Source organism: Balaenoptera borealis (genome assembly GCF_965194805.1).
Source record: "Balaenoptera borealis genome assembly, chromosome: 17".
Lineage (NCBI taxonomy): Eukaryota > Metazoa > Chordata > Mammalia > Artiodactyla > Balaenopteridae > Balaenoptera > Balaenoptera borealis.
Genome location: NC_138876.1, coordinates 42954487 through 43098665, shown reverse-complemented (window position 1 = coordinate 43098665; position 144179 = coordinate 42954487). Strand labels below are relative to the sequence as shown.

Sequence of the window (144179 nt, the reverse complement as noted above, 5' to 3'; positions counted from 1 at the left end):
TGTCATTGGTATTTGATAGGGATTGCATTGAATCTGTAGCTTGCTTTGGGTAGTATAGTCATTTTGACAATATTCCAACCAAGAACATGGTATATCTCTCCATCTGTTTGTGTCATCTTTGATTTTTTTCATCAGTATCTTATAGTTTTCTGAGTACCAGTCTTTAAGCAACCAACAAGGGATTAATCTCCAAAATATACAAACAGCTCATGCAGCTCAATATCAAAAAAAACAAAAAACCCAATCAAAAAATGGGCAGAAGATCTAAATGGACATTTCTCCAAAGAATACATACAGATGGCTAAAAAGCACATGGAATGATGCCCAACATCACTAATTATTAGAGAAATGTAAATCAAAACTACAATGAGGTATAACCTCACACTGGTCAGAATGGCCATCATCAAAAAGTCTACAAACAATAAATGCTGGAGAGGGTGTGGAGAAAAAGGAACCCTCCTACAGTGTTGGTGGTACAGCACCAACTGTACCAGCACCAACTGGTACAGCCACTATGGAGAACAGTATGGAGGTTCCTTGAAAAGCTAAAAATAGAGCTACCATATGATCCAGCAATCCCACTCCTGGGCATATATCTGGAGAAAACCATAATTTGAACGTATACATGCACCCCAATGTTCATTGCAGCACTGTTTACAATAGCCAGGACATGGAAGCAACCTAAATGTCCATCAACAGAGGAATGGATAAAGAAGATATGGCACACATATACAATGGAATATTACTCAGCCATAAAAAAGAGTGAAAAAATGCTGTTTGCAGCAACACGTATGTGCCTAGCGATTGTCATACTGAGTGAAGTAAGTCAGATAGAGAAAGACAAATATCATATGATATCATTTATATGTGGAATCTGAAAAAAAAGGGTACAAATGAACTTATCTACAAAACAGAAATAGAGTTACAGATGTAGGAAACAAACTTATGGTTACTAGGAGGTAAGGGGGCAGGGAGGGATAAATTGGAAGATTGGGATTGACATATACACACTACTATGTATAAAATAGATAATTAATAAGGACCTACTGTATAGCACAGGGAACTCTACTCAATACTCTGTAATGGCCTATAAGGAAAAAGAATCTAAAAAAAAGTGGACATATGTATATGTATAACTGATTCACTTTGCTGTACACCTGAAAGTAACACAACATTGTAAATCAACTATACTCCAGTAAAAATTAAAAAACAACAAAAAACAACGACAAAAATCCTCATGGGGAGAGTTAAATATATGGCCAACAGAAGAGGCTTCTCTCTGAAGAATCACTTGGTCCTCTACCAAGAGCAGTAGTGATACTGCTGGGGAGCCTAGCCCAGAAAAGAGAACTGAGAAGCTTGGACTTCAAGGCCAAATGTGAAGTCCTGATCTCCATCTCTATCTTCCTCTCCCTTTGGACTTTCCCTTCACACCTATTTATTATTTGTTAAGTATTTATATGTAATCTTTGTATCTAGAACCAGTTGTATCTATATTGTCTTGAGGATCTAGTGTTTAGAACCCATGCCTCTTCTTTATAGCAGATCAACTGAGAGATTTAGAAAAAGAGAATGAATTGCAAGAAGAAAATGTTTTAGTTAACAGTCTCAGGAATCTCAAGCAAGGATGTGGCTGACATGAACAAAGAGAGATAGTCTTTTACAGTAATGCCTTTGACCAAAATACAGAATGAAGGAAGAGAAGTAGACACTTCCTGTTGCACAGCTCAAGATAATATAAGCTTTTTGAGGAGACCTACATCACATTCTTTTGGTACTATCTTCACTGCTTCATATCAAACAAGTTTTTAATAAAAGGTGTTAGTTTTCAATATTGGCTTATCTTTGAATTTCTATTGCTAGAAATAGAAGAATGAAGAGAGTTGTCTCTCTTTCTCATTATACAGCCCAGAGTTTACTTTGATATGAATTTGTGCAGGCAGTAAATACATCTAGGGAAATGATGGTAACCCAGTATCTATTGGTCCTCTGATCCATCCCTCTTGTCCTTTTCTGGAGTGAAGAACAGGGACAGCTGCTTTTAGCACAAACTTGGCAATTCCCCCAGAAGAGTTTCAATTAGCAAAGGTGATTTTCTCTGCTGGGCTGCTGCTCCCCAAAGAGCAATGGCAGCATTTCAGCTGATTTGGGTTATGATTGATGGGGACCGTCAGGTTCTAACTGTCAGTTCATTGTATCAATAAGACTGAGCTCTCCTTTGGAGTATCCAAGACAGTGGGTGTAGCATGGATCTTCCATCCTTTTCTATGAAGAAGAAACATCACATCCAAATTCCAGATTTCCTTGTTTCATTTTTTCATGGTCCTCAGAGATCTGGGAATCCAAATGTAAGTTTATTCTGCACACTGAAAGTAGAAAGCCAACACAATGAATATAAGCTGATTCCTTCCTTAAAAATTGGCATATCTTTTTAACTAGACAGTGAAAATAAAAATCTTACTAACAGAAAAATAAACCTATGTGTAGACTATAATCTAGGTAGAAATCAAAGTTTAAGTTTATATCATCTACATATTTTTAAATAGGAAAAGTGACTGATCAGGAGGCTGTAAACTTCTGAAACATCCTGAAGAAGCCAAACGATAACTCTTGCCAAAGACACACTAGTTAGTTTTGCTACTGGAGCTTCACCTGCTTTGCTTCTGTAATGTAGCCAACTCTGTCAGCTTCCCTGCAACCTGATGGCCGTTTACTGCAAACACCTGCATCTCCTTGCCCTAGGGCTTTCTTTGACCACAGGAGAATTCTCATATCATGGGCAGGGCAGGTTGGATGTGCTGGGTAATGATGATGGACAGCAGTTGGAGGATGAATAACCCCACTTTCTCAGCCCTTGGGTGGGATAGCCCTGAGGAGTGCTCGGTGTAGTTTTCTAACTGTCCCCAGGAGGACTGAGTCCCACTTGCCCACAATGGTAATCTGTTCATGAACACCCTGTGTGGGCATCAGTCTCTTTCCTGTCTCCTTTCTGCCTTCCCTACTAGTGCTTCCAGTAGTTACCTCCCAAATAAACTACTTGTGCTCAAATCCTTATTTAAAGTTTACTGAGAGCCAACCAGTGAAAAATAAGAATATTTTTATGTTGTTACTGTTTACTGATTGTAAAAATAACACCCACTGAAGGTAATTTGGAAAATAGGAGGTACAAAGAAAAAGACAAAAACTGTCAGAACATAACTATAGAAGATATTATTAAAATTATTAAAATTTTGATGTATTTCAGTCCATATAAATAAAGTATTTGCATTGTGTTAACCATCTAAGTTTGTATCCTGATACCACCACCAAGATGCATAACTTAGTAATAGACATTTCACTTTTAGTAGTCTCAATTTTCTTATTGGTGAAATGTGTACACACACACACACACACACACACACCAGGATTGTTAGTAAGATTATATGCAGTAAAACATGTCAAAGCGTCTGGTGCTAGGTCAGTGCCCAATATCGCCATTATTGTTGTTCTCCATTTCAGGGATTTTCAGTGAAATAGATGGTCTACCTCTGCTTCTCCCAGCCTACTTGGTAATCTCTCCTCAGATCCAAACTTTCTAATAGTTAGAAATATCTAAATCAATGTTTCCCAAAGTGTGGTTGAAAAAAATCCCTGAGCACCAGAATTACCTAGGGAGCTTGTTGGAAAGGGAAATTCCTAGAGTCTACCAAGTCAATCTTTGAAAAAAGGTCCAGGAATATGCATTTCAATAAAGCACCTCATGTGATTCTTGTTCCTGTTAAAGCACAAGAAGCAATTATTTAGGTGAAGCTAATGAAAATGACCTGGGAGGCCTGAGACAGTGCTATGGGTTTTCCCCTTTGTAGGAGTCAAACACACTGGTGAACAGACCTGGATTGAGACTTTGCCTACTCTGAAAGATCATAGCTGTTAAGAGTCTGGGCTTTGAAGCCAGAAAGACTTGAACTCAAATCCTGGCTTTGCCCCTTACTTACTGTTGCATCTTGAGCTGGTGACTTGGTCGCTGTGAACCTCAGTTTCTTCCTATGTAAAATATGGGTAATGATGGTAACCACCTCAGAGAGCTTGGGGATGATTAAAGGAAATAATAATGCAAGTAAAGTACAAAACATAGCACCTGGCACAGAGCAAGTGCTCAGTGAATTGTTGCCTTCTTGACAACTATTATCTGCTCCTGGGAAAGCATGGGAAGTATACGATTAATAAAACGTTTCCTGTAAACTTCCAACAGCTAAGCTGTGGAAGTATTGGTTCCTCAATGGGACAATATAACTAGAAGATAAATCTTTGACTTAAAATTGGGGTGCCATAAAATTTACTATCAAGCTGGGCCATTTATTTCCAGGACAAATGCTAAAACTAATCAAATGCCTAGACAGCAGCTGAAAACTGGGATCTGCTCAGGTAAATCAGGAAACTACATTGTCACCCTGCTTATAATCCAATATTCATACTACAAAGAGCCTGTCTTTGGTATGGAAAATCCCAATACTGCACAGGGTCTGTCATTTTCTGCTGGTATCTAAAAAAATTATGATCCCTATATCTCCCCAATTGTAGAATAAATCAGGGCTAACACTATGCTTTCCAATTTTGGATTAAATAAATTATTTCATTGTTTGGCAGACTGTATTTGCCAGGAGGAGTTACCTTTTAGGTTTGACTCCTATGCATATGTAACAAATAAAATTACAAAAATAATTTGTCAGCAGTTCATAAGTTAATTTCTGTGACTGTAGAGTGAAGTATGATGCAATGGAGAACCATTATAAAAATTTAGGATAGCTAGATTATTTGGGTTGTCATCCTGGTGCCATCACAGCTGGCTGTGTGGTCACAGGGAAGTTGCTAAACTCTGCTATGTCACACAATTCCATCTGCTGCAAAATGAGAAAAATGCCACCTGCCCTAAGTCCATCAGAGATTAGTAATAAGATCAAATGAGATGTCAGAATAAGTGCTTTGAAAACGTATGACAAAAGAACACTTATTTTAGTAAAGGATGGAGCCTCACTTCTTCAGCAGAAAACACCCATATCTCCTTTTAAGCCACCAAATTGAATCGAAAAAAGCAATGTATAATTATAATAGAGCTCAAAAGATCTGGTCTCATGGGCCTCATCTTCTTTTCCCTCCCATTGTTGTGGCAGATGATTAATCATCAGGTTCTTGACTTCCCTCTTTGCTGACTGGCCACCCTAGGGTCATAGCTACTTTTCAAATCCATCTTTGGGCTTTACAGCTATGCAGGGCAAAAAGCCTTCCCTAATGTTAGGGCATGCCAAAGCTGAACCCGGAACCCCCATTAGCCTAATTGACAGCATGACTTTCCCCTGGGGAGAAGAGTGATAATCTAGCTATTTATCTTGTCTGTAGGTTTATCACCACTGTGCTCAGGCAGAGATGTTTAAATATAAAAATGAGGTAAGGCACATTCTTGCCAGACTATGTGCCATTAAAGCCAGGTTGGGGGGTCAGAAGCATGAAAGGGGAGCATCTGGGATTTTGGTCCTCTCTGTTACTGCTTAATGTCTCAAGTGGCCTTGGAGTAAGGGACTGCACACGAGGGCACTAAAGGACATCTCTGTGTAATTGGGAGTAGGCTGGAGCTGTGTGGCCACTGCTACCCATGGAGCTGCTGCCTGCAAGCGGCTGGACTGCTGCTTTTCTGCGAGGCAGGTGAGGCCCATTAGAAACATGGAGGGGTGGTTTAATTCTGCCACGAGATGTGTACAAATGTATGTCTCCTATTGAAACCCATGCAACAGCTTCCAAAATTAATTAAAAGCTAATTTTCTAATGAGCTGGCAACACTGGCAACAACATGCTATCAGTATGAGAGCTGCAGCCAGCAGCCAGTGAGGGAACAGGCAACCTCCCTCTTACAGAATGGAACATCCTACCTGTACCCATTAATTAGCCTCCAGCAATATTGCTTTAATACTAGACACCAGTATAAACTGTCATAAAATCATAAATTGCTTTGGCATTGCCAAGATATTGTTGATATTTATTTTACAGTAGGACTCTTTCCAGCAGTAAGGTCACAAGCAATGAAATCCATTCCTGGAAATATTAAATCCAGGGGTCATTGCCACAGACACTCTATTATGTCACATGACATGGGCATTTTAATCCTTTGGGCAATTGTTAATTGTAAACCAGACTTGAAATTAGCTTTAATAAATAGAAAGTGTCTTAAATTAACTGCACTTATGTTGGTTTTGCCTCACATTTTGATTTCAGACACATAGCCAAGCAGGATGACTTGTGGTCATTATCCTAATGATATGGGTCTCTTGGCCATAGTCAGAATGTGCCAGACACCTGTGGCCATTCCTTGGCATTCTTCACAAGGAGTGTATAATGATGTCATGCAAATAGATGCTGAGAACACCCAAAGAAAATTCTATAGAAACTCCAGGATACTGGATATTTAAGATGTAGCTGTTGGTTAAATTCTATCAATAAATAATTTGAAGACATAGTTAGGGTCTCTAAGATAATCTAAGAAATTGAATAAAATTTATTATATAGTCGTTCAATGCTAAGCATCAGGTACAAAAATCTACTTCAGATATATTGCTTCTGCAGGAAGCTTCTTGCTGCCAACTCAATAGGAGAGTAATTTTTTATTATTTGTTCATCCTCTTGGAAAATAGTATAGAGACAAGTCTTTTCAGTTAACTAGTCTTTATGTGCACACTTCTTTTCCTTATTCCTGGACTCATTTTTTCTCCTCATAGTCTCTCTTTTAGCTTCAGTCTCTCTCATTCTCTCATTAATTTCTTATTTTCTTTGTCTCTTGTATTTTCATTGTTTCTCTTTCTCTTACATTCTTAGCAGATGGTATGTTCTTAGTAATGATTTTTTAATTTCAGAATGAAATCATCATCAGGCAAGTCAAATATTATATACTTTATTGATTCTTTCAATAAATATTCATTAAGCAACAACTATGTGCCAGGTGCTGTTCTGGACCAGTGCTGAGGAACCACAATTAACAAAACCAATGACATTTCTTCTGTTGGGGAGCTGACATCCCCATCTAATTCTTACCCATTAAAAAGCAAACAAACAATGAAATAAATCATAATCATATTTAGCACAGGGAAATACTGTAGCTTAGAGATATTAAATACCTTGATTAATGTTATATATCAAAGCCTTGTATTTTTCTATTATACACACTGCCTTAGTTGAATCAATAATACAAAATAGCTGTGGTAGAAAATGAAGGTGGTAAGCAAATCTTATGAAGACAGTCTTCAAAATATTCAGAGTAAAGACATGTATAAACCTGTGGTGGGAGACCCTAAAATAAATATTGTTATAATTCAATTATCTAAAAAGGACAAGTTACAACTGACACCACAGAAATAGAGGACCATACGAGACTAATATGAACAGTTATATACCAATAAAACAGACAACCTAGGAAAAAATGACTGATTCCTAGATATGTACAATCTCCTAATACTGAATCAGGAAGAAATAGAAAATATGAACAGACCAATTACCAGTAATGAAATTGAATAAATAATTTTAAAAACTCCCGAAAAACAAAAGTCCAGGACCAGACAGTTTCACAGGTGAATTCTTCCAAATATTTAGAGAAGAGTTAAAATCTATCCTTCTCAAACTGTACCAAAAAATTGCAGAGGAAGGAACACTTCCTAATTCATTCTACAAGACCAGCATCACCCTGATACCCAAACCAGACAAAGATATTACAAAAAAAGAAAATTATAGGCCAACATCACTGATGAACATAGATGCAAAAATCCTCAAGAAAACATTAGCAGACCGAATTCAACAATACATTAAAAGGATAATACACCATAAACAAGTGGTATTTATCCCAGGGATGCAAGGATAGTTCAATATATGCAAATCAATCAATGTGATACACCACATTAAAAAAGTGAAGAATAAAAATTATATGAGTATCTCAATAGATTTGGAAAAAGCTTTTGACAAAATTCAACATCTATTTGTGATTAAAAACTCTCAACTAAATGGGTATAGAGGGAACATACCTCAACATAATAAAGGCCATATATGGCAGACCCACAGCTAACATCATACTCAATGGCAAAAAGCTGAAAGAATTTCCTCTAAGATCAGGAACAAGACAGGGATGCCTACTCTTGCCACTTTTATTTAATATAGTATTGGAAGTCCTAGTGACGACAATCAGACAAAGAAAAGAAATAAAAGTGTCAACTACAAATTGCCACTTGCCATCTACCATCTAAGGATCAAATCACAAGCTGCTGTGACTGCTGGCCTTCAATACACCTTGAAAGTAGTCCAGGGTGTAGATCAGGAATGAGGCACTCTGTGCTCTGAAAAAAAACTAGCAGAACAGGCCTTCAGATAGTTAGATATTTTTAGGAGAAGATTTTATGAGCCCAATTCTTGCATATTCTCATATCTAGAAAAGAACTAAAAATCTTCATGGTGACATCTGCTCCTTGTGACTAGCAGTAACCTTCACAAGACTAGCAGAAACCTTCTGCAAAAAATATGTGTCTGATTGCATGTACTCCCCCTTCACCAAAATCACATATATACTGACCTTCCCACCTCCCTCTTTGGAGCAGTTTCTCAGAGCTATCTTGAATGCTGTCTCCTGGGCTATAGTCCTCATTTTGCCCCAAATAAATTTAACTCACAACTATTACCTTGTGCATTTTTTTTCAGTCAACAAAAGAAATCCAAATTGGAAAGGAAGAAGTAAAACTGTCATTGTTTGCAGGTGACATGATACTTTATATAGAAAATCCTAATGAAGCTGTCAAAAAACTGTTAGAACTCATCAATGAATTCAGAAAAAGTTGCAGGATACAAAATTTATATACATAAATCTGTTGCATTTCTATACACTGGCAACAAAAAGAAAGAGAAATTAAGAAAATAATTCTATTTACAACTGCATCAAAAAGAATAAAATACACAGGAATAAATCTAACTGAGGAGAAAGAGACCTGTATTTGGAAAACTATAAGACACTGATGAAAGATGTTGAAGATGACACAAACAAATAGAACGATATACCCTGCTCATGAATTGGAAGAATTAATATTGTTTAAATGACCATACTCCCAAAGGCAATCTACAGATTCAATGTAATCTCTATCAAAATACCAAGGGCATTTCCCACAGAACTGGAACAAATAATTCTAAAATTTGTATGGAAACACAAAAGACCCTCAACAGCCAAAACAATCTTGAGTAAGAAGGATAAAGCTGGATGTATCATGCTCCCTGATTTCAAACTATACTACAAAGCTACAGTAATCAAAACATTATGGCACTAGCACAAAAATAGACACATAGATTGATGGAACAGAATAGAGAGCCCAGAAGAAAATCTAAAATTTTATGGTCAATTAACCTACAACAAAGGAGGCAAAAATATACAGTGGGGAGAAGACAGTCCCTTCAATAAATGGTGTTGGGAAAACTGGACAGCTACATGCAAAAGAATCAAACTGGATTACTTTTTCACACCATACACAAAAATAAAATCAAATTGGATGAAAAACTCAAATGTAAGTCCTGAAACCTTAAAACTCCTAGAAGAAAACACAGGCAGTATGCTCTTTGACATTTCTTCAGCAATATTAATTTTGTATCTGTCTCCTCAGGCAAGAGAAATAAAAGCAAAAATAAACAAATGAGACTACATCAAACTAAAAATATTCTGAAGAGCAAAGGAAACTACAGACAAAACCAAAAGGCCATCTACTGAATGGGGAAAGATATACGTAAATGATTTATCTGATAAAGGGTTAATATCCAGTTATACAAAGAATGTGTACAATTCAATGTCAAACAAACAACCTGATTAAAAAATGGGCAGAGGGCCTGAATAGACATTTTCCCTGAAGACATACAGATGGCCAACAGGCACAGGAAAAGATGCTCAACATCACAAATAAAAACCACCATAAGATATCACCTCACACCTATCAGAAGGGCTATTATCAAAAAGAGAACAAATAGCAAGTGTTGGTGAGGATGTGAAGAGAAGGGGACACTGGTGCACTCTTGGTGGGTATTAAAAACTGGTGCAGCCACTATGGAAAACAGTATGGATGTTCCTCAGAAAATTAAAAATAGAACTACCATATGATTCAGCAATTCTACTCCTGGGCATTTATCTGAAGAAAACAAAAACACTATTTTGAAAAGATACATGCACCCCTATGTTTATAGCAGCACTATTTACAATAGCCAAGATATAGAAGCAACCAAAGTGCCAATCGATAGATAAATGGATAAAGAAGATGTGGCATATGGATAAAGAAGATGTGGCATATATATATATAGAAATATATATATATATTATGCACACATACATATACATACACATACACAGATATACAGACAGACACAATGGAATATTGCTCAGGCATAAAAAAATAATGAAATCTTGCTATTTGTGACAACATGCATGGACCTAGTGGATGTTATGCTAAGTAAAGTAAGTCAGACAGAGAAAGACAAATACTGAATAATTTCACTTATATGTGGGATCTAAAAAATAAAACAAATGAACAAACCCCTGGATACAGAGAACAGGTGGTTGCCGGGTGGGGAGGGGCTGAAGGAGATGAGAGAAATAGGTGAGGGAGATTAAGAGGTACAAACTTCCAGTTACAGAATAAATAAGTCAGGGGTAGGAAATATACAGTGTGGGAAATATAGCCAATAATAAAGTAATATCTTTGTATGGTAACAGATGGTAACTAGACTTAACATGGTTATCATTTGTAATGTATAGAAATATTGAATCACTATGTTATGTACCAGGAACTAACATAGTGTTGTAGGCCAATTATATTTCAAAATCAAACAAACTCTTATAAAAAAAGATCAGATTTGGGGTAACTGGAGGTGGGGTGGGGGAAGGGGAAATTGGTATAAGATGGTCAAAAGGTACAAACTTCTAGTTATAAGATAAATAAGTACTAGAGGTGTAATGTACAACATGATTAATATAATTAACACTGCTGTATGTTATATGTGAAAGTTGTTAAGAGAGAAAACCCTGGGTTCTCATCACTAGAAAAAATTTTTTTCTTTTTCTTTAATTTTGTATCTATCTGGGATGATAGGTGTTCACTAAACTTATTGTGATAATTATTTCATGATGTATGTAAGTTAAATCATTATGCTGTACACCTTAAACTTATACAGTGTTGTATGTCAATTAGAAGGAAAAAAGTGAAAAAAGAAAAAAATTAAATTATTTATATTAAAATTTTAATTGCCTCAATACAACTGTGATAATACTAATGAAGGTAAGAATGAGAAAGTCTTTAACAATGGTGGCTCTAATCAGAATTTTTTCTATAAGGGTCCATGGATGAAAGCCATTGGTTTATAAATTCCCTGAACTTATAAGAAATTTGAATCTGTAGGTGCATTATTCAGGGGAGGGGTGCCCCGAGCTTTCATCAGATTCCCAAAGCTTGTTCAGTTAAATGGTCTAGGACCATCAACTTTAGAAGTTACATATACCCCTAAAGGGAGCTTTCTAATGGATTTCAATGTAAAAAATGTGTATTAAAGAAGAACAAATACCAAAAATGTAGCAGAGATTTTAAAGAATTCCATCAGGAAGTCTTAGCCCCTAAATGAATTGAAGTGCGAGAAAACTGATAAGGACAAATACAAAAAAAGTTTCACTTACTTACATTCCAAATAAGAGCAGGGAAGGTCCAGGTTGCCTATTGCTCAGGTCTAATTGTACAGTACTGACAGATGACAAGTAGAGAACAGATCTGGTAAGGGCTGATGATTTTTCTGCCTTGGGTGTCAAAGGAGAGTGATCCTCAGATAGGAAAGCTAGGACAAATGCTGGTAAGAGGAAATCGAAGCCTGAAATCCATAAGAAGACTGGAAGAATTTCTGTCTCAACTACATTTGTCTCTTAGCTTTCAAACATCACTTATTTAGAACATTAAGGAAACAGTATCATTTCATCAATCTAACTGGATGTCCTAGGGAATCATGAAGATTTGAAATTTTGGGAGGCTGGAGTGGGCAAACTTAGCTCTGCTCTTCCAAAGCAGGTCAGAGAACTTGATTCTAGTCAAGAGTCTAGAATGGGTTGTTTAAAAATGCATTTTGTGAGCACTTAAAATGAAGCCAACATTGTACAATAAGAACCTATTTCAGGTTCATTTTCTTTTAAGTTAATGTTTCTCAAAAAATTATGGAAATGCAGTAACCATACGTCATACCATAATGTGTTTAATAAGTTCCCTATCTGGGGACATTTGGTTTTCCCTAGAGCAAAGTACAGCATGACCTTACAGATGTTGAATACGAAAACTGGCAAACTCAGTAGAAGTGGTATTGTTTATACAAATATATGTCTTACTGAGGGCAAAGAGATTTAGAAGCTAAATAAGCTTGGGTTAAAGACTGGCTCTTAAATCAGACATTTTTATTATGAACACTTAGATCCATTACTTCCAGATTATGACCTCGAAAATGTCACTTCACTTTCCTAAGCTTCAGTTTCAATGTAAAATGGGGATAACAATACGGTTTACCTCCTGAGGTTCCGTAAGGATCAAAGAAAATGATGCACATAAAGTGCTTACCAGTAGGCCTACACTGGCACAGTGCTCAGTAAATGGTAGCTTTTGTTTCTATTATTATTACTGGCTAATAAAATGTCATAGTTTTGGTAGTTGTAAGTCCAAGCAATGCTTAAGGAAAAGGGGCCAATATAATGACATGACAAATTTTAAAACTGTTAAAGAAATTAACATATGAGGAATATTAATAATAAGTGTAATAAGCCCTAATCTTCATACATGTTAATATAATGCCCCATTAAATTGTTATTAATAATCATTAATGTTAATTTTATTTCATAGTGAGCTCTGCCAAGGTACTCAGAGAACTGTGAAGTCATACATAATAAATGTCTAAAACATTATAAAAACGTGAAATAACAGTATTGATGTACATATAAATGATTCACTGAAAGTAACTGAAGAAAAGATAACCACTGTAATTTGCATATTTGTAAATGTGTTTCTATATTTTAATGTCCAGTTATTCAGAACTATGAAAAAGTTATCTACTTCTCAGTGAATCTGTGCCAAACCCACCGCTCATTGAGATGCTTTGTCAAGCACAGTATTTTCAACAGGATGGGAATTAGTTTGCTCACTTCTTAATTCAGAGTGTGCTAGGTAATTCAGGAAGTTGCTAACTAAATGGCCTTTTCCTAGATACCATTATCATGTCATTGTAATATCAGCCCATTTATTGAGTTTCAGCTGTCTAAGGCCAATGTAGGAAAGGATGAATTAGACATGTGGCCAACCTGCAGGGGGATGATAGGATACATGAATAATGCTAATGCTTGATGGGCTGTGGAAAGCGCCTTATTAAAGGTACAGCTGAGGTGCTCTGGGGAGGAAAGGACAAGGCTATTTCAGTTGAGTTGTGAAGGACCAGTACTACAGATCTGATAGTGGGTTGATGGTGCAAGTAGGAAGAAGAATCTAGAAAGTAGGGACAGTGTGACCAAAGAGCAGAGAAGAAAAACATAGGTGAGCATTGGGGAATGAATTAATTTAGTTCAATTTAATTAGATTGGAACAAGGGACTCACGTAGATTAAAGACAGAGGTGTGCTGAGAGGACCACAGATTGACCTCTGAGGAACACTGACATTTTAAGGCTAGCGAGAGAAAAGGGAGGCTGCAGAGGAGGCTGCAAATAATCAGGAGAAGTGAAAAAGTAGGATATAATGTGGTATGACAGAAGCCACGAGAAGAAAAGGAGTCAAGTGGAAGAAAGCTTCCAACAATGTCCAGTGCCACAAATAGGCAAAGCAAGAACTGAAAATGTCCACTTAAGTGGATAGTTAGGCGGTTATTAGTAACCCCAGCTGAAGCAGATGTGACAGAGATGTGAGAACAGTACAGTTAAAGTACAGTAGGTGAGGAATGAAAGGGGGTGACAAGGGGAGTTAGTGAATGCAGATGAACCTTAAGAGAGACAGCTTTGATGACACTTGGTTATGAAGAGAAGACAGAAACTGTAGTATTAAGGGCCTGAAAGAAGATGCCCTTAGTAAGGAAGGAGCAAACAGGATGCAGTGAGAGCAACAGAGGCAACATAGGCAGGATACAAAACCAACACAGCTGGTCCCTTGGCTGGAAGGGAGTGAAGAGGAATCATGTAGAACAGTGAAGCTTTTACAGAAAGATGTGCCACATATGGGAGAAGAAATCATTAGAGGAGGAAGGGAATTGAGAAAGCAGGTGATGAGTCTTATTTGAATAAGCTCAACCTTAGGTCCCTTGGAGTCTTATTTTGCAGATGAATGGATTTCTAAAGGGAAGCCTGTGCATCTTAAGAGATTCAGGATGCTTGCTGTTCATTTACTGGGCCACCCTGCAGTTTATGTGCACATATTGCCAGCAGCTAATTTTATAAAAACTAGAATATTTTTAATACTTTGTAATGAAATTGGAGTGACAAAAAATTGTTTATACTACTCAGAAATGCAGAGCTTATCTTGCAGTGTAGTAGTTAAAAGAGTGGTAAAAATTAAGATATGTTGCATATTTATCTTTTACAAAAAGACAAATATTCTAAATTTGTTGACCATTTCTTTATTGAAGCATTTTCTTCCCTCACATGACAGGAGGCCAAGCACAATTGGTTTTCCCCCTGCCTTACTACCCTCTTTTCTCAGCCTTCCTCCCTGGAGTGCCCCCATCTTGTTGATTCCTTAACATTTCTAAGGGCCTCTCCTCTATTGTTACTTATTCCCTAGGAGGTCTCATACAATTTTATGACTTAAAATGTCACCCTATATGACTCCCAAATTTGTATTTCTAGCCTGGATTTCTCTCCCCAGACTTGAGTCTTAGATATTCAACTGCTTATTCAACATCTCCACTTTAATCATCCAACAAATATTTTTTGAACATTTATTTTGTACTGGATGCTAGTTTCAGTACTTGGAATACATTAGTGATCAGGCAAAAATCTCTGCCCTTATGGACCTTCCATTTCAGTGGAGAGAGACTGAAAATAGACAGTATGCATAATAACTAAGTAAACTATGCAGAATGTTCAAAGTGATAAGCCTTAGGTAATGACAAAATACGAAGATGGCTTAGGAGTGCTGGTGAGGGCAGATGGCATCAGGTTGCAATTTTAAGTAGACTAGTTAGGGTTGGCCTCATTGAGAAGGTGTCATTTGAGCAAAGATTAGAAAGAGATGAAAGAGTGAGTCCAATAGAAGAAACAGTCAGTGCAAAGGCCCTCAGGTCAAAGCATGTCTTGTCAAATCAAGAACAGTCTGGGACTTCCCTGGTGATACAGTGGTTAAGAATCCGCCTGCCAATGCAAGGGACAGAGGTTCAAGCCCTGGTCCACGAAGATCCCACATGCCACGGAGCAATTAAGCCTGAGTGCCACAACTACTGAGCCCGTGTGCCACAATTACTGAAGCCCAGGCACCTAGAGCCCGTGCTCTGTAACAAGAGACCCACACACCGCAATGAAGAGTAGCCCCCACTCACCACAATTAGAGAAAGTCCACGTGCAGCAACGAAGACCCAACACAGCCATAAATTAATTAATTAATTAATTTTAAAAAATAGTCTGAATTGTCTGGTAGAGCAAGTGGGTGAAGAGACATTCATTTTCCACCTCCCTTACCTTCTTTTTCTCCATAGCACTTCTCATCACCTGGCATATTATGTTTATATATTTGTATGTATTTTTTCATTTGTTTATTTTATATCTCTGCTCACCTATTCTTCCAGAATACGAGATCTGTGTGGACAGATTTCATTATTTTTGGTTCACTGCTATATTTCTAGTTGCTAAAAAGTGTCTTGCTTCTAGCGGAAATGCAGTAAATATTTGTTGAGTGAATAAATAAACAAGAATATGACAAGATGGTAGGCCTATATATGTCTACATTTGTGCATTTTTTAATTAAAGACAGCAAAAATTTGGGAATTACCGTAGTCACAGGCTATTGAGGCCTGGGAACAAATAAATTGCATGTTTTTATAATAACATGAAAGTATAAAGTCTAGAAGGCTAAAAGCAAAATAATTAATGTATAAATATTATTAGGGGATATTTCTGGATAATGATTTTGGTTATTTTTAATTCATTTTTGTATTTTTTTCTATATATATATTTTTCTCTCTCTATATATATATCCTAAAGCTGTGGTATTTGCTGAATTAACTTGAACTTTTGAAATAGAGAGAGGAGGTCTGTGTATATTAAAGCTTTGCTTTGGGATCTTATTTTAATTTTTAGTTCAATGGACTATAATTGTAGTATACCTCCAAAAGCCACAATTTAATGAACCTGGAGCTTCATTTCTAGGACCAAAGAGAATTGGGAAACCTGGAGCTCGATAATGCTGTTTTGTTTCATTAAATGTTCTCACTGTCTGTGTGAAAATAAATGTGACTCGTCCCTGACAGATGATAAAAGGCAGGAGACATCATTAGTGTCCATCATATGACTCCTGACACCTTCTGGAGAGAGGGCTTCTGTTTGTTCATGATCAGAGGTAAAATCTTTCTACAGATTGATTTGAAATTACTTCTTAACTTTGGTGTTCAGATCTAGCCACGAAGCCAAGAGTAGCTTCCTATTCCAACCTTAGAAATCTTCTTCTGAGGTTTTAAATCATTTTAGCTCTGTATTTCAGGATGTTTCAAGGGGCAACCATGCTCACAAAGGATGAGGGCTCTGTGGAATGCTTTATTAGAATTTCAAAAAAGTGCCATCTCTTGAACTGCTCATTACTAGGAACAACCTGGTACCAAGCAATTTATGATTAAAACATACAATTTGCATTTAAATTAAATGAATTAATAAATAGCAGAGATTACAATAATGTGTTATATTTTCTTATTGTTTGCTGATTTAATTTTTACACATGTTAAAATGAACAAAGTTTATGGGTTTCCTTTTTTTTTTTTTTTTTTGCAGAGAAATTATTGAGAAAAATTTGAATTGGAGAAACTACTTAGTCTATTATTTCCAGTTTTATCATGAGAACATGTTCTCATATTGGTGCTTCTCTTAAAACATGGATTCTTTTTAAGAAACTGGAGTACATTTTAATGGTTTTAGGAGATATTTCTCAATATTTATCTATGTATGAAATCTTTTTAAAAAGATATATAAAGAACCCAAATATTTTGCTTACAATTTCTTATATAAAAAGTTTTAATAACTAAATAATTAATATGTATTGAGAAACTATTCTGTGTATGTTAGTATATCAGGTACTATGGTGAATATCAAAATTACAAGATCTCTCCCCTCAAAGTGTGGAGTCCATTTAGGGATATACAAGTTAAAGACACAAAAACATTTTAAAATTCAAAATATAATAAGGTCTATAGAAGACAAATCCAAAGCAGCTTTATACATTTAACCTAGAAAATAAGCAATTTCAAAATCTATTTAAAAATTGTGGGACTGGAGATAACGATATCCTCCTGAACTTGAATCTCTCAAGTCCTCCACCCAATGATAATATCAAAATAAGAATGCAAATATAATCACAAATGGCTCAAGTGTTTAGCCTTATTAGGAAGTAGAAAACACCAAAATCAAGTTACCTGTAAATAGAGGTATAAACACCACATTCCAACAAACATCTTAAGCCTGTAGGGGCCAAAATTAGGAAAGGGGAAACTTAAGACACACCATTGAAAAGTGGAACACATCAACAAGTCAAAGACCCCAGAAAAAGGAAGTACAATACTAAGTGGCAAAATTTGAGGTCTGGTATTTGGCACTTCACAGTACCAGCTATAGGAAAAATGTTCGAAAATGATTAATACTGAGGAAGTCAGCAGCCTCAAAGAGCATTGCTTATTAGCGAGAATCATAAAAGTAGAAAAGATTATGCTCTTGAGAATGTAGCAGAAATGAGAAAGAAGGTAAGGGAAAAACTGAGGATCTTTCAGAAATGAAAGAGACAAGGCATGCAATCCTTTGTGTCTCCCCTACCACTGAAAGCATTCATTAAAGAAACTGGCTTCACTAGGCTGTTATAAGGAAGTAATCCTGAACTAGAGACTCAACCCCCAAAATGACTAGGAATAGAAAAAAAAATCAAACCAACTACATACAAAGTTAATGGAAGAAGAAAACAGAAAATTCAAATCAAAATACTTCAGCCGATGAAATGGTCTGTACCAAAAAGCAACAACAAAAACAAACAAACAAACAAAAAAAACAAAAACCACAAACCAGAAGAATATGCTTACACAATTTTTAACTGAATTAAAAATCCTCAAATGAGCATTTGAAAATTAGATATAGATATGTAGAGACACAGATATAGATACAGATATAAACTAGAAACAGAAAATTTAAAACTAAGACCACAATGGGAAAAAAAAAGGGGAGTGATGGAGTAAGAGTTGATTGATCTCAGCAAAGAAACTGTAGAAAAAAACTAGCCTGTCTCAGAAATAAAGAATAAATTGAGAGGTACCCAAGGTATAATAGATTCTAGTGAAATTTACTAAGGAACTTTGAAGAAAAGCAGGATAAAAGGATAAAATGAGATAAAGTAGTAAGTAAAAGGGTCAAAGAGAAAATGGTTGACATTGAAGAGATGAAAAGAAAATTCAAAATACATATAATTGAAGTCTCTGAAGAAGGAAAACAAAATGTGCTATAACTGATATGTAAAAGTATAATCAAAGAAAACTTTTCAGAAGTAAGAAAAACCTTTTTTTACATATTCAAAGGGCCCACTGTGTGCCTAGAAACTCAAAAATAATCAACTTAGAGACATGTTCTAGAAAAACAATTAGAATTCAGGGTATACCGGCAATAACATCAAGTTGCTTATGCATAGAGGGGGTCTAGGAAAGACTGGCATCAAGCTTTTCAAAGGTAACACACAAACAAAAAAAGCAATGGTGGAGCAACATTTTGAAGAAATTTGAGGAAAAAAAATTGCAAGCCAAGTATTCTGTAATCACCCAACTGTCCCTCAAGTGTCAAGGCAATAGAAAAACTATTTTAAAGGTTCATGAATCAAGGGAATAGTTTACACATGAGCCCTTCCTTGGTTGCGTGACCTTCATTCAACTAAGAGATAACCTGGAAAATTTTGGCAAACTAAATGATGATAAGCATTTTATATATTTTTAATTTTTGAGTTCAATTTAAGTTTAATTTTTGAGTATTTTAAGAGTTAAATACCTAAAAGAAGGGTAGTGGCATGAGTAGAAGAATATACTCTAGAAAAGTAGAAAGAAAACAGCTAGAAATGGAAGAAGGGAAAGACAAAGGAGAAAGCAAACTAAGATTATTGACTGTTTTATAGGTAATAGATGAAAGTCAAGGATATCATGTAAGACTGACAGTCTACTGAATAAAAGGTTATTTAAGAAAAGGTATATTAAGTGCACAAAAAAGGTATAAATATAAGTGAAATCTCTAAATAAAAATACCAATGTTCAAAAATACCAAAATAATTTTTTAGAAGCAAAGCCACATCAAATACAGAAACATAGTATATATAACTAAATATATTTGGTGACTGTAAAATAAAATTATAAAATTATATGCAGAGTTGATACCATTATATCAGCCACATTGGAAAATGTGAATGAGCTTAACTCATCTATTACAAAAAAAATCCAAATTGGCTCATAAAGCAAATCTGAACTCTGTGATTCTATGTAAGGGACACACCTAACATACAGTGTTCCAAAATGTTGAAATCATAGGTATGGGAAAGGACATATCAAAAAAGTGAAACTATAAGACTGCAGGAATTGTGATATTGATATAAAAAAGGTAGAATTCAGGCCTAAAAGCATCAAGGACACTCTATAATGCTAAAATCCAAAACTTATAATCAAGATATAATAACTATGAATATCAATACACCAAATAACAAGATACCAGATAACAAAGCAGCCATGTTCAAAATGCAAAAACCACAGAAGATATGAGAAAAAAAAATACTAATAAAAGACTTTAACACACCAATCTCAGTAAAAGGCAAGTCAAATGAATGAAAAATTAGAAAGTAAGAGATGAGTAGATCTCTGCACCTGCTGTCAGAATCATCACATTTATATAGAGGCCTTAACAGTCACATACACAGTCCAAATGATTTCCACAACACATTGCCCTCCAAAGGCTGTGTCCTTGAAAATGGTTCCCACTGTGGAAACGGTGGGCAGAATACACATCCCAGGGAAGGGGCAAGGAACCTCCCATTGCCCTGGTCCAACTCGTGGGTCAACCAGTTGTCACATCCTCTTGATGACCTCCTCCAACAATAACTGGGGCAGGAGGAGGTTCTACAGGCATCTAGTTGCATACTAGCATCTAAGTATGCTGCTCAGCGTCCTCCAATGCACAGGACAGGGCCCCACAACAGAATTATCTGGCCCAAGATGTCAATAGTGCCAATGTTGAGAAACCCTGTTCTAGGGAATGAGGTGTAGTATTTATTCACTCAAAAATATTTACTGTGGCAAATGCCATAGGTCTAGAGGAGTGCTTGGCATTTGAGATACAGCAATGAAACCCAGAGTTCCTGAAGGACCTCAGAGTCCAGTTGAAGAATTATATAAATGAGTAATTGTCATGGAATAAAATTCTAGCCTTGGGTTGGAGGTGTTGGTGGCTGGAGCGGGGGAAGTCCAGGAAAATCTGGGAACAGATGGGTCTTAAAGAATAGATATGTAGGCATTTTCCAGATTAAATATAAGGAAATGGTTTTAGGCAAAGGAAAGAAACGTGACAATAAGTACAAAGGGACATTAACAAACAACCTTCTCACTCCACTCTACCACATACACTCTGTGTTCCAGCCACTCTTGGCTGCAACAGGTCAAGCACTCAAGCACTAATATGTATTTGTACTCTTTTATTGGTTTTCTCTCACTTCAGAATACCCTTTTCACGCTTTTTTTCTGTTTGATGAAACCATCACCATCTCCATCTCTCAAGATCATATGTCATGAGAGCAAGAGTATTGTTTTTGTTTTTTTGTTTTTTAATGTTTATGGATATGTTGCAAGCACAAAAACAGTTCTGGCATGTAGCAAATGTTCAATTAAGTTATTTTTGAATGAACAAATGAATAAACCCAAATACTGTTACTGAGTCTAAGCTCGTACCACTCGCCACATGACTGGCCGATAATCGAGAGACGAGTTGTTGGGACAAGGAATAATGACTTTATTTGGAAAGGCGGCAAACCAAGAAGATGGTGGGCATGCCCCAAAGAACCATATTGCTTGAGTTAGAATTCAGGCTTCTTTTATACTAAAAGGGGAGGGAGTAAAGTCAAGCATTTTCTTATTCCCATCAGCCTCCAAAAGGGATGTGTTAATTTCTTCCTCCCTGAAGTCATTCACAGGTGGGCTTGGTCAGGATGTTTCCTGTGAGCTAAACAAAGGTATTTTAGCTTAATGCTCATTACCTGGGAGGCAGGGTTCCCAGAGATGAGCCATTATGTATAATTTAATCTCATAGGCAACATGCCTTGAGTTATTAGCTTGTAATAGGATACAAAAGTTCTTCCCTATTACAATATCAGTTCTTTTCTGAAGCATTCTTCAATTTCTCACTGTAAAACAAAAAACCCAGAACTGCCTTTTCCCATACTTCTTACATTGCATATAGATGGGTAAATGTAAAAGATGACTTATTATAATACCTAATAAGTGCTTAATGTCTATTAAATGAATGAAAAATAGAAGAACATAATGGGGAAAAAAAAAAAAAAAAACCCAAAACAGGTAGATCTGCCAGGTGTCTGGACCCATGATGTAGCTCAGTAAAACATTTCCCTTCTAGTCTTTCCTGAAGAGCAGAGACTGAAGAATTCTATCAATATAGAGAAGTAAAAATCACTTATAACTTAATATCCAAAGATAAATACTCTTTAATTCTTGCTAAATATTCTTCCAAAAGACTCATATAAACACACAAACACACACACATATACAACACACAGACGTGTATATACATTCGAACAAAAGAGAACTGTATTACATGTAATCCTTTATGACTGCTTTTTCACCTCTCTCCATGTCAGTTAAGTATAAATGTTATTTTTATAAATACATCACATTTTATTTTATAGATGTAACATGACTCATTTAAAAAGACTCCTACACTGGGCATTTATATTGCTTTCATTTTATTTGCTTGCTTGTTTGTTTGTGTTGATGTTACGAAGAATGCTGTGGTTAACTTTGTGTATTTACACACTATAGGCATTATTATCTTGAGATAAATTTCTAAAGTATATATGAAATTTAAGATTTTTAAAGTACACTGCAAAAGTCCCTTCCACAAAGTGTGTAAGATTACCATTCCCCCAAGCAGTATATGAAAGAGACTGTTTTCTCACATCTTTAATTAACACTGGGTACCGGGTTATGTGTTAGATTTTAATTTAATGTGTTATAAACCAACAGTATTTCCTTTATGGTTTCTGACTCATGAATCAATGTCTAGAAATAATTTCCCTACTACAATTTTCTTAAAATGTCTACAATTTCTTCTAATACTTTTTATGGTTTCATTTATTTTCATACAGAAATAAAATTCCATCAGAAATTAATCTTGTTTTACATCATGGTAGGCATCTTTTAATTTCAAAATGGACACTCAGTTGTTTCAATACATTTAATAAATAACCTATCTTTCCATCTTCATGACTTACAGGATACATTAAATGAATATCTACATTTGAATATATTTCTGGACATTGCACTTTTTCTATTTGTTTGTCTACTTTTCCTTGACAATGATATTATTTTATGTATTATAACTTTATAATACACTTTAATATCTGATAAAGGTTCTCTTTTCTATTTCCAGATTAGAAGAAAATTTATATTTGTACAATACTGAATGATATCATTCAGGGAAATAGTTGGTTCCTTTTTATTAAAGTTTTATTATGTTCTCCTGTAAAGTTCTTTTTCCAATGAAGACTCTTCATACTTCTTGCTGATTTTTTTCTAGATAATTCTATAGTTTTGATTGCAATTGTAAAAATATTTTTATGTTATGATATTTAGCTAATTATTGTGTAGGTAGATAGATATTGATTTTCACAGATATTTTTCTAAAAGAGCATGTTATATAAAACTTACTCAGTATTTTCTTAGTTTTCTAGTCGATCATATAATATGAAAATACTATAATTTTTCCCATATTTACTACTTATTCCTGTTGTTTTTAAAATCTGATTGGACTGGCTGTCACTTTCAGAATAACTTAAAATAGTGTAAAAGCATAAAACTTTCATGATTTTAATAATGTAAAGCATGATAATGGAATTCTCCTTTCAGTACTGAAAAGAACAAATATTACAAAGGATTGAGCCACACTACATAGGTAATATCTATGCCTTTATAATGATAATAAAAGAAACAACAGGAACAACAATGACACATCTTCATTGGCCACAGTTAGAGAGTGCTAAGCCATTACTCTGAAATTTGGATTTCAAGTATTTATGATTCCTTCTTGTTATGAGCTGTGTAAGCTAACCAAATAGTTGATAAAATTGTTTTTAATAATTTCACTTAATATATGGTAAAGGAATGATGGAAAATCACCAATTTGAAATGCCTAATGAGATAATGAACCGAGGAAACAATTATGAATGGATGCTAAAAGCTTTAGGTAAAATGTTGATGTAAAACCTTATTTTGGAGGGAATCAGGTTACTAGCACATGCATCCACTGTTAAATTTCAGCATCACCATAAGTGAGACAACCAGATATCATGTGTCTCATGTGTCTCACTATGAAATACTCTTGCCTTAAAAACAAACAAATGACAACAACAAAACTGTCTGGATCTAATCTAACTTAAAAGTTAACTCCTAGTTTACAGAAAATAGGAAAAATAGAGGAATAAACTGAATAACAAAATGAAAAAGCCAAATCTAGAATGTTGAACATCCAAAAGGACAAATAACTTGGTTTCTCCAACAATCAATGGCATGAAAGAAAAAGGTTTGTTGCAGAATACAGTTGACTCCTGAACAACATGAGTTTGAACTGCATGGATCCCCTTACACACGGATATTTTTCGATAGTAAATACTACAGTACTACTACATGATCGTGGTTGGTTGCATCTACAGATGTGGAGCAACCAGGGATATGGAGGGCTGACTGAGTTATAAGGAGATTAATTCCCACATTGTTCAAGGGTCAACTTTAAAAGAAATTTAAGAGACATACAACCAAATGCAGTACAGATCTTGATTCAAAACCTATCTTAAATAGGTATCTTGGAGGCAATTAAGGACATCTGAATATTGACTTGGTATTAAGTGATAACAGGAAATAAGTAATTCTATTAGCTGTAATAGTAGCTTCTTAGTAACTCAAAAAATAATACCTAACAAATAACAAACAAACAAATATGAAACTTCCTTCAGGGATGCATACTGAGATATTTACAGGTAAAATGTCAGCATATTTGAGTTTTGCTTTAAAATACTTCAGGTTACAGAAGATGCATGGAGTATATAAAGCAGTGGCAAAATATTGGTAATTGTTGAAACTAGGTGATGGGTAGATTGAGGTTCACTGTACTATTCTCTCTAGTTTTGCGTCATACCTGTGGTTAGTGACAGATGAAAAAGAAAGCAGGTAAGAAGTAAGAGACAGTAGAAAAAATAGGTGAGGATCAATGATGATTCTAAGTAAAACAGTAGATAGAGGCAGTTAATATAGTAAGCACATAGTTAAGTATTACAAAGTACAAGTGAGGTTCACACAAACAGAGAAGGAATGTTCGAGATTGCTGAGAATTTAGAATTGAGGCACATATGTGAAGAGTAGGAGAAATGAGCAAGAGAACTCAAATAAGACGCCTAGAAGGGCACTCACTATCTGAATCACAAATGTTTAGGAACTAGTGTAATAAATGAGTTTTTAATGTCTGGATTATTTCTCTTTGGTCCACCAAATTCTCCCACACTCTTGTTTTATGTAAAGCATACTAATAAGGGCTAAGACTATGACCTCCATCTCATGGTTATTATAACAAGAGTTATATTTGGCCATGTTTATTTATAAAATCTTCTTTTAAAAAAACTGCAATTTAAGAGACTTTAAAAATTTTTTTTAACCTCACTTTATAAATATGAGAACAACAACAATAAAAAACCTCTGAATTTTGTATTATCCTAGGATGTACAGAGAAGGCAATCCAATAAGACCTGCCTTGTCGCATTCAATAGAGCAACTGCAGAAGCAATTTGTTACAAGCAGATGGATAGTTGAACACTGAAAAGGATGATAAACTAGAACAAAATTAGATATTGAAATCAATTTCTTTTAGGCTCACCATGAAACTTCAGATTTACACAAACAATTGTATTTGAAGAAATCAGAAAAAAATGCCATACTAAGATGGGTGCCCGTGAAAACAGAACTTTACACATGCTATAGCCTTTATAGCCATCATTTACTTGGTTGGTCCAAATATTTATAGTTCATTGTTATGACTGCCAAAACTGGCAACCACAAGGATTGTTGTCTCAATTAGGACAGTAAACAGATTGTCTCTTTTTTTAATGAAAAAATCTAAAATGTAATACTTCACAGTTTAACATGTTTATTCATCTAAACGAGCTAAAAAATAATGGTGCGACATCTGTTCGAGAGGCATTGGTACCTCAAATTTTGGCTGCCGCCCCACCATTTTGGTTGTTGTTTTAAAAAATGAAGAATAGGAGGGGGTACTGTCATCAAAAAATCTTCTGGCATGTAAAGTATCTTATTTTTCTTGAAATAAGGATCTCATGTCTGTTGCTAGGGATAAAAAAAAAAAAATGTTTAACAAAGAGGCACAATGCTGAATACGACAGCAGTTCAATTGTTTTAAATACATTTACTGACCCACTATAGATATTTCCACACTGGTATAGTTCTTGAAGTGACTCTCCCAGTTCCCTCTATACTTACCTGTATAGCTAAAACCTATACAAAATAGTAAAGTGTTTCTGTAGGCACTGAATTCATCTGCTACAATTTTTACTGTAGGTTGCACTGATTTTAGATATGGTGTCAGTGGAACAAAATCTAGCAAACATTCTATCCAGGCTGCATTGGAGCAATTCTAATAAAAGAAGGCAGTGCTGCTAAGGGAAAAGTGGTGAGAATCTCCCCAGAGAAGCTTCAGGTAAGTGTAAAGAAACCTAATTGTTGGTAAGAAAAAAATAAAAGTTTATCTTAGATAGTCTCTGGCTCAATAACCTTATGTTATGGATAAAATACATTAAAATTTAAGTTTAATTTCTAGAAGTTTATTTCTGAAGCTTATCTAAAGCATAACTTGATCTACTGAATTATCAATGACTATATAATTTTAGAATCTGGAAAATATAACACTTTAGTTTTCACATAAATATAAGCATTATAATGAAAATTTAGTTTTATTTTCAATGGGAGTGAAGATTTAGACTAAGTTAAATTTAAAACAATGAGTATGATTTTTAACAATACTAAGGTGAAAATAGCATATTTGATTTCCTAGAAAAGAGCAACGTTTCTGTTCTGTAGCAAATTTAATGCTAGTTGTCTTGATCTTAAAGAGAACCAGGATTAAATGTGTATGTGTCCCAATACAACCAACGACCATAAATGCTAAATGCTGAGTTGATCAATATTGTGATTTTTAAGTTTTATTTATTAAATGCAAATAATTTTTGATCATCTGTTACATGCAAGAACTGTGCCAGGCTCTGAGAGGACTGAAAGAGATTAACTTAAATTCTAACATGTATTTATTAAAAATGTGCAGACCAGTACACTACTGGAATTACAGAAATGAATAAGAACATATTCTCAGGATTTTGGAATACTTGGTTGGAGTGGGAGTATTTCACCTACATTTACAAAAAATTGGAAAAGATTGGAAAATCTTCAAGTATTTTGTCACCTTAAAACAACAGCAAACCTCATTCTGGTACTAAAATAGGCTTTTAGCACATTTGTTTTAAAAGAAATTCTAGATGAGGTTATATTTTTACAACATCGCCTCTCAAATGAATTTACATATTCTGTATTTTTCATGCAATATAAGAACCAGCAACCACTCAAGCTTCATTCACAGTATTCTACAGGCTGTACGTTAAGTCCAGCTGCATTAGTTGAAATTTCTTCTGCAGAAAGAGTATGTTAACAGATAGATTCTAACATTCTGAAAAGTCATTAAATTTTTTTTGTTTTTGTCTTCTGAATTACTCTGAGCAGTGAATTATTGGAGGGGAAAAACCCATGCCTAAAATCTGTATGGTGCCAGTCTCAGATTTATGCCAAATACCACTCACTATTTAAAAGTGTAGTCCCCTGAAACTGCAGGCCGGATATCACCTCTCTGTCTTCAAAGATTCAAACCAGACTTCAACTTGGGATTTCTCTACAGAGGATTGGCTGCTTCCCAGTTAATGTGAGCTTGAAAAATGTGCATTTCACGAAAACATTATTTTGTAAGCATACATTGTCTCACTTTACCTGCTATTTATTAAAATCAGAGTTTAGCCTTTGGGACTTGCCATAAGTTAATCAGTTAAGTTAGTTATGCTGTGTTTAGGCTAATATTCATTACTATCAGAAACAACATTTTTCCTCCAAAGAATACCTCAAGAGTAGAACAGGATAGTAAAGTTGTTTTTTTCTTTTTTTTCAGGGTAATGCATTTTCAAACAGTTCCAAGAGTATAATGATCTATTTTAAATACTGTAAATTCTGTTATATCTCACTTGGATAGGTATCTAATAGACAATTATTACTTATCCTTGCATTTAAATTACCACTGAAATTAGAAATAATCTTTATTTTATATGACTGTATTTAACACCAGATGGGAGGGGAAATAACTAAATGAAGATTGTTCACATAAATGTGATAGGAGTGGGGGAAAGCAGTATTTCTTGACATGTGGCATGTCACTCAGGAAAGTAAAAGACCCATCATATCCAAAATGCCAGCTTGGATATTCTCTTGCCACCCACTTCACAAACAGACATACCACATGGCATTAAATGCTGCAACCTTTCCTAAAAATGCCACTTGGATTTGTCCACTGTAGTGAGTGTATAGGAACTCTTGGTCTGTCTCTTAAGTTTGTGATTTCAAGGGGAAGAATCCAGGAAATAACACTGGTTAAATTTTGCCCTCAGATGTTTGGCATAAATGATCTGTGAGGATACTGGAACTTTTGGCTGTTTTCACACTGATGAAATAAGTTATGCTACTTGAAAAAATTCTACAGAACATAATGCTACACAACCACATTCAACTATCTGCAAAAGTCTCAAAGACTATCTAGGATATTTATCAATACTTTCTTCTCTTGGAGAGTATGGAAACAATCTTAACATTTTATTTACTCTTTATAAATACAATGTATTTACTATGAAACACCTTATACACATGTTGCAAGCTATTCATTTTCTATACATATTTATGTAAGGTAGTAACTAACAACTCTGCTGTGGACACATATTTTTCCATTTTCTAATCTTTATGTATTCATGTGTTATAAAATTATTTAAAAATTCCATTACCAGTAAAAAATACTGAATACATTAGTCGTTATACTCCAACAAATGTAAAATACCTTGAAAAATCATATAAACAAAAACTCCATATGTGAGTAATATAAGACATATATTTTCTTCTATTACTTTTCATGAAAGGGTTCTAATTGATTTAATTCCCAAGAGACAAAATACAATTTTGTAAAACAAGTATGTATTGTTCAGATATAAGAGACAACCCAAGAAAATGACTTAATTGATTTAATTCCCGAGAGACAAAATACAATTTTGTAAAACAAGTTTGTATTGTTCAGATATAAGAGACAACCCAAGAAAATGACTCTGAGTAGGTAGGACTTCTGCTATTACCCTTGTGTGAAAAAGACTGCACAATTAGACAACAGATTGCTACATATCTCCTTAACAAGAAGGGCAAACTGATACTGCAAGCAGCCAGGACAACATAATTAAAATAGAATTCCAAGTTTATATTAATAGAGTAATAAGTTAATTAAAATCAAGATCAACTGAACTTTCTATTTACACCAGTTCAGACAGCCCAAGAGGAAAGCAACTCTATTTTAGAGACATATGTGACTCTTTGAGCTTCTGTCATCCAGGTGCCATTTCTGATGGAGCACATGTGCACTGAACAGTTGGCAAAGAAGGAAAAAGATTACTGTAGATGTATGTGCAGATTGTCTCTCTAGTGATATAAACTACGTCTGGAAAGAAAGCAGGGCTTCTCTGTAAAATGAAAAATTTCCCATGACTTTTCATTCCTTCTTAGGCTCTGAATGTGACTAGAGAATGTTTCTGTAAATGAGGATATATACTTTTACTTAGAATGTATATGGAACAAAAATAGATTTAGTAATCTGTAAGTGATGGAGTTATACACATAAATTGCCTAAGACATCTGAAGAATTTAGGATCTGTTTTTCACTTTATCTAAATGCACCATGAATAGGTTGCCTGTCAAAGTAGAAAGATTTATAAAAGCATCTGGTAGCACACGTACTACATTACTAGGTAAGGTCCTTTTCTTGATATCCTATGCAACATTTTAAAAGATATTTCTGCAAACTGAAAATACCAGCAGAAAAAAATCAAGATCTTGCTGTCTCAGTACTTCAGAAAGTATTGGTCCCTAGAGGTGCTTTTATAAAATTATATCCTTTTCATGCATTGACTGCTGCTCAACTAATCTTCATCTGGTTCCAGATCAGGGTCAACATCCGTGGACAGTCTGAGATAAAAGAAAGCATAGAAAGCCAGTAGGAGGGCCAATATAGCTGCAAGTAGAAGGCCAACTTCCTGAGGAAGGAAAAAAAAGTAGATTTGAAATTCATGAAATGAGGTTGGTTAACGTTATCAGCTTAATGAGATAAAAAACCACAGTCTAGAATTAATAATCACATTCTTTTTGTTTAACACTTACTGTCATTAAGCAAAGAAACATTTGTGCTTGACAATACCTAATATAATGGCAGGTACATCAGTGGGTATAATAATAGATGTATATTATTATTTTTATTTAAATTTGTGTTTTTCTAATAGTAAAATTAACATTTATAATTTTAATATATTTTCATAGTTTGGGTATCAAACTGTTGGATGTAAGCAATGTAGTTTGTGCCTACACAGTTTATCTTTCTCTATTTGAGAAAGAAATAACATTTGAGAAAGAAATAACATTATTTCTTGCTTCAATACATTTATTATTAGCTATAGCATTTGGACACAGATTCCTTTTTAAATTATCATTCCTTTTCTAATAGGAAGAAACTATTATAACCAGTTTCTAGATTATGTCTCTGTAAACATCCTTATTAAATATTATTTTTTTAAACTCATTTTTAAATTCTAAATTCTATAGTTTACAATGTGGCAGAACAAAACTAAGTACTCTTGGCTCATGAAGCATGGTATGATATAATTCACACAACTATGAAGGATGGTCCTGGATACTTCATTTGGTGATTTGATATGGATTATATTAATCAATTATGTTGATATAATAGCCAAAAAATTACCACATATACAATGGCAAAAATCATATTATTTTTCAAAGTCTATATATATATATACACACACACACACACACACACATACCATGAAGGAATTTTCTCAATATTAACATATCATTTGGCCAAACAGAAAGAAGAATAAATAGTGCCAGTACAGTATCCTAAAGGGCTTAAATATTCCCTTGTAATTCCCACTTGCATATCACACCCCTTCCTGACATTATTTTATGGAGAAGCAATTTATTTGCACTTACACAAATGTAGTTTACATTTCAAAAGAATGCAAAATTAATAATTCAACATATGCTACCTAATAAACTTTAAAAACATTAGAATAAATTTGGTTTATAATCAACATGTAATTTTTACCTGGGTGTTGAAATTACAAATGGACATTTTACACAGATTTTTAGCTTTATAATTATATTTTTTTAGATTTGCAAACTATAAAAATAAATATTAATAAAAAACATGGGGTTGAAAGATTTAGTGTCAACTATTTTTGTAAGATTTGATTTCTCAATCTACTCTATCAATATAATGTCAAATTAAAGTGAATTTTTCTCTGTTGCAGTTGGAATACTTTGGCATCTCAAAAGGGCATGGCAGCATCAGACAGGTTTCATTTATTTTCTTGTATCCACAGCTGTGCTCCCAGACCCATCTGGTTACACAGCTACTAATTTTAAGAGGATGTAATAAACAAGTGACACACAACTGCAAACTCCATCTGTTCTGTACAGTGGACAAAAAACTGTTCAACAGCAGTCACCATTCCCATAAGCTTAACACAAAACTAAAGTTTTTACTCTTGATTAGAGTCTGTGATTCTCATCTCATTGATAATCACCTCTAATTGCTATTTTTCAACTCCTTCTTATCCTTTCAAACAGCTCTGTATCATCTTCATTGTACATTTTCAGAATATTCAGAGGCATGAAAAAGGGGTTTAAGGGTAGGAAGCAGAGAACATTCATAGAATACAACTTCAGAAGATCCGTTAATTCAATTAAGTCTATTCAACATACTCTGGTGTGGGGAGTGAGGCTTCCGAAGTATTGGACGAGGAGGTACAGCAAATCATTTGTTTCAGAATGTCCCTATTCTGTTAAGGAGATAAGTATTGTGGGGACTGCATGCTTGGAGGGTTAAAACTATGGTAAAATTTGAAAATACTGCTTTCAGAATTCTGGTCACACTAACCATAACTTAGAGACCTACAGGCATTTATGACTCTCCCCACCCTTGGCCATTTTTAGTTTGAGATCAGCAATAACAAAGAGAACAAAAATAATGCTTCCAGCTGGCTCATCCCAAGGGGTTGTTAGCAGGATCTGGTTGCCATTTGAATATTTTATTTATGTAACAGATAAATCAAATTTCTGATCCTTATTTTTTTATTATAATCACTTGTTTCAAATAAACTACTTAATAAACAAATATAGATTATCTTTTTCCTTCTAAATACTAGGAAACACAGGTATTTGCATTCTAAAAAATTTTTCCCTGATGTTGCAACTCTTGAAAAATAATCTTCAAATTGAACAGCAACCAAATAGTAAATATTAGTTGTGCAAATATTTTTTTTAGGTGGTACTCATTACTGGGTCATAAATTATGACATTTTGTTTATATTGGTAAAAGACACGAACTAAAAATAGCACCTCAATAGAAATAATTCCACATTCTGAAGAAGTGATATTCATATCTTATTCTGAATCATTACTGTTCCCTGAAATTTTCTATCACTAAACATACATTTATAAAAAAAAAGCACTAGAAGCCCCTGAGGGTAAGTACCCTACTGTGTAATTTTTATATCTCTAATCCATGATTTCTCAATCATGCGATTTCTTGTAGAAATTCCTCCAAGACAATTGTGTCTTATTCATCATTTTTTCCACAGGTTCTACAACATTGTAATGCTCATAGCAATTTCTAAATAAATGAAGGATTGAGTCAGATTTATATAATTTATGTACAAGGTATATTAAAATTATGTAATGTTTTGAAAACTTTACAGCAATAATATCCATAATACTATCTTCACAGCAAAACTAAAAACATTTTGTAATATGTAGTATAGTCACACAAAGCAGACTTAGTTGAAGTAGGGGATCTTTAGGCCAATGACAAACATCCAAGGACAGTCTTATTTATGCAAACCAGTAATAGCTAATTCAAAGAAATATTTATGTTAAGTGTATTATTTAAATCTTCTGACTATACTGTGAGGTAAATGGCATAAAATCCATTTTACAAATGTGCCAGTTTAGACTCAGCTAGATCATTGTAACAGTAAGAGGAGTCATGTGATTCTAGGCCTCTTTCGTGTTCAGTTTTATCATTGCTGTTATTTTTCTATTCCTTGCAGCTGTTCATATTTTCTGTAGATTTAAATTATTTTAAGAGCATAGCAATGATTCATTCTGAAAAATAAGTAGTAAAGTGATAAAATATTATAACATTATGGTCATCCTGTATTAACTAGATAAGAGTCAAACATGTTTGATGTTCATTAATCCTTAGTTGCTTCTCTGACATTATCAACATGGATAAAATCACTCACTGGGGAAATTAAATAGCATTAAATGGCAATTGCTGAAAGAAACTTCGTTATTTAAAATACTATGCTAAAATGACAAGGCAATCAAAGTTTGACAGGGCAAACTAATTAGTATGCCAGATTTGAAATGTAAAACACCTCCATGGTTCTGATTCTAAAAAGTTTCCTATTATTTTAATGGGCTCTTTACATAAATTTTCAAGCAAAGTAAACAGTGTTTAAAGATAAGGTTTTTGTTTTTCACAGGTTTGCAAATTAAAATGGTATGCTAGTTTATTAAAAAGGAGCTGTTTTTGATGTCAGAAACTTTTCTGTACATACTTTAAATCATAAATGAAATCTAAGAACAAATTTTTTCTCATAAAAGATAAACAAATTCTGTATTGTTTTTAAAAAGACATTAGATTGCACTATAAGGTAGACTTATACTAGGAATATGGTTATTTCCTCAAGCTAAAACCATAGCAAAAATGATAAGAGCAAATGAAATAGAGGATATATACAGGAAAGTGGTATATATCAATAAATGCATGGCTGCAATATTTTTCAAATTCTAATTTGCAGCTGCTCTTTATACTGTGCCACAAGTGGAGTGTGCTACCCCAATATTCTTCTAACAAGACAAAAACAAAGCCCTGTATTGTGAAAGATAAAAATAAGTGACATATTGCTTTCCTGGAAAATGACAGACAGTGCTCTCATTACAAGAGACAATCATCAGGTAACTAACTGCAAAATAAGAAACTAACCACTGGTTTTAGAAAGTTTGTGTCATGGAAATAATTTTAAAGATGAATGAAATTTCACATGAAATTAGAAGAAACTTCAAAAGATTAATCATCTCTCTTTCAAACAAAAAGGCAATTCACTTTATTTTTTTTTTTTTCCGTTAAAAACTGACACACAGCACTAACTGAGGAGATTGTGCTGTGAAAACATACCGCAGCACACAGCAATGCTTGATCAAAATCAGTAAGCAGGAGTAAAAAGAAGGCAGTGTTTCGTGATCATAATAGTAAATTCTGGAAGACAACCAAATATATCATCTGGCAGTTCAACAGCTGTTACAGCTTGGTAGTAATACCTTGGCATTTGCTACAAGCTATAACTTAGAAAAATTGATTTTTCATCTGCCAGATAAAACCCAAAATCTCCTTTTAACATTTTAATATTTAAATAAAATATATGTACTAGTCACTTTACTTTTGCACATTTGACAGTAGAGCCGTCAAATTAATTTTTCTATTTATAGTTTAATTTTACTCTAAACACTTGGCAGAGTTGACATGGGTAATAATGTAAATGTAATTTTGTTGAACTTCATTGTGCTAGCACATTGGATTAACATCTGCTAACATCATTCTCAGTTGCTTTTATCCCTCTTAAGCAGTTAAAACACTGGTTTTCTAAAAGAACAAGTTTGGGAACATCATTAGAATTTCATCATAGAGAGTACTGACAACAAAAATAATACATGTGTAAAATTACATATATTAACGATCTAAGTATATACAATTATATTAAAAGTTAAACAACCATAACATGAAACTTATTGCAAGTGAGAAAAGTTTTTGATCCAGGCCACATATATCGCTGAAGTGTTTGAACAATAAATACAGTAGCTAGAGAAAAAGTAAGTTGCAACTTCAAGTGTAACTGTTCCTCTTAAGTGACATTAGGTCTTATTCTAAGACCTAATAAAATCTTAGAATGGGAAGGATGTTTCTCATTAAGTAAATTCTCTTTAAAAGCCTTTAATCCTGGCATTTGACTTAGATTTTGAAATGTCATAAAACATTTAGAATTCAGCATTTATGCAATCCAGTTTTAGAAAATGAGATGGCATGCAATATAACAAATTTTAAAGTTATCAAATACAGGTACCTTTATGCCTATTGCTGTTTTCTTTGCTTCTGCTTTTAATTTGGTTGCTCGTAAAATAGGTTTGGTTTTTTTATAATCCTGTTTACCTAGAAAGAATAATTTCAGACAATGAGCTATAATTTAAGTTTAACAGCCATCTGAAATGTCAAAGAACCTTTAAATAGAGTAAAACTGGGAGACAAAGTTGCAAAGTAATTCCCAGTTATGGAAACCATGAACTGGTCACCCTAAGGTCAATTTTTCCTTCTCTCTTACTTTTTCAGGAAGAAGATTTGACAGACATCTTTGATTTGCTGTGCAGTGAATATCAACAAAGATAAAAAATTCTTCTAGAGCATAAGATGTTTAAAGCAAAGAGAGTAAACCTTTAGAAGCAGTTGGAGACAAATGCGGAAATAAATGAAATTACATAAGATCCCATTAAATAGGTAAGGTTAACTCTGTCTTCATAATTGAAGAATAACAGTTCATTAGAAATTTATTTTATTATGGATATATTAAGTATTCAATAATCAATCTGAGAAGTATCCTCAAAGTTTCTCTAAGTAAGAAACTAAAGACTGATCTGTAAATAATTAACTTTCAGTTGCTGAATTCTTTAGAAAAAAGTATTTAACTTTTGTTTGCTCTCTGTGGAGGAGAGAATAAATATGGCTAGATAAATGATGTAAGATAGCTATATTTAGACATTAGTTTCAATGTTCTTTACCACATTTAACAACCAAAAATGAACAAAACTGAGTTAGTGTCACCAAATGTGCTTTTTTTGTGTATACCACCTGGTGACCCCACTAATGAGTAACAAAAGACCTATTACACACCCTGTGAGGAAAACAGATTTAACAATAACAACAACAAAAGCATTGACTAGAATAATATACTTTTTTTGTTAACCAAACTGTTAGCTAAGAATTGGGTCAAATGAGTCTCAAATATAATCATATGTCATTCTGAGTAGGAGTTAACATTTGACCATATAATCTCTTCAACTATTTCATATTCTCCTATTTGGCCTTGTTGTTTCCATTTTATTCCCTTTCCTTTCAACGGTCAATTACTTTCCAAAAACTTACCCCTGTAGTCTATCAAAATAATACAACTGCTAACTTTAATTTCCACATCTTCGTCACACTGAAGTAAATCTGAAAGCAGTTTATCTAAAGTATACCATCAAAATTTAATGTGCAATATATTTTTTAATGTGTTTGCTAATGATTCAAAAGTACCTTTAAAATTCTATGTAGATTTTTAGAATTAGAAGTGCCAGGGAGAAGTGAGACAAATGGATGGGAGGATGAAGAAATGCTATATCTGTGTTCATTAGACACATAAAAGTATTTATTTGGCTGAAGAGCTATTTTTTGTTTTTAAGAAGTGTGTATGCTATTTCCTTAACTGCAATGGTATAGCAGTCATTCTGGATCTATGAGCATGCAGCAGCTTAATAAATATTATTTGATGATGGGGTTTAATGATCCAGAAATGAGCCAATTGTAAAAATGTATATCAAATGATCTAAATTTAAATTATGGAATGAACAAATACAGAAAAATATTACTCTGACCCATTTTAAATTAGCAACATTTAATTTTGCTGAAAAAATCTTGACAAGTGTTCACTCTGATTTCACATCTCAACAGTCAAACTATTCATGTCATTATTCCTGCTGAGATATAAACAGTTCAGAGCAATGAAACTGGTGACACATCAAATGTCTCCACTCAGGGTTACAAAGCAAATTTCTAATGAGAATCTAAAAAGAAATTTCAATATTATAGATTTGAAGCCAAGAAGTCATTTCTTATGTTATATATGCCCTATAATAAACTCTGGGTGCAACGGGGACAAAATAAACAACAAAAAAAGATTATCTTAACCAATCTGCTTTTTGTAGACATATGCAATATTCTGGATGATGTGTCTGTCATAAAGCAGATTCAAATATGCTTAAAAGAGTCAATGTTAAAGTGAGATTTTATCATTCTACTTCACTTGCCATTGGTTAAGTAATGTGCTCTATTTCAATTCAAGTCCTATAATCTCTTAAAGAATAATACTTCTAAATTTATATTAAAGTTGATATGAACATTTAAAGCAGTATTTATAATAAATAGACAGTTTTAAAAATTATTACACACCTCATACTTCTCCAAAAAGTGCATCTGTCATTAATGTAGCATTCTCCTTGCTGACTATGATATCCAAAAGTATATATTGCAAAACGTGGTTTCAGTCTACTAAGTGAAAATGTTTACAGGGGCATTTGTTAAGTTCTTTATAACTAAAACCAGATCTCTCCATTATACCCAAAAAGATATTTAACATTTTAATTTTTTATGGCTTCAAGAAAAATACCTATACCCACATGATTGTAAAAAAAATACAAAATAAGAAGCTCCTGCCTTCTGAGTACTTACACCCAGGAAAAAACACATTTATGTAATGTAGATTTTATATGTAGACAGCTTTTTAAATACAATTGGATCTGATTTTGGTTATATCAATAATACAACAACAAAAGTAGCAATTTAGCAATTGCTCATGACATTTTATATGAGAGAAATTCAAGCCTACGAAGCCAATATGGGGCCTCAATCATCTCGTTTCTCTCTTCTCAATTACACCATTCATCACAGTTCTGTATTTTAATTTCCTATGACATAGTTTAAGTAACAAAAGCTTTCTCCCCCATCTCCACACTTTCTGATGGACTGATTTATGCTTCCTCCCTCCAATATGATCCTATTATATTATTTCATTATATTTTATTTTTTACTTATCATACAGTGAATATAATATATTTTTTTCCTTTTGGTATACAGTTCTATGAATTTTAATGCTTATGTATAGATCAGGTAATTACTACTATAATCAGGATATAGAAAAGTTATATCATTTCAAAAAAGTCCCTGGCACTAACTTTCTAAACTCACCCTCCTTCCTACCATAATTCCTGGCAACCACTGATATATTGTCCATTTCTATAGCTTTGTCTTTTCAATAATGCAGCAATAATGTGACAAGGGCTTCTTTTATTCAGCATAAGGCCTTTAAATTTCACCCAAGTTGTATGTATCAGCATTTTATTCTTCTCTATTGCTGGTTAGTATTCCATTATAGGAAGGTACCAGAACTTGTTTATCCATCCACTCATTGAAGTACATTTGGGTTATGTCCAGTGTTTGGCAAGTATGACAAGAGCTACTATAAACACAGGTATGCAGGTTTTTATGTGAACATAAGTTTTCATTTATCTAGGGTAAGATTGCTGAGTCATATGGTAAGTATATATTTAACTTTGTAAGAAATTGCCAAACCATTTTTCAGAGTGTTTGCATTCCCACCAGCAACGAATAAGAGTTCTGATAACTTTGCATCATCACTAGCACTTGGTATTATTGTATCTAGGTTATCTAATTTTTTAGTGTACAATTGTTCATAGTATTCTCTTATAATCCATGTTATATGTGTAAGGTTGATAGTAGTGTACACTGTTTTATTACCGGTATGAGTAATTTGTTCTTTTTTTTTTTCCATAGTCTTAACTACAGGTTTTCAATTTCGTTGATCTTTCTAAATAACAAATTTGGGGTTTTGTCGATTTTTTTCTACCATTTTTCTGTTTTGTATTTTGTTTATTTCCACTTTAATCTTTCTTATTTCCTTCCCTCAGATAGCTTTGAGTTTAGTTTGCTCTTTTTTTTCTAATTTTTTTAGATAGAAATTTAGATTATTGATTTGAAACCTTTCTTCTTTATTAATATAGTCATTAACAGGTATAAATCTCCATCTAAGTACTGCTTTATCATCATTTCATAAGTCAGCAAGGAGAAGAAGAAAGTTATACAAAAAAACACTTGTAGATACATTTACCTATGCAGTTACTTTTACTGGTGTTAACTTATTTTTTCTGTTTGTGGATTCTAATAACTGCCTTATGTACTTTCATTTTAGCCTGGAGGACTTCTTTTAGTGTTTCTTATAGGGAAGGTGTACTATTGACAAATTTTCTGGTTTTGTTTATCCAAGAACATCTTGATTTCTCGCTTTTTTGAAGGACAGTTGTGCTAGATGTAGAATTTTTGGTTGATGCTCTTTTGCTTTCATCACATCATATATAATGAATTACTTTTTACTTTCTGCTTTCAAGATTTACTCTTTATGTTTGACTTTAAGCAGTTTGACTATGATGTGGCCAGGTGTGGATCTCTGAGTTTATCCTTCTCAAAATTTTGTGAGGTTCTTGGATATACAAATTAAAGTTTTTCATCATATTTCAAGAAGGTTTTTATCTTTTAAATATTCTTTTGACACTCTCTCTTCCTTTTCTCATTCTGGAACTATTATTATGCATAGACTGGTATGCTAGATAGAGTCCTATAGGCATCTATGGCTCTGTTCATTTTTTGTCATATCTCATTCATTATTTTTTATTCATGTTCCTCAGACTGGATAATCTCAGTTAACCTCTCTTCATGTTCCCTGTTTCTCCTATAAGTTCAAATCTACTGTGAAGCCCCTCTAGTGAAATTTTTATCTTGGTTATTATATTTTTTGAAGCCCAGAATTTCTATTTTTTATATACATAATTTACATTTATATAATAATATTTTCTATTTGTTGATACATCATTCTCATACTTTAATTCTTTAGACATGGTTTTCTTTATTTTTTGAACATATTTTAAATGGCTGATTTAAAGTCTTTGTCTAGTAAGTCCAAGGTCTGAACTTGCTTAGAGATGCTTTCTATTCTTTTTCTGTGTATGGACCGTAATTTGCTGATTTTTTGGTGTGTTTCATAATTTTTGTAGAAAACAGTTTTCTGCAAAATAATGTTATTTAGCAACAGTTAAATAACATAATGTGGCAACTCTGCCAAACAGATCTTCCCTAGGATTTGTTGTTGCTGCTCTTTGTTCTTCTTTTGTTGGTGTTACTGTTTGTTTGTTTAGTGACTTTTATGGTCTAATTCTGTAGAGTCTGTATTCTTTGTTATATGGAGTCACTTAGCTTAATGTTCATCTAATAACTGGACAGGTATTTTCTTAAATGTCTTTAACCAATAAATCTTCCAGGTTTGTTGAACAGGTGTTCCATACTTTGACAGGACTTCATAGTTCTGTGTTAGCCTTCACTTCCTGCTAGCTTCCTCAAGGTCAGCAAAAAGTGAGAGCTTATGGCCTTTCCAGGTCTTTACTGGACATGGCATAGTCCTGCACAGGTTCATGACTTTCTAGATTCCCAAGAATCTATGTCAGGGATTTAAAAAGGCACTATGAACATCTCATTGCCCAGTTTTAAAAACAATTTTAGGTCAGCCTTATGCTAGCCCCAACTAGTAATGCTGCCTCAGGTAGTCATGATGTTAAATGCTTGCCACTGATTGTTTTTGCCAAATGCCATCAGGAAAGGACTCTTCACACAGAATGAGCTCTAAGTCAGGTCAAATCAAGACAACTTCTGAGAATGGGGATTTTCAGTGAGCTCCCAGATACGTCAAATAGTGACAGTTCTCAGAGGATGGGATTTGGGGTAGCTCCAAACCCATTCTGCCTCTCCAGTGACTGCAGGCTGCTGTTTTTCATGACTACTATTGTTGCAAAGCTGATGAGAGGAAGATAGGATTAAGGCAAGTTGAACAAAACAAAGCTTGATGTTCTTACTCAGAGTTAGCTGTTTTTCTCAAATAAACACTCTTTGCACTGTTTTAATTTTTTTGAAAATTTGTAGATTTCTGAAAAAGTTGATTTTGACAATTTTTGTCATTCTTCTTGCTTTTATAGAAGAGCAGGCTTTTGAGGTCCTTACTTTCCATTCAAGACTTTTGAGGTCCTTACTTTCCATTTCCTTTTACCTTTAATCTCATTATATTTGAAGTGAATTTCTTATCTACAGCCTATATTTATGTCAGTTTATAAAATTTCAACCTGAAAATCCTCTGTCCTTTCATTGGTATGTTTAAACATATACATTTAATGAAACTATTAATGTATTTTTATTTAGGTCTACCATTTTATCTTTGTTTTCTTTTTGTTTGCTTTGATTTGTTTCTGTTTCACTTTTCATGCCTTTTTAAGTTATATGAACATTTTTTAATATTTTGTTTAAATCATATATTGTATTTTGATATATCTCTTAGAATAATGTTTCAATAATTTCCCAAGAGATTATAAAATATACATTTAAGTTTTAAGAGTCTAATTCAAATCAATATTTTATTGAATTTCCTATTTTTAAAGATATTCTACATTTAAAAAAAATTTAACATGCACAATCCAATACATTTCACATTCTAATATAATGGAAACAAGCAGTACATTGCTTTGCAGTGCTAGTTTTACTAGTTGTTGTTTATCTCTTTTGACTTTGCTGTACTTATATTTGATCTTCTTGGACATGTGTCATAGGTTAGGAAAGTTGTTTCTATACAGTTGACTTTTAATAATTCAGGACTTTAAATGTCCACAGACAAAGAATTATACAAGTGTATAATTTGTAGCACAGATGCATTTTCCTTAAAAATGCTAGACAAGATACTGGTGTTCCTATTTGATGCATGTTCTTATTATAGCTTAACTGTTTTGCAATAAAAAGTGAAAGGCACATACATAGTTAGAAGGACTATTATACTTTGGTTACTGAAACTTTATATTCATGATAAAAACTGCAGGTTGTCCTTAGATAATACCTGTGTTTTAGTTCTGGAATAACATTTCTAACTACTCTTCTCTAGAGTTTTGTGTTCAGTTTAGTTGAAGAGTATCCTTAAATTGCTAGATCTGTACTATTAAAAAGTTACATTAATATTTTAACTATTTATTTGTATTAATAGAATTTTCTTGATACTGTAAAACCAAAACAAAGTACAGGAATAAAACAAAGTTCAGGTTGATAAATGATGACAAATGTCACTCTTAATCCTCAATCTCAATTACCTTCATCAAAACAGCCATAACATTCTGTTTGATTTTCTCTAAAATAACTACATATTATACCTTAAACTTTTGAGACATATTTATAATAATGAAATGCCACCTTTTGTATGTTTAAAATAAAGTTGCAAAATTAATATTCTAGTAAAAATTCCATGATATGGAAAACTGTTTTTATGGCTTAGTAAAAATATAGATTCTATTATCCATTATGTATAGGTCTTAATAATAAATATATATTTAGATGACTGCACTATTAATATTGCCAATACAAATAGAAAATTTCTCTGAAATCATGACATCGAAAGTTAAAATTCCTTCAATACAATCTGAGATTCTTAATAGAGAGTGTGTGTTTCTGTCAATATCTCATTATAAAGCTTCTCCCTTTGCATGTAAAATCCAAGATCATTTTGGGGAAGAAATATAAAAGGCTTTCCCCAAATATGCTAATGATACAGCTAAGTAATGCACTTGGAACAATAAAACATATTAACTTTCATGTTAATGCCTGGACTTACCATAACTTATATAAGGGAAAAATACACTTAGAATGTGTGAACTTTGCTATTTATTCTATAATAGAATTTAGTAAATCTTTTTTCAAAATTAATCCGGACTTAATGCTGAAAACTGGGCATTTCAAAATAAGAAACATTAAAACTTGCATTTTCACACAGGAAATCTGTACTATAAAATTGCTCTTTGAACAAATATTAGCAACTGATTATCAAACCTCTATGAGTATATACACATAGTTATTGAGTACATTGTGAAATCTCTGACATAAGGTTACTTTGGCTAGCAAGTAACAAAATATTGTTATCCATAAGGAAACAAAAAAGTTATACCTATGTGTTTATATATCTATATATAGATATATTATTACTACTATTATTATTATTAGTTTCACCTGTATGCAAGCTCTTAATTGCATGAGACATTATTTTTTATGGTTAGCAGATAAAGTTGCTAGAATCTCTGAGAATAGTATTGTAAGTAGTGTAACATCAGGACATATAACCAATTATAATTTTTCTTAGTTAACCTTGTGCCTAAGCATAATTGAAAATGTTCACTTATGGTCATAAGAATTCTTATATCTTATTTTCTTAAACAGTGCTTTCATTCATTCATTAAAAATTATTGAGCACTTACACTATATAGAAACAGTGTTCAAGGTACTGAAAATAAAATAGTTTGGCAAAACAGACCAAATGCCTATTATCTTGAACCTTGTAAAAAGATGGATAATAAGCAAACAAAAATAATGGTTCAATTTGCCAGGTAATGAAAAGCACTAAAAAGAAGTATACATTTGGCAAGTGGCAGAAAACAAAGGAGAGAGATGTATTGTTTCAGATAGAGTGGTTAGGGAAGGCCTTGTTGGTAATATCACTTGACATTATCATTTGATGTCACTTAACCAGATACTTGAATGACGTCAGGGAGGAAGTCATGTGGATAACTGGTGGAAGCAATTCCAAATACTGGGAACATATTAAGTATAAAGAGTCAGAAAACACTAACTTCTGTAGGAGGCCAAAATGTCACTGAAGTCTCCCAAGTCAGAAAGAGAGCTTAATAGGTAATAAAAGTAAAAAGTTCAATTTCTGATGTCAGGCTCAGTGGTCCAGAACCAACTGTCAATATCTGAATATATAGGCTCAAATGATAACCTTGGAAATAGGCAGGATCTTCAGCTTGGTTCCCTGATATGTGATGTGAGAGCTTTTGAAAGTAAGAGTGAAGTAGAAATATTAATCTCCTTGCTTACTAAAATGGTAAATCAAAGGGAATGCATACTCCTGGAGAAGTTTCAGAAACTGAGTATATCATCAAAAACAAAATATGCAGTTACACTGATTATTTTTGCAGATCTATTTATTTCCTCACTGTGGCTAGTTGGTCTTGGAGACTGAGTATAATTAAACATAAACTTATGGTAGAATTTTTTTACTGTACTTACTGTAGCAGAATATAAATGTCCTTTGCACATGGTCACAACTAGGTAATTAATCTAGCCAATGCATCTTTCTAAATTCTGATCACAGATACCACAAGAGACTATCTGCCTTTACTGGAAGGGATAGCAGTATACTTACAAACCTGCTTTTAAACTATATCAACTCTCCATCTAATGCTATAATCTGATTCCAATAGACTAACTGCCTCACCAACCTGCAATATATCATAATGACAATAAGACATAAGCCCTGAAGAAGATATGAAAACTGCCTGAGATGCCTCATTCATATCTGTATCTATATCTATACCTATCTATATCTATATCTGGGAGAAGAAAGAACATTCTGTCAAAAATACAGAGACTTATCAACTAAATCTGACTCATGGAAGTCCACTGATTTAGAGCATGTCAAGATTATCTCCAAGAAGAAAAGGTCAACTCGCTGAGCTTTGTGCTCTATCTACCATTAAGAAGGGAACATAGGTACAACTTCTTAAGAAATTGGCATTACTTGATAATGTCACATATCCATACCTATAATCCAACATTTTTCTACGGGGTATATATTGTAGAGAAAAACTCTTGCACATGTGAACCAAAGAACAGACATGTCTGAAAATATTTATAGAATCCTCATAATAGCATTCATAGGAAAAAAAACTGAGAATCATGCAATTGTCAAAATGAGTAAAATAGATAGAAAAATATTGGTATAGTCATATAATGGAATGCTATAATGCATAGAAAATGAATGAACTATATTAACATTCATCAATAAGAATAAAACTCAAAAATATGTTCAATAAGAGCAAGTTACATAACAATATATACAGCATGATTTCATTTATATAAAATTCATAAACTAAAAAATATATTGTTTAACACATATCTAGGTAGAAAATTCATAAAGGGAATGAATACAAAATCAAGATAGTGGTTATCTCTCACAGGTATAGAGGCATAGAGGGTGTAGCAATTGGGAAGGTGCATAAAGAGGCATCTAAGCTACTGGTATATGTCTAATATTTAACCTAGGTGATGGATACATGGTTGCTCATGTTGTTAATTTTTTTAATCTACATGCATATTTTATATATGTAAAGAACCTGAAAAGCTGCTAAGACATGGTACAATAAAAGGTTCTCCAGTAGATTGCTGTACAAGCTCCTCTACTTCTTAGAACTCATGACATGGCATAATCAAAGGAGCCTGAAGTGCTTTAAACTAACTGAGACATAGAAACAAGCCTTTAGCAGGTCCCAATTAAAAAGAAGTGGCAGTCTCTAGGGTTTTGGAACAACGTCATACATCCTTCAACAGGTAACAGCTGCTAAGAAACAACTCCTGGGTTGCTACCAAGCTCTGATGAAGACTGACTACCTGGTCACGAGACTCAGGGACCATCTGGCCTGAGCTACCAGTCATGAATTGGGGGTTATCTAATTCAACAAACCATAAAATTGTGTGTACTGATTTAGTAGTTAAAAAATAATGTATGTGGATGGTTCATTATAATATGCTGCACCAACTGGAAGTATACTGCTATCTTTGGAGGTGGTCCTAAAACACAATTTATAAGGGAAATCCTCCCAGTGCCCAAAGTTTAAGTAGTACATTTTGTTGTGTACTTTACCTAGAAAGAGAGGTAACCTAAAAAAATACACAGTATTAGTTTTCCTGAATTGGAAGCTGAGTCTGCTACCCAGTCAGTTTGGATTATTCATGCCTATGAGTAAACAGTAAAATGGGGACTCACAGTGTTGGCTGGGATAATTGATGCTGGTTATCAAGGAGAAAATGGTTTGTTAATACGTAGTGAGGGCCAAAACGAATATGGAAAGACGTGAAGGAACTCCTTGGTTAATCCCATGTACTACCATGACCAATGGTAGAATTTAATGAAATTTATATACAGTCAACTGTAATCTAGAAATGATTTAAAGTATACAGGAAGATGTGCGTAGGTTATACACAAATACAGTTGACCCTTGAAAAATGCAGGGGTTGGGGCACTGACCCTCTGCACAGTCAAAAATCTAGTACAACTTTATAGTCAGCCTGCTGTATCTCCAGTTCCACATCCATGGATTCAGCTAACCCAGGATCTTGTAGTACTCTAGTATATATTTATTGGGAAAAAAAAGTGTGTGTATAAGTGGGCCTGAGCAGTTCAAACTCATGTCGTTAAAGTGTCAACTGTATTTCACCATTTTACTTATATAAGGGACTTGAGTATCAGGATTTTGGTATCCATGGGGGTCCTGGAACCAATCTCCCATGGATACCAAGGGTCAACTGTGTGGTATAAAAATATACATCTAGAAGAAGACCCATTTGGGAGATGGCGGAAGAATAAGACGTGGAGATCACCTTCCTCCCCACAAATACATCAGAAATACATCTACATGTGGAACAACTCCTACAGAACACCTACTGAAGGCCGGCAGAAGACCTCAGATGTCCCAAAAGGCAAGAAACTCCCCACGTACCCGAGTAGGGCAAAAGAAAAAAGAAAAAAACAGAGACAAAAGAATAGGGACGGGACCTGCACCAGTGCGAGGGAGCTGTGAAGGAGGAACGGTTTCCACACACTAGGAAGGCCCTTCGCGGGCAGAGACTGTGGGTGGTGGAGCGGGGAAGATTTGGAGCCATGGAGGAGAGCGCAGCAACAGGGGTGCAGAGGGCAAAGTGGAGAGATTCCCGCACAGAGGATCACTGCCAACAAGCACTCACCAGCCCGAGAGGCATGTCTCCACACCCACTGGGGCGGGCGGGGGCTGGGAGCCGAGGCTCCGGCTTTGATCAGATCGCAGGGAAAGGACTGGGGTTGGCTGCGTGAACACAGACTGAAGGGGTTAGTGCACCACGGCTAGCTGGGAGGGAGTCCGGGAAAAGGTCTGGAACTGCTGAAGAGGCAAGAGACTTTTTCTTGCCTCTTTGTTTCCTGGTGCGCAAGGAGAGGGGATTAAGAGTACTGCTTAAAAGAGTTCCAGAGACGGGTGTGAGCCACGGCTATCAATGTGGACCCCAGAGACGGGCATGAGACGCTAAAGCTGCTGCTGCAGCCACCAAGAAGCCTGTGTGCAAGCACAGGTCACTATCCACACCTCTCCTCCTGGGAGACTGTGCAGCCCACCACTGCCAGGGTCCTGTGATCCAGGGTCAACTTCCCCAGGAGAACACACGGTGCACATCAGGCTGGTGCAACGTCATGCTGGCCTCTGCCACCGCAGGCTCGCCCTGCACTCCGTACCCCTCCCTCCCCCACCGGCCTCAGTGAGCGTGAGCCCCCGAAGCAGCTGTTAATTTAACCACATCCTATCTGAGTGAAGAACAGACGCCCTCAGGCGACCTACACGCAGAGGAGGGGCCAAATCCAAATCTGAACACCAGGAGCTGTGCGAACAAAGAGAAAGGGAAATCTCTCCCAGCAGCCTCATTAAATCCCAGCAGCGGATTAAATCACCACAGTCAACTTGATGTACCCTGCATCTGAGGAATACCTGAATAGACAACGAATCATCCCAAACTGAGAAGATGGATTTTGGGAGCAACGATATATATATATTTTTTCTTTTTCCCGATTTCTCTTTTTGTGAGTGTGTAGGCGTATGCTTCTGTGTGTGATTTTCTCTGTATAGCTTTGCTTTTACCATTTGTCCTGGGTTCTGTCTGTCCGTTTTTTTTAGTTTGTTTGTTTGTGTTTTTGGTATAGTTTTCAGTGCTTGTTATCATTGGTGGATGTGGTTTTTGGTTTGGTTGTTCTCTTCTCTCTTTCTTTTTTCTTAATTACTTAAAAATTTTTAATAATTAATTTTTGTTTTTATTTTAATAACATTTTAAGTTATTTATTTTATTCTATTTTATATTATTTTATTTTATCTTTTTCTTTCTTTCTTTCTTTCTTTTTTTCTCCCTTTTATTCTGAGCCGTGTGGAGGACAGGCTCTTGGTGCTCCAGCCAGGTGTCAGGGCTGTGCCTTTGAGGTAGGAGAGCCAAGTTCAGGACATTGGTCTTCAAGAAACCTCCCAGCTCCACGTAATATCAAACAGCAAAAATCTCCCAGAGATCTCCATCACAACGCCAAGACCCAGCTCCACTCTATGAACAGCAACCTACAGTGCTGGACACCCTATGCCAAACAACTAATAAGAGAAGAACACAACCCCACCCACTAGCAGAAAGGCTGCCTGAAATCATAATAAGGTCACAGACAGCCTAAAACACACCACCAGATGTGGACCTGCCCACCAGAAAGACAAGATCCAGCCTCATCCACCAGAACACAGGCACTAGTTCCCTCCACCAGGAAGCCTACACAACCCACTGAACCAACCTTAGCCACTGGGGACAGACACCAAAAACAAAGGTAACTACGAACATGCAGCCTGTGAAAAGGAGACCCCAAACACAGTAAGTTAAGCAAAATGAGAAGACAAAGAAACACACAGCAGATGAAGGAGCAAGGTAAAAAACCATCAGGCCTAACAAATTAAGAGGAAATAGGCAGTCTACCTGTAAAAGAATTCAGAATAATGATAGTAAACATGATCCAAAATCTTGGAAGTAGAATGGAGAAAATATACGAAACGTTTAACAAGGACTTAGAAGAACTAAACAGCAAACAAACAATCATGAACAACACAATAAATGAAATTAAAAATTCTCTAGAAGGGAAAAGTAGCGGAATAACAGGCAGAAGAACGGATAAGTGACCTGGAAGAGAAAATAGTGGAAATAACTACTGCAGAGCAGAATAAAGAAAAAAGAATGAAAATAATTGAGGATAGTCTCAGAGACCTCTGGGACAATGCTAAACGCACCAACATTTGAATTATAGGGGTCACAGAAGAAGAAGAGAAAAAGAAAGGGACTGAGAAATATTTGAAGAGATTATAGTTGAAAACTTTCCTAATATGGGTAAGGATATAATTAATCAAGTCCAGGAAGCACAGAGAGTCCCATACAGGATAAATCCAAGGAAAAACATGACAAGACACATATTAATCAAACTATCAAAAATTAAATACAAAGAACAAATATTAAAAGCAGCAAGGGAAAAACAACAAATAACATACAAGGGAATCCCCATAAGTTTAACAGCTGATCTTTCAGCTGAAACTCTGCAAGCCAGAAGGGAGTGGCAGGACATATTTAAAGTGATGAAAGGGAAAAACCTACAACCAATATTACTCTATCCAGCAAGGATCTCATTCAGATTTGATGGAGAAATTAAAAACTTTACAAACAAGCAAAAGCTAAGAGAATTCAGCACAAACAAACCAGCTTTACAACAAATGCTAAAGGAACTTCAATAGGCATGAAACACAAGAGAAGGAAAAGACCTACAATAACAAACCCAAAACAACATACATATCGATAATTACCTTAAATGTAAATGGATTAAATGCTCCAACCAAAAGACATAGACTGACTGAATGGATACAAAAACAAGACCCATATGTATGCTGTCTATAAGAGACCCACTTCAGAACTAGAGACTCATACAGACTGAAAATGAGGGGATGGAAAAAGATACTCAATGCAAATGGAAATCAAAAGAAAGCTGGAGTAGCAATTCCCACATTAGACAAAATAGACTTTAAAATAAAGACTATTACAAGAGACAAAGAAGGATATTACAAAATGATCAAGGGATCAATCCAAGCAGAAGATATAACAATTGTAAATATTTATGCACCCAACATAGGAGCACCTCAACACATAAGGAAAATACTAACAGCCATGAAAGGGGAAATGGACAGTAACACAGTCATAGCAGGGGAATTTAACACCTCAGTTTCACCAATGGACAGATCATCCAAAATGAAAATGAATAAGGAAACACAAGCTTTAAGTGATACATTAAACAAGATGGACTTAATTGATATTTATAGGACATTCCATCCAAAAACAACAGAATACACTTTCTTCTCAAGTGCCCATGGAACATTCTCTAGGATAGATCATATCTTGGGTCACAAGTCAAGCCTTGGTAAATTTAAGAAAATTGAAATCATTTCAAGTATCTTTTCTGACCAAAACACTATAAGACTAGATATCAATTACAGGAAAAAAATCTGTAAAAAATACAAACACATGGAGGCTAAACAATACACTAGTTAATAAACAAGAGATCACTGAAGAAATCAAAGAGGAAATGAAAAAATACTTAGAAACAAATGACAATGAAAACACAATGACCCAAAACCTATGGGATGCAGCAAAAGCAGTTCTACGAGGGAAGTTTATAGCAAAACAATCCTACCTTAAGAAACAAGAAACATCTCAAATGAACAACCTAACCTTACATCTAAAACAATTAGAAAAAAGGAACAAAAAAATCCCAAAGTTAGTAGAAGGAAAGAAATCATAAAGATCAGATCAGAAATTAATGAAAAATAAATGAAGGAAACAATAACAAAGATGAATAAAGATAAAAGCTGGTTCTTTGAGAAGATAAACAAAATTGATAAACCAGTAGCCAGACTCATCAAGAAAAAAAGGGAGAAGACTCAAATCAATATTATTAGAAATGAAAAAGGGGAAGTAACAACTGACACTGCAGAAATACAAAGGATCATGAGAGATTACTACAAGCAACTATAGGCCAATAAAATGGACAACCTGGAAGAAATGGACAAATTCTTAGAAAAGCACAACCTTCCGAAACTGAACCAGGATGAAACAGAAAATATCAACAGACCAATCACAAGCACTGAAATTGAAAATGTGATTAAAAACCTTCCAACAAACAGAAGCCCAGGACCAGATGGCTTCACAGGCAAGCTCTATCAAACAATTAGAGAAGAGCTAACACCTATCCTTCTCAAACTCTGCCAAAATATAGCAGAGGGAGAAACACTTTCAAACTCATTCTATGAGGCCACCATCACCCTGATACCAAAACCAGACAAAGATGTCACAAAGAAAGAAAACTACAGGCCAATATCATTGATGAACATAGATGTAAAAATCCTCAACAAAATACTAGCAAACAGAATCCAACAGCACATTAAAAGGATCATACACCATGATCAAGTGGGGTTTATCCCAGGAATGCAAGGATTCTTCAATATACACAAATCAATCAATGTGATATGCCATACTAACAAACTGAAGGAGAAAAACCATATGATCTTCTCAATAGATGCAGAGTAAGCTTTCGACAAAATTCAACACCCATTTATGATAAAAATCCTCTAGAAAGTAGGCATTGAGGGAACTTACCTCAACATAATAAAGGTCATATATGACAAACCCACAGCCAACATCGTCCTTAATGGTGAAAAACTGAAACCATTTCCACTAAGATCAGCAACAAGACAAGGTTGCCCACTCTCACCACTATTATTCAACATAGTTTTGGAAGTCTTAGCCACAGCAATCAGAGAAGAAAAATGAATAAAAGGAATCCAAATCGGAAAAGAAGTAAAGCTGCCACTGTTTGCAGATGACATGATACTATACATAGAGGATCCTAAAGATGCTACCAGAAAAGTACTATAGCTCATCAGTGAATTTGGTAAAGTAGCAGGATACAAAATTAATGCAGAGAAATTTCTTGCATTCCTATACACTAATGATGAAAAATCTGAAAGTGAAATCAAGAAAACAATCCCATTTACCACTGCAACAAAAAGAATAAAATACCTAGGAATTAACCTACCTAAGGAGACAAAATACCTGTATGCAGAAAACTATAAGACACTGATGAAAGAAATTAAAGATGATACATATAGATGGAGAGATATACCATGTCCTTGGATTGGAAGAATCAACATTCTGAAAATGACTATACTACGCAAAGCAGTCTACAGATTCAATGCAATCCCTATCAAACTACCACTGTCATTTTTCACAGAAGTAAAACAAAACATTTCACAATTTGTATGGAAACACAAAAGACCCCGAATAGCCAAAGCAATCTTGAGAAAGAAAAACGGAGCTGGAGGAATCAGGCTCCCAGTCTTCAGACTATACTACAAAGCTACAGTAACCAAGAAAGTGTGGTACTGGCACAGTAACAGAAATATAGATGAATGGAACAGGATAGAAAGCCCAGAGATAAGTGCATGTGCATTTGTTCACCTTATCTTTGATAAAGGAGGCAAGAATATACAATGGAGAAAAGCAGTCTCTTCAATAAGTGGTGCTGGGAAAACCGGACAGCTACATGTAAAAGAATGAAATTAGAACATTCCCTAACACCATACACAAAAATAAACTCAAAATGGATTAAAGACCTAAATGTAAGGCCAGACACTATCAAACTGTTAGAGGAAAACCTAGGCAGAACACTCTATGAAATAAATCACAGCAAGAGCCTTTTGGACCCACCTCCTAGAGAAATGGAAATAAAAACAAAAATAAACAAATGGGACCTAATGAAACTTAAAAGCTTTTGCACAGCAATGGAAACCATAAACAAGACGAAAAGACAACCCTCAGAATGCGAGAAAATATTTGCAAATGAAGCAACTGACAAAGGATTTATCTCCAAAGTATACAAGCAACTCATGCAGCTCAATATCAAAAAAAAAAACAAACAACCCAATCCAAAAATGGGCAGAAGACCTAAACAGACATTTCTCCAAAGAAGATATACAGATTTCCAACAAACACATGAAAGAATGTTCAACATCATTAATCATTAGAGAAATGCAAATCAAAACTACAATGTGATATCATCTCACACCAGTCAGAACGGCCATCATCAAAAAATCTACAAACAATAAATGTTGGAGAGGGTGTGGAGAAAAGGGAACCCTCTTGCACTGTTGGTGGGAAAGTAAATTGATACAACCACTATGGAGAACAGTATAGAGGTTCCTTAAAAAACTAAAAATAGAACTACCATACGACCCAGCAATCCCACTACTGGGTATATATCCTGAGAAAACCATAATTCAAAAAGAGTCATGTACCACAATGTTCATTGCAGCTCTATTTACAATAGCCAGGACAGGGAAGCAACCTAAGTGGCCATCGACAGATGAATGGATAAAGAAGATGTGGCACATATATACAATGGAATATTGCTCAGCCATAAAAAGAAATGAAATTGAGTTATTTGTAGTGAGGTAGATGGACCTAGAGCCTGTCATACAGAGTGAAGTAAGTCAGAAAGAGAAAAACAAATACTGTATGCTAACACATATATATGGAATCTAAGAAAAAAAATAAAAAGATCATGAAGAACCTAGGGGCAAGATGGGAATATAGACGCAGACCTACTAGACTTGAGGACACTGGGAGGGGGAAGGGTAAGCTGTGAAAAAGTGAGAGAGTGGTAGTGTATATATGGACATATATACACTACCAAATGTAAAATAGATAGCTAGTGGGAAGCAGTCACATAGCACAGGGAGATCAGCTCGTTGCTTTGTGACCAGCTAGAAGGGTGGGATAGGGAGTTTGGGAGGGAGGGAGATGCAAGAGGGAATAGATATGGGGATATATGTATATGTATAACTGATTCATTTTGTTATAAAGCAGAAACTAACACACCATTGTAAAGTAATTAGACTCCAATAAAAATGTTAAAAATAAATAAATAAATATATATATTTCTATATCTATATTAAAAAAAAAGTTCAACTGTGTGACTTTATAACAAGAAGAATCACTTAGAACCTTCAGGAACGAAGATTTGTGTTACCCACTAATGGCAAAGGGCTCATCAAACTCAGATTCTTGCTAGAGATAAGAAGATCTGGAATGAATATTGGAGAAGGAAGGTCATAAACTATAAGTACTATGACCAGCTAGAATACTGACAATGATAACCTGAACCAATGATAACCTGAGCAACCTTCTCTTGCTCCTAGAGTGACCTGCCCATCCTCTCTACACAACCAATTTCTCCTTAAAACAGCATTATAAAAATTTAAATATTTCTTTCTCATCTTTTAGGCTGGATCATAATAGAAAAAAGAAGAAAGAATAAAAAGACTAAATATCACTTAAGATCCTAGATTTAGAGAGTAACAGTCTCTGGCTTGGTTGGAAAATATCTGGGTAGTTTTTGAGGATCTTCTTAGATACTCTTCAGGATTATTTTCATGATAAAGGACAGAAAGCCAACTTGAAATAAGATGAAAATGAGAGAGAGAGGTTAATTGATTACTTCTTGATTCCAGGAGATAAGAGAACAATAAGTTTATTTCTTTTTTCACTCTGGATTCACAGCTATTTCTAGCCCTGGCTCACACTTTATAAAACTAAGAGCAAAGTGGAGTGGATACTTTTCTTTGGGATCATTTTAATCATCCTTATGCCCCAAAAGATTATATCTCAGGTTACTTCTAATGACAGAAAACTAAGATTTACCTAATAATATGTGTGTAGTTCCCAATTCAAGCAACTTTAACAAAACAAACTAGTCTGTCTCTGATTTCTCCTGTTAAATACAAATTGAAAACATATACTTGACAACTCATTGTACATAATCACCAGAATTTCCTGTTTCAAGTCTTAAACAGGGATTATAAATATAAACTAAGAGCAAAATAATAACTAAAAAGAAAACATTGATGCAAAAGAATTTTTGAATTATGCCTGAATTTTTTGATAGCAAGGATAATACCTACATTCTCATAATTTTTATTTATATACACTTTGCAAACAATCTGTGTAGTATCTGCTTTTTTAAACAGAATACTTTAAAAAGCCATTTTCATTTACAATTTCTAATCAGTAGATATTATATATGTTAAAAATTCCTTTCTTATTCAGTATAATTAAAATATATTAAACTTTAGCATGGGCACTGTTTCTATAAAGAATCACGGGTAGATATAAGAATATATGTTTAATAAAGATCATATTTTGATATCTCAATATTATCATTTTCCATTCCTCATATTAAATTAATTTAGGAAAGAATAGATTAATTTATATGCTCTATTTAATTCAACATAAAAACCTACATTTATGCCATGAATTATTTTATATTTAAAGTAATAGTCTGTGTTTACTGTGCCACAGGTTTACTGACAGTTTCCTTAGTTTAATAAAAGAATAGATAACTTAACTGCTTTTGGCTTTTTGCTTTTTAATTCCTTAGCTTTGCCCAGAAACAAGACTGCATCTTTGCCCTTTGTTGATATTGTGGCCTAAGCTCATTATCATGTGAATATCTGGTTATTGTTTTATAAATGTTCATTTTTCAGAAGCTCACTTTTTTTTTTCTTTCTTAGAACAGTAGACTTTACACTAGCCACACTCATTATCATCATGTGGCAGTACTGCTCTTCCTCTGCCTTTGCTGCTTTAAAAATTAATGCACTGTTATTTTCTGAATACTGCATAAGCTGCTTATGAGTACATTATGCTATCAAGCAAGCACATGCAGAAAAGCTTCCTCAACTGTTATTCTTTCAATGAAAATACAGCTGGTTCTGCTTCAAAGGCACATCTTTTCACCTGCAAATGGACTTGCTCCTACACTTATTCCTCAATTCATTGTCTTTTATTTGTGTCTGGAAATCTTTAATTGCCTTTAATTAGAAAAAAGTAAATTCAGTGCTTTAATCTTGCAAACACATTCAATCATAATTCTGTCTGGGATGAATACCAAGTTCTATTCACTGTCTGATCTCTATAACAAAGATATATAATTTATTGTCCATTTATATAGACCACACCAATTAAGATACAATAGAAAAGCAAAGAGATAAGAGTCAAAATATTTGAAAAGAAAAATTTGCAATCTAAATTTAATTACTCAAATGAATTATTGGAAGATGAGTTATTTACAGCATGCCCAAAATACTGACAAATAATAAAATTTGCTAATCAACAATAAAGACTTTTATATTTCCTATAACATCTTTAGAATAATTTCTCAACTGCTTCAAATCCATCCTCCCTTCCTTAAAAAGCAAAATGCTATTTGAAATCTTACTTTTCTCATATTACCATAATTACACATAAAAGAACAATACTATTTGGCATATAAAGTAATTTTCCAACTACTATATGAACACAATTTTTAGCTACTATATTACAAACTACAAATAACTATAGAAAACTCTTTGCAAAAGCAAGGGTCAATAGTCTTTCTTATGGAACTCTATAGCAAGCTCCAGTAGCTATGCCAGTAAACAAAAAGTCTGCATTTTGATAGCTGCAAAATGAATAAAATCACAAATTGCATGGTCACAGGCAAAATATAATTAAAATTTTAATCAATCAAGTTGATAAAAAGAAAATTATTACAAAACCAGGAACACAATAAAAAATACAGATCTAATGGATTCTCATCAGCATTGTACACTTTTATACTTAGCTAGTCATACAAAATGATGCCACATATTTACTTAGAAAAAGGAGGTATCTATAAAAGTAAATTTGAAAAAAGTATTTTTCTTAAAATTATTGAGGGGTATCTAGGCTATAGAGAGGAAGCTGGTAAATTAATCCTCAGAAACAAAATTCTCACGCAAACTTTTAAAATTATGTTATAGAGGCAACTCAAACAATGATAATTTTTCAATGCTTGCACAGAACAACTTAACATTAATCATACATTAATCAACTTAACATTAATCATCACCATTTAACAGCACATTAAGTCATTAAGTACTAAGAAACAAGTACTTTACTTTGAGTTGCTACAAAGATAATGCAACAAGTTGCTTATGAGATATAAATTAACTTCCCAGAAAAATACTTTAAAAATGCTAACCAAGCAACAATTTAATATATGGAGAGCAACTTATACATGTAGGGGAGCAAAATTTGCCACCCCAAAATGTCTCTTTGGCATGCAGATTATTTTGAGCTTAAAACAATCAAGGCCCAAAAAGACTCAGGAAGAAACTTTGACCTTCTCCTGTTTAAAAAATTTAGGTAGAGAGCTTGTTCTAAGAATAGAGCTATCACCAGAGATATCTGCAAGAATAGGGGCTGGGTGTGGTGGGTGAAACTCTGCAGTGCCTACAGATCAGAGTGAACTCTGTGTTTCATTATCTCTGCAGGGCCCAGCAAACATTTGTTTACCAAAAGTTTGCTTTCCATCTGCATGTGAATTACCTTCCTCTCTTTTAAAATTCCAAACTACTACCCCCAAGTCCTCCTTTATTTTTAGCTAAAGATGGTATTTAAGGTGAGGGTTTCAGTCATTTTGGTGAGTTAATCAGTTTATGCTAGGTCTTTCCTATGTATACATGTTATTTAAACTTTTGTTTGATTTTTCTCCTATTAATCTGTCTCATATCAATTTAATTCTTAGACCAGCCAGAAGAACCTAGATGGATAGAGGAAAGTTTATTCCTCCCCAACAGAGGGAAATGTAGTTAAGTAAGAGGTATTATAAAGTATCTCAATCTTTAGTTTGTATTTAACCACCACTCCCCCCCTCAAAAAAAAATCAACAAATATTTTTTTAAGTAGCTGCTATGTGTAAAGTGCCCTTGGGGATACAGAGATGAAATTAAAGGAAAAGAACAAAAAGGTATCACACAGAAGATAAAAAACAAATTCCAGAAAAATTAAATAACAGCATATATCAATGAGTTTTCAAGTTAGTTAAAGATACTGCTTATTATTTCAAGAGGAATTACAAAACAATAAATAATATAAACAGAGTAGGTTAAACAAAGGGCATATAGAATTTTAATTACCTAAGAATTAGGGACTTTTGTATTGTATTAAGTACCTTCTATCATTAGGGATGATCATTAAGGATGCAAAAATTAGATAGAGCTTCTGCCTGCAAAAATGTTTAAATCCTAGTAGATACAAATAAAAATATAAATACTTAAACAAGGTAGAAAGGAAGCAGTGTGTGCAATCAGCAAAGTTAAATGTTAAAAGGATTTCCAGTTCTGAAAACATGGTAGAGTGGGCTGAGATGGACCCTTCTCTGATATAAGTACATAGAAACAGTAGGAAAAAAACAAACAAACAAACAAACATTCTATAAAGCTCTTAATATTAGATGTACACATATTTACATACACACATACATACATATATTTATAATAAAATAAAGGAAATAGAGAAAATGTTCAAATGCCAGAAACAAGGAAAAAACTCAAAGCAAGACAGCTAGTTCCAGCTGATGTCCTGGTGGTCCTGGGTGCAGAAGTCGGGGTGGTCATATTAGTGCCTGTATTAGACGTCAAGAGGCTTGCACATTAGATTTTAAAGGCCCAGACCTGTATAGTGCCACTGTGAGATATATGGATAAAGTTGAGGTTCTCAAAGGACTGACCAAAACATACAAAAAGTAATTCTGTGCTTGTCTGGAGAAATAGCAAGGAATCTTTCTGCTTCCTCTAAGTTCTGGGTGTGGAAGATAGATGTGTCTCCTGTGAGAAATACAAATCTTAATACTGTTAGACCCAAAACAAGGTATGAAGTCCAAATTGTGGGAATCCTAGGCCAAGAAATAAGTCCAAAATAATAGTTCAAAATCTATAAAATCCCCATTGTCAATAAATAAATAGAACACTGTTCCATAAGAATATTTCATAATTCAGACTGCTGGGACTCTCACAGAGGGAGAAAACAGAAACAAAAACAAACCTCTGTTGAAGCTGAATACATACACACAAACTCAGAACCATAAAGCACAAAGAGATCAAAAAAAAGAAAGAAAAAGAAGAAAATAGCATGACATAGAATAAATAAGCCAATACAACAAATGGTAAAGTTGGTACCATAAGAAGAAGAAATAATTTAAAAAAACCTGAAAGAATATATAAACTAGGTATTTAAAATAATTAAAGAGGAAAAAATTAAGGAACAGAATAAAAACAGAATGATTTTTTAAAATGATTAAATAGACCTTTTACCCAGGACAAAAAAGGTCACTGAAATGATACATCTATGGGTGCAAGTTAGACATAGTAAGAAATAAATGAGAGAGAGAAAAAGAAAGAATTTGTGAATGTTAGTCAAAGGGAAGGTAGATCTGAGAAGTAACCCAGAGTAGGACAGTGATATAAAATATAAAAATGATTTTAAGAGATATGGATGCTATAATGTGAAGACTGAACTTATACATAATAGGAATTCCAGAAGGAGAGATTAGAGAGGAGGAAAGTCATTATTAAAAAAAAAAAAAAATCAGAGATTTAAGTCCTTCTGAAACTTAAGAAAGACGAGAATCCCCAGGATGAAGAATCACACCAATTCTGAAGCCCACCCCCTTTCTTTCTTTTTACCAATAAAAATAAACATTTGCATTAAATTAAAGTTGAAAAATATGTTAAAAAATTCTTAATGACAGGAAAAAAAATACACCAAAAAGAAATGACAATTAGACTAATGGATGAGTTCTCATCAGAAACACCTGAAACAATAATTCAAGTGTGAGTACAATGTAACAATATTGTCTTTTAAGCAGAGACAGAGGAATTTTTCCCTAATAGATATTTGCATTCAGGCAAAAGGAGCAAGGAAACTTCACCAGGAGGAAGATGTAAAATATAAGAGGTAGTGGTTAGTAAAGAGAGCAAACATAAAGTTAGATCTAAGTAATTATTGGTGATTAAAAAGTTAAAAAAAAAAAGTTAAAAATAATAACAATAACTATTATCCTGTTAAAAACAAGAGAGAAAGTAATACATACAACAACATGAACAACAGGAAAAAGTAATCAGATATAAAGAGTTAAAAATCTTTATATTGTTTAGGATAAATAAACATATTGATACACTTTAGCTTTCACTAAGTCAAATATACCGGATAACATCTGAAGGATGAAAAAATTAAACAAACAAACAAACAAAAAAAGAAAACAGAGAAAGAAATGGAAAGTAAAACTTTAAAATTTGAAAGAAAAAAAAAGACAATCCAATTTTTTTTGGAAAGAAGGTTAGGGTAGAGATTAGCAAGGAAAAACCACCACAGATAAAAAATACAAAATAAAATTGTGGAAATATATTTAGATTTTTTATTCACAGTAAATAATATACGATTAAATTTGCTTGCCCCAAAACAAAGATTCTTAGGCTGTATCAAAATCATAAAATATAACATTAAAGTCTAGATGAAAGTAAAAGGGTAGGAACAAAAATGTCAATCAGAATACTAAACAAAAGAAAGGTCTTTACCAACATTAATTTAAGACAAAAAGATTCTCTGAAAAAAATTAATAGCACTTTATAAAGACCAGCATTTAATAGAAAAGGGGGAATAATTATCAGAAATATATACCAATTTAGAAATGCTGTGCAACAAAAACATAACCTCAAAATATACAAAGTAAAAAATGACAGAATTACAAGAATTGACAGCTTCATGGAATTAGTAAGAATATTTTAATTATCCTTTCTCACAGAATGACAGCTCATACATTCATATTAAGTACAAAATAGATTTGAACACCACAATTAATATAAGCAGTACTGCATCCCAATATTAGAGGATACCTATCCTTTGCAAGCACAGAGAGAATGTTAACAAAATTGACCATATATATAGTAAGCAATAGAGAAGAGCTTAATATCAAAAACTAACATTATTCTAAAAACATTTTCTGAACAGAAAACAATAAGGTTAAAAATCAATTTGAAATGCATATATATATATACACAGTTGACCCTTGAACAACATGGGTTTAAACCATGTAGGTCCACTTTTAGAAAGATTTTTTTCCAGTAAATACAGACAGTACCACACAATTCAAGGTTGGTTGAATCCATAGATGCAGAGCCATTAATACAAAGGTCAACTATGGGACTTGAGCATCCATGGATTTTGGTACCTGCAGAGGGTCCTGGAACCAATCCCTGGCAGATACTGAGGGATAACTGTATATAACTCAAGAAAGCTCTAAAATAATATAATAGAGCCAATAATGTAGTGAAGAAAACTGATCCATTAAATGAATACATTAGTAAAAAATGTTTGAAAAGCAAATAGTGAAGAATTCAACTCAAATAATTATAAAAGAAAGAGACAAGTTAAAGAATTACAATGAAGGAAATCAGAGACAATAGTAGAATTATGGAAAAGGAAATAATAAAATCTAGTAACAAAAGCTAATTCTTTAAAGTGTCTAAAAAATTTAAACAAATCTCAAGTGATGATGAAAAAAGAGATAGAGTTAAATTAAATAACATCAATTAAAAATAGAAATTACAGTTATAATTTTAAAATATTAAGAAAATTTTATGCATAACTGTTTATGAATATATTTGATATTTTCCATTCAACTTTATCACTGAATATGTTACCCAAATTGGCTGAAGAAAATATAGATCTATTAACTGATGGAAAAAAAAGGTAGTTAAAAGTCTACTCACCTAAAAAGCTTCAGACAGGGGTTTTGCTAGGGAGTTTTATAAACATTCCAGAAAGTCATATTTCCAAATTTATATAACCTATCCTGGTGCATATAAAAAAGATATTTCTCCAATTCATTATAGAAATCTTATATGACTCTGAAACTAAAACTGAACAAAGATGGCAAGAGAATGGAAAGTTATGTGCCAATTTCATGCATGAAGAAGGATGTTAAAAAAATCTTAAATTATTAGTAAACTAAATTCAGCTGTGTATTTAAAAATATCAAGACAAAGTAGGATATATATCAGTAATGCAAAGATAGTTTAACATTTGAAAATCTATAAATACAATTTGCCAAAATAACAAAAATATCCTTCCAACAGATACAGAAAAAAATTCAATAAAATTCAACATACTTTATTATTTTAAAAAAGAAAAACAAACTCTTAGCAAACTAAGAACAAAGGGGAATTTCCTTAGTCCAACAAAAAGTATGTACCAAAACCCTAGAGCTGTATTATACATAATGGCAAAACGACTGAAGTGTTTTCTTAAAAGTTAGTAATTTATATCCACTACTTGAAAAGCACAACATAACAAGATATGAAAGATAAAATACAAAGGTTAAAAAAAAATTAATTATGCCTATTAGAAAATCATCTATATAGAAAATCAAAAGAAATTACAAATTATTATTACTACTAATAAAATGCAGTCAGGTTGCTTAGTACAAGGTTAATCATTAAAACTCATTACCATGTTTATATAGCAGCAAGAGCCAATTACAAAATATAATTTTATATTAGCAAAAAAATTACACAATAATAGCAAATAAATTATGTATCACTTCTGTTTAGCTCAAAAATACTCAATAACTTTATGAAAAAAATAATAAAAAATTATTGAATTTATCAGCCATAGGATCATTTCAAAAGATAAAATTGATATGAATTTTCACATATAAAGACATAAGTTCTCCACAAAGTAATCTACAAATCCCAGGGAATTCAAATTTGACTACCAGTGGTCTTTTTCATGACTATTCAAAGTTAATTTTAAAATTCACATGAGTGGATAGAGGACCAAGAGTAGTTGAGACAAGTTTTAAAAACAACACATAAGGGTGAGGATTTGTCCTACCACTTTAAAGACTATTAAAAAAAACGTATAAAAGTATAAAAGCTATAGTAACTAAACAAGTAAGGTATTTCCAAAGCAAGAAGCAAATTGGATAATGGAATAAAGTAACAGAGAATTATTATCAGTATAAATAAAGAAATGAAACAATGCATTGAGAGAAAAACAACTCAGTAGATTTCATTCAGCTTCATCCCAGGATGTTACACAAATTGGTTCAAGAAAATATAGATCTATTAACAGATGAAAAAAAAGAATGAAAGAAAAGAATAGTAGTTAAAAGTCTACTCACACAAAAAAAAGAAAAAGAAAAATGGCAGCAATAGATTTGCCAAAGAGACAAATCAAAAGATCAATAAATATATTAGATGATTAATCTTAGTAAGTAATAAAATGAAAACTAAAATAAGAATGAATACAGTTTCATGTGTATGAGATTGGCAAAAATTTTAAGTCTAAAAAGTAACAAAGAGATATGGAGAAATAGACAACATTTTACATCATTTCTGTGACTGTAAAATAGTGAGTGCATCCACTTTAGAGAGTAATTTACCAGCATTTAGTAAAGCTGAAAATGCACCTTTCTATTGTACAGCAATAGAATATCTGGTATTTGCCAAAAATGAGAGAAAAAGAATGAAACTGGGGTAATATTTTCAGGAAAAAATGGATAAGAATTTTCAAGAACATATTTAAAAAAATGAATCTACAACAACAGGAAGCCCAGTAAACCCCAAATAGAATAAATGAAATCAAACCTATACTTAGACCCATCTTAGTGAAACTGCAGAAATCCAAAGACACAGAAAATCTTAAAAGGAGGTTAAAAAAAAAAAAAGATTATTTTTAAAGAAGTAACATTTCGATTGAGTTCCTAGGAGTAAAAATAATAGACAAAATGCAAAGGAGTGATATTTTCATATATTGAAAGAACACACAATGAAATAAAAACAAAACCTTCTAAATGCAAATTCTATAGCCAGAGATAACATATTTCAGAAATAATGGTATATCAATATCATTTTTTAAAAAAAGAAACTGAGAATTTGCCACAAGCAGGCATATATTCTAGGAAATTCTAAAAAATGATGTCTACCAGGCACAAAAGAAAATGATTTTAGATAGAAAGTCTGGGACATAAAACAGAATTAGGAATAGAGGAAATAGTAAATACGTATACCATTATATATGAATTTTTACTGAATAAACTACAGTAATAACATTAGGAGTTTTAAAAATATAGAGAGAATTAAGAAATACCAGAATTTATTTTGGACTTTGTATTTCTAAATTATGACCAGAGTTTCCTCAGACAGTCATAACAGCCATAGTGCTATTATACCGCCAATTCCATGAACTCAGATCTTATGACTTAATTATTTTTGTATCTGCCAGTACCTAATATAGTCTTTGGCCCCAGGGAAGCAGTATAGTGAAGGGATTCTGTGGTCAGTTTCTTGGAACGGAGTCCTGGCTCTACCTCTTACCAAATGTAGCACCTTGAGAAAGTTCTTTAACCCATCTGTGCTGTATTTTCCCGATCTGTAAAAAATGAAGCTAACAATAGCTCCTATAGGACCACTATGAGGATGAAATAAGATATGCGTGGCACAAGATGCCTATAATACTTCTGTTATATAAGAAAATAGGAATTTATAAGTAAATTAGTTATAATTTTTATATGATTTACCTAGCACATGTATTATTTGGCCTCATATATTTAATAATATCTATTTACAAAATATCTTATGTTAGGAGTTTTAAAAATTCTATTCTTTTCCAATTTTGAAATAATTTATCTCTAGAATAATACATGTAATATTAGCCAGTCTCACATTATATATTTTTAAAACATTATTTATGAAGAAATGTAAGGCCCAAACCAATTTATTTCCCCTTGCAGTCAGCAATATTTCAGAATATTCAGTTTTTCTTAGTTTATTGCCTTGAAAGTGAGAAGGGTATTCCATCTCAGTTCACTACACATTTCAAGATCACGATACAATAATTAACATAGTGTCCATTTAATGTGAACATTCTCTATCTACGAGGTGTTTCCAGTCACAGTGTCAGCTCATTTGATTCTTACCTGAGCAAAGACTATTGTAAGAAAGGCTTTTTGTGAAAGCCATTAATCACTGTCATTTATTACATAATTAAAAAGGCAAAACTTTTAGTGGAAGACAAATATTAAACAGTGATATTGAAATCATCATTCAAAAATGGCACTGGTTTTGCCAAGTACAGTTACTGACTGACCATGCAAAAATTACATAAATAAATGAGATCTAGTAACAAGTGAGCACTGCACACATACAACGCCTCTATTCATTGTGAAACTTTATTAGCAATCTAAATTAGCTTACTAACAGCTTGAATACTAAAAAAAACACTGTGATACTCAGTTTATTTGCTATTTGTACTTCGTTTTTTACCACCAATACTGAAATATCTTCTTAAAATAATTCTAGGTGCTTTATTCCCTCCTCACATTTTGGATCGTATCTGGGAAAACGTCTACATAGAACTCCATGTAAGGAAGACAGTGTCGGTGATAGACCATCTATCATCATTAGTATGAGTTGAGGCTTCTGGTACTTTCTAACTCTGACACATTAAGTGAGAAAAAAAAAATCTTTCCTTGAGAAAATTCTCGAAAAAAAAATTAATATCCTAATTAATTAACTAATTAATATCTTTTCTATTTCATTTTTTCTCTCTTTACAAGATCTTACATATTATTATTATTATTACTTACATAATATTACTATAATATTCTATAGTATATACATGAAAATCTAAACACTGCAGTGCATTATCCTTAAAAAGAGTAAACAAAAGTATACCCTCACTATTTTAATTTTAGTATAGTTTATTTGATCATGATTACTGTATTTGCAAAGTATACCCAGGATAACTCATGTCCATGCAACACTCTAGTTTATAAACTGCTCTAACACTTTTTATGGATCTCACAAGCATCCTGTGAGAAGGGTAGATCTTGTGCCTGCTTATATTTTCAAGAGGAAGTGAAACAGGAAAGAGAACTCTATATGGGAACATAATGCATAACACAGAATCCTCAGAACAATTTAGTATAAGAAGAGGGCTGAGACTTTACAATTATATTACTTTCTCTGTCTTATTCTTTCTTGGCTCTTATATGTATGAATAGAACTAAATCAAAGGAAAGATATGCAATGTTTATAGAACAGAATACTTTAGATTTTTAGGATGTCTATTCTCAAAAATTGATCATTAGATACAATTCAATTTCAATAAAAATCTTAGCTGATGCTTTATTTAATTTTTCTGTCATCAGTGATGATAGAAATCAGAACAGTGGTTGCATATGGGGGGTGTGGGTAAGGACTGACTAGAACTATCTGAGAAGATGGAAATGTTCTATATTTTGATTGGAATATGTGGTTACATGGATATATACACTCGTCAAAATTCTAAGAATTGTTTATTTAAGAGTTGGATGTGGATTGATCTCCAATATCGTTATTCTTTATTTATGTGGTTTAGCACATCCCATTTGATCACACTTCAATCTGGTAAGTAAGTCCTTCTGTTTAAACACATAAATAATATAACAACCCACACAATTTACTCATGCTGCATCCTATAAGTGAAGGAAGATATATACAAAAGAAATCAAATATCATAAACCTTCTCCTAAGAAATAATATAGTCAGAAATACTGTATTTTAATTTGCATTATCCATCAGTTACGTGAGTTAAACCTTTCATAAGATTTTTTTGATTGCATTTTTTATTGTAATAGTTGTTTGGTTTTGTGTATTTTGATTTCCTCTTTTATGAATTGCCTGCTCATATTTTTTGCCCATTTTACTATTGGATTTCCAGATTATTTTCTTTACAGTAGGGCTTTATTTTTCTACATGTAAATTTTTAATTGGTTACATATTTTAAATATTTTTCACTTTGTTTTCATCTCCTTTGTTTTGCAGAAACATCTTTTCCCTTCTGGAGTATACCTTATGCATCATATTTATAAAACAGGTATATACTCTATTGTTATCAATTACTTCTACTTATTTTCTGACTTGTATTGTAACTTCTTTGTGTATCTGTCAGTTATTTGGAAGAGGTTTTATTATTATTATTATTATTATTATTATTATTATTATTTTAATTTCCAAAAGAATGGGAACAGGTGGCAACAGGAAGGAACATGTAAGAAGAGAGGGTAGCGGGTAGGGGAGGGGAGGTTAACTTTTTGGCTTCCAACTGATTTCTAATTTACTACACTTTGTTCAAAGATGTGGTTGCAGGATATTGATTCTTTAAAATTGAGGGGACTTGGTTTGTGATGTAGTATGGAGGTAATTTTTTGTAAATACTCCATGCATCCTTGAAAAGATTGAGTAGGAAATCCTGCACATAGAGCATAGTCTAAAACAGAGAAGCTTCCTGTTATCTTCCTTTGCTGTTGACTGGACTTCTCTCTAGTCCACCATTTTACAAAGTTAAAATTTTAATGGAGAATTATGAGGTTATCACATTATTTTCACTAAGAGTCAAAAGAATTGAAAGATTTTATAAGGATAAAAATAAATAATTAAACAGATGTTAACATTAAAAATACTGATTATACACAAGCACCTTGCCTTAAGAATAACAATAAAAGTATTTTTGCTTTACCAAATTAATTAAATCTATAAGAGCTTTGAAAAATCATAAGTACAAAAAAGGTATTTCTTCATAGGTAAACAGGGCTGCACTGATTTTTGTTCCTTAAAAACAGTCCTGTGCAGTCCTTTGTTATTCATATTCTGTGCATCATATGTATTAGGGAAAAGTTATTTTCTTAATATCACACATAACTGCTTTTTTTCTTCATCTTAATTCACAAGAATGTATCAAAGGGAATTCATTGCTTACCAATTTGCTTTCTGTACTGATCAACAGGCAGTTTTATAGTGGAGGCATCTTTTCTCCCCATCTTTGATCTCCAAAATGCCTGCTGCAAAGAAAGAAAATAATTATGATGAAGTCCTAAAAACTCAAAAGAACTCTCTACAAACTTCAGGAATAATTTATTTCACAAAATCCATTTTTAAAGCAACAGGTAAAAATGCATTTGACTTATTCCCATTAGATATTGGTAAAGAATATAAAATTCGAGAGAACTTCAAGATGGCAGAGGAGTAAGACGTGGAGATCACCTTCCTCCCCACAAATACATCAGAAATACATCTACATGTGGAACAACTCTTACAGAACACCTACTGAATGCTGGCAGAAGACCTCAGACTTCCCAAAAGGCAAGAAACTCCCCATGTACCTGAGTAGGGCAAAAGAAAAAAGAAAAAACAGAGACAAAAGAATAGGGACAGGACCTGCACAAGTGGGAGGGAGCTGTGAAGGAGGAAAGGTTTCCACACACTAGGAAGGCCCTTCACAGGCGGAGACTGCGGGTGGCAGAGGGGGGAAGCTTCGGAGCCATGGAGGAGAGCGCAGCAACACGGGTGCAGAGGACAAAGCAGAGAGATTCCCGCACAGAGGATCGGTGCCAACCAGCACTCACCAGCCCAAGAGGCTTGTCTGCTCACCTGCCAGGGTGGGCGGGGGCTGAGAGCTGAGGCTCGGGCTTCAGAGGTCAGATCTCAGGAAGAGGACTGGGGTTGGTTGCGTGAACACAGCCTGAAGGGGGCTAATGCACCACAGCTAGCCAGGAGGGAGTCCAGGAAAAAGTCTGGAACTGCCTAAGAGGCAAGAGACCAATGTTTTGGAGTGAGCAAGGAGAAGGGAATCAGAGCACAGCCTAAATGAGATCCAGGGATGGGCACAAGCTGTGGCCAGCACAGACACCAGAGATGGGCATGAGACTCTAAGGCTGCTGCTACAGCCACCAAGAAGTCTGTGTGCAAGCAGAGGTCACTATCCACCCCTCCACCCCTGGGAGCATGTGCAGCCTGCCACTGCCAGGGTCCCATGATCCAGGGACAACTTCCCCTGGAGAACACACAGTGTGCCTCAGGCTGTTGCAATGTCACACTGGCCTCTGCCCCGCATTACATACCCCTCCCTCCCCCTGGCCTGAATGAGCCAGAGCCCCTGAATAAGGTGCTACTTTAACCCAGTCCTGTCTAAGGGAAGAACAGACGCCCTCAGGCAACCTACACACAGAGGCGGGCCAAATCCAAAGCTGAATGCCAGGAGCTGTGCAAACAAAGAAGAGAAAGGGAAATTTCTCCCAGCAGCCTCAGGAGCAGCTGATTAAAACTCCACAATCAACTTGATGTACCCTGCATCTCTGGAATACCTGAATAGAGAATGAATCATCCCAAAATTGAGGCGGTAAACTTTGGGAGCAACTGTAGACTTGGGGTTTGATTTCTGCATCTAATTTGTTTCTAGCTTTATGTTTATCTTAGTTTAGTATTTTATGTTTATCTTAGTTTAGTATTTAGAGTTTATTATCATTGGTAGATTTATTTATTGATTTGGTTGCTCGTTTCCTATTTTTTTTATATAGATATATATATATTTTTTCCTTTTTCTCTTTTTGTCAGTGTGTATGTGTATGCTTCTTTGTGTGATTTTATCTGTATAGCTTTGCTTTTACCATTGTCCTAGGGTTCTGCCTGTCTGGATTTTTTTGATTGTTTTGTTTGGTTTTTGTATAATGTTTAGTGCTTGTTATCATTGGTGGATTTGTTTTTTGGTTTGGTTGTTCTCTTCTTTCTTTCTTTCTTTTTATTACGTTTTATTTTTATTTTTAATAATTTTTAAAATCTATTTTATTTTATTCAGTTTTCATTCTTTTTTTCTCCCTTTTCTTCTGAGCTGTGTGGCTGACAAGGTCTTGGTGCTCTGTCTGTGTGTCAGGCCTGTGTCTCTGAGGTGGGAGTGCTGAGTTCAGTACATTGGTCCACTGGAGACCTCCCAGCTCCAGATAAAATCAAATGGCAAAAGCTCTTCCCGAGATCTCCATCTCAATGCTAAGACCCAGCTCCACTCAACGAACAGCAAGCTGGACACGCTATGCCAAACAATTAGCAAGACAGGAACAAAATCACACCCATTAGCAGAGAGGTTGAGTAAAATCATAATAAGGTCACAGGCACCTCTTAACACACCACTGGACATGGTCCTGCCCACCAGAAAGACAAGATCCAGCCTCATCCACCAAACACAGGCACCAGTTCCCTCCACCAGGAAGCTTACACAACCCACTGAACCAACCTTAGCCACTGTGGGCAGACACCAAAAACATTGGAAACTATGAACGTGCACCTCAGAAAAGGAGACCCAAACACAGTAAGTGAAGCAAAATGAGAAGAAAGAGAAACACACAGCAGATGAAGGAGCAAGGTTAAAAACCCACCAGACCAAACAAATGAAGAGGAAACAGGCAGTCTACATGAAAAAGAATTCAGAGTAATGATAGTAAATATGATCCAAAATTTTGGAAATAGAATGGGGAAAATACAAAAAACGTTTAACAAGGACCTAGAAGAACTAAAGAGCAAACAAACAATGATGGACAACACAATAAATGAAATTAAAAATTCTCTAGAAGGAATCAATACCTGAATAACTGAGGCAGAAGAACGGATAAATGACCTGGAAGATAAAATAGTGGAAATAACTACCGCAGAGCAGAATAAAGAAAAAAGAATGAAAAGAACTGAGGACAATCTCAGAGAACGCTGGAACAACATTAAACGCACCAACATTCGAAATATAGGGGTCCCAGAAGAAGAAGAGAAAAAGAAAGGGACTGAGAAAATATTTGAAAAGATTATAGTTGAAAACTTTCCTAATATGGGAAAGGAAATAGTCAATCAGGTCCACTTCACACAGAGAGTCCCATACAGGATAAATCAAAGGAGAAACAGGCCAAGACACATATTAATCAAACTATCAAAAATTAAATACAAAGAAAACATATTAAAACCAGCAAGGAAAAACAACAAATAACATACAAGGGAGTCCCCATAAGGTTAACAGCTGATCTTTCAGCAGAAACTCTGCAAAGCAGAAGGGCATAGCAGGACATATCTAAAGTGATGAAAGGGAAAAACCCACAACAAAGATTACTCTATCCAGAAAGGATCTCATTCAGATTTCAGGGGGAAATTAAAATATTTACAGAAGAGCAAAAACTAAGAGAATTCAGCATCACCAAACCAGGTTTACAACAAATGCTAAAGGAGCTTCTCTAGGCAGGAAATATAAGAGAAGGAAAAGACCTACAATAACAAACCCAAAACAATTAAGAAAATGGTAATGTGAACATACATATCGATAATTACCTTAAACGTAAATGGATTAAATGCTCCAATCAAAAGACATAGACTGGCTGAAAGGATACAAAAAAAAATAGCCATATATATGCTGTCTACAAGCGACCGACTTCAGAGCTAGGGACACAGACTGAAAGTGAGGGGATGGAAAAAGATATTCCATGCAAATGGAAATCAAAAGAAAGCTGGAGTAGCAATTCTCATATCAGACAAAATAGACTTTAAAACAAACACTATTACAAGATACAAAGAAGGACACGACATAATGATCAAGGGATCAATCCAAGAAGAAGACATAACAATTGTAAATATTTATGCACCCAATATAGGAGCACCTCAATACATAAGGCAAATGCTAACAGCCATAAAAGGGGAAATCGACAGTAACACAATCATAGAGGGGACTTTAACACCCTACTTTCACCATGGATAGATCATCCAAAATGAAAATAAATAAGGAAACACAAGCTTTAAGTGATACATTAAACAAGATGGACTTAATTGATATTTATAGGACATTCCAACCAAAAACAACAGAATACAATTTCTTCTCAAGTGCTCATGGAACATTCTCCAGGATAGATCATATCTTCGGTCACAAATCAAGCCTTGGTAAATTTAACAAAATTGAAATCGTATCAAGTATCTTTTCTGACCACAACACTGTGAGACTAGATAGCAATTACAAGAAAAAATCTGTAAAAAATACAAACATATGGAGGCTAAACAATACACCACTCAATAACCAAGAGATCACTGAAGAAATCAAAGAGGAAATCAAAAAATACCTAGAAACAAATGACAATGAAAACATGACGACCGAAAACCTATGGGATGCAGCAAAAGCAATTTTAACAGGGAAGTTTATAGCAATACAATCTTACCTCAAGAAACAAGAAACATCTCAAATAAACAACCTAACCTTACACCTAAAGCAATTAGAGAAAGAAGAAGAAAATAACTCCAAAGTTAGCAGAAAGGAAGAAATAATAAAGATCATATCAGAAATAAAAGAAAAAGAAATAAAGGAAACCATAGCAAAGCTCAGTAAAACTAAAAGCTGCTTTTTTGGGAAGATAAACAAAATTGATAAACCATTAGCCAGACTCATCAAGAAAAAAAGGGAGAAGACTCAAATCAATAGAATTAGAAATGAAAAAGGAGAAGTAACAACTGACACTGCAGAAATAAAAAGGATCATGAGAGATTACTACAAGCAACTATATACCAATAAAACGGACAACCTGGAAGAAATGGACAAATTCTCAGAAAAGTACAACGTTCTGAGACTGTACCAGGAAGGAATAGAAAATATAAACAGACCAATCACAAGCAATGAAATTGAGACTATGATTAAAAATCTTTCAAAAAACAAAAGCCCAGGACCAGATGGCTTCACAGGCGAATTCTACCAAACATTTAGAGAAGAGCTAACACCTATTCTTCTCAAAATCTTCCAAAATATAGCAGAGGGAGGAACACTCCCAAACTCATTCTATGAGGCCACCATCACCCTGATACCAAAGTCAGACAAAGATGTCACAAAGAAAGAAAACTACAGGCCAATATCACTGATGAACATAGATGCAAGGATCCTCAACAAAATACTAGCAAACAGAATCCAACGGCACATTAAAAGGCTCATACACCATGATCAAGTGGGGTTTATCCCAGGAATGCAAGGATTCTTCAATACACACAAATCAATCAATGTGATAAACCATATTAACAAATTGAAGGAGAAAAACCATATGATCATCTCAATAGATGCAGAAAAAACTTTTGACAAAATTCAACACCCATTTATGATAAAAACCCTCCAGAAAGTAGGCATAGAGGGAACCTACCTCAACATAATAAAGGCCATATATGACAAACCAACAGCCAACATCATTCTCAATGGTGAAAAACTGAAACCATTTCCTCTAAGATCCGGAACAAGACAAGGTTGTCCACTCTCACCACTATTATTCAACATAGTTTTGGAAGTTTTAGCCACAGCAATCAGACAAGAAAAAGAAATAAAAGGAATCCAAATCAGAAAAGAAGAAGTAAAGCTGTCACTGTTTGCAGATAACATGATACTATGCATAGAGATCCTAAAGACGCTCCCAGAAAACTACTAGAGCTAATCAATGAATTTGGTAAAGTAGCAGGATATAAAATTAATGCACAGAAATCTCTTGCTTTCCTATACACTAATGATGAAAAATCTGAAAGAGAAATTAAGGAAACACTCCCATTTACCATTGCAACAAAAAGAATAAATTACCTAGGAATAAACCCATCTAAGGAGACAAAAGACCTGTATGCAGAAATTATAAGACACTGATGAAAGAAATTACAGATGATACAAACAGATGGAGAGATATACCATGTTTTTTGATTGGAGGAATCAACATTGTGAAAATGACTATACTACCCAAAACAAACTACAGATTCAATGCAATCCTTATCAAACTACCAATGGCATTTTTCACAGAACTAGAAGAAAAAATTTCACAATTTGTATGGAAACACTGAAGACCCTGAAGAGCCAAAGCAATCTTGAGAAAGAAATACAGAGCTGGAGGAATCAGGGTCCCTGATGTCAGACTATACTACAAAGCTACAGTAATCAAGACAGTATGGTACTGGCACAAAAACAGAAATATAAATCAATGGAACAGGATAGAAAGCCCAGAGATTAACCCACGCACCTATGGTCAACTAATCTATGACAAAGGAGGCAAGGATATACGATGGAGAAAAGACAGCCTCTTCAATAAGTGGTGCTGGGAAAACCGGACAGCTACATGTAAAAGAATGAAATGAGAACATTCCCTAACACCATACACAAAAATAAACTCAAAATGGATTAAAGACCTAAATGTAAGGTCAGACACTATAAAACCGTTAGAGGAAAACACAGGCAGAACACTCTATGACATAAATCACGGCAAGATCCTTTTTGACCCACCTCCTAGAGAAATGGACATAAAAACAAAAACAAATGGGACCTATTGAAACTTAAAACCTTTTGCATAGCAAAGAAAACCATAAACAAGATGAAAAGACAACCCTCAGAATGGGAGAATTTTTTTTTCAAATGAAGCAACTGACAAAGGATTAATCTCTAAAATTTACAAGCAGCCCATGCAGCTCAATATCAAATAAACAAACAACCCAATTCAAAAATGGGTGGAAGACCTAAACAGACATTTCTCCAAAGAAGATATACAGATTGCCAAGAAACACATGAAAGGATGCTCAACATCACTAATCATTAGAGAAATGCAAATCAAAACTACAATGAGGTATCACTTCACACCAGTCAGAATGGCCATCATCCAAAAATCAACCAACAATAAATGCTGGAGAGGGTGTGGAGAAAAGGGAACCCTCTTGCACTGTTGGTGGGAATGTAAATTGATACAGCCACTATGGAGAACAGTATGGAGGCTCCTTAAAAAACTAAAGATAGAGCTACCATATGACCCAGCAATCCCACTACTGGGCATATACCCTGAGAAAACCATAATTCAAAAAGAGTTATGTATCACAATGTTCATTGCAGCTCTATTTACAATAGCCAGGATATGGAAGCAACCTAAGTGTCCATCAACAGATGAATATATAAAGAAGATATGGCATATATATATATATATATATATATATATATATATGTATACACACACACATATATATACACAATGTAATAGTACTCAGCCATAAAAAGAAATGAAATTGAGTTATTTGTAGTGAGGTGGATGGACCTAGAGTCTGTCATACAGAGTGAAGTAAGTCAGAAAGAGAAAAACAAATACCATATGCCAGCACATATATATGGAATCTAAAAAAAAATAAAATAAAATAGTTCTGAAGAACCTAAGCATATGACAGGAATAAAGATGCAGACATAGAGAATGGACTTGAGGACAAGGAGAGGAGGTAGGGTAAGCTGAGACAAAGTGAGAGAGTGGCATGGACATATATACACTACCAAATGTAAAATAGATAGCTAGTGGGAAGCCGCCACATAGCACAGGGAGATCAGCTCGGTGCTTTGTGACCACCTAGAGGGGTGGGATAGGGAGGGTGGGAGGGAGATGCAAGAGGGAGGAGATATGGGAATATATGTATATGTATAGCTGATTCACTTTTTTAGAAAGCAGAAACTAACACACCATTGTAAAACAATTATACTCCAATAAAGATGTAAAAAAATAAAAAAGAATATAAAATTCTTTCAAATAAATTATCAAGGATACAATTGTTGGTGCAAATAATACAATTCAATAAAATTAAATTTCCCAATTATTCATTCTTGGTAACATTCATTTTATCAAGTACTATTAATGCTCAATGAAAGCACACTGTTACAGAGCTGGAGATCAGGGTATTTAAGGTGAGGGTTTCAGCCATTTTGATGAGTCACTCTGTTTTCCTGGGTCTCTCCCATGTATACATGTTATTAAAGTTCTGTTTGATTTTCTCCTGTTAATCTGTCTCATGTCAGCTTAATTCTTAGACCAGCCAGAAGAACCTAGAAGGGTAGAAGAAAATTTCTTCCCCCTCGGACACTACATTATATGCACTGTTTGTTTTAATCCACAAAATATCTTTCAAATCCTATTTTTTTTTTACTGAATTTAGGTATTGTAGCTGAGACTGCAACCTACTAACCAAAATCCATATTGTCCTTTTATTCTTGGCACTATTTTTCCTAGCCTGAAATCAAACATTTAATTGAATTCTTGTCAACAGAATATGAATGGAAGTGATGTGTGCCACTTCCAGACCTGAACACTAAAAATCTCCCTTGTTGAATCCTGTGTTCTTTTTCCCCTTCCAATTGGCTAGAATGGGAATAATCCCCAGAGAAACCATAAGGGTATCTTTGTAAGAACACAGAATCTTGATCTGCCTGGGATGGAGGAGGGTATTCTGTAACTTATTTACTATTGTCGACTGAAAAAACAGCACAACCTAAAAGTTGAGAGTTATGTTTTATTCAGCAAACATTCTTAGGACTTCAAGCCTGGGAGGAAGCATCTCAAATAACTCTGAGAGACTGCTCAAAGAGGCAAGGGGGGAAGCCAGGATATACAGGAGCTTCTGCAACAAAGACCAGGTAGTTGGAACATCAAAAGATTACTATTAATTAAAGAAAACCAGATAGCTCAGTTTAAGGAATTTAGCTCTTTTCTATGTATGGGAAGATGCAAGAGTCTGGGCTCACTGAAATCATTCCTTTGATATGCACTTCAGCTATCTGGGGCCAGTATCATGTGTTTTCTCATCCTGAGTTTCCTCTGTTGCACTATCACAGGTGGCTACAGTGGCTGACTGCTAGATGGGCTTGGCAGTGGGCAGCCTGTTTGTCTCCATCCTGAGTTTCCTCAGGGCTCACCATCCAGTGGCTGTAATGTGATGGCTTGATGGCTGCAACATCCTTTGTTTACTGACATGGCAGGCAATATTTTAGTTCAAACTATCATTGTACTCTACTGAAAAAGAAATGAAATTCTACTGTGATTGAATCATGTATGTTGGTGGGGTCTATTACAGACCTAAGTGTTCCCCAGAGGGTGCCTGGAAGTGTTCCTCAATGCTTCAAGGAAGGAGCTACAAGATAAAGATGAAGTCAGGCAAGAACTGGCCAGTTCACAAGCAAAACGATGTGGGAATAGAGAGCCCAGTAATTTGGGAACAAGATTGGAAAAGCCAACATCTAAATGCCAAATAGCAGTAAATAAAAGTTAAAGAGAAGCACTGAATCTATAGATTGCTTTGGGTAGTATAGTCATTTTCACAATATTGATTTTTTCCAGTCCAAGAACATGGTATATCTCTCCATCTGTTTGTGTCGTCTTTGATTTCTTTCATCAGTATCTTATAGTTTTCTGCGTACAGGTCTTTTGCCTCCTTAGGTAGGTTTATTCCTAGATATTTTATTATTTTTGTTGCAGTAGAGAATGGGATTGTTTCCTTAATTTCTCCTTCTGATCTTTCATTGTTAGTGTATGGGAATGCAAGAGATTTCTGTGTATTAATTTTGTATCCTGCAACTTTACTAAATTCATTGATTAGCTCTTGTAGTTTTCTGGTAGCATCTTTAGGATTTTCTACATATAGTATCATGTCATCTGCAAACAGTGACGATTTTACTTCTTCTTTGCCAATTTGGATTCTTTTTATTTCTTTTTCTTCTCTGATCACTATGGCTAGGACTTCCAAATCTTTGTTGAATAATAGTAGCGAGAGTGGGCACCCTTGCCTTGTTCCTGATTTTAGAGGAAATGCCTTCAGTTTTCCACCACTGAGAATAATGTTTGCTGTGGGTTTGTCATATATGGCCTTTTTTATGTTGAGGTAGGCTCCCTCTATGCCCACTTTCAATAAAAAATAAAATTAAAAAAAAATGCAGTGAGGTACCACCTCACACCAGTCAGAATGGCCATCATTAAAAAGTCTACAAATAACAGATGCTGGAGAGGATGTGGAGAAAAAGGAAACCTCCTATATGTTGGTGGGAGTGTAAGCTGGTACAGCCACTTTGCAAAACAGTATGGAGCTTCCTCAGAAAACTAAAAATAGAATTACCATATGATCCAGCAATCCCACTACCTGGCATATACCCAGACGAAACTATAATTCAAAAAGATACATGCACCCCTATGTTCATAGCAACACTATTCACAACAGTCAAGACATGTTAACAACCTAAATGTCCATCGATAGATGAATGGATAAAGAAGATGATGAGATATCTATCTATCTACCTATCTATACACACACACAAAGTGGAACATTACCCACCCATATAAAAAGAATGAAATAATACCATTTGCAGCAACATGGATGCAACTAGATATAATCGCACTAAGGGAAGTCAGAAAGAGAAAGACAAATACCATATGATATCACTTACATGTTGAATCTAGAATATGACACAAATGAACCTATCTATGAAACAGAAACAGACTCAGAGGGGGTTGGGGGAGGGATGGAGTGGGAGGTTGGGGTTAGCAGATGTAAACTATTATATATAGAATGGCTAAAACAACAAGGTCCTACTGTAGAGCACAGAGAACTATATTCAATATCCTATGATAAACCATAATGGAAAAAATATTTTAAGAAAAGAATGTATATATATGTATAACAGAATCACTTTGCTGTACAGCAGAAATTAACACAGCATTGTAAATCAACTATACTTCAATAAAACTTTTTAAAAATTTTTGAAAAACGTTAAACAGATTTTGAAGAACAAATGCTCATTAAGAATCTCAGTTAAAAAAGAGAGAGAGAGAGGGGCAAAGAGCAGATCAAGGATGTTCCTTTCTCACCTGAAAGTAATGTTCCAGATCACCTAGAGGCAGCCACTATAGAAAGAGAGGCATAGGAGATCTGATGTTTATAAAGAAAGCAGACTTGAGAACCATGTCTAGGAAAGGAATTGCAGTATGATTACTGGCACATGGAACTAACTAGAAATAATAAGAAGCTTACTAAAATATGAGGGAACTATATTTACAGGGAAACCAGAAATTTTGTTTAAAAAATTCTGTGAATGAAAACCAATCCTTGGGCCTCTAAACTTAAACCAGCAGAGTGCTGTCCCCAAAGAAGGCAAACTTTGTGGATTTGTAACACTCACTTCATATGTGACCAGGAAGGAGAACCATCCAGAAGGCAGAGCCATGACAAGGGAATTTCTCTAAAAAAGACCATAACTAGGGTCTAAGCAAGAAACTTCTACTGTTAGTATAATGGGCCTTCTCAGTAGTATCCTGCACAGCATGGATCAATGACCCCTGTGTGTTTCCCATTCTTCCCTTTCTAAACGGGAGTGATTATTGGAGCTATGAAGCAGTTATCCTTTGCTTTGCTGTTGTTTATTAGAGGCCTGGTGAGGCTGGGAAACAGTAGGTAAATTTCACAGTCTGTAAACCTCAAGGAACCACAGACTGTGCAGTGGCTTGAGATCCTTGACTTTGTGCGGGATTCAGTAAGTGGGGAACTTTAGGATCTCCCTACTGGGGAGGCAGGAAAAAGGATGTGCATGGCTATATCATGACCAGAAAGGTGGAATGTAGGAAAAGCTGTTTCCTAAATTACATGCTCTCCTTTTTTTTTTCCTGGTCACACTCAATTACATTTTCCAGCCTCCTTTGCTGTTAGTTGCGGGCATGTGACTGAGTTTCAATTAATGGAATATGAATAAATTAATGTTTGCTACTTCTATAACTAACCTATAAAAACTTTTCATATGTACTCATTCATCTGGCTGAAATGGAGATGACCTCCAGAATGACCCTGTTAATAATGTGATGAAGATGGCAGAGCCCATGACATCCTGGATCCTGAATGACTGCATGGAGGACAGCTATTCAACCAACTTGTTTTCCCTTTCATACTGCTATGAGCACAAGAAATAAACTTGTAGCATTTGAGCCTCTATACATTTTGCATCTATTTGTCACAGTAGGTAGTATCACCCTAACTAAAACAAACAGATGTATAGATTTCTCCATATAAACTGATGCAATTATCAAACTGTAAATGAGCATTATTAACAATGCCAAACACATTTGAAACCTGTTCAGACCAAACTGTATTGTTTATTTATGTTTATGGTCACACAGATAGAGCAATGATAACAATGATCCCACTTTGTACAGTAAAAGGCATTTCCAAAGTAATAATTTCTACTTATATATAAGAAAATTATAAATTCAGCTAAAAATTGATTTTTATATTCATAATAGTCTTCAGATTTAATATTATGGTAATATCTAGGAATGTACAAAGCAAGACAAAAAGTCAAATAAATTGTCTTCATCTCTCATAAACCATGTAGTTATTACATCTAAGATAACACACCCTTAAAATTACAGAATTGAAACCAAGACATCACCTAATCCTATATTCTCACTTGTTGTAATTCAGAATATCAAAAATAATTCTGATAATACAAGTACCATAAATAATGTCAACAGATATATTATAATTTATTCATATAGCAATTCCATTTGCATACTGTTTTGCATTTGTTAATTGTAGAGAGGAGTCAAGTTATTTTAATCTTGATTGTGTGGGACTAGACAAGATATCACTATATTTTAGGAGAGAAGTTAATTTAAATGAATAAATACACAAGATATTATTCTCTCTTCAATTTAGTTTTGTTTTTTTGCCTTTATGGAATAGCTTAAATGTTTAAAAAGCAAGTTACTAAGGTGACCTACCAAAACAGTCACTAACTATGTTTCCCCCAATTCCTTCCTGGTCATTTAAACAAATATCCAAACAGAGATAACACTTTAGAGGCCAGTATTTTATTCATTCATTATCTGTAGTAAATAAAAAAGTCAGGAACTCATAGATAATCTTTTCACCAAAGTAAACTGGACTTTATTTACTTTAAAATGTACTTTAAATACACAAAATTATATCAAAAAAAAAAAAAAAAGCTAAAGAACCTAAAGGTTTATAAGGGCCTACACTTTATAAATGACACATTTTATGTGTATAATAACCTGTGAATATAAAAACTTTAAGAGAATTTCAACCTAGGAGATACATTAAAGAGGAACTAGTTTTAAATGTTTGTTCCTAATTATTTTGGTGATTGATAACCCTTATGCAAAATTTCAAAAATTTAAACTTTATTCTTATCTTTGAAATTATTATATTCTATTTTTTAAGCAAGGTTACATTTTAACAAATGTTGAAAGAAACAAAAAAATGCCTAGAGAACACACACGTGCACAAATGACTCACATTTTATTAGTTGCAACAAACACAAGAAGGTGGAAAATATTTTTCTTTCCTAATAAACACATTGGGGCTATTTTAAATGATCTAAAGAGAAACCCATTCATGTGTATGATGCAAACTGTCAATGCCTCAGACATCTAGAACCTCTAAAATGCTCTGACTTTTCTTTGTTCTTCAAAGCCTTGCAGTAATCATCATTCATTTCTATTGCTTTGATGGTTAGATAGCAAACCCCCAAGAAATCCAGGGAGACATTAGCACATACAGCCACGATTTCTAATAAGACAGCTATTTGCATACAAGATCAGCCACAATTTAAAATGTGTTGTGATAGATGCAGAAAGGGAATAACAGATTTATATTAGCATGTACAATACCAAGACTGTTTTCACAATTTAATTCCTTGGAGATTATATCTCATCACCTTCTTTTATAAAGAAGACTACATTCCCTGAGGAACTAACTTGCTCTGAGACCCAGCTAAACTAAAATATGGATTAATAAGATAATATTTATTATTTATGAATTTTGCTGTAAGAATTATTTCGGATTAAATCATCAGAGAAGTTTTTAACATTCTTGAAACTTTATAACACAGTTTTAAGGAAGAAAAAAAGTTAATTTTATTTAATACCTAAATTGCATATTAAAATAATTCATAATTAATTTTTACACCATTAAAACTGTACACTCTTTAGGACTTTTAAAATTAAAGAGAATACTTTTGTTTTTAGTATCCTTTCTTAACCTGAATTTTGTACAGCAATTTGCCACACATATTTTTAAGCATAATATGTGACCTTTAAAAAAGAAAACAAAGGTAGTATTATATTTAATCACATTCCAACCAAATTATTTTATTGCTCATTTATACCTTTTTTATGAAATCCAGAAAGACCATGTAAAGAAATAAGAAACCTGAAGACTTCACATATGTCTCTGCTTCCAGAAAAAGCATTCAATCCAGACTGTGACATTTAAATACAGATCGAAACACAGGTTATTAAAAAAAAATCAACCCATAACCACAAAAAATTAACCATCTCAGTTTTTAAGGCTATAAGATAGACCCTCACTTAAAAAAAAAAAATAAAATAAAACAAAAAACCTCTTACCTAAGTATTAAGTTATAAACAGGCAAAAAATATGTTTGGCTATGGCTTGATCAGAATTGAGAACCAATCATGAAAATACAATCTTATGCTAGAAGCTGAATTGAAGAAAGCAGTAAACGAAGAAGATAAGGGTCCCTGATCTAACATTCCAGAGTAATGTTTTAAAAATTCAAAGCTGATCATGTAACTAACATACTTAAGTCATCCAAATGATGGCCTTTTTCCTATATAAAGCAAAAATCCTTGGTATAAAGAAGCATTAATGATCCAAGTTTGTCATTTGTTCCCTACTCATGTTCCAGTGCACTATCAAATTCAGCTTTTAGGTCCATGATTTTGAAACTCTGCAATTTACTTTAAATGTCACTTCCATAGCCCGCCCCCCCCCACTCATGGAATCTATATTTTAATATTTCAAGAAAAGGTACATGATTCAGATCTCCAGAGATAATTCTCCACAATTGAGGAAATGAAAAATAGGTAATTAAAAGACTATCAAAATGTGACACAGCATCCAAGTAGACAATGTATACCTTGACATAAGTGTAAGAGTGAGATAAGTCTGTAATAAGAACAAATTCCTATTGTATAAAACTGGAGAGCTAAACAGTGGTCTTCCTTTTATTTTCAAGGATCAAAGTGACCATTTTGTCTTTACTTTGTCGAATTAATTTCCTTTGTAGCTGCAGAAAGAGTATGTAAAAACTCGAATGTGTGAAAATGTGATTTCCAAAATCCTGATCACTTGCCAACATTGATATAAAAATTCATTAGAAAAGTAACTACAAGACAGTAATCTGTATGACTCCAAAAAGTCATGTTCCAAAAGAGGAATCTTAGTGATTGGGACTACCCTTCATCTATACTTAGAACTAAAGTAATTACAGTATCAACAAATAGTGCTGGAACAACTGTATATCCTTATGGGAAAAAAAAAAAAAAAAAGACCCCTATCTCATACCACACACAAAACTCAATTGAGGATAGACCATAGACCTAAACAAAAGAGAAAAACAATAAAACAATGAAGCTTCTAGGAAAAAAGAAGATTATTTTCAAATAACACTTAGAGAGAACACAGATGGTATGCGCCATAAAAGCAAAAAGAAAAGGATGTACTGAACTTCATCAAGTAAGAAAATAAGTAGATGAGTTACCTATAGGAAGTAAATATTCATAATACCTATATCTGACAAAAAGAACTTGCATCCAGAATGTATAAAGAACTACTCAATAATATAAGACATACAACTCAACAAAAAATGGGTAAAAGACTTGAACAGAAACTTCACCAAAGAAGATATGTAAATAACAAACAAGCACACGAAAAAGTTCTCAACACCATTAGTAATCAGCAAAATGCAAATTAAAATTAGAATTGAAATATCACTATACACCCACTAGAATGATTCAAATAAAGATTTACCCTACAAAATATTGGGAGGATGTGGAGCAACTGAAACTCTCATGTATGTAAGTTGTAAAATCATACAACCACTTTGGAAAATTGTTTAGCAATTTCTTACAAAATTAACTACCAACAATTCTACTCCTATGTATTTATCTAAGAGAGATAAATACATATGCCTACAAAAAAAGCTTTGTACAAGGATGTTCATAGCATTGTTATTCATAGTAGCCAAAAAGTGGAAACAGCTCCAATGCTGATTAATAGAAAAACTGATAAACTGCGGTTTATTCATATAATGAGATACTACCCAGCAAAAAACTACTGGTAGTATGCAACAATGGAAATAAATCTCAAAAATAGTATGCTGAGCAAAAAAAGCAATGTCTCCTTTGGACCTAAATTGAATGGGCATTCATCAGTTTCATTATAAGTGGCCTTATAATATGATTTAACAATGGTCATCCCTGCTTCTTCCCTGACATACACTGAAACACTTAATTCCTATGGTCTAAGGAATATGTACAAAGTGAGAAAGCAGAGATGGAAAGCCTAGACAAATCTATTACAAAATAAGTAAAAGGAAGGAGAGATATAGGATAGTAAGTAGAGAGGAACTGAGGTTGAGGGAGATTTTTCGGTTATGCTTTGCTTTGTTTTACTCTTGAGGGCATGTTTGTTTTTGAATACAGATGGAAATTTGAGTTGGTCTAAATAGTAAGTAGAAGGAACAAGCACAAAGTGAGGAGGTGAAGACACAGGAAAAAAACCAGAAAATGACTGAGGTTTCCAAGTAGATAGGAAGGGACAATTCAGTGTACACTTGAAGGAATAATCATAGCAGACTACCTATTTCACTTCAGCAGGAAAGAGGAAAAAACGATGAGTAAAAATCTATGTAAGTTTTGAGGTTTGGCTGCCAAAAGCAGAGGGAGCTCTCAGTGGTAGCTCTCCTTTCGCTATGAATTAGGAAGCAAGGTTATCTCCTAAGAGTGAAACAGAAGGTGGGAAGTTTAGAGATTTGAGAGTGCAGAGGCTGGAATTTCTGCTGTGGAGAAATGGAAAGAGGTGTCTACGGAAAATCGGATTAATGAGAAACACTAAGAGACCACATTAATTTGGTAACCATGAATCCACGGTAGCAGCAAGCTACATGATTGCAAATAATATATTTCTGAGTGTTCAGCTGTGCATTGCTGGTCTAGGGACGGGGTAGAGAGCTGGATTAAGCAAAGTTTCGTTTTTCCCGGACAGGCATAACAGAAGGGCAGTAGGGCAAAAAGATTAGGGTACTATAAAAAGTGGGTGAAATGATGTACCATGGAGTTTAAAGATAGAGAAAGAAGTGGAGACAGTGGGGATTTAAGAGTTAAGCAGAAAATAGATCAATTTTTGGACTTAAAGATTTGTATGAGGTCCAATAACCAAAGTCTTCTTTTACTCTAGAAGAACTAAAGGTTATTAATAGAAAGTGTGAGGTGATTGATGTTATTATCGGGATGAAGCACGTTAGTCACCCATCATGGAGGGTGACTAAAATGATAGAAAAACAATATGGCAGAGAAGGAAACGAGAGACCAGAATAATATATACTTCATACATATGAATAGTGAAGGCACTCAGGAGGGTGGAAAGATTTGGGGTAGGATGGAAAGAAAACTCTAAGTTAGGGAGACTCTGTGACCTGAATGTCCACAGATAACAGCAAAGATGAGAGGTAAAGGGCACTACAGTCTAATGGAATGAACCACAAAGGAGCTGTTTTTTTTTGTTTCATTTGTCATTCTATATGCATGGAAAAAGAAATGATCTGGAAGTGGTAATAAGGAAATGAAAAGACAACCACCAAAATCTTGATCCATGGGTATGTGCAGGGTTAAAGGAAGAACAGTCTCCACTGAAGAAAGCTTCAGGGAAATGGTGTCTCTGAGAAGAATAAGGTTTCAATTAATGCCAAGAGGTAAAAGTAATAATCAATTGCTTGAGAATGGATGGGGTTCAAGAGGGACATAAAGAAAAATATAGGAACATAAGGGAACAGCAAAAGAGTGGTCCATGAAAAACAAAAACAAAACCAAAAAAACCCACAAAATAATGGGGGACATAAGTGTTAAGGGGAGGAAAAATGGCCAAATAGGTCATCTTAAAAAGTGAATGAATATAACAGGAATGTGTAATATCTCGAACGAGCTTAACTCATAACTGCATGGAGTACTCAGGCGTCCCTCTCAGGAGGCAGCTGTGGCCTGGGTAAAATGGGGAGATCTCAGTCCCTGGGGAAAGGGTCAGCTGCCCAGAACTGAGCATCTCAGTTCCAGAGGAAAAGGCTCGGGTTTCCTGTTTTCAACAGGAAACCATAAAAGGGTATTGAGGTAACCAAATCAGACACTTTCTAATGATATTAGAAAGACTGGAAGGTTTGAACATAATAAGTTTTAAAAAAAATTTAGTTATGTTCAAAGGCAATCCACTAAGGGAGGAATGCAGCAAGTAGAAAGGAAGTGACGTTTTGGTGTTTGACTTTTAGAATTTGGGAACATCCTGGATGGGGGTATGAGGCAAAGGAAGAGTTGAAGATGACTATGCTTTTAAACTGAGTCATAATTAAAATACAAAGTCCCAGGTCTTACTCTTCAGATACAGCCGGTCAGCAATGTCGGGGTGGGTCCAAGGAAGCTGCATTTTAAACAAGCACCAGCTCCCTGCCGCAGTTTTCAAACTCAGGTGGTTCATGGCCCATACTTGCAAAATACTGGGTTAGCGAGATGGTAATGTCATTAACAGAAATAGGTAATATAGCGGGAGAAGAAGGTATGGGCTAGGCGATGAGGATAGAGTAGTAGTATAAATCCACACCATAAAATGTTTAAAATTGCTGTAAGAAAACAATGCACTTGTTTTTCCTGAAACCTAATAGAATTAGTTAATCCAAACATAATTGTATCACAAATTCCCAGGTCTTCATAAAAAAAATACCTACAAATATTTTACTTACTTTTATTTTAATGCCTTTTTAATTCACAGATTGTTGTGGCATCTGGACACATGGCGTACTTGAAAACAACACATTAAATTTATACTGCCCAGAATAGACAAAAAGCTGCCTGCATGTACCATCAACAACACTCATCATTTGGGGGTGGGGGAGTTACATTAGCTGGGTCCCATGGAATTATTTTTTAAAATTCTGAACTTCGCATAAATATCAAAGGAATAGGCACTTCAAATCTGACAGGGAGAGAATTTCTCTCTGGACCATGTTCCTAAGCAGAAAAATGATCATTATGATTTGCAGGGTTTAAATTCAGCAAAACGGGAAATGCACTTCAGTTAATTTCTCGTATTACATTTGCAAAAGAAGATAGGTTAATTAAGCTAGGATTGGCCTATGATATAACTTTTAATAGTTAATTAAAAAGTCATAAACTACACTCTTTCAAATAAGGGTTTTTTTAATTGTAAACTGTACTTTCAAAAAGATTTTATAGGTTACAATAATATGGTACCAAATAAGTAAAACTCCAGACCCTGTTTTTACTATTACAAAGTGCTGATAAAAGAAGAGACACATATCCAACCATGTAAAAAGAGCAAAGACACCTACAGTTCTAGTATAAAATCAGTAAGTCAGGCAACGTGTACAATGCATGCTAAGAGCTACTAACAGTCAAGAGGAATAAGAGGAAGCAAGGCTATGGTTGGCTTCAGGGACTCAAGCAGAGAAAAGGCAGTTTCGCATCCTTGACCTTTGACCAACACACCTACAGACTGTTTTTCCTGAAGAGACAAAGAGTAATTAAAAATAGGGTTCTAGCTCTAAAGGTCACAAACTTTGATTTTTAAATACTTACAATCCCTTTACACGAGGGATTATTTTAAGGGAATTTTATGAAACCCAAGATTGTTTCAATTATCATATCAATAAAAAAAACTTTATTCCATCCAGATGCTACCAAAAACTGGTAGCTAAAAGATGAGGGAAAACAATAAGCTCTAAATGCAAACATCTCAGATGGTATCTATTCTTATCTCTGAAATTCCTAAGTAAACAGATGTATATCTATTTTATCATAATTCCTCAATATGAACTCCCTTTCCTTGGTTCTGAAGTAATATTAGCAAATTCTTATTCAGAGTTTTCAATAAGTTACCTGAGACAAAGGTTTACCAGCAAAAAGTACGTTTTTTATGTTTAGCCCAAAATAATATATATCTGTGTAGATGAAGTGTTCTGATTCACCCTTAATCTATCAAAATCACTATTTATAACCAAGTTTGGCTTATTTCAAACAAAGTTAAAATTTTTATTTTTCTTAATTTACATGTATTTTACATTGAAGTAAACGTGAACCAAGTTCCCAAAATGTGGTAGTTTTAGGACAAGTTTACTGCAAAGCTTTACTGAATCTCCACATGTGTCTTGTTAATCTCTGAGAGGACTTGAAACTATGTTTCCAATGTTACTTGTCCAACTTTTCAAATTTTGCACCGTTATCATCCCATAAAACCTCTGTTTCATGTAAAGTTTGTTGAATTAAAGGGATTATTGGAAAGTTGATTTAGAAGGATTATAAGGGAAGGGAATAAGCATCTCGTTAATGAATAAAAGATATCAAGAACTGGTTAAGAGACATGCTTATCAATCAGCTCCCCAGCTTCAGATGTGAAAGGAATATTCGAGGAAAAGAAAATCCTTAACAAGCTAGATCAGATATATAATAAGCTATTTTGAAAAATACAAATAGGCACTATAAGGATATTATGAGAGTGAAAAATCACAAGCCAATCTCAATTATGAAGAGAGATATAAAAATCCTAAATATAATATTATAAACTAAATCCAGTATGTATAATCATAATAACAAAATTCACCATGAAGAAGCTGGGCCAATAACAAAAATGGAAGGATAGTTTAATATTAGATAACACAATAATATTCTGCATGTAACTTTAAAGAAGAGAAAAAAAATGAAAGTCCTCAATCAATAGACGCAAAAATAAAAGTTACATCTACTACCCATTGATTCTTAAAGACAGAGAGAAAGAAAATAAAGAAGAGTTGGGTGGGAGCAGGGGAGAAAGAGAGGGAGGAAACAGGAATAGAAAAGAACTTTCTCACTCTGATTATAAATAGGCAAACAGATAAACATTATCCTTAATAGTGAAAATCATAAACAAGACAAATATAGTCTTTTACTGAGAAATCCAGGTAATATAGTGAGACAAGGGGAGAAAGGATACAGGGATTGGAAAGAAAATAAAAAAAAAAAACTTATTATTCACAAATAATATGACTGGGGAGAGAGAAAGAAAACTACAGGCAAATTATTAGAATGTGTACAACATTCTTTACAAGGGCTCAGCAAGACTAATGTATATTAAATCTAGGTACAAAGATCATAATTACTATAACAGTAAAATCTATAAAATACCTATAAATACTATGAATACCTCTAAAATGCATGCAAGATCACTTACAGAACTTTTTAAAGAGAATAGATTACTGTAATAAAATAAGAGCAGTAACTAATGAGTATTTTGGGGAGTGATGCAGCAATATCTACTAAAATTTAAGATATGCATTCACCAGAATCATCAATTCCTCTGCTAGTTATATGAATTAGAAAAACAATTCTATATTTACATGCACAAAAACACTAGAAAGAATGTTCAGGGCAACATTTTTAATAACAGCAATAAAAGAAAAAAGCCCTGCATGTACATCACAATTTATTCATCAATGAAATATAAGGCAGTTAAAACATATGGACAAAATACATGTGTTAACACATTTATATAACATTTTAAAACATTCAAATCAATAGCTAATATTATTTAGGTAAAATATATACAATATTATATATATGTATATTCATGCTTCCTAATAATAAATACCAAAACACCAAATTCTTTAGTTATTTGGTGGGAACGAGGAAGGAAGATAACAATTGAGATAGCTTGCACAGAGGTATTTAAATTATATCTGTTGATAGCATATAGTTGCGGCTTGTCTTTTTACCAGGCTGAAAATACCTGTTTCAAATGGAGTTTTAAGATAATTTTGTTTACTGGATTTCATATATTTCTGTTTATACCTACTATCATGCAATTTGTTCTTTATTTGTTCCATCTGTTCTTTTCCTTGTTCTTCTTTACCTGCCTCTTCGGGATTAACTGAACATTTTTTAATATTCTATTTTCACTTTTAATTTATTAGTTATTCTTCTTCGTTTTACATTTTCAGTGGTTACTCCAGAATTTATAACCCACATATATAACTAATCACAGTCTTTCTTCAAATAACATTCTACTACTTAACGTAGTATAAGGCCTTGCAACAGTACACTCCAAGTCATAGTTAATATGTTTTCTTTAAACAAGCATCTTTTTAAAAATTTATGGGGCTTCCCTGGTGGCGCAGTGGTTGAGAGTCTGCCTGCCAATGCAGGGGACACGGGTTCGCGCCCTGGTCTGGGAAGATCCCACATGCCGCGGAGCAACTAGGCCCGTGAGCCACAATTACTGAGCCTGCGCGTCTGGAGCCTGTGCTCCGCAACAAGAGAGGCCACGATAGTGAGAGGCCCGCGCACCGCGATGAAGAGTGGCCCCCGCTTGCCGCAACTAGAGAAAGCCCTCACACAGAAACGAAGACCCAACACAGCCAAAAGTAAATAAATAAATAAAAATTTAAAAAAAAATTTATGAAATGAGAAAAATACATTTTATATTTACCAACATATTTACTATTTCCAGTTCTCTTTATTCCTTGTATAGATTGAGGTTTCATTTTCATTTTTCCTAAAGAACTATCTTTAATATTCCTTGTAATGCAAGTGTTTGGGCAACAAATTCTCTAAGATTTTTTTCACATACAGAAGTATTGTTTTGTGTTTGACTTTTAAAGAATATTTTTGTTCGGTATAGAATTCTAGGGTCACAATATTTTTTCAGTCTTCTGGCTGGCATAGTTTTGATGAACACTCTTCAAATTCACCATTTTTTCTTCGCTTCATATTCCTCCCCTGATCTAGCTAATTTAGAAGATTTCTTAAATCCTTGTTTTCAGCAATTTGATGTGTTTTGCTGTCTGTCTAATTTTTTTTTTTTTTTCAGTCCTGGTTAGGATTCCTTGAGTTCTTAGATCTGTGCGTTTAAAGTTTTCATCAAATTTTAAAATTTTTCTGGGGGGTCTGGGCAAGATGGCAGAAGAGTAAGATGTGGAGATCACCTTCCTTCCCACAGATACATTAGAAATACATCTACACGTGGAACTGCTCCTACAGAACACCCACTGAACGCTGGCAGAAGACGTCAGACCTCCCAAAAGGCAAGAAACTCCACACGTACTTGGGTAGGGCAAAAGAAAAAAGAAAAAACAGAGACAAAAGAATAGGGACGGGACGTGCACCAGTGAGAGGGAGCTGTGGAGGAAAGGTTTCCACACACTAGGAAGCCCCTTCACGGGCGGAGACTGCGGGTGGCAGAGGGGGGAAGCTTCGGAGCCACGGAGGAGAGCACAGCCACAGGGGTGCAGAGGGCAAAGCAGAGAGATTCCCGCACAGAGGATCGGTGCCAACCAGCACTCACCAGCCCGAGAGGCTTGTCTGCTAGCCCTCTGGGGTGGGCGGGGGCTGGGAGCCCAGGATCGGGCTGCGGTCGGATCGCAGGGAGAGGACTGGGGTTGGCGGCGTGAACACAGCCTGAAGGGGTTAGCACACCACAGCTAGCCGGGAGGGAGTCTGGGAAAAAGTCTGCAGCTGCCGAAGAGGCAAGAGACTTTTTCTTGCCTCTTTGTTTCACGGTGCGCAAGGAGAGGGGATTCAGAGTGCCGCCTAAACGAGCTCCAGAGACAGGCACGAGCCGCGGCTATCAGCGGGGACCCAAGAGGCGGGCACGAGCCGCAGCTAACAGCGCGGACCCCAGAGATGGGCATGAGACGCTAAGGCTGCTGCTGCCGCCACCAAGAAGCCTGTGTGTGAGCACAGGTCACTATCCACACCGCCCCTCCCGGGAGCCTGTGCAGCCCTCCATGGCCAGGCTCCCGAGATCCAGTGACAACTTCCCCGGGAGAACGCGCGGCGTGTCTCAGGCTGCTGCAACGTGATGCTGGTCTCTGCTGCCGCAGGCTTGCCCCGCATCCGTACCCTTCCCTCCCCCCCCCCCGCCTGAGTGAGCCAGAGCCCCCGAAGCAGCTGCTCCTTTAACCCCGTTCTGTGTGAGCGAAGAACAGACGCGCTCAGGCGACCTACACGCAGAGGCCAGTCCAAATCCAAAGCTGAACCCCGGGAGCTGTATGAACAAAGAAGAGAAAGGGAAATCTCTCCCAGCAGCCTCAGAAGCAGCGGATTAAAGCTCCACAAACAACTTGATGTACCTGCATCTGTGGAATACCTGAGTAGACAACGAATCATCCCAAATTCAGGAGGTGGACGTTGGGAGCAGAATATATTAATTTTTCCCCTTTTCCTTTTTTTGTGAGTGTATATGTGTATGCTTCTGGGTGAGATTTTGTCTGTAGAGCTTTGCTTTCACCATTTGTCCTAGGGTTCGGTACGTCCGTTTTTTTGTTTGTTTTTTTTTTGTACTTAAAAATTTTTTTTTCTTAATAAATGTTTTCTGAATAATTTTTTCCTTATTTCCTATTTTTAAAATTAAAAATTTTTTTCGTAATAAATTTTTTCATATTTTTTATTTTAAAAAATTAAAAATTTTTTCTTAATAAATTTGTTACTTAATAATTTTTTTCTTATTTTTTATTATAAAAAATTAATAAATTTATTTTAAAAAATTAAAAAATCTTTTTTCTTAATAAATTTTTTCTTAATAATTTTTTTCTTATTTTTTTATTATAATAGCTTTATTTTATTTTATCCTCTTTCTTTCTTTCTTTCTATTTTTTCTCCCTTTTATTCTGAGCCATGTGGATGAAAGGCTCTTGGTGCTCCAGCCAGGCATCAGGGCTGTGCCTCTGAGGTGGGAGAGCCAACTTCAGGACACTGGTCCACAAGAGACCTCCCAGCTCCACATAATACCAAACAGCGAAAATCTCTCAGAGATCTCCATCTCAACATCAAGACCCAGCTTCACTCAATGACCAGCAAGCTACAGTGCTGGACACCCTATGCCAAACAACTAGCAAGACAGGAACACAGCCCCAACCATTAGCAGAGAGGCTGCCTAAAATCATAATAAGGCCACAGACACCCCAAAACACACCACCAGGCGTGGACATGCCCACCAGAAAGACAAGATCCAGCCTCATCCACCAGAACACAGGCAGTAGTTCCCTCCACCAGGAAGCCTACACAACCCACTGAACCAACCTTAGCCACTGGGGACAGACACCAAAAACAATGGAAACTACGAACCTGCAGCCAGTGAAAAGGAGACCCCAAACACAGTAAGATAAGCAAAATGAGAAGACAGAAAAACACACAGCAGATGAAGGAGCAGGCTCAAAACACACTAGACCTAACAAATGAAGAGGAAATAGGCAGTCTACCTGAAAAAGAATTCAGAATAATGATAGTAAAGATGATCCAAAATCTTGGAAATAGAATAGACAAAATGCAAGAAACATTTAACAAGGACATAGAAGAACTAAAGAGGAACCAAGCAATGAAGAAAAACACAATAAATGAAATTAAAAATACTCTAGACGGGATCAGTAGCAGAATAACTGAGGTAGAAGAACGGATAAGTGACCTGGAAGATAAAATAGTGGAAATAACTACAGCAGAGCAGAATAAAGAAAAAAGAATGAAAAGAACTGAGGACAGTCTCAGAGACCTCTGGGACAACATTAAATGCACCAACATTCGAATTATAGGGGTCCCAGAAGAAGAAGAGAAAAAGAAGGGGACTGAGAAAATATTTGAAGAGATTATAGTTGAAAACTTCCCTAATATGGGAAAGGAAATAGTTAATCAAGTCCTGGAAGCACAGAGAGTCCCATACAGGATATATCCAAGGAGAATCATGCCAAGACACATATAAATCAAACTATCAAAAATTAAATATAAAGAAAACATATTAAAAGCAGCAAGGGAAAAACAACAAATAACACACAAGGGAATCCCCATAAGGTTAACAGCTGATCTTTCAGCAGAAACTCTGCAAGCCAGAAGGGAGTGGCAGGATATACTTAACGTGATGAAGGAGAAAAACCTACAACCAAGATTACTCTACCCAGCAAGGATCTCATTCACATTTGATGGAGAAATTAAAACCCTTACAGACAAGCAAAAGCTGAGAGAGTTCAGCACCATCAAACCAGCTTTACAACAAATGTAAAGGAACTTCTCTAGGCAAGAAACACAAGAGAAGGAAAACGCCTACAATAACAAACCCAAAACATTTAAGAAAATGGGAATAGGAACATACATATCGATAATTACCTTAAATGTAAATGGATTAAATGCTCCCACCAAAAGACACAGACTAGCTGAATGGATACAAAAACAAGACCCATATATATGCTGTATACAAGAGACCCACTTCAGACCTAGAGACACATACAGACTGAAAGTGAGGGGATGGAAAAAGATATTCCATGCAAATGGAAATCAAAAGAAAACTGGAGTAGCAATTCTCATATCAGACAAAATAGACTATAAAATAAAGACTATTCCAAGAGACAAAGAAGGACACTATATAATGATCAAGGGATCGATCCAAGAAGAAGGTATAACAATTGTAAATATTTATGCAACACAGGAAAACCTCAATACATAAGGCAAATACTAACAGCCATAAAAGGGGAAATCGACAGTAACAGAATCATAGTAGGGGACTTTCACACCCCACTTTCACCAATGGACAGATCATCCAAAATGAAAATAAATAAGAAAACACAAGCTTTATATGATACATTAAACAAGATAGACTTAATTGATATTTATAGGACATTCCACCCAAAAACAACAGAATACACATTTATCTCAAGTGCTCGTGGAACATTCTCCAGGATAGATCATATCTTGGCTCACAAATCAAGCCTTGGTAAATTTAAGAAAATTGAAATCATATCTAGTATCTTTTCTGACCACAATGCTATGAGATTAGATATCAATTACAGGAAAAGATCTGTTAAAAAATACAAACACATGGAGGCTACACAATACACTACTTAATAACGAAGTGATCACTGAAGAAATCAAAGGGGAAATCAAAAAATACCTAGAAACAAATGACAATGGAGACACGACGGCACAAAACCTATGGGATGCAGCAAAAGCAGTTCTAAGAGGGAAGTTTATAGCAATAGAAGCCTACATCAAGAAACAGGAAACATCTCGAATAAACAACCTAACCTTGCACCTAAAGCAATTAGAGAAAGAAGAACAGAAAAATCCCAAAACTAGCAGAAGGAAAGAAATCATAAAGATCAGATCAGAAATAAATGAAAAAGAAATGAAGGAAACAATAGCAAAGCTCAACAGAACTAAAAGCTGGTTCTTTGAGAAGATAAACAAAATTGATAAACTATTAGCCAGACTCATCAAGAGAAAAAGGGAGAAGACTCAAATCAATAGAATTAGAAATGAAAAAGGAGAAGTAACCACTGACACTGCAGAAATACAAACGATCATGAGAGATTACTACAAGCAACTCTATGCCAATAAAATGGACAACATGGAAGAAATGGACAGATTCTTAGAAATGCACAATCTGCCGAGACTGAACCAGGAAGAAATAGAAAATATGAACAGACCAATCACAAGCACTGAAATTGAAACTGTGATTAAAAATCTTCCAACAAACAGAAGCCCAGGACCAGATGGCTTCACAGGCGAATTCTATCAAACATTTAGAGAAGAGCTAACACCTATCCTTCTCAAACTCTTCCAAAATATTGCAGAGGGAGGAACACTCCCCAACTCATTCTACGAAGCCACCATCACCCTGATACCAAAACCAGACAAAGATGTCACAAAGAAAGAAAACTACAGGCCAATATCACTGATGAACATAGATGCAAAAATCCTCAACAAAATACTAGCAAACAGGATGCAACAGCACGTTAAAAGGATCATACACCATGATCAAGTGGGGTTTATTCCAGGAATGCAAGGATTCTTCAGTATATGCAAATCAATCAACGTGATACATCATATTAACAAATTGAAGATGAAAAACCATAAGATCATCTCAATAGATGCAGAGAAAGCTTTCAACAAAATTCAACACCCATTTATGATAAAAGCCCTGCAGAAAGTAGGCATAGAGGGAACTTTCCTCAACATAATAAAGGACATATATGACAAACCCACAGCCAACATCGTCCTCAATGGTGAAAAACTGAAACCATTTCCACTAAGATCAGGAACAAGACAAGGTTGCCCACTCTCACCACTATTATTCAACATAGTTTTGGAAGTGTTAGCCACAGCAATCACAGAAGAAAAAGAAATAAAAGGAATCCAAATCGGAAAAGAAGAAGTAAAGCTGTCACTGTTTGCAGATGATATGATGGTATATATAGAGAATCCTAAAGATGCTACCAGAAAACTACTAGAGCTAATCAATGAATTTGGTAAAGTAGCAGGATACAAAATTAATGCACAGAAATCTCTTGCATTCCTATACACTAATGATGAAAAATCTGAAAGTGAAATTAAGAAAACACTCCCATTTACCATGGCAACAAAAAGAATAAAATATCTAGGAATAAACCTACCTAAGGAGACAAAAGACCTGTATGCAGAAAATTATAAGACACTGATGAAAGAAATCAAAGATAATACAAATAGGTGGAGAGATATACCATGTTCTTGGATTGGAAGAATCAACATTGTGAAAATGACTCTACTTCCCAAAGCAATCTACAGATTCAATGCAATCCCTATCAAACTACCACTGGCATTTTTCACAGAACTGGAACAAAAAATTTCACAATTTGTATGGAGACACAAAAGACCCCGAATAGCCAAAGCAATCTTGAGAACGAAAAATGGAGCTGGAGGAATCAGCCTCCCTGACTTCAGACTATATTACAAAGCTACAGTAATCAAAACAGTTTTGTATTGGCACAAAAACAGAAACATAGATCAATGGAACAGGATAGAAAGCCCAGAGATAAACCCACACACATATGGTCACCTTATCTTTGATAAAGGAGGCAAGCACATAAAGTGGAGAAAAGACAGCCTCTTCAATAAGTGGTGCTGGGAAAACTGGACAGGTACATGTAAAAGTATGAAATTAGAACACTCCCTGACACCATACACAAAAATAAACTCAAAATGGATTAAAGACCTAAGTGTAAGGCCAGACACTATCAAACTCTTAGAGGAAAACATAGGCAGAACACTCTATGACATAAATCACAGCAAGATCCTTTTTGACCCAGCTCCTAGAGAAATGGAAATAAAAACACAAATAAACAAATGGGACCTAATGAAACTTAAAAGCTTTTGCACAGCAAAGGAAACCATAAACAAGACCAAAAGACAACCCTCAGAATGGGAGAAAATATTTGCAAATGAAGCAACTGACAAAGGATTAATCTCCAAGATTTACAAGCAGCTCATGCAGCTCAATAACAAAAAAACAAACAATGCAATCCAAAAATGGGCAGAAGACCTAAACAGACATTTCTCCAAAGAAGATATACAGATGGCCAACAGACACATGAAAGAATGCTCAACATCATTAATCATTAGAGAAATGCAAATCAAAACTACCATGAGATATCACCTCACACCAGTCTGAATGGCCATCATCAAAAAATCTAGAAACAATAAATGCTGGAGAGGGTGTGGAGAAAAGGGAACACTCTTGCACTGTTGGTGGGAATGTAAATTGATACAGCCACTATGGAGAACAGTATGGAGGTTCCTTAAAAAACTACAAATAGAACTACCATACGACCCAGCAATCCCACTACTGGGCACATACTCTGAGAAAGCCATAATTCAAAAAGAGTGCATTGCAGCTTTATTTACAATAGCCAGGTCATGGAAGCAACCTAAGTGTCCATCATCAGATGAATGGATAAAGAAGATGTGGCACATATATACAATGGAATATTACTCAGCCATAAAAAGAAATGAAATGGAGGTATTTGTAGTGAGGTGGATGGAGTCAGAGTCTGTCATACAGAGTGAATTAAGTCAGAAAGAGAAAAACAAATACAGTATGCTAACACATATGTATGGAATCTAAGGGGAAAAAAAAAAGGTCATGAAGAACCTAGTGGCAAGATGGGAATAAACAAGAAGAACCTAGTGGCAAGACGGGAATAAAGACACAGACCTACTAGAGAATGGACTTGAGGATATGGGGATGGGGAGGGGTAAGATGTGACAGGGTGAGAGAGTGGCATGGACATATATACACTATCAAATGTAAAATAGATAGCTAGTGGGAAGCAGCTGCATAGCACAGGGAGATCAGCTCGGTGCTTTGTGACCACCTAGAGGGGTGGGATAGGGAGGGTGGGAGGGAGGGAGACGCAAGAGGGAAGAGATATGGGAACTTATGTATATGTATAACTGATTCACTTTGTTATAAAGCAGAAACTAACACACCATTGTAAAGCAATTATACTCCAATAAAGATGTTTTAAAAAAATTTTTTTTTTAATTTTTCTGCCATGATTTCTACAAATATTTTTCTGCCCCCCACTTTCTAGGACTTCAGCTACATATATATTTGACTACTTCATATTGTCTCATAAGTCACTGAGGCTCTGTGGGTTTTTTTGTTTGTTTTTTTTGTTTTTAAGCAATCATTTTCTCTCTATTTTCCATTTGGGGCTTATTTTATTACAATATGTTCAAACTGATCTTGTCTTCTACAGTGTCTAATCTATTAATATCATACAGTAAAATTTTTAATTCATAAACTGTATTTTCTATCAATAGAACTTCCTTTGATTCTTTCTAATACCTTCCATTTTTCTATGTTCATGTTTTCCTCCAAAAATTTAAAAATATTCATAATAACTAATTAAATTCCTTTCTGGTAGGTCCACCAAATCTGTCATTTATGAGTCTGTTTCTATTGACTGTTTTTTATCCTGGTTGTGGATCACATTTTCCTGCACCTTGACATGTCTAGTAATTTTTATTGGATGATGAACATTATAAATGTTACACTGTTGAGTGTCTGGATATCATTTTCTTCCTTTGAAACATTTTGGGGTTTTTTTTAGGGGGAGGATGGGAAAGCAGTTAAGTTACAAATCAGTTTGATCAGGTTTTATTTAAGTTTTTCTAGGCTGGGTCTGGCACAGCCTTCACTCAGATCAGTCCTACTTTTAAGGCATTATAATCTCTAGGGTCCCACTAAATGCCCTACTTGACAATGAGGTCCCCCCATTCTGACTGGCCAAAGCTCTAATCTTCCCACTCTGTGTAAGCTCTCATAATTGTTCAATTTAACACACCCTTCCCATGCTATGCCCAGCCAAACAGAGTTGCATACTACACATGTATGGCATAGCACACAATAAAGATGCAAGGGAACCCCTATGTAGATTTCTGAAATGCTCTGACTGCATATCTCCATCCAGAACTCTGCCCCACAATATATAGCCCATTCAGCTTCTCCAAACTCCAATTCGTATCAGCTAAATTCAGTGAGGTGGCTGGGTTCTGTTTGGGTTCCTCCTCTCTATACCCACAAGCAGGAAATTAATTCCAGGAAGAAATCCAGTGCTCACCTTGTTTTTTTTCCTTCTCTTAGGAATCACAATTCTACTGTCTGTTGTCCAATGTTTAAAATTGTTGAAATATACCAGTTTGTTATTGATAGTTGTTTAAAGCAGGCAAAGTGTGGCCCATATTCCTCCACCATGGCCATAAGAGGAAGCTTTCAATTTGTAATTTTATTTCTTAGTCTTGTGTGTGAGACATAGATATTTATAACATTGCTTTATAACATTTCATTTGATAACGAAATATTTCATTATAAAACAGATAATATGCTTTACATGTACAATTGACAATGAAAATGTACTTGAATTATACAAACTTAGTTTGGTTTGTTTGTTCACTCAATCAACCACAAAATTTAGAGAGCTATTATTTTCTTCATAGTTAGAATTTTCCAAAAGTCAATCAAAATATAGTCCCAGAGATTAATATTTGAGGTTAGTCTGAAAGAAAAAAAAATCTGGGACGAACATGGTAGTTAAAACCACAGAACTTAACTAAAAGATATATGAATATACCTCAATTTTTGAATGAGAATGGTAGTATTAAAGCCATGGAACTTACCTTAAATATATAAAAGGAAGGATCTGAGTATAACTAGCCAGCACAACAGTTTATTTAGTACAACAGAATCACAGAATCAGAAGAAACCTCAGAGATTAAATACATGTATTTGTTCTTAACCTTTATACCTTGGACAGTCCAACAAGCCTTATCAGAGAACCTGGGTTCAATCCTACCCTGATCCTAATAATAATAACAGAAAATAAATAATAACAAAATCTTTGTCTAAGAAGACCACGCAAATGTTAATCTGAATTCTGCTGTTACAGTAATGGTGTGAAAATTAGACAATTGGCTTTTGTAAAGAATATTGACCTGGTTGAATACTCATATTTGAAAGGCAACACATCCACAAGATCAATGCCTTTCGGTATAACTCTAGGACGCAATTAGCAATGGATATCCAAAGGAATGATATCTATTGCTTCTCACATTAATTATGCTTGATTATTTCCCCAACTATTAAAAACTAAACTATCTAAATTTTGAAAAGACTATCTGATGACCAAGGAGATGATGTTATCTAAAAATTAACCTTCATAAACATTTAATGAGTTTTAACTGTGACATAGGTACTATCAAAGGCACATTTACATATTATAAGGAATCTTTAAAGAAATTGACCAGATGCAATCACTACATGTCATTCTATGTTAGACCCAATTTATGTACTTCCGCAGGTTCACTGCCTCCTGGATCTTCAGTCACTTGCCCAATAGCACCAGCCATTAACCTCAACTAATCTTCTAATACCACTGGCTGACTTGGCTTCCTCTGGGGGTGAAGGTGAAGGTACAGCTTCCAACACTACCTTCACAGCTACAGCAATACCTACACCTAGACCCATAGGAAGATTGGCTCCTCCTGCCACTTCCAAATCCCAAGCTCCATAGCACAACAACAATCTGAAAAGTACAGGGATAGTAACAAACCATGAGGTGAATTTTGACCAATGAAAAATAAGAGAGATGCTGGCAGATAAATTACTTTCTTCTCCTCAACCCAACTAATTGATTCTATACAGCCGGCCTGGAGAAGTCCCACATGACTACACAAAAGTCTATATTTTCTCTTGCACCTATGGCCAGCTTAGTAACCACCTTGTATTTTTTTTTCCTCCTTATCTAAAGTTTTTCTTTCTTCCATTTTTCACTCACTCTTATCCCCCTAGTATTGCATTCAAGGTTAAGCTGTGCCTCAGAATCTGTTGTCTGGGGAACCTGTGATAATATATATAATTCATTACTCTATTTCTGCCCCATCAATTCCTAAATTCATTACAGCTTTTTGCAATTAACTATGTTTTCTCAAAACAGTTTTGAATGTCCAAAAGAGACCCAGAATAACTCTCCCTAGGAATTCATTTGCTGCTTTTTAAAAGTAGAAATCTCAATGTGTGGGTTCCTATGTCTCACCTGTTCTAAACACAGATAAGAGGAAAACTATGACAAAGCAGCAGAGATGTAGGAAGTAAAATGTTAGATGTAAATACAAAAATTTTAAGTGAGCAGAGCAAGAAAGACCTGGTATTAGCTACAAAAATAATGAGGTAATCCTGGAGCACACCGTCAATTAAAAGTTATCCATACACTCATATTGATAAGTAATGACTACATCAAATGTGATTGGTAGAATTCTAAGATGACCTCCAATATGGTCTTCTTTGCAAATCTCTTCCCCTCCTTAAGGTGGGTGGAATCTGTGAATATGATAAAATATAACTCCTGTGATTATGTTACATTAACAGCAAAGGGGTTTCACATATGAGCATTTTAAATCTTGGTCTAGAGGTCAAAGCCAGAGAAGTCAGAGAAATTCAAAGTCAAAGGAATTCTGTGTATAAGAAATTCTCCATTGATGGAGGAGGCTATGTGGCAAAAAATAAGGCTGACCTGAAATAGAGCAGTTAGCCAAGAAGAAGGAAATGAGGACTTCAGTCCTACAACCAGAAGAATCTAAATCCTGCCAAGAACATATAAGAGGTTAGAAGTGGATTCTTTCACAGAGCCTTGAACAGCCTGGTTGGCATTTGATTTCAGGTTTGTAAGACCCTGAGCAGAAAATCCATTCAGGCCATGTTGGACTTCTGACCCACAAAATTGTGAGCTAATAAATGGTTGTTGTTTCAAGCCACTAAGTATATGGTAATTTGTTATGCATCAATAGAAAACTAATACATACCTGGAAATCAATTATCTAATATGTAGTTTATTGAATCAGTTAAACATAGCCATGTTGGTTATTATTAGTAATTATTATTTTATTTATTGTTTGTTTGTTTTTTGTTTTTATGGTTGCGCCACACAGCTTACAGGATCTTAGTTCCCCAACCAGTGATCGAACCTGGTCCCCACAGTGAAAACGCCAAGTCCTAACCATTGGACCACCAGGAAATTCCCAGTAATTATTTTTAAAGACAAAAGAATGTGTAACCTTTGTCAGACCCTTCCTAAACTACATTCTTATTAAGAAATTAAAGTGTCATTATATTTAGAATCAATTTTTATTCACTACAAAATGGCATTCCTACTCTACAAGTTTTCTCTCTCTCCCACTGGTCAATTTTCAACTGTTAATTAAATCCTCCTTCACATAAGCTAACATTTTACCTTGGAATCAGGTCCTCTAGAAGGATATTTCAAAAAAAGAGGGTGATTATTGTGAGCAGTTTGCTATTTTCCCCATGAACTAATAGAATAATGATCACTAATGTTCAAAATGAAAGGCTGAAAGCCTGGGAAACACATAAATGCTTTCTGAATTAAAATTTCAATTATTTTAATATAGTTTATAAATATATTTTATTTCGCTTTCTTTTATATACTACTTCTCTATGACTAAACACAACATCTCCTTCAGCCATATCATATAATAAAAGAATGTATTTTATTTCTGCCCTATCTCTTTGTATTTGAACTTATGTGAGATTTAGATGTATAAGTACTGATTGAAAGAACACCCTTTTATCTTTATTATTTTTATTATTTTCAAAGAATTTGAGAAATATATACTTTGGATCTCCTGGCTAAAGAAGTAGAAAATGAATATAGACAACCCCAGGTCACAGGTTCCTTAAATGCTCACTCATACGGTATCCATTGGGAACATGCAGCAATAATAATAAAACCAGGAATAGTAAGGTGAAAGACTTTTGTTTTCAGTTTCATACGTTTTGTAGAATCACTTGCTTTGTTACATGGTGAGAGTACAGAATAATAGAATGCTAGCAGCTTTCACTAAGTGTTTCAAGACAATTTGTTTATTTTGAGAATTCCATTTAAATTTTTACTAAACCCACATTAGGCAAACACTCATGCAAGGAAAATATGGCATTTGTACAATGAACTAACATACTAGAGTGAAAAGCATTCCTTACAAAAAGATAGGGAGAGAGGTGACACACCAACAAAGAGTTCACATATTCTTCACAACACTTTTAACCGTGATTATCATTATAAAGAATAAAGGAAGAATAAAGGGAGGTGTGGAATAAATTGAACTGATAAAATCTACTAAAGTTACTCATGTTCTATGTGATTAAAGAGAGAGACTGATTATTTTATGGATCAAAGATTGAAGTTTAAAGGGTTTATTCAGAAAACAGCCAGAAACTCTCTGGAAATAAACTGTTTACTACTAATAATGGTTGGGGTTTTGTAAATTTAAGCAATATGCTGGTTTTCATGATATTAAATTAAATAGTTTAATTGTGAGTGCTGATAAACACTAACAACTTTTAAATAATAGTTTCAGCTTTAATTATTAAAAAGGAAAAATATATGCCTGACATAATCATAATTTGCATAATATTTCATATTCAAGAAGGTAATCTTTATGAAAATAGTGGGGCTTGCTTTAACTTGACAAGCCAGCTATGTAAGTTATGTCCACTTAAATCAATAATCACATTTATTCACAATAAATCAACATATATATTGATAAAATATCCTTCTTTATGGAAAATTTTGTATATGTGGGTACATAATAAGAACACATATGAACAAAGATTATGTGTGTGTATAAGCTTAGATATTCATTCTAGTGTCATCACATGCCCAAAAAGATAGCTCCATATATTAAGTTTAGAGTTTAAAATATAATTAATTTTCTATTAAATTATAAAAGAAAGCTTCTAAAATATGTTCAAAGAAAAATAGCAGCATTTATAATTGAAAATAGAAACAAAGAATAGAAAGTAAGAAAGAAAAACATATCTTACAGAAAATAATATAACTATTAAAAAAGAACAGAAAAAGTTGATTTCCCAGCGAAAAATATACTCACTCTGGGCAGAAAGAAAATGACTAACATATCAAAATGGACAGTTAGAAAATAGTTTGTTTAATAATAAAGGCTAATTCAGCGAAAATTTACTACACTTCCTAGAATACTTTGATGATAGGAAAAAGATGAGTAAATTATTTCTCAAGTGTGATGTATCTAGGAAATAGATCAGTGAAACAAAAAGAGTAATATCATCACAGCATACAAACAGAAAATTCACATATAGAAGCAAAAAATCACAGTTTACATTGCATTCATGTTTAAAATCAAACATCACTTTTTCACATTCTGAAGATTTCCCCCCCCCCCCAAATATGGAAAGAAAAACAAGCCAGGGCTTTAATATAATATTTTTTTCAACCTGGAACAGCTGCAAAAAACAAATCTTGCTGGAGATAAGCTTGGTTATAAATATCAACATTCCCTTTAAAATAAGGGAGTCCAGTTTTCATACCATCTGCCTCTTTCTAAAAGGGAAAAAGATATGAAAATCATAAACCAGGGCATTCTCTTTCAAATAAGGCATTTAGAAATGAATGTAGCGAAAGGGCTGTGAACTGTTCTGAGTCCCTGCCTTTAAACTTGCCTTGTTTAGTTCAGATTGGAAAATGGGATTTTATGAAAGTAAACAACTCTTAGTGCATGAATAAACTGATGAAGCAATTAATAAAGAAAAAAATATTGTTTTCCAAATTTTTCACATTACTGGCCATAATCACAATCTCTGCTTGGTCCAAAATTCTCCCTAATGAATCATATTCCTTACTGCTTATTTTTTAACTACACTTTTCACTTTTGTTACCTTTACTTTTTCCAAAACTTTTTTACAGCCTGTTCCAAAGACTTTCATGTTATCTCATTCAGTACAAAAGTCTAGTTCCTAACAGAACTGGGCTTTTAATACAGATTATATCCTCTGCAAAAATCTTTCCTATGCCTCTCTCAACACAGTGGTCTTTTCATACTTCAGTTTCGATTTTATCTTAAAACCTTTTTTCATCTTTTGCCCTTAATTATTTTTCATTCTTTGTTAATGACCTTGTGGTTGAACATTTTAATTTTTCACTGTACCACATCATTACTACTTCAATAATGAAGTTCATAAACTATAACCATTTTTTAACTCCTTAAAGCATACACAAGAAAGAATAGATGTAAGACGGTCTACCAAGTAGATACGGAGCGATATACTAGAGACAGCTACATAAAAGAATATCCAGTATAGTAATACTAAGACCACTTGAGAGAAAATAGAAGAAACATAGAACAGAGAAATGGCATCCTTTACTTTAACAATATATGTAAATGTTTAGTCAATTCCCTGAATTATAGAGGTAGAATTCTGAGAAGCTACTAAAACAAAAGCACCTAGGGAGCTTTGGCATTATTCATTCTCATTCTCATGTTTATTCTTTCCCTTCTTCTTTTTCTCATACACACATAAACATACCCCTATATATTGCAAACAAAAAGACGATGACTGAACCTTTAATCATGAGCATCTGCAGCTATTTTGGTGCTAAAATGCAATTAAATGTGTCCTTCATAGGAAAAATATGTCCTAAGATTTTCACTTTCATTCAGTTTAAGCCCTGGAGCACTTAGTTCTGTAATTATATAAAATAAAGTTCTTTTACAAATGACATTTAATTGTTTTCTTGGAATGCTGCATCTTCAGTGTGTAAGGAGGGAGGAAAGGGAGAGATTTCTTCAAAGTAATGGTCAATAATATTTAAAATAAATAACCATATTATAGCAATCAATATTTCACCTTTTTCATGATTTGATGTAGGCATATAAAATATGAACAATTAGATGATCAGTGTTGAAACAGAAAAGTTATTTTTACCTTAGACCTATCAACTATTACTTTTAAAATGTTAAAAAGCTCTTTTCATATTAAATTTAGTCTATTGCTTATTTTCTGACTTCCCTCCACTAGAAGGTAGTACCACAATTGTTTGTACACTAAATAATCTCAAACAATTAGAACACTGTGGACATAGTAGACAGTATATTTTTGAGTAGATATTTTTCAGAAGACTGTTACATTAAGTTAAAACATCCACATTTTATGCTTAATTATTATAAACTTAATTTTAAAATGCTTTGAGTTTTAAAATATTACTATAAGTTCTCTATCTTTTATAAGAATATGAGCCTGATAAAGTGTGGGTTAACTCTTCCCTGCGTTAACTCGTTTCCTTTCTGGTTCTGTTACTTTTTAGTTGTTTACAAAGCTAAGCTCATTTACCATTTTTTTAAATCAGTACAGTAAGAATTCGTATCCCATGTGGCTGCTGTTAAGCATAAAATTAAATAGCTAGTTCATTTAAAGTACTTAACATGGTGCTTCTCACATAGTAAGTGCTCAATAATTGTTGTTAGTATCATTACAACATTCTGGCTTAATCAGTTACTCACTGTTGAGGCACCATACAGTCCAAATAAGTTTTTTTAGACAAAAAAAAAAATAACCTGAACTTGAAGACCTCACATTCATTTAAAAGGTCAATGAGATACAAAAAGAAAAGAATGGTCTCATAATATGTATCTTATGTGTAACTTAATTACATATAAATTGTACCCTTTCTGCTATTATTTGGTCTCCTAACCATCTTCTATCACCAGCTAAGTGGTTTCAGCAAAAGTATCTTTGGATAACTTTTAAAATGCCAAATTACATATGCTGTCTTCTTGTTAGTGTGTTGAAAACTTTGAATAGATTATCACTTATATGTTTACAGTACATGTACATAATCAGTATGCAAAAATACTTTCTAAAATGGAAGGCATTCCATTTATGGAACAACAACAAAAATCTTTAACACTAGTCCCCATCTTTTAAACTAACAACTGAATCTCTTATCTTTGTCAGAAATCTCCAATTATTCTCCAGTCTAAGAAAAGAATCTTCTCAGTTCAACACTTCCACGACTTCTTTGATATTCTCTTATCAGGAGTTCAGGAGTTGTAAACTCTTGATGTTATTTCTAAGTCTATATGTCACAATTTCTCTCATATATCCACCACGTGCATTGGGCAGGTCAGTATGGTTCTTTCTACTAGAGCAGTAATCTGACATTAGATAAAACAGGTTCTGTCGATGACCAAAACTTGAATTTGCAGTAATAAATTTATCATCCCAAATATTTAAAATGACCATGGGTCTAACATACAATGGCAAACAAGAAATACAATTTCAGAATATCTTTAATTTATAGTACATTCCAATGTCTTCCAAAAAACTTTAAGAAAAATATAAGTATTCCAATCACTTCTCTATTTTCTTTTTGAAAATTAAACTTCACTATAACATTATAGTATTTTATTTCAGTCTATCATAAAAAATGATTTTATAAAAGCACTGGATAACTACCTCACTAATTTTAGAAAATTTTCCTCTATTATAAAATGATTGGGTCTTCATTATCACATTAACCAAAATTTGGGAGCAGGGGATAGGTTATATATCATGGGCCCCTCTAATGGAAATAGCATACACAAACTCATTTAAAATGTTTATTTTCAAATTATTGCTGAACTCTAAACAATTTAAAGAAAAAAGCAACTGAACTTCCCAAAGCAATTTTTGCTGTAAAATGTGTAATCTGATATTTTACAAGTACAGAACACTACCCAGCAACTTCTCAGCCCCAAGGTGATCCCATCTCCCATTTGACTCAGTAGCCATTCCAGCTTGCAGGGCTCTCCTGAAACCCATCTTCGTTTCAGTCTGGGCACATGAGTTTGTTTACCAAATCACAAAGAAAACATATATCTTTAGGTAATGTCAACTGACTTTGCAAGCTCACTCTCACTCTCTCACACACACCAACATACACATTTACACACACACTAAACAAAAATCCACATACACATGCTCAGGCACAAACACTGCCAGTGTAAGAAGTATCCTACTTCCTCTGTGCCCTGGAGTCCACTCCATAAACACTTTCCTGCCTTTTTACCATTTGTTCCCCTCCTTTTCATCTCCTCTGTCACTGTCTTTATCCAGGGTCTCACCAGCATTACTGCATTAGTATCATAATTGGTCTTACTGTCTCCAGTTTTTCCTCCCCTCAAAGCCATCCCCCACACTGATTCCAGAATAATATCTCACATGAAAACTCTAATTCAAAAAGATACCTGCACCCCAATGTTCACAGCAGCACTATTTACAATAGCCAAGACATGGAAGCAACCTAAATGTCCATCGACACATGAATAGATAAAGAAGATGTAGTATACATATACAATGGAATAATACTTAGCCATAAAAAGAATGAAATAATGTCATTTGTAGCAACATGGATGGGCCTAGAGATTACCATACTAAGTGAAGCAAGTCAGACAGAGAAAGACAAATATCATATGATATCACTTGCATGTGGAATCTAATAAAAATGATACAAATACGGGATTAACATATACTATACTACTACATATATATGCTACTATATATAAAATAAACAACAAGGACCTACTGTATAGCACAGGGAACTATATTAATATCTTGTTATAATCCTTAATGGAAAAAAATCTGAAAAAGTTTATATATATATATATATATATATATATACACACCCACATATGTCTATGTATATATACACATATATATAAAATCACTTTGCTGTACACCTGAAACTAACACAACATTGTAAATTAACTATACTTCAATAAAAACAAAAAAAAACAAACAAAAAACAGGAATAATCTCTCACAAATTAAATTTAATCAGGAAATTCCTCTGAGGTATATCATTCAATGCTCCCTAAGTCCTTTAGGATAGAGTTCTAATTCCACAGTGTGTTATAATCTAGCCCCTGTTTTCCCACTAATCTCTTTATCTGTCTTTCCCCACGCATGCACTATGCCCCAACTAGTTTTAACTACATGTAGTTTTCTGAAATGATCATAATATGTAACAGCTTACTGGCTTTGCCCATGTCCTTCCTTTCTCTGAAAATGCTTTCAAATACTTGGGTATCTTATACTCCTTTAAAACAGTAGAAAGGCATGGTAGTCATTAATTCTGTTCACATATCTTCCAATTTTCCTTTCCCTTTGCGTAGAGGCCAGTATTGTACTTCACAGTCCCCCATTTGAAATAAAGCAATTTGCTTTGACCAGTGAAACTCTACATGCCAGTGCATAACTAGCCACTCTTTCTTCTCATTTCTGCAGTGATCATGGAAGTACATTCAGATGAAGGCTTCAGTGTCTTTGGTCACTGTGAATCCCTACCAGTCCAACTTGGACATGTAGTCTGTGTGAGAAATAAATATTTGTTGTGCTAAGATTGGAAGCATGGGATTGACACGTACACTGCTATAATAAAAACAGATAACCAGCAAGGACCTACTGTATAGTGGAAGGGAACTCTGCTCAGTATTCTGTAATAACCTAAATGGGAAAATAATTTGAAAAAGAATAGATACATGTACATGTATAACTGAAGCACTTTGCTGTACACCTGAAACTAACACAACATTATTAATCAACTATGCTCCAATATAAAATAAAAATTAAAAAAAGAAAGATACTGAGCTTTGGGCTTCTTTGTTCCTACAGCAAAACCTAGGCTATCTGAGTGATTCAAAGGGTTACATTTTTCAGGAAGACTTTCATGAGCCCAACACAGTCTGATTAAATGTTGCTTCCTCAAGTAATGATAAAGTTCTGTTCATACTGCTGCAATTTCTACCTCCCTTCAAAGTGTACTTCTGAGGGCAGGAACTGTGTATTTCATTTCTGTATCCTCACCAACTAGTACTGCTCATGGTAAGTCCTTAAAAAATATTTGCTAAATTAAGCATGCATTCATTCACTCATCAAAGGCCAGGGACTACTCTGGTTGCTAGAATAAAACCAGAGCAAACAAAAACCCTTACCCTCATAGGAATAACTAATATTCTTGCAAATGATAATGACAGTAAACAAGACAAATAAGTATAAAATACATAGTTTATTAGATAAGATAAATGCTAAGTAGAAAACACAGAGCAGGGATATTTTGGATGGTGACCACGTAAGACCTCATTCAGAAAGTGACCTTTTAATAACAACCCAAAAGAAAGTAAATAAATTGGTCATGCAGATATCAGGGAGAAAGCAATTCAGTAGAGAAAATAATGGAAAAACCCTGAGATAGGAACACGCCTGGCATGTTCAAATAACAACAAGGGAGACAGTATGGCTGAGCAAGTGAGTAGTTAGGGATGAGATTAGAGAGGTAACAAGGAGCCAGGTCTTTCAGAGACATACAGGCCAGTTTCAAAGCTTTAGCTTTTATTTTGAGTGAAATGGGGAGCTATTGAAGAGTTCTAATTAGCATGAGGGGTGGAAGAAGAGAGTAGAAGATAGGGTCACAGATATAATGGGGGCCCATTTTCTTCCATTTTATAACATATTTCCTCTCTCCACAAAGCATGTGAGACATAAATGTACCAATTAATCAAGAAAGATTTAAAATAATGTTGAATAATAGATATTTTATGATGATCTTAATTTGTTCACTACTTACTACGCAGGGACATTGATTTTAACCAATATATAATTATCAACATATAGTTATATATCAAAGTATCATAGTGTATCAAACATCAAGAGAGACCAAATATTTAATGTGGCAACAAATTCTCATAGACAATTAATAATACTAAATGATTTAACAAATTAATCAGATAAAAATTTATAGTTTTATGGATCTTGCTTCATTTTCTTGGATTTACCCAAAATCATAAAGTAAATCCAAGTAAAAACATTTCCCCATGGTAATCCTGCCTCCCATAAAAAAGAACTAATTCCAAACTCAAGTTCATTGCCAAAAACAAACAAACCAAAACACGAGAAACAAAGTGAAAGAAAACAAACCACAAGTCAAAACACCTTTTGCCAAATGTTAAATCAAATAAACACACCTTGTGCTGTGTCCTTGAGGCTGCCAAGTCTTAACTCTGGAGAGATGTCAAGGGGTAAGATGTTTCCAAAGGCAAGATCTTTACTGAGAAAGCTGTGCTCGCATTCCTGGCAAATTCAACTCCAGATACCAATAATAATACTCTTGGTTGCTTTTTCTTACTGGAATTCAAAATAGAGTATATGGAAATATTAAATGGATGATCTCCAGTTCCTTAATGTCCACAAAATAAAATCACTGTGGTAGCATTTTCCAAGTTGTGGTTTGTGGTTTGCTAGCTCTGTTATATGTTCATTCAAATTAAGTTTCTATGGCCATGTATACTTGAAAAACATTGCATACTACTCCCCCTTTACACAAGGTACACTTTCATAAAAAAGCTCTGAGAAGTCCTGTAATAGAAAAGCCTATTTAAATTTACTTGACCCAATGTGTCCCAAATTTATTTAAGTAAAGACCCCCTTCCACTGTAATAAACAGTAACATTATTTCTGCAGATCACACTTGAAGAATGGTTCATTGTATAGTGATTATCTGAAAAGTATTAAGAGATGTTTCCAGTATATTTTAGACTTAAATATGAATGTAGAGACTAATTTGAATTTATTTTCTGTTATTGCAATTTGTAGAGTTGACCTATAAATATATTTATTCAGCCATAATTGTTAAGTACATGTTACTTTCTAAACCAAATGCCAATTAAAAAGCAACAAGGAAAACATTCAAATAATGTATGGTTTATTCATTTTTGTTCAATGAATATTTATTAAATACTTATTATGTGCCAGGCACTGAACTTATCTCTAGCTTTATGCCACAATTGCTGTCACATAGATAAGAGTATCAAATTTAAGTGGTTCCAAACTGCTGTCTAACAATAATAATCAACACAAAATTTAACTCAAAGTATTTGAGAATACAAGTTTTACTAATTGTAATTATATCGTTAAAAATAGCTTGCAGAGGTGGCCAAGATGGTGGAGTAGGAAGACCATGAACTCACCTGGAGTTCAACAGACACACCAAAATTACAACTACTTACAGAGCAATTCTCTATGAGAACAACATGAAGACTAGCATATAGGATTTTTCACAACTAAACATATAAAGAAGGGACCACGAGAAGATGAATAGGAGAGGCAGAGATGTGGTATAGTCAGAGCCCACTTCCTCAGGTTGTCAAACCACAAATGAAAAGAATATCAAAATCTTAGAGTTCCTCCCCAAGGAATAAGAGGCCTGAGCCCCACACTAAGCTCCCTAGCCTAGGGGTCCTGCACCAGGAAGACAAATCCTCAGGATGTCTGGCTTTGAAAACCAGCAAGTCTTATGTTTGGGAGAGCCAGACAGCTATAGGAAACAAACTCTCTGCTCTCAAAGGGCATGTACAAAACTTCACATGTTCTGAATCCCAGCACAGAAGCAGTAGTCTGAGAGGAACCTGGGTCAGACCCACTTGCTGATCTTGGAGAGCCTCCCAGAGAGGCAGGAGGTAACTGGGACTCCCCATGGGGATAGAGAAGCTGGCAACAACCATTTCTGGGAGCTCATTCTACAGCAATACCACCAGCATTGTCAATCCCCATTTTGGAATCCTCCCTCAAGCCATCAGTGGGATAGCAACAGACTCATGCCTCCCTGGACTGTGTGGACAGCCGCCCGGAGACTTGGCCATGCTCACTAGCAGGCCAGTGCCAGCTCAGTGCCCACCTGGACCATGCAAACAGCCATGCTAGGACTCAGCCCCACACACCAGCAGGCGAGCGGCAGTCCTATTTCTCCCAGGCTGTACAACCAACTGCATGGGGAGCTCATGCCATCCCCTAGCAGGCCTGCAGCTACCACACAACATGTGGCTTCGCAGCCAACCGGGTTGGGGCCAGCCTCACCTACCAGCACGACCATGGTAGTCAGCCCTGCCACAACAGAGGGCACATGCAGCCCATGTATGGGACACCCCGAGGACATATAGTTCTGGTGACCAGAGGGGAACATGCTGCTGGGCTACATAGGATATCTCTTACATAAGGCCACTTCTCCAAGAAGAAGAAACATAACTGACTGATCTAACATGTAGAAATAAACACAGAGAACTGGGAAAAATGAGGCAACAGAGAAATATGTCCCAAATGAAGGAACAAGTCGAATCTCAGAAAAAGACCTAAACAAAGGGGAGATAAGTAATCTACCCAATAAAGAGTTCAAGGTAATGATTATAAAGATGCTCACCAAATGCAGGAGGAGAATGGATGAACAAAGTGAGAAGTTCAACAAAGAGCTAGAAAATATAAAGAAGAAACAAAGAGAGCAAAGATTACAATAACTGCAATAAAAAAAATTTACTAGAAGATATCAATAGTAGATTAGATACAGAGGAACAGATCAGCAATCTGGAAGATAGACTACTGGAAATTACCCAAGCTGAACAGAAAAAAAAAAACAAAAAAAGAATTTTTAAAAATTAGGATAGTCTAACAGATCTCTTGGACAACATCAAGCAAACTGACATTCACATTATAGGAGTCACAGAATAAAGAGAAGAAAGAGCAGATAACTTATTTAAAGAAATAATAGTTGAAAAGTCCCTAACTTGGGGAAGGAAGCAGACGTCCAAGTCCAGGAAGCACAGAGATTCCAAAACAAGATGAACACAAGAAGGTTCATGCCAAGACACTTTATAAATAAAATAGCAAAAATTAATGATAACAGAGGATATTAAAAGCAGCAAGTTAAAAGCAACAAGTTATGTATAAGGGAACTCCCATAAGGCTATTAAAAGCAGCAAGTTATGTATAAGGGAACTCCCATAAGGCTATCAGCTGACTTTTAGCAGAAACTCTGAAGGTGAGAAGGTAGTGGCACAATATATTTAAAATGATGAAAGGGAAAAACCTACAACCAAAAATACTCTACTTGGCATGGCTTTCATTCGGATTTCATAGAGAGATCAAAAGTTTTACAGACAAGCAAAAGCTAAAAGACTTCAGCACCACCAAACCAGGTCTAAAAGATATATTAAAATGACTCCTTTAATAAGAAAAGAAAAGGCCACAACTATAAATATGAAACTTATGAAAGGAAAAAAAAATCTCACTGATAAAGGCAAACATACAATAAATCAACCACTTATAAAGTAGGAAGATTAAAAGACAAAATTAGTAAAATCATCTATATCCACAATAAATAGTTAAGGGACACAAAAACAAAAATATAATATCAAAAACATTAAACGTGGTGGTGGGGGAGTAAAAATATAAGGCGGTTAGAATGCCTCCAAACTTAAGAGATCATCAACTTAAAATAATCACACACATACACACACATACACAATACATATCTGTATATATATGTATATAGGTTGTTATATATGAACCACAGAGTAACCACAAATCAAAAACCTAAAATAGATACAGACACAAAAAAAGAGAAAGGAATCTAAACATAACACTAAGATAGCCATCAAATCAAAAGGGAAGCAAAAGAAGAAAGGAGAAAAAAAAAAAAAAAACTACAGAAACAACCCAAAAACAATTAACAAAATGACAATAAGTACATGCATATCAAGAATTACTTTAAATTTAAATGGACTTAATGCTCCAATCAAAAGACACAGAGTGGCTGAATGGATTAAAAAATTAAGATTCATACATATGCTTTCTACAAGAGTCATTACAGTTCTAAAGACACACACAGACTGAAAGTAAGGAAATGAAAAAAAAAGTACTCTATGAAAATTGAAACAAAAAAGACTGGGTGAGCACTGACAGACAAAATAGATTTTAAAACAAAAACTGTAATAAGAAACAAAGTATGACATGACATAATGATAATGGGATCAACCCAACAAGAAGATATAACAATTGTAAATATAAATGCAGCCAATATGGGAGCACCTAAATAAATAAAGCAAATATTAACCACTATGAAGGGTGAAACTGACAGTAATACAGTAGTAGAAAACTTTAACACCCCACTTATATCAAAGGACAGATCATTCAGACAGAAAATTAGTAAAAAAAAAAACACTGGCCTTAAACGACACATTGGAGCAGATGAAATTAATAGATACATATAAAATATTCCATCCCCAAACAGCAGAATACAAATACACATTTTTTTTCAAGTGCACATGGGTCATTCTCCATAATAAATCACATGCTAGGCCACAAAATAAGTCTTCATAAATTTAAGAAGATTAAAATCATATCAAGCATCTTTTTCCATCAAAACGCTATGAGACTAGAAATCAATTACAAGAAAAAAAAATACTACAGAAAACACAAACATGGTGGAAGCTAAACAATATGCTACTTAAACAACCAATGAGTAATAGAGGAAATCAAATGAAGTAAAAAAATACTTGAAGACAAACGAAAACGGAAACACAGCAATCCAAACTCTGTGGGATGCAGAAAAAGTAGTTCTAAGATGGAAGTTGACAGTGATACAAGCCTACCTCAGGAAACAAAAAAATCTGAAAGAAACAATCTGGTCTTGCACCTAAAGTGATAGAAAATAAAGAACTAACAAAATCCAAAGTTAGTAGAAGGAAAGAAATAACAAAGATCAGAGCAGACATAAATAAAACAGAGACTTAAAAAAAACAAAACAAAACAAAGAGGGAGAGAGAGAAAAGCTCAATGAAACTAAGAGTTGGTTTTTTGAAAAGATAAACAAATGGATGAACCATTAGACAGACTCATCAAGGAAAACAGAGAGGGCCCAAATAAATAAAATGAAAAATGAAAAAGGAGATGTTACAACTGACGCCACAGAAATACAAAGGCTCATAAGAGATTACTACAACCAATTATGTGCCAACCTAGAAGAAATGAATAAATTTCTAGAAAAGTACAATCTCCCAAGACTTGATCAGGAAGAATTTAGAAAATATTGGATTGGCCAAAAAGTTTGTTTGGGTTTTTCTGTAAGACGTATGGGAAAACATACATCTTTTTCTGTAAGATGTAATGGAAAAACCCGAATGAACTTTTTGGCCAACCGAATATGACATGCCCAATTACACGTAATGAAATTCAGTCATTAATAAATAAATTAATATTAATTTACTCAATCATTAATTAACAAATTCAATCAGTAATAAAAAAAAAATACTCTTAACAAAGTTCAGGCCCAGATGGCTTCATAGATGAATTCTACCAAATATTTAAAGAGTTAACATCGATCCTTCTCAAACTATTTGGAAAATTGAAGAGGAAGGAACACTTCCAAACTCATGTTACATGGCTAACATCACCCTGAATACCAAAACCAGAAAAAGAGACCACAAAAAAAGAAAATTACAGGCCAACACCAGTGATAAACATATATGCAAAAATCCTCAACAAAATATTAACAAATCAAACAATACATTAAAAGAATCATACACCATGATCAAGTGGGATTTATCACAGTGACAAAAGATGATTCAATACTCACAAATCAATCAATGTGATACATTACATTATCAAATTGAAAAAAAAATTATCATCTCAATAGATGTAGAAAAAGCTTTTGACAAAATTCAACATCTGTTTGTGATAAAAACTCTCAACAAAATGGGTATAGAGGGAATGTACCTCAACATAATAAAGGCCATGTATAACAAACCTATAGCCAACATTATACTCAATGGTGAAAAGCTGAAAGCATTTACTCTGAGATCAGGAACAAGATAAAGATGCCCACTCTTGCCACTTTTATTCAACCTAGTATCAGAAGTCACAGCCACAGCAATGAGACAAGAAAAAGAAATAAAAGAAATCCAAATTGGAAAGGAGGAAGTAAAACTGTCCCTGTTTACAGATGACATGAATATATATATAAAAATATATATATACATATATATAAAATATGTATATACTATATAATTTATATACATATATAAATACATAGAAAATCCTAAAGACACCACCACAAAACTATTAGAACTCACCAATGAATTCAATAAAGTTAATATACAGAAACTGTTGCATAGCTATACACTAACAATGAAGTATCAAAAAGAGAAATTAAGAAAACAATCCCATTTATAATTCCATTTAAAAGAATAAAATACCTAGAAATAAATCTAACCAAGGTGGTAAAAGTCCTGTACTCAGAAAACTCTAAGACATTGATGAAAGAAATTGAAGCCACACAAACAATTGAAAAATATACTGTGCTCATGGATTGAAATAATTAATATTGTTGAAATGACCATACTACTCAAGGCAATCAACAGAGTCAATGCAGTTCCTATCAAATCCCAAAGGATTCTTTATCAAACTAGAACAAACAATTCTAAAATTTGTATGGAAACACAAAAAGACCCAGAATAGTCAAAGCAATCTTGAGAAAGAAGAACAAACCTGGAGATATCACCCTCCCTGATTTCAAACTACACTACAAAGCTACAAAAGTATCAAAACAGTATGATACTGGCACAAAAAAAAGACACACAGATCAATGGAACAGAACAGAGTCCAGAAAGAAATGCACACTTATATGATCAATAAATCTATGACAAAGGAGGTAAGAATATGTAGTGGGGAAAAGAGAGCCTCTTCAATAAATGGTGTTGGGGAAACTGGATAGCTACATGCAAAAGAATCAATAGGGTATTATGCTAAGTTGAATAAATCAAGTGAAGAAAAAGACCAATACTGCATGATCTCACTTACATGTAGAATCTAAGAAAACAAACAAACAAACAAAACAAAATGAAAAGAGACTCATAGATGCAAAGAACAAATGGGTGGCTACTAGAAGAGAGAGAGGTGGGGAGGTGGGTGAAATAGGTGAAGGGTATTAAGAGAGACAAACTCCAGTTATACAATAAATAAGTTACAGCATAAGGAATATAGTCAATAATATATTTGTATGGGGACAGATGGTTACTAGACTTATTGTGGTGATCATTTCATAATGTATGCAAATGTCAAATCACTATACAGTACACCTGAATCTAATATAATATTGTAGGTCAACTGAATTTCAATAAAAAGTAGCTTGCAATTTGTAGACTATTTGAAAATAATGATGATAATTCAGGTCAAGAGTCACAATATGAAAGCATAGTCTTTTTTAAAAAATGATGCTGCAAAAGAATAAAGTTGAACTCCTACTTCATACCATACACAAAAATTAACTCAAACCAAGTCATAGACCTAAATGCAAAGGCTGAAATTATAAAATGCTTGGAAGAAAACACAGAAGTAAAACTTCATGACCTTGTGTTAGGCAATAGTTTCTTAGAAACAACATGAAAAGCACAAGTAACAAAATAAAAGATAGGTAAATTGGACTTCATCAGAATAAAACAACTTTTGTATTACAAAAGATATGATCAAGAAAATGAAAAGACAACCCACAGAATGGGAGAAAATATTTGCAAATTTTATAACTGATAAGGGTCATATACAGAGAATATATGAAGAACGCTTACAACAGTAAAAATACAAATAACAATTTTAAAATGTGCAAGGGATTTGAATAGATATTTCCTCAAAGAATAAATACAAATTGCCAATAAGCACATGAAAAGATACCCAGTATCATCAGTTATTAGGGAAATTCAAATCAAAATCACAATTCAAATCATACACACTAGGATGGCTATACCAAAAGACAGATAATAAGAAGTGTTGCTGTGGATGTGGAGAAACTAGAACCTTCATACACTGTTTGTGGGAAAGCAAAATGGTGCAGCCATTTTGGAAAACAGTTTGGTTGTTCCTCAAAAAACTAAACAGAATGGCCATGTGACCCAGTAATTCCACTACCAGGTATATACGTGAGAGAAATGAAAATGTATGTTCACATTAAAATGTGTACACAAATGTAAATAGCAGCATTATCCTTATAGCCAGAAAGTGAAAACAGTCCATGATAAATAGATAAACAAAATGTGGTATAACCATACGATTGAATATTATTTCAACTTAAAAAGTAATGAAATATTGATACATGGTACAACATGGATGAACTTTGAAAACATTATGCTAAGTGAAAGAAGCCATTCACAAAAGTCCAATTAATGCATCATTCCTATTGCTCTCTTTATGTTAAATGTTCAGAATGAGAAAATCTATAGAGACAGAAATAGTTTGATTAATGGTGAGGGTGAGAGCAGAACAGATGGGGAGTGACTGATAGTGGGTACTTTCTGAGGTGATGAAAATATTCTAAAATTAGATAGTAGTGATTGCACAACTCTGTGAATATGCTAAAACCCACTGAATTGTACACTTTAAAATGATAAATTTTATGATTGTGAATCATATCTCAATGAAGCTGTTATTAAAATAAAAGAATCATAATAATATAGATCTGTAGTCCTTATCTAAAATGTTTGAGGGACTTCTCTGGTGATCCAGTGGTTACGACTTCGCCTTCCAATGCAGGGGGTGCGGGTTCGATCTCTGGTCAGGGAGCTAAGATCCCACATGCCTCGCAGCCAAAAAACCAAAATGTAAAACAGAAGCAATATTGTAACAAATTCAATAAAGACTTTAAGAATGGTCCAGATTTTTAAAAGAATTTTAAAGTCTTTTTAAAACACTTCAAAAATTCTTTTAAATTTTTAAAAAAAAATTTTTTTTAATTCTAAAAAATAAATAAATAATAAAATAAAAATTAAATAAAATAAACTGGGCGAGATGTGTTTTGGAGACTATAGAAAAGTAATATGTCCCATATCTACCATAATTACATGACACTCTTAGAGGAGTATGGGGGCAGCACATCAATACTTCATAGCAAAATCTTATCAATATTTACAATGACTAGAAAAATAAATACTATATAAGTAGTACCTTGTCATTTCAAAGCTGGTTTGTCTCAAATGAGTTTGTGAAAACTTGGAAAAAAAATAATTTTTCAAAACTTTTGTGTTTTGAAAATGTGAATAATGGGTGTCGAAGCCTTATAATGATGATGATTAATATTAGTAATAATAATAATATCAGCAGTTTCCATTTACTGTGTTAAGTATGTTGCATGCATTATCAGAAATTCTCATAATATTCCTGTGGGATAAGTACAATTAACCCCAACTGGGAAAACTAGGTTTTCTAATGATTAGGTGACTTTTCCAGGCATGCAGTTAACAAGGTAAGGGTAGAGATTTGAAATCAAATCTGTCTAATCACAGAACACACTCACCTTCCTCTACAAGGAAGACAGTGTTCAGATCATTTATCTGAGATATAGACTTTACATCTGTAAAATGGAGAAAAGAAATTGGGGGATTGTTTATATATCCCCCTCAAAGGAAAAACTGTTATAAATATAACATAAATGGGTATATCCCAAGGCAACTTTTGCTTCATGAAGGTATAAGTCATAGAATTAAAGAATTTTAGGGAGTGCTGTACTTGAAAAATTTAAGAACCATTATTCTAAATACTAATCTGATCATGTTGCTCTACAGTTCAAAAATCTGAAATGGATCCTCATTGCCCACAAGATGAGACTGGCTTTGCATGACATATAACAGCCTTCTTGGCCTGGGCTAGCAGGTCTTATTGCCTTAACTCCAGCCACTTTTTTTTTCCAAATTCTGTTCCAGCTACTGAATTTCTTACATTTCCCAATCACATGACCCCACTGACAGCTTAGTGGCTTTACCAATCTTGTTCTCCATGTTACCCTAGCCCCAGCCTTAACCACCTTGAATTTACAAATATCCTTCAAAACCTTGTTTCAATGTCACTTCTTCTGAAATAATTCACCTATACTTGCCAAACAAATATTTGATTATTAAATGATTGACATACAACGTACTTATTTCTTCTTACAGTATTGCAGTATTAACTGATTTTTGTCTTTGGAAGTGATATTCTAAAATCTTTACATGAATTTTTTTCTAAAGCACAGAGATGAAAAAGAGGAAATTTGGATTATTAAATATAAAGAATAATAGATTCTTGGTTTTAACCCAAGTCCATATAAGACCAAAGAGTTGCTAGGGTAAGTAGAACATTGAAGGGAAATAACTGAGTAAATCTGGGTACCGTGAATTGAAAAGAAAGTTTCAGTCTTATACACTAGAGTCCATATATAAAGTTTAGGTTAGGAGTTGCAAAGTTTTTCTGTAAAGGGCCAGATCATAAATATTTTAAGCTCTGCAGGTCAAGAGACAAAATCAAGTTATAACTCAATTTTGTCACTGTGATTTGCAGCACTCTGAGAAGCAACGCAAAGCTATGAGAGCACCACATTTATATCTCTGTTGCAATTACTCAACACTGCTGTTTTAACACAAAAGCAGCTATAGACAATATGTAAACAAATGAGTGTAGCTGTGTTCCAATAAAACTTTATTTATAAACAATAAAGTTGGAATTTCATATAATTTTCACATTGCAAAATATCAGTTTTGATTTTTTTTCAACCATTTATAAACATAAAAACTATTCTTGGTTCATGGGTCCTTCAAAAACAAGCCAGGGGCTTCCCTGGTGGCGCAGTGGTTGAGAATCTGCCTGCCAATGCAGGGGACACGGGTTCAAGCCCTGGTCTGGGAAGATCCCACATGCCGCGGAGCAACTAGGCCCGTGAGCCACAACTACTGAGCCTGCGCGTCTGGAGCCTGTGCTCCGCAACAAGAGGGGCCGCGATGGTGAGAGGCCCGTGCACCGCGATGAAGAATGGTCCCCACTTGCCACAACTAGAGAAAGCCCTCGCAGAGAAACGAAGACCCAACACAGTCATAAATAAATAAATAAAAGAACATGAATTTCTTAAAAAAAAAAAAACACTTTGCTGCTAAAAAAAAAAAAAAAAAAACAAGCCAGATGTGGGTGGGCTCCGGGTCATAGTTTGCTGAGCTATGGTTTATTTTTTAATCTATTCATACTCTTGAATTACCAGGTTTCATCTCTGGCATAAATAAATCAGAAAATCACAATGTTTTATTTAAATTTAGATTGCTGTTACTGAATTAATTTTTACATTATATATCTTCTCATGCAGTTTTTTTGTTACATTTGAATTTTTAACTAGACTTAACGTAATTATTAAAGCCACCTCTATATTCTAGGGCTCTGAGATATATCATCTTTTTTGTTCATTTTTTAATATACCATCGCTTTCATATTTATATTGTATCAGCTTCTTATAAATTATTGTCCTTTTTCCCCCCAAGCAAAAAGTATGTAGTTTAGAGTTCTTTATATACTTAAGAGTGGTTTTCTGTTGCTGTGTGTGAATAAGACAGATTGCATGGAATTTTGTTTTAAACTTTAAAAATGTTGCTCTGTTGTCATTTGGTATTTAATACTACAGAAAAGAAGTCTGAGACCAGCTTAATTTTTGTTTCCTGATAATAATATGCTATTTTTTCTCTCTCTTTCTATACATATGAAATTTTTTTTTCCTTTATCATTATAATTTGAAAAAAATCTTGATATTGTGTCTCTGAGTTGTCACATCTTATATAAGAAATATCCTTTCTGCATACATTGGTCACTTTTTAGTTCATAAAACTTTTATTTCCTGTTATCCCTTTGTTTATTACTTTTTTTCAAATGTTCTGTTCTCTTGTTTAGGAACAATTATCTATTTTCTAGTCTCTCCTTCAGAAATTCCAAATGTTCATATAATGGACTTCATTCATCTTTCTCTCTTTTCTTGCATTCAGTATTTCAGCTAGGACATTTTTTCAAGTCTATTCTCCACACATTAGATTTTCTACCATAACATCAGTTCTGCTCTTTACTGCCTCAAATGTGAACTTTTAATATGTTATTGTGATAGGCAGAAATGTCCCTCCTCAAAGATGTCCAAGTCCTAATTCTTAGAACTTGTGAATATGTTACCTTACAGTGCAAAAGGAACTTTGCAGATGTGATTAAATGAAGAACCTCCTGGATTATCCAGATGAGTCTTTAAATGTTGTTAAGTTTTCCTAGTTGTGGTCATAATGTATTTGACTACAGAAGAATAGTCAGAGAGATGCAGTGTTGCTGACTTTGAAGATGGAGGAAGGGAGCCATAAACCAAAGAATGTGGGCAGCCTCCAGAAGCTGGAAAAGGCAAGGAAACAGTCTCTCCCAGAGCCCCCAGAAAGGAATGCATCCCTGCCAATACCTTGATTTCAGCCCAGTAAAACCTGTATCAGACTTTGAAATACAGAAATCATACAGCATGAATATAAAACTAATACAGTTCTCACATTTTTCAGTTTCTTCTTCCTCTTTTTATCTTATTCTCTTCCTAGTGTCACTTAATCATTGCTCTTTTTATATGACGTTCTCCTATCCATAGAGGCTATGCATTCTTGCATGTGTTAGATATCAAAAAATTCCCTCAAATATTTTTCCTTAGCTTAAAATTCTTAGATTTTCACAGGTATGCTTATGAGTATTCTGCCAATTTCCTTTTCCTCGGTTTTGTGGGATTTTTTTGTTCCACTTTATTCATTTCAAATGCTAAATTTATCCAGAAAGTTCTGGCATTGAAAGAGCCTGTATAGATCATTTCTACATAGCCCAGTGTTTTCCAAATGTGTGCATGTGTGGAGGGTGAGGGGAATGTTGAGGAAAGGAGAAGAGACAGAGAATAGACCTCTATGAACAGACAAAATGATATCAGGAACTGGGATATTCTTTTTAAAATTATACCTAAAAAATATCTAATACACTCCTGCCCAGAAAGATTCAGTGCTATAAACTGCTATAAGTGAATCACTGTGAATAATGAGAATTTTCATAATACTCAAGCATATTCTTCAGAAAAAAACAGTAGAAAACCATAAATCTTCAACTCTTTCTATTCACAAATAAGGAACTTGATGCCTGGAGACATTATAAAACCCAACAAATGATGTATCTACTGCTGGAGCCAAGTCTAAAACTTTCAGTCCAGTGCACCTTCTAGCTGGTGTAGGTTATAAACTGTAATCTACAATTAGGATTTTGTCACAGGTATCCATATAATTTCTTATTCTATATCTTGCAATATTTGAATATTTTAAAATTCAAAGTATGTAAAAAATGCTTTTTGCATTAAACTATCTTCCCTTCGTCTTCCTCAAAAATTTGTTGTTCAATCTAATTGGTCTGTTGTTTTTGCAACTTTGTCCTACATAATACTACTATAGAAGAACTAAGCTACTTTATTCCTGCTTCATTCTCCATGTTCAATGGCTTGAAAACCATGAAATTGAAAAGATCCTCTCATTTACAGAACTGTCTCCACCTTCTGATTCAACACAACAGAGTTTGTTAAACCACTGAGTACAGAGTATTTATCTTTCTATCGTTGTTAACATTTCAAAACTAAAAAGTAAGCTAAGAAGTCATCTTTTCTTTTTGATGAAAATATGTACCTACTCACTCTATTGTTGTAAAGATACTTAATACTTGTACCATATAAGAAAGAATTAAGTGTACATAATAGGGGTGAAAAAAATTTAGCTCTAGGAGTCTATGATTCTTATATGTTCAGTAAGGATATATTCAGTCTTAAGGATATTAAATATGATGAACTATGTATCGCTATTTTCCATTAATGTAATTTTAGTCATTCTGAGAGAATACCAAAAAATAACTACATTCTAAGCAGTGTTTTTATTAAGACCTTCAAATTTAGAGTCAAATCTATTGATATCAAAAACACGGTAGATACTCAATAGATGAATGGATAAAGAAGATGTGGTGTGTATATATACAATGGAATATTACTCAGCCATAAAAAGAATGAGATCTTTCCATTTGTGACAACATGAATGGGCCTAGAGGGTATTATGCTTAGTGAAATAAGTCAGACAGAGAAAGACAAATACTGTATATTACCACTTACATGTGGAGTCTAAAAAATAAAACAAACAAATGAATATAATGAAACAGAAACAGATTCACAGAGAACAAACTAGTGGTTACCAGTGGGGAGATTGGAAGAGGTAGGGGCATGATAGGGATAGAGGATTAAGTGGTATAAACTACTATGTATAAAATAAATATGCCACAAGAATATATTATACAGAACAGGAAATATAGCTAATATTTTATAATAACATTAAATGGAGTATAATCTATAAAAATTTTGAATCACTCTGTTGTAAACCTAAGACTAATACAATATTGTAAGTCAACTACACTGCAATTAAAAAAAATGAAAGAAAGAAAGAAAAAACATGGTACATATGAACAAAGACTAGGGGGAAATTTGGCCTAGTTTCATGTTTCTATATGGAGGAACTTCCACTCTAGTCTAGAGATGATTTTGGCATTGGAGTAGGGGAAGGAAAGCTTTCATTGAGCTGGAGGACCTCTACATTATACAATATTCAGCATCCTTAAATCTCAGGGTCCTAAAAGCCAGTAGCTTTTAAAGATATTGTAATAATTTAATAACACCTCCACATATTTCAAATGGCCCAGAGGTACCATCCAGGATGAAAAACCAGAGCACTAGATTAACAGTCCTGGCCTCAGATCCCACTCTGTATTCACAGCTTCCCAACAGGGGAGTTACATGATCTGTAGCTGAAATCCTTCAGTCCATATTATTCCAATGGGTAGAGATAACCTGTTATAAACCTGTAAACACTAGGGGTTTACCTTCTTTTTCTTCCCTCTCTGCCCTGGATCATACAGACCAGCAATTCTGAGTAAGTGCATCTGTTCTTTAAACTGAAATTTTCTCTCACTGGACTAAAGTCTAGGTTCCGAGAAAGGGAGTGGAGCTAAAAAGGGGAAGGAAGTTCTAGTACTCATTTTTGGTCTCCCACTGAAAGCACTATGTCCAATCAGCTCTGTAGTAATGAAGCAGATCTTGCCAACTCCACCTGTTTACAAATTCAAAAGAGCTATTATTTATTGAGGCCCTAAAACTTTAATTCCATTAGAATTCTCGCTGCAATCAGTTTGTCTTTATTCTAGTTTCTCCACTAGAAATGAAGTGAGTTGAGTAAACAAAGGAATAAATACTAAACAGTTCGAATAAAATTATAAGTGCTAAAGAAACAATCAGTGCTCCTAAATACTCTTATGTTTATTACAAAAGCTATATATTTTTCCTTTTCATTGTTTTCTCTATCTAACGATAGTATCTACTACTAATGCCCACTTTTACTGATAAAGCTAGATAAAGGTACGTTAGCAAACAAAATATCTCTATTTCTAGCCTTCCATTTTAATACAGAAATCGGGAAAAGAGCCAAAGTGGAGTCAAACACAATATTTTTTAGACACGGGAAATTATAATGTTATAAAAGATCATTCATTTAAATTAAATAATTCTAGTAGCATACACTAAAAGTAATCAGCGTTTCTTTGTCCAAAATGGACTTTGATAGAAGAGAGAATTACAAAAATACAATTTAACATTTTCCCAAAATATTTGACAATAATTTCTCTTTTACTTGCTTAAATATAAGAATATTCTTTAAGAGGATGATCAAAGGGCATTTGGAATAAAATACAATTTACATGTTTTTAAAAGACAGCAACAGTTTATTGATCATTGGTAGCTCATGTTTGTTAAACACTAAAACAAGAAAAGAAAAGAAAAGAAAAAGGATTCACTGAAGACCATGAACTAAGGTAAGCTACAGTGAGATGCACTGCGGAAGAAAGGAAAGAGACCCAATTCTGCTCCCAGTCAAGTAGTTTTGGATATAAATTACTCACTCTTTGGAGTGAGGTAAGGTGGGAGAGTAATTTCCTTAACCCTCAAGAAGTTGATCAAAAACAGATGTTCTTTATCCAAGGTCCACTTATGCTTGTAATTGTGTCTTTTTCTAAGGGGAGAGTCAATAGCTTCCCTTGGCTTCTTACAATGGTATATGACACCAAAAAGGTCACTCATCGTTGAATTAGAAAGTACTCTTTACCAATTCTTTCAGGCTATGAATATACTTGAAAAAAATCTAGTGATGTCAATGGAAAAAAAAAAATGTCATGCAAGACATTTCAGGTACTATCTAACAAGACCTAATACAGAATCGACAACAGAGATCATAGAGACAAAAAGATAGATTAAAAGTGTAATCAATAACAGTTTACATCCTTGTAGATCATTACTTTAATAACACTTTCACAACCAATTATTCCTCCTTACTTTTTAGAAATAAAGGGCACATAAGTATCTCCACTTTCCAGATGAGAAAACAGTTATGAGGGTTACTACCTAAGGGCAAATATTTCCAAACTCTGTTAGATTCCTGACTTTTAGGCCAGTCTTCTTCCCAGTGGTAACAAGTAATACAAGCTTCCTTCTTGGGGATTTATACAGTAAACCTAGCAGAAGGAAGTAAAAGCAGACTTTTAGCTCCTTTGTGTTTTCTCTCTGGAATGTTTGTTTTGCTGAATCATTTGGGGCCAGCTGATTGGGGGCAAAGGAGAGATTTGAAATGGTTATCTATCGTTACCATCTCATAGTTAATCATTAAACATGGGACAGTGAAGCAAAAGAGGGCTTTATAGGCTTAGTACCACCCTTCTCCATAATAGGGTCCGAAAGGGAGATCATATATTAGGGCATGTCCAATAATGAATTGCCTCAACTTCCTGAGAAGCTCATTGAGCTCAAACAGCAGCACCCATTAAAAAGAATTCCAGGCGGAAGAAATCAGATCTTCTATCTCCCTTTTCCTAGTCATCCACATGGACACCATGTGGGTTCAGGGATTCACGAAATACCAGGAAAAGGCCCAATCCCGCCCCACCATCCTGGCAATAAAGCCACCTCAGGCTGCCTGAAGCCCTTCTCTGCACATGTTTTGGTCTGCAGATACTTGTTCATTTTAGAAGGGGAGGCGAGGAAAAATGTTGAGAGGAGTAACATGAGAGAGGGAGGCCTGAGCGGGAACTACAGACGCAGAGATCAGGACAGTGAAACGGACGCGAATTAACTGACAGCACACGGGAGCCAACCCCTACCCTAGCGGAAGGCCTTGGGAGGTGGGTGGGGCTACGGTTTCTAGGGCCCAGCAGCCAGCGCCAGACACGCTGGCAGGGCGGGAACCGCGCGTTCCTTAGCAACCACGGCGGCCATGCCCACCCACCGCCCGAATCCCGCGCCGCCATCCCCACCCCCACCGCGATCTCCCTGCTCGCCGGGAAGGGTCCTTAAGTCATTATCGTACCTACTGGGTTTCCCGGGCTCTGGGTTCCTCTTCCAGAGCTCCCCTCCGCCCAGCCCGCCCAAGTGCCGCTACCAGGGGCGGATCAAACGTCTCCTAAACGCACTGGGGGTCCACTAAGGAGGTGCGCCTGCTTTCAGTCCCGGACCCCGAGCTTCCCGGGCAGGGCCTCCCCAATCCCCTCGCCCTCGCTGGACACACACACCTCAGCTCAGCCAACGCAAGGGCCAACAAACTATGTGTCCGGCTGGAAATGTTGCTGTCCACGCTCCTGTCACTCAGAGGAGGGGGCGGGACGAGCCTGCTGCACACCCCTACTCCCAGAGGGCGGTACGGAAAAGAGGCGGGGCTCGACGGAAAGGGGCGGGAGCAGCCTTAACTTGCGCTCCGATTGGTCATTCTCTCTCCCGCCTCTGCGCGGGTCCTGGAAGGAAATCCGCGGAACCTGTGGCATTTCCTTTTGACGCAATTCCCAAGCTCTGATACCTGTCTCACAAAGTGACCGTGGAAACAAAATAAGGACTGCGACTTGTTTTTCAATATAAAGCACAGAAATACGTTCTTTTGATTATTGAACTTTTCTCATGTAACACACATACACACACACATATCCCCATCCACACTCTCTGGGGGGGTATCCCTGGAAAGAAGAATGAACTGTCTGAAAACAATGTTGTTTGCAGATTCAAGCTTTTAACAGATTAATCAGTTTAGGAAAGGTGATTCCTGAAACCTGACCAACAACTAAGATTTGGAGATATGTCCAGGTACCCAGTCTTCACACCTACAAAATTGGAATGAAATATTGTTATTAGTTATTATTTGCAAAGCATCTGACAGTTGAATGATTTATACCTTATATAATCCTCACAACACCCATTGAAAGATGTTATTATCCACAGCTTAAGAACGAAGAAACTGAGGCTGTGAGTGACGTTTATTCAGTCGTTCAACACATGAAAAAGTGCCTGCAGTCATTATTTTTATACTGTAGTAAATTGAACTCAAACTTCTTTTAAAAAAATTATGTGACTTCCAATTTAATTTTTCTCTTGCTGAAACATGAGTCACTTTTCTCTAGGACAGCCCGTCAAATCTTTAAAAACAAACGAACAAACAAAAGAAAACCTTGAGAAAGGAAATAGCATACAAAAGAACTGGACAAGTATAAACAGACTAACTAGAAGATTCTCTGAAATCTCCCAAGATATCAGGGCCAGGAATTGAGTCTAAAAATGTAATTTTATTTTTTGTCCTTCTAAATCCTTTGTTGGTCCAGTTCCTCTTCCAGAAATAAAGGTAGAGTTAAATGAGATTATCTTAATACTCTTGACCAGATTTGCATGTGTGCAGCTTTAAAATAATAAAATCCTTTTTCGTTCTATATTATACCAATACCCAGAAGTGTTTGTCTTGTCAGATAAGGTAGTAAGAAAGAAAATAAAAACAAACAAACAAAAACAATGCCTCTGGATAAGTGCTTTGAGATTCAATTAAAATGGCCACTATACTATGATAAAATTGTTAGAATAAAAGAAACACATTCCAATTGCAAATGCTTTTATTCTCTTGTCCTGCTGAATTTCCAAATTCTTCTAAAAGTTTGCTAGCTATGAATACCTCTGTACAAAAAATTTCTTCATTTGTATGACTCATGATCCCGATTGTTACTTTAATCTTTTAAAAATATTTGGTTTTACACTAAAAAGTGCTCTGATTGTATATTAATAAGTACATTATACAAATAAATACTGTAAGATTTAAATAAAAATGGTGAATTATTTATTTGAATCCTTTTTCAATTGCATATTCGAATAAGTACAGCAAATGTGTTTGAATATTCTCACATATATAAGAAATTATACATTTAAATAAATGTATTATATGCATGTAAATGTGTAATCATTGAAATAAACACAGCTGTATATTCCCCATATGTATAACTCCAGATGTTTGAAGCATATATTCAAATTTCTGGAACTCTACACCTTGGTATCTATTTAAACATCTCGTAGAAAATAGTGTGTTACACATACACAGGAATAAATTTTCAAACTGTATCCACAGTGAGGAAATAAGGTTAAAACTGTGAGTAATGAGTCTCTGCCAATGAATTTCTTATCTTGAACATACCCTTATGAGATAGCTTTTCCTTACAAATTGTCTGCAAGTAGTTTACTGATGTATAAGGTGGGCACTAGCCAACTTACCTTCCATGAATATGGCTATTCCAAAGTAGTCTTGCAAGCATCTTTTAAAATAATTAAACTCCAAAAAATAATGTTTCAAATTAACTTTTAATACTTTAAACTTTTAGTGTAAGAGAGTCTCATGTTATCCAGACCTCAATTATTTATTTTTCAACTCATGCTTGTTCTCCAATACTTGGAACGTGTATAATTTAAAATTCCCTCCTAGGCACAAATATGTATTAGAAGAAATTATGAGGAATATACTAACCAAATACCAAATAAAGTATATCTAGGGACATTGAACAAGAAATAAATGGCTTTACATAAAATTAAACATCCAGATATATGTTATGAATATACCTATTTCTTTATTATATAATGGCAGATATGTCATTTAGTTAAATTTGTGGTAAGTTGAATTGTCAACTAGAATCTAATAATTATATGTGCCACCATCTTTCGTCTAGATAAATGTGCATATAGATTGAAATTTGGGAGAATCATTTTGGATCAATTTGCAGAAATTATAATCCTGTCAAGATGTATGAAATTCATTGAATATATTAAAATAAGAAATATCATATCAAATTACTTAATCTTGTTAAGCAGTCTTTTGCCTTAGATTTTAAAAGTTGAATTATCCAAATTTGCTTTCTCAGTAGCTGGAATCGGCTACTTACTAGGTCAAACACACATGTTATTATTTCTGTGGGATTGTCCTAGAACAACATCAGGGAGGTGTTTAGGGTGAATTTTGTTTAAAAATTTAAACGAATGATTTTTCATGTAAGTTCATTTAAAAACTCTGTGATCCTCTAAGTCTGTACTTGAAAGTCTTGGTTTTAATCTGTTGTACTATATTTAAATCACTTAACAAAACCTGGAAAATGGGTATGTTTTCTTAAAGAAAGCCTTCCTTTTCAAAACTCAGAAAATTAATAAACTTTAAAAAACATTTTTATTGATTTCTATATTTGAAATTACAGTTATATAGCACATATATAGAATGAACTCCATGAAGAGAACTGACATGTTATTAAACACATATTTCAGTGTTTGTTTGCTTTTTGAATAATTGAATGCAATATTGTCTCTGAAATCTAGAAGAAAATTATGTCAAAAAATTCTTCAGATGATTAATAGTGAGAACATATATAGAGAATTATTTTATGTACACAGAAGAAATATGGACCATATATTACAAATATTTTGAGTATATAATTTCAAATGTAGAGTTGCCAGCTATTTCTTTAATCATCAAATGACATACATAAAAAGCATACCTTGTAGTGAGCTGAAAATGTTCACATTTACTTCTTTTTTTCTGCTTATTGAGCATTTAACCCAAAATGTCAATGACATATTTCACAAACATTTCTCAAATCAGGATGCAGCTCATAAATAATTCCCTGATAGCATTTTCTCCTTCTTAGTGGTACACATAATATTGATAATATGCTCCCCTTGTGTATTGCCTCCTCAGTTTCTCCAACTCAAATTCAAGTGTCCCCTTACCATGCTTCATTGGTTCCTTTGTTAATAGTCATTCATCAGTTTTTAGTATAATTTACTTATATATTATGTAAATTGTTTATTATCTTTCTTCACCTCAGAATGTAAGTTGCTTGAGGGTAGAGGTCTATTCTGTCAGTTTTATTAATTGACGTATCCCAGGTGCCTAACACCTAATAGGTACACAAGAAAAGTTTTAATTAAATTAATTGCTGTAATCAATTTGTTTTAATTCCTTATACTATTCTAACTCATGAATATGCCACAATTCCTATATCTATTGTCCTGTGATAGTGCTTTAGGGCTGTTTCTAGGTTTGTTCTATAACAAAAAGCGTGCTTATAAATACTTTTATATGATTTTCCTGGTGTAGATTCGCAAGAGGTTCTCTTTGGTTTATAACCTGGAGTAAAATCACAGATTTGTAGAGCACGTGCACATTCTAAATGAAAATATAATATCAAAGTGCTTTTTCAAGGTGTTGTATTTTGCCCTCCTAACAGAAGTATTTCTGAGATTCAAATGTATTTCTTTTCAGAAAACCAAAGTTTGTCTTTGTTAATTTTCTCTAATGTCTGTTTAATATTTCATTGATTTCTGCTCTTTGTTATTTCTTTTTTTCTATTTAATTTTCTTATTTTTCTATGTCTTTAAGGTGGAAACTAAAAAGAATTGATTTAAATTTTATTCTTTAATAATATAAGCATTTAAAACTAGAAAATTACCTCTAAGAACTGCTTTAGTAATATCCCATAAATTTTGATATGTTGTGTTTTAACTAGAAGTCATTTGGAATTATTTTTAAATTTCCCTTTCTGTGAGTTTTTCTTTTATCACTGTTATTTGTTTAGAATTCTGTTGTTTAGTTTTCAAGTATTTGGGTGTCTTATAAATATCTTACTGTTACTGACTTTTAATTTCATTACAATTTGTTAGACAACATACTCTATAAGCTTTCAAACTTTTGAAAATTATTGAGACTCATTTTATAGCCCAGCATATAGTTTATCTCAATGATTGCTCTCAAGAGAATGTGAGAATACACTAGAATACACACAGAATACACTAGAAAAGAATGTGCATTCTGCAACTGTTAGATGTAGTGTTCTACAATTCTAGGATTAATAGTATGCATACTTAAATAATTGCTTAGATTCATCAATATTATATCCATTAATATTACATATTTAGGAGGGATGCCCCTATGCTCTTCTTTCATACTACCCTCAGTTTTCTCCCCAACTCCAGCATTCCAGAGCTGGAGTTCACAGTTTCACATTTCACACACAATACTTCACACCTCCTGTTCACAAATGATACTTCACAAATGTAAAAACCTTGTAAGAGTGTAATTCTATTTTCCCACTCCCACCCTATCTTTTGTATTATTTTTGTCATGTATGTTTCTTTTAAATGCATTGTAAAACCTCAACTTAAAATTTTTACTCTAATATTTACCATTTCTGGTGTTTTGTTCTTTCCTACATCTCCAATGGAACCAATTCCCTTCATATTGCAGAATTAGCAACACCAAGTGTGTTGGTGATACTTTCTCTCAGTTTTATTTATCTGAAAAGGTCTTTCTTCCCTCTCTTTTTTGACAGTTATTTAGAATTCTGGATCTTCTTGCCTCCATGTTTCTGATGTGAGGTTTGCCATTATTTACCTAACTAGTCCTCTGTTGCAATCTATCTTTTTTTTTTTCCACCTCACACTGCTTTCCACATGTTACCTTTGGTTTTCAGCAGTGTGACTATCACATATCTAGGTGTGTAGGTGTGCTTCTCTTTGTACTTACCCTACTTTGATTTTGTTGAACTTCTTGGATTTATAAGCCAATACTTTATATCACTTGGAAAGCTTTGGATATATTTTTTTAAAATAATTTTTCTGGCCCATCATAAGTGTTCTTTCATGCTGGGATTCCAGTTATATGGTGATAATTGTGTCACCCTAAATCCCTGAGGCTCTGTTAGTTTCCAAGCTTTTATCCTCTGTTCTTCAGATGGATTCCCACTTCAGCTGTCTTTATTCTGCCCTGAAGCTTATTCAGTAATTTTTAAAAGTCATTTACTGTAGAATCACTAAATTTCAATTTAAGTGTTATATTTCTATTTCACTACTGAGATTCCTTAACTCTTCACTCATTATGGCCATATTTCCCATTAAGTCCTTGAACATATTTATAATAGCTATTTTAAACACTTCACCTTGAAATTAAACATTTCCACCTTCTCAACAACTATTTCTATTGAATGCTTTTTTTCTTTGTTGTTGGTCGTCTTTTCCTGTTTCTTTGCGTATATGGTAACCTTTCATTGTGTACTGGATGCTGTGGGTGATATGCTGTAAGGACACTGACTTCTGTTATATTCCTCTGAAAAGTGTTGCTGTTTTTTTTTCTTGCAGTCAGTTCAATATATCCAATCAACTTGCATTTATGTAGGCTTGGCTCTATACTCTGTTACGGTGGATCAGTGAAAATTCCAAAATGTTTTCCAAGACCCTCTACATTGGCTATCTTCAAATTCCCTCCTGTTCTTGTCCAGGCTTGATTTTGAGCTTTGTTAGTATAGGTCTCCAGTAAGCCTTAGTGGTCATTGCACCTAAGCTATGGCCTTCCTGGTGTCTCAGTTTTATCCCTGAGTGTTTCTGAGGTTTCCTCACTCTACTTGGATGGGAATTTCATTTCCCATTTCTGGCCAACCTCTAATATCTTTATTACTCTCTCAATCTCACAACAACTAGTCTTCAGTAAGCCTTGTAAAGTTTTTCATTGTATATGCACAGCCTAATCCTTGAGTAAGGACTTATAGGGAGCCCCCAAAGAGACTTTTGATTCCTGCCTTATGTGCATCTTTCTTCTTTCCTGCCTGCCTTGCAGATTGCAGCTAATTTGACAGCCCCAAATTCTGAAATCTGTCTCCACAGGCAAGTGGAACTGATGTGCTTTGCTTGTTTTCCAGCTTCGTAAGCTGTGATCAGGAAATTGACCTCAGACAGAGAGCTGCAGTGAACATGGGACTTTATATCATGTTTTATCCTTCTCTCAGGGATGACAGCTATATGCCGACTCATGCCCAAGACCTGAAATGTTGCCTCACATATCTTGTCCAGTTATTTAAGTAGAAGGGCTAGTCTGGTACTAACTACTCTGCCATGGTTTAAAGCAGAAGTCTACATTGACATTTGTATTTTAATTCTGTATCTTGCAATTCTGCTAAACTTCTCTTTAAATTATCTGCATTATTTTTTTCTACGTAATTATGTCACCAGTAAATAATGACTATTTTATTTTTCTTTTTTAAATATTTTTTATGTCTTTTTCATGCTAAAATGTTGAATAGAAGTGATGATGGCAGGCATTCTTACATGTTCTGTATTCTCAAAGGGAAAGCTTTAAATATTTTATCACTGAATGTTTGTTGGCTGTAAATTTTTTAAAATTCTTTATTAGGTTAAGGAAGTTCCCTTTTATATCTAGATTTCAAAGACTTTTTTAAAAAAAAATCAGAAGTGGATGTTAGTTTTATCAAATCTTTTTCTGCACATTTTGAAATGATCATAAAGTTTTTCTAATTTTCCTATTGGTGTTATGAACTAAATTAATACTTTTCAAAGTTGAATTTAACCCCAGTGGTTCCCCCACCATCCTATCAGGTACAGCTGAAGCCCTGACTGGTGGCCCAGGTGAACAGCTGCCACTACACAGGGCTTCAGTGGGTCATTGGAAACCAGAAACTTTCTACGTCTTTTGGCATCATGTTACATGGGATAACAAAACCAGGAGGGTGAAAACACTACCTCTGTACCTGGGCAAGGTATCAGGGAAGTGAACAGAAAAAGAGGTAATAAGGCCAATCCCACCAAGTGGAAGGCCAACCAGTGCTCAGCCCTTAACATAAACCAAGACTTTCACTCGATCTTTACTGAGTTCCAGGATGTACCGCTCAGGGCCAGATTTATGGCATGAGAACTGTGCAGGCACACAGAACCTGCAGAAAGGCCTCCTGTTTGGTTAATGCTGTCCTATTGCCTTCATGAAATTCTTAATAATAATTTTATCTTTGAACTTGTCCTTCGTTAAGGAAGTTGCATTGGATACAGGAGTATGTGCATGAGCAGAGGAGATAAGCACAGTATGTTTGGCACCATTCCTGGGCATCCCATGTGCATACAGAGTTCTGGATGCCCCAGGAGCACAGAATTCTGGTGGATTCCAGATGTGTGGTAGTTCAGCAAGACTAAAAATACAAGTAAGACAGACAGAAGGCACTGCTTCTTCCTACAGAAGCTGAGGGGGAAACAAAAAAGTTTTTGGTTTTGGGGTTCTATCATCTACCTCTACTGGGCTATTTCTAGCAAGCCTGACTCTTACAGACATCCACCTTCCATTGTATGTCCCCCTTCCCCAGTCAGCCCCAGTGAGCATGTAAGGAACTCCCACAAAGAAGGATACCTGGTGTATAAGATGTGTTACCCAGGTGGCCTGCTCCTATGGCCACCTCAGTTTCTGCTGGTAAGAAATGAGTGATAGCATATCATTTCACATACAGTAAAAGAGCCTTAAAACTGTGTACTTCCATTTATTCAGCCTTTGTGATACTGTTATCATGCATTTTATTTCTTCATTTGTTATGGCCTTGATAATTCATGTTATTATTTTTCCTTTAACAATTTAATTTTTCTTCATAAAGGTTTTAAAAATATGCAGAGGTTTTTTACATTCACCCACATATTTATCATTTGCAGTGTTCTTTATTTCTTTGTGTAGATGCATGTTTCCATCTGGTATTATTTTCTTTCTGCTTGAAGGACTTCCCTGAACATAACTTATGGTGCTAATGATGAATTATTTTACCTTTTGTATGCCTGAATAAGTCTCTATTTTGCCTTCATTTTTGAAAGTTATTGTTGCTGGGTATAGAATTCCAGGTTGGCATTTTTCATTTCAGTATTTTAAACGTTACTCCACATTCTTCTGCCTTGCATTGATTGCAAAAAGAAGTTTTCTATCTGCAATCATCTTATATTTGTTCTTCTTTAAGTAATGATTCTTTTTTCTTTGGCTGTTTTTTTAAAATTTCCCTTTAGCAGTTACTTTAAGAAATTTGATTGTATGTCATGATATAGACTTCTTCATGTTTCTTCTGTTTGAAGTGTGTTGAGCTTCTTGGATTCTTGGTTTTATAATTTTCATCAGATTTGTAAAATTGTCAGTCACTATTGCTCCAAATATTTTTTCTATTTCCCACTCTTCTGTCTCCTTCAAGTACTCCAGACACATACATTGGACTACTTGATCTGTTAGTATGTTTTAATAATTTTTTCTCTATATATATAATTTTGGATAGTTTTTATTGTTTTAGTATAGTTTTATTGTTTATTGCTTTATATTTCAAGTTCATTTATATCTTCTGCTGTTAATCCCACCCAGTGTATATTTTTAACATCAGACTTTTTATGTAACTAGAAATTCAATTTGATACTTTTTTGATATCATTCATCACTTTTCTTAATATATTCATCCTTTCCTCTACCTTATTGCACATTTGGAAGATAATTATATTAACTGTTTTATTATCATTGTCTACTAATTCTATCATCTGTTGCTTCTGAGTCTGTTACTGTTGATTGAATATTTTTTTTCATTATATGGGTGATTTCTTTGCATGTCTGGCAATTTTTTTTATTGAATGCCAGATATTTTGAACTATACCTTGTTGGATGCTAGATATTTTTATGTTCCTAAAATATACCTGAGGGTTTTTTTTGTGGAATGCAGGTGTTACTAAAAACAATTTAATCCTTTTCAGGGTTGTTTTAAGTTTTGTAGGCAGAAGCAGAGGAGAATTTGGTCTATTAATCTTTCTCCACCATTGACCTAATACACTTGTGTTTATTCTAACCCTTTGAATTATGATGTTACTACTATTGAATTACTATTTTGGCTTGTAAGGACACAAACTTTTCCTGACCCTGTGTTAACCCTGCAGATTTTTCTCTCTGTTTCTTCCAAATAGTACTTTTTAAAAATCCAGGTTGTTTCCTGACACTGATTCACTGATCAGTAGTCAGTTGAAATTCAAGAAGTAGGGATTCCCTGGTGGCGCAGTGGTTGAGAATCTGCCTGCCAATGCAGGGGACACGGGTTCGAGCCCTGGTCCGGGAAGGTCCCATGTGCCGCAGAGCAACTAGGCCTGTGAGCCACAACTACTGAGCCTGTGCGTCTGGAGCCTGTGCTCCACAACAAGAGAGGCCGCAATAGTGAGAGGCCCGCGCACCGCGATGAAGAGTGGCCCCCGCTTGCCACAGCTAGAGAAAGCCCTCGCACAGAAACGAAGACCCAACACAGCCAAAAATAAATAAATTAATTAATTAAAAAAAAAAAAAAAGAAGTAATCGCTGTATCTATGCAGAGCTCTCACTCTATAAGACTCTCCTGTCTGGTATTCGACCCTGTGAACTGCAGCCGCCTTGGTCTCACCAGTTCTCAACTTCATTATCTCAACTGAGCAACACCACCAGGCTCCACCTAGGTGTCTTCTCCCTAAACTATGGGCTGGAAACTCTATCCAGGGTGTAAGTAGGGCAGTCATAGCCCTCAGTTAATATTTTTTTTCTCCCTCAGAGATTACTGTCCTGCTGCCTAATGCCCAGTGTTTAAAACCATTATTTGAGATGTCCAATATTTGGTGAGAAAATGGCGGCCTCCAGGAGGGCTCACACCAATGAGTACTCCCCAAAACTACCGCCACCAGTGTCTTTGTCCTCACAGTGAGACACAGCTGACCCCCGCCTCCACTGAAGACCCTCCAATACTAGCAGGTAGGTCTGACCCAGGATATTATGAGGTCACCGCTTTTTCCCCTGGGTCCTGGTGTGCCTGAGACTTTGTATGCGCCCTCCAAGACTCGAGTCTCTGTTTCCCCAAGTCCTGTGGAATTCCTGCTATCAAACCCCACTGACCTTCAAAGCCAGATGGTCTGGGGACTCCTTCTCCCAATGCCAGACCCCCAGGCTGGGGAGTCTGACGTGGGGCTCAGAACTTTCACTCCTGTAGGAGAACCTCTGTGATATAGTTATTTTCCAGTTTGTTGGTCACCCAACTGGCAGGTATAGGATTTGATTTTATCATGACTGCACCCCTCCTACCATCTCGTTGTGGCTTCTTGTTTGTCTTTGGATGTAGGCTATCTTTTCTGGTAGGTTCCAGCATTTTTTTATTGATGGTTGTTCAGCAGTTTGCTGTGATTTTGGTGCTTTTGTGAGGGGGGTAAGCTCAAGAGTTTCTACTCCACCAAGTTTGTAGTTGTTTTAGGTGAAGGTTAGATCTGATCTTTATTACTTAATCATAGCTGGGAACAGAAGTTTTGTGCTACTCCATTTTATTTGAAAATTAATTATCAGAATTTTTGGATGTAGGAGGAAGGAGTAATATTCCAGAGAGGATTTGTATTACCACTGTAAGCACTTTAGGGCAGTAAGGATGTAGAATCATTTAAAACTTAATTGAAGCATAAGAGTCTCAATTTTTGACTGCAAATATATTCAAAGTCCACCTTGTGGGTACAACTTCCCAGGGATTTTTTTTTTTTTTTCCTTTCTCTGCTCAGAGTCAGGACAACCATAGTCCTTTGAGGACAGAGGCATGCGTGTATTTACTTTTGCTTCCTCCTTTCATCGAGGTTCCCAACTCAGGGTTTGAGAGTTTCTTATTAGATTTCCTACCTTGGGTGCTCCCTGACTCATGAAGGCTGTGAAACCCACTGAAGTTTTCAGCTTCTGCATACACATCAGGGCAAAAGCAGTTTCTGTATTCCTGCTACTTGCTGAAATACAGCTGTTTCAATTAACTGTTATTATAAAACACACCACCAAAAATCTAGTGATATAAAACAATACTAATTTTATTATGATCAAAAATCCTATGGGTCAGGAATTTGGACAGGACTCAACAGGAAGTGCTTGTCTGTTCCACAATGTCTGGGGTCTCAGCAGGGAAACCTAAACTCCTGGGGAATGACTCAAATGGCTGGCTATTGGAATCAATCATCTTTAAGCTCCTCTACACAAATGTCTGCTACCTGAGTTAGGATGTCTTGAAACCTGGATTGCACTTAGCTGGGACTGTTGACAAGAGGACCTGTACATAGCATTTCAGTGGCTTGGAATTCTCACAGCAGGTTAAGGTCACCTTGCAGATCTGTGAGATGGAAAAAATTATTGTGTCCATCTTTGGAAAATACAACTTGCCATACACTCTATTATATTTGTGATTGAAAAATGCTTTCATTTCATTAGGTCTTTGGAGATATGTCTATATCTATATCTGTATCTATATCTATATCTATATCTAGTCTTCAGCATTTTTATTTGTTTTCAGCATGAAGAATTCCAGAGGTCAATCTGGATATTTAGGTTCAATAAAATATCACTAAATATGGAACTCTCAACTTTCATATATATTTGAGAATCATTTTTTCAAGTTCCACAAAATTATTATTGGTGTTTTGGTGGGTATTTCACTGATATTCATTACAGGCATATTTTGGATATACTGTGGGTTTGGTTCCAGAATGCCACAATATAATGAGTATCACAGTAAAGTGAGTCACACAAATTTTTGACTTCTCAGTGGATAAAAAAGTTACATTTACACTACAGTTTCTTAAGTGTGTGATAGCGTTATGTCTAATAAAACAATGTGCATAGCTTAATTTAAAAATACTTTATTGTTAAAAAATGCTAACCATCATGTGAGCCTTCAGTGAGTCATACTGCTTTTTAGTTGATGGAGGGTCAGCCTTGATGTTGATGGCTGCTGACTGATCAGGGTGGTGGTTGGTGAAGGCTGGTGTGGCTCTAGCAATTTTTTAAAACAAGACAATAATAAAGTTTGCTGCACTGATTGGCTCTTCCTTTCATGGATGATTTCCCTGTAATACACAATGCTGTTTGATAGCATTTTACCCACAGAAAAACCTCTTTCAAAACTAGAGTCTTAACCTCTTGAATCCTGCCCCTGCTTATCAATTAAGTTTATGTAATGTTCTAAATCCTTTGTTGTCATTTCACAGTGTTCACATCTTCACCAAGAGTAGATTTCATCCTACTTTCCACCACTTTCTTTGCTCATCCATAAGAAGCAACTCCTTGTTCATTAAAGTTTTATCATGAGATTGCAGCAATTCAGTCACATCTTCAGGCTCCACTTCTAATTCTACTTCTCTTGCTATTTCCACCACATCTGCAGTTACATTAGTAACATCAAAGATCACTGATCACAGATCATTGTAACAAATATAATAATAATAATAAAGTTTGAAATATTGCAAGAATTACCAATGTGACTCAGGGACATTAGATGAGCAAGTGCTGTTGGAAAAATGGTGCCAGTAGACTTGCTCAAGGCAGGGTTGCCACAAACCTTAAATTTGTAAAAAAAACACAGTATCTGCAAAGTGCAATAAAGTGAAGTACAATAAAATAAGGATTGCCTATATTGATTTTTAGGTGCCTTTATAATATTGAGTGTTCTTGAACACACATAGTATGTCTTTTTTTAGATCTCATTAACTGAAGTTGCATAATTTTTTCCATTCAGGTCATGCATATTTATTTTTAGACTTTTTTTGAAATATTGTATTTTTTGTGGTTTTATGAATTGCATTTACTACATGCACTATGTTTTCTATTGCTTACTACTGGTTTGTGGGAAAGCTATTGATTTTTGCCAACTGATCATGTATACAGCCATTCAACTTGGTTTAATTTCTTAGCTGTTACAAAAGTTTGTCTGTTGATTCTCTTGAAATTTAGAATCATGTACAAATAATGATAAACTGTCTTGGAATTTGGAATCATATATGACTGATAAGAGTTTTTTCTCCTTTACAATGTATATACCACTTTATTTTTATTATTCCCTTAGCTAAGACTTCCAATATGATGTTGAAGAATAGCAACAATAAAGAGAATCTTCATCTTGGGTATCAACTTTAATTTGAAATATTTCTAATGTTTCAGCATTGTGATATGACGTTCACTTAAATCTCTGGTACTTTATTAAGTATGTTCTAGTCTAGATTTGTTTTGTTAAATATTTTTATTAGGAATGTATATTTGCTTCTATTTAATGTTTATCATTACCCATTGAAATAAACAACAGCATTTAACAGTTATTACATCAATAGATATTCTAATGTGAGAATATATTTTATCATGGAGAAACACTACTGAGCCGTGCCTTTTTTTCTTTTTCTCATGCTGCCTAATTTGGCTGGTTAATACTTTATATATTTTTTGTACCTATTTAGGAAGTGTAATTGGCATATTGTGGGGCATGTATGTGTGTGTGGGTGTGTTTGCTATCATTTCCCAGTTTTGGTAACTGTTGAGTATATTAGGTTAATAAAATGAGGTAGGTAGCTTCACCTTATTTTCTTTGCTCTGGGAATCTTTTGCAGAAGTTGGAAAATTGTTTATTTTGTAAAGTCTTACCAGAACTCGCTATCTAGGGAAAAATCTTCTGGTCTTGATACTCTGGGGTTAAAGGTTTAATTCAATTGTTCTACTTTCTCTTGAACACACTTAAAAATTCATTTTCCCAAAAGCATATACACGTTACATAGGCTTAAAAATTTATGGCCTAGAATTTTACATTCTCTTGCAATATCTTAAATAACTTGTAAAGTTATTTTAATAACTTTGTCAATTTGAGTTTCTAATGTGTTCTCCCCTTTTTCATGACCATACTTCCCAGTTGTTTTTTTTTTTAATTGGAGTATAATTGTTTTACAATGTTGTGTTAGTTTCTGCTGTACAGAAGCTAACAGAAAGTGAATCACCTATATGTATACATATATCCCCATATCCCCTCCTTCTTGAGCCTCCCTCCCACCTCCCTATCCCACCCATCTAGGTCGTCACAAAGCATCAAGCTGATCTCCCTGTGCTATGCAGCAGCTTCCCACTAGCCATCCATTTTACATTTCGTAGTGTATATATGTCCATGCTACTCTCTCACTTCGTCCCAGCTTCCCCTTCCCACACTGTGTCTTCAAGTCCTTTCTCTACATCTGCATCTTTAATCCTGCCCTGTCACTAGGTTCATCAGAACCGTTTTTCTAAATTCCATACATGTGCGTTAGCATATGGTATTTGTTTTTCTCTTTCTGACTTACTTCACTCTGTATGACAGACTCTAGGTCCGTCCAACTCATTACAAATAACTCAATTCCGTTCCTTTTTATGGCTGAGTAATATTACATTGTATATATGTGCCATGTCTTCTTTATCCATTTGTCTGTCGATGGACATTTAGGTTGCTTCCATGGCCTGGTTATTGTAAATAGTGCTGCAATGAACATTGTGCTACACGTATCTTTTTGAATTATGATTTTCTCAGGGTATATGCCAAGTAGTGGGACAGCTGGATCATATGGTAGTTCTATTTTTAGTTTTTTGTTGTTGCTGTTGTTGCAATATCTTCTCTTTTTTATTTTATTTATTTATTTTTAAACACTTTTATTGGAGTATAATTACTTTACAATGTTGTGTTAGTTTCTGCTGTATAACAAGTGAATCAGTTATATGTATACATATATCCCTATGTGCGCTCCCTCTTGCGTCTCCCTCCCACCCTCCCTATCCCACCCCTCTAGGTGGTCACAAAACATGGAGCTGATCTTCCTGTGCTATGGAGCTCCTTCCAACTAGTTGTCTACTTTACATTTGGTAGTGTATATATGTCAGTGCTACTCTTTCACTTCGTCCCAGCTTACCCTTCTCCCTTCCCATGTTCTCAAGTCCATTCTCTACCTCTGCATCTTTATTCCTGTCCTGCCCCTAGATTCATCAGAACCTTTTTTTTTTTTTTTAGATTCCATATATATGTATTAGCATATGGTATTTGTTTTTCTCTTTGTGACACACTTCATTCTGTATGACAGACTCTAGGTCCATCCACCTCACTACAAATAACTCAGTTTTGTTTCTTTTTATGGTCGAGCAATATTCCATTGTATATATGTACCACATCCTCTTTACCCATTCATCTGTCGATGGATACTTAGGTTGCAAGAATGTCCTGGCTATCGTAAATAGTGCTGCAATGAACATGGTAGTACCTGTCTCTATTGAATTATGGTTTTCTCAAGGTATATGCCCAGTAGTGGGATTGCTGGCTCATATGGTAGTTCTATTTTTAGTTTTTGAAGGAACCTCCATACTGTTCTCCATAGTGGCTGTATCAATATACATTACCACCAACAGTGAAGGGGGGTTCCCTTTTCTCCACACCTTCTCCAGCATTTATTGTTTGTAGATTTTTTGATGATGGCCATTCTGACCAGTGTGAGGTGTTACCTCATTGTGGTTTTGATTTGCATTTCTCTAATGATTGGTGATGTTCAGCATCTTTTCATGTGTATAATGGCAATCTGTATGTCTACTTGGAGAAATGTGTACTTAGGTCTTCCACCCATTTTTGGATTCGGTTGTTTTTTTGATATTGAGCTGCATAAGCTAGTTGTTTATTTTGGAGATTAATCCTTTTTCCGTTGCTTCATTTGCAAATATTTCCCTCATTCTGGGGGTTGTCTTTTCATCTTGTTTATGGTTTCCTTTGGTATGCAAAAACTTTAACTTTCATTAGGTCACATTTGTTTTTATCTTTCATTTCCACTACTCTACGAGGTGGGTCAAAAAGGATCTTGCTGTGATTTATTTATTTATTTATTTATTTTATTTATTTTTATTTTTGGCATGTTGGGTCTTTGTTGCTTCATGCGGGCTTTTCTCTAGTTGTGGCGAGCAGAAGCTACTCTTCATTGCAGTGCGCAGGCTTCCCATTGGATGGCTTCTCTTGTTGCAGAGCACGGGCTCTAGGCGCACGGGCTTCAGTAGTTGTGGCACTCGGGCTCAGTAGTTGTGGCTCACGGGCTCTAGAGTGCAGGCTCAGTAGTTGTGACACATGGGCTTAGTTGCTCTGCAGCATGTGGGATCTTCCCAGACCAGGGCTCGAACCCACATCCCC

General features: G+C 34.6%; 1 protein-coding gene across 6 annotated transcripts; it reads right to left on the bottom strand.

The window, feature by feature from the left end:
- Nucleotides 1-28710: 28710 nt before the first annotated feature.
- Nucleotides 28711-127786, bottom strand: TRIQK (triple QxxK/R motif containing). 6 transcript variants are annotated; one of them, XM_082363348.1, is made up of 6 exons: nt 127642-127786; nt 110367-110526; nt 67946-68098; nt 67275-67356; nt 35080-35165; nt 28711-29916 (listed from the first exon to the last, which is right to left on the bottom strand). In XM_082363348.1, the coding sequence occupies exons 4-6, from the start codon at nt 67333-67335 to the stop codon at nt 29803-29805; spliced, it is 261 nt and encodes an 86-aa protein (XP_082219474.1). In that variant the 5' UTR covers nt 67336-67356; nt 67946-68098; nt 110367-110526; nt 127642-127786; the 3' UTR covers nt 28711-29802. The 6 variants fall into 6 exon arrangements, with proteins under 6 accessions (XP_082219474.1, XP_082219475.1, XP_082219473.1 ...); XM_082363349.1 differs by having other exon boundaries at nt 67275-67353; XM_082363347.1 differs by lacking the exon at nt 67946-68098.
- Nucleotides 127787-144179: the final 16393 nt, after the last annotated feature.

Excerpts from the sequence above, each read along its gene's own strand:
- TRIQK (XM_082363348.1), bottom strand. The coding sequence starts at position 67,335 with ATGGGGAGAAAAGATGCCTCCACTATAAAACTGCCTGTTGATCAGTAC. Across the intron at positions 35,166-67,274 it reads TCAGTACAGAAAGCAAATTG|GTAAACAGGATTATAAAAAA; the intron begins GTAAGCAATGAA and ends TATTCTTTCTAG. Across the intron at positions 29,917-35,079 it reads AAACAGCAATAGGCATAAAG|GAAGTTGGCCTTCTACTTGC; the intron begins GTACCTGTATTT and ends TTCCTTCCTCAG.